Source organism: Leptodactylus fuscus, chromosome 10 (assembly GCF_031893055.1).
Source record: "Leptodactylus fuscus isolate aLepFus1 chromosome 10, aLepFus1.hap2, whole genome shotgun sequence".
NCBI lineage: Eukaryota > Metazoa > Chordata > Amphibia > Anura > Leptodactylidae > Leptodactylus > Leptodactylus fuscus.
In genome coordinates this window covers 51,944,308-52,088,486 of record NC_134274.1, presented here as the reverse complement: position 1 = coordinate 52,088,486, position 144,179 = coordinate 51,944,308, and the positions used below count along the sequence as shown (strand labels likewise).

The following is a 144,179-nucleotide window of genomic DNA, read 5'->3' as shown; positions in this document are numbered from 1 at the left end:
ACTCCATCTGCCCCCACTGTCATGCCGTCCACTCCTTCATCTGCCCTCTGTTTCACGTTCCACCTCTATGTGCACACACATTAAAGAGGACCTTCTTCACAGCACAGCCAATCGCGCTGTGCTGTGAGAGCCGGGAGGAACGCCCCCTCCCTCTGCTCACAGTACTCGTCCATAGACGAGCATTATCAGGGATGGAGGGGGCGTTCCTCCCGGCTCTCACAGCACAGCGCGATTGGCTGTGCTGTGAAGAAGGATGTCTCTGACTGAGTGTCAGAAACGCCCTTCTGACCATAGAAGAGCTACGGTACCGGACCGTAAACTCTTCACACTGGGCCCACATCGGGAAAGCCTGTCAGCTTTCCGGCAGTATATAGAACTGCCTTACCTTGTCCGACGACTCCGAGTCCTCGCTCCCCCGCCGCACTCTCTCTCTCTCTCTCGCGCTAACAGTCGTAGACGCGATGCGACGTCATCACGTCACATCACGTCTACACAGCAGCGTGTAGCCGCGTGAGTATTGCACCTCTGCGGCCTGCACAAAAGTTTCAAACTTTGTCTCTAAACTTTAGAGACAAAGTTTGAGACTTTTGTGCGGGCCGCAGATATGCCTGTAAAGGGCCACATGCGGGCCGCATGTTTGACATGCCTGGTGTACATGCATTTGTATATTATCTGATCTGCTCCAGGCAGTGCTGATACACTGGATACGAAAGAGATGAACAAACACTATTCGGAACAGCCGTTCCGAATAGCACGCTCCCATAGAAATGAATGGAAGTAGCCGGAACGCGGGGGGTTAAGCGACCGGCCGCCGGCAAAGTCTGCGTCCCGGCCGCTTCCACTCATTTCTATGGGAACGTGCTATTCGGAATGGCTGTTCCAAATAGTGTTAGCTTATCCCTAGAAAAAAACATTAATCCAAATTGGCAGTTTGCCCAGAAAAAGATAATCCAATTTGTTGCAAAATTTGAAAACAAAGACAGCTATGAAGGTAGCCAGAAGTCACAGAGTTCTCCTCAAGCAGAGCTGACGGAGATCATCAACGCCAACAACATGCTCATTATATGGCGTCCCAGCCAGCTGAGATGCCGGAACAATCACAGGCACGGTGCGAGGAACAAGTTCAGGATAGCTTGAGAGCTTCCGAAATGCCGGAACAGGCGATCTGTCGCCAGCAGCTATTTGCTGAATATAGGCAGATTATCTACGCCAACAACCCGCAGACAAAGCTGTGGGCAGAGGCTAAAACAGTAATAGAAACTTCATTCAATGAGGTCACACATTACGAAGAGCCGCTCATAGCTGTAGCGAGAAAAAACAAACAAACAGTAAAATCTGCATGAAAAAACTTAGCTTTTACACAATGTGTGGCCTCAGCCTAACTAAAAGCAAAGAGTGAAGCAGAATGTTGGGTGTTGTGACCTACATATGTACAGTATGCAGCTCCACCTCACTCTATGTTAAAAACAAATAAGAGACAGTCAAGGAAGTTACACAATGTGTACAAGTGCATTGCCAATACTCATGTAAAATACTTCCTGCTGATTGATGGGATTCGCAAGGGTTTTTTTTTTTTTTTTTAACAAAAAAAAAAAATTACTCTAAAATTTTACGTGGGTTGGAGGAAAAAAAGAACATGGGACTTTTCTTTCACTTTATATATTGCTAAACCAGTGCACAATATAGTTTGTAGAGTCCCCGGGGTTCTTCAGAGAGAAGTCAAAGTACTTTAGGACATGTTCAGACATAAACTAAAAACTCAGATACTGTTACAAATGGCAATCAGTGTCTGATTCAGGGATATCTGCTGTAGATTAGGCGTGTGTCTAGATTAGGTGTGTGTCTAGATTAGGAGTGCCATGGATTCACACACTGTGTTGCCTGCTTTGAGCAATCCCATTTTGTCATAATAGGCCCACAGAAAGCGGCTGACTACAGTGTGACTTGCTGCTGGGACACAGCAAATTAAGTGTTCAATTATAATACAACACAACCACATGAGAAATATAACATTACATGATACTTATTGAAATTACTGGTTTCTGGTTTCTACATGGTGTGCACAGACTTGTCATGACCTCCACATACACTATGAACTGCATTTTATGCTGCAGATTTTTATTTTTTTATTTATTTTTCAAAACAAAGAATTGGTTCAAAAGGACATGTTAATATAGAGGAAATCCTTAGGGGGCATTCACATGGAGTAACGCGGCGCTGATTCTGGCACAATAACTCGCGTAAAAATCAGCGCTGAAAAAAAGACTCCCATTGACTTCAATGGGTTCCATTTTACGTATGTAAAATGGAACCCATTAAAGTTAATGGGAGTCTTTTTTTCAGCGCTGATTTTTACGCGAGTTATTGTGCCAGAATCAGCGCCGCGTTACTCCATGTGAATGCACCTTTATACTTCTCCCTTCTGCTAAATTCATTCCTGGCTTTGGGTTCAAAAAACCACAACAAAATCTGCCACAAAAGAATATGTATAGCTTCAGTCTAAGGCCAGCGCCGCACCTCCCATGAGGCGACCTGAAGCTACCGCTTCAGACGGCACTATGCCAGGGCCTCATGGAGGGCGGCATTTTTGCTTACCTAAGCCAGTCCAGGACAAGCTGTCCTGGACTGGCTTAGCATCGAGCGGTGGATTGGGGAGGCCACTGGAGCAGCGCTGCTCCAGCTGCCTCCGCTCACGCTCAGGCAGAGAGCAGGTCCTCTCCGTGCCTGCTCTCTGCCTGCGAACGCCCCTAAGCCCCGCCCCCTTAGCTTAGCCCCGCCCCGTCATTCCATCACGCCCCTCCGCCCAGCCCCCTCCTTAGGGGGCATTCACACAGAGTAATGCGGCGATGATTCTGCCACGATAACTCGCGGCAGAATCAGCACCGATAAAAAGACCCCCATTGGCTTCAATGTGTACCGCATGGAAAACGAAACCCATTGAAGTCAAGGGGAGTCATTTTATCAGCGTTGATTCTGCTGTGAGTTATCGTGGCAGAATCAGCGCCACGTTAGTCCGTGTGAATGCCCCCTAAGGTTCTATATACATAGAGTTTTTTGGCAAGGAAAAAATCTGCTTCAGGAATTAGGAAATGTTTTTTTCCTCCAGCACAATGTATGGACCTTGGAAAAAAAAAAAAAAACACTAGCAGTTTCTCCATGTGGTTTTTGCCAATTCCATGTGGATTTTCCACCTCCCATTGACTGCATTGGTTTTTTCAGGTGGAATCCGCCTGAAGGTGCAAAAAAGCTAGTGGAACCCATAGACCTCTATGGGGAGGTGTTGTTTTCCACGTGGATTCTGACACGGATTCAGCACCAAAAAACTCTTTGTGAATGGACCCTAGTGCATTCACACTGAGTAAACGTGCGTGTATTTTTGCAAAATACACGTAAAATACACGTGTAAAAATAAGACTCCCATTGACTTCAATGACATTTTACAGGCGTATTTTTACAAGCGTATTTTTACACTTGTAAATTTTGCTATCCCATTGACTTCAATGATAATTTTTACAAGTGTCATTTTACTCAACAAATTAAGCTAGCGTTTACTCAGTGTGAACTTACTGCAATGGAACATGTTGTGACTTTTTGAGAAAAGACCTGTGTGTCCATCTATTCATTTGAGGAAAAGGGCAGGACAGCGCTCACAGGTCCAATAGATTTTATTAATAAGAAGAATTGCAAGTGCAATTCTTCTTATTAATAAAATCTATTGGACCTGTGAGCGCCATCCTGCCCTTTTCCTCTGCTGTTTCCCCAGTTGACACAACTGGTGCCTTTGAGACGTGCTGCTCCCTGCATACCTGGTATCATATACACCTTAGTACGGAGTTGTGAACGCTGTCACAACCAAACCAGGTGAGAGGCCACCAGGTCTGATACATTCATTACAATTATCCAAAAAGGTGAATCGACTATCTACACTATAAAGTGTGCTCGGTGTTTTTCTATCTTTTGCATCTATTCATTTGGTCATACTTTAATATTTAGGCAGGGGTGTAACTACCGTAGAGGCAGTGGAGGCGGCTGCCACAGGTCCCGGGCCATTAGGAGGCCCAGTGACAGCCGCTACTGCTGCGGTTTTTGGGTTTTTTTTTTTTTAATAGGCCGTTACGGGCCCTATTTACTTGCCGATCCTGGCTGGGCTGGGATCGGCAAGTGACACCGCGGGCCCCACAAATACGATCATTATACTCGGGGTCTTTGCAGACCCCTGAGTACAATGATCGGCGGACTGAGAGAGGTAAGGGAACGTAACAAACACTGTTAATTACCCCTCCACGATCCTGCCAGGCCTCCTTCCTGATGTCTCTGACGTCACATGTCTCTGACGTCACGTGTCCCGGGTCATGTGACATCTGACATCATTGCAGAAGGACGGCAGCAGAGGCCGACAGCGTAGGAGCCAGGGGAAGGTAACAGTCATTTTCTTATGTTTTTATTCCCCCGGGTCTCCGATTATTATACTCTGGGGTGTGAAAAGACCCCAGAGTATAATAATTGGTTATGGGTTATGGGCTAGTAAGGGACATAATACTGTGTGCAGGGGCCACTATGGGACATAATACTGTGTGCAAGGGCCAGTAAGGGACATAATACTGTGTGCTGGGGCCACTATGGGGGATAATACTGTGTGCAGGGGACACTATGGGGGATAATACTGTGTGCAGGGGACACTGTGGGGGATAATACTGTGTGCAGGGGACACTGTGGTGGATAATACTGTTTGCAGGGGACATTAATGGACATAATACTGTGTGCAGGGGCCAGTAAGGGACATAATACTGTGTGCAGGGGCCAGTAAGGGACATAATACTGTGTGCAGGGGCCACTGTGGGGGATAATACTGTGTGCAGGGGACACTGTGGTGGATAATACTGTTTGCAGGGGACATTAATGGACATAATACTGTGTGCAGGGGCCAGTAAGGGACATAATACTGTGTGCAGGGGCCAGTAAGGGACATAATACTGTGTGCAGGGGCCAGTAAGGGACATAATACTGTGTGCAGGGGCCAGTAAGGGACATATTATTGTGTGCAGGGGCCAGTAAGGGACATAATATTGTGTGCAGGGGCCACTATGGGGGATAATACTGTGTGCAGGAGACACTGTGGGGGATAATACTGTGTGCACGGGACACTAATGGACATAATACTGTGTGCAGGGGCCAGTAAGGGACATAATACTGTGTGCAGGGGCCACTATGGGGGATAATACTGTGTGCAGGGGCCACTATTGGGCATAATACTGTGTGCAAGGGCCACTAATGGACATAATACCTTGTGCAGGGCTTACTAAGGAACATAATAGAGTGCGGAGGAGGAGGTCGGTCAAGGTCTTAGACGTTGGTGTCGGTTGGGGGGGGGGGGGGGGGTCATGTCAAAAGTTCGCCACGGGGCCCCGCCATTCCTAGTTACGCCACTGTATTTAGGTATAGAAGTGTGAGCATTGGTTTGATAATTGTCTAAAAGACTATAAAGCACTATGGTACCTGAAGCCCAAATGACTTTCCAGTTGGTCATTATTAGAACACATTAGGGAGAAATGCAAACATTGTGTAAACTTGGACAAAAATGTCTAGAGCTGCACCAATTATTCTGACACTATAAACTTTGATAAACCTTTAGACTGCCATCACTAAGTATTAGACAATATTGGTAAAGCCTTAATATTTTATAGCAGGGTTTTTTCTATGCCCTGCAGACCCATGCACCAAAAAGCCTCTTTGCCTTGACCAGGAAAATTAAATAAAAGGCTTGGGCTGTAAACCAAGCCTTTGCTCTGGGGGAAAGATAACCTAGTTGTGAGTGCAAAAGGAAAAATTGACCTTGTGTTCAGTTGGTTTCCTCCAGTATTTCCCAGAGACTCAAAGCAAGAGAAGAAATTTCTAACACATTTCAAGGAATATAAAATGTTGAGAGAGGTATTTCCATCCCAGTCATTTCTGGAATATCCACAGGATATGACATGTCTGTTAGATATGGGTCCTAAGTCTCAGACTAGGACCTATGTTGAGAGTAGGGTCTCCTGATCCACATCCTGTTTGGTAAGGTTGGTGAGAATTCAGATAATTAAACATAAAGATGGCCATGCATGCATTGGAAGACTTTAAACAAACAAACAAAAAAAAAACCTTTGCATAAGACATAAATACCTGAAATTGCAAGGTAGGTAGGTAGTTGGTGGTGGGGAAGGGGGGGGGGGTGTCAATGGACAGCCTTTTGTTTCCTACCAGAACAAAAGCCACCAGTCAACGTGGGCTCTATTTGACCACCTGGAAGATTTGTGACATGGTACTCAAGTCCTTTAACCTTCAACTGACACTGTTCAGATTAAAGGGGTTGGACCAATTTAGCAATTTATCATCTGTCCAGTACTGCCACTCCATTTATCTCTGTTGGCACTGCAGGAGGTAGCTGCATACTGTACTCAGCAAGTTTCCCTGGATTAGTTGAGTGGCAGACAAGTCCATTGATCTCTGTTGGCACTGCCAGAGATACTATAGTGACGTTTCTCCAACCCCTAACAAACTTTTGAACCACTCAAGGGGACTTGTTCACACGGGGCAAGAGGGGGCAGATTTTGATGCCAAATCCACCTCAGAATGCGCCACTTTACAATAAAGGTCTATGTAGACCGCTAGCTTTCTTTTTCCCGTGAGTGGTATGTTTCCACTCATGGAAAAAAAAGAAGCGAGCTGCCCTTTCTTCAGGCGGATTCCGCAACTGATTAAGCCCCGGGGTCGGCCTCGCGGCAACACCCTCCGGACTAGGCCCATTCATTTAGGTCTACTTCAGAGCGTGAAGCCGCGACTTTCAGAAGCCACAACAGTTGTGGCAGGTGCATTTTGGTCCGATTCCGACGCGGCTTTCCGCGTCAAAATTAGGAACAAAATACGCAGTCCCGTGCCCCATGTGAATGGGGCCTAAGGGCAGGTTCATTTGGCAGAATCTAGCATTGATTCTGGCCCAAAATGAGCAGCAGATTCTACCCTCATTCTGCTTCCTTGTCTTCAACGGGAAGCAGAGAATCCTAATAAGCAAGGAAAAGTTGTGTTGGAAAGCCAAATCTCTTCTTTAGCTTTCACAGGGGGCTGAAAAATTAAGAGAAATATGAGGCAGACGTTCAACCCAAATTCTTTCTCATTTTCAGCTGTGTGAATGGCCCCACTAACTGCTGCTGAACCTCTGCTGATTTTTGATTCCTAACTTATCCTAAGGATATGATAACAGTCATAGAAGCCAGGAAAACACCTGTGATACCTGCCAGTGGGTGCGATTATATAGAGGTTAGCTTTATGATCATATAGAGCAGGGATAGGGAACCTTCGGCTCTCCAGCTGCTGTGAAACTACAACTCCCAACATGCTCCATTCACTTCCATGGGAGTTCCAAAGACAATAGAACAAGTATGCATGCTGGGAGTTGTAGTTTTGTAACAGCTGGAGAGCCGTACGTTCCCTACCCCTGATATAGAGGTTAACTTTGTAATTATCTAGAGGTTAGCGTTTCACCATCCCAATAACACTATGTGGTCAGATAAGGGTAAGACCAAAGTAAGTCTCCATTCTCATCACCATTGTTCTATCCTTGAGCAGATGCAAAAAAACAGGAACACAAAAACAAGGGGGAAAAAAAGCATAGTATACATTGATCTCTATGTAAACGGATAGGCATCAGTTTGCATCAGTTTTTTACATCCGTTAAACAGATGTAAATAGACGTGATATGAAAAGACCCTAAAGTTGTCTACACATTATATAGCTCCGCCACAGGGAAGAGGTACCGTGACAAAACCTTCTGTGTACATTCGGATTCAGAAAAACAAGTACTAAGGAAAAGCGGAGCAGCTGCTCTTACTGAACAATTCTCTGCTTTCACTTTCTAAAGGGCCTTTAAAATCTTACTTGTTGCTGGAGGCAGCTCTTCCCATGTTACCTAGCTGTAATTTATACCAATTCTTGCATCGCATACAATGTCCTAGCAGCACCTCCTGCTGACAACTCTTATATAGCAGCATTACAGAACTTTCTTCAGCGCACACAAAATTACAGAATTATGTGAAATTAAAGTATTTGTGTAGATTAAAGAAAATCTATAGTCAAGATTGGATTAAGGTTAGTGGAGCTGCATGGGCAAAATATTAAAGGGGTTGTCCCATAACAAGGATCCTATCTATACTGCTTGTTAATGTGGATTTAAGACTTTTCCTAAATACACTGCTTCAGCAAAACTGCTTTGTTTGTCCACTATCTTAAATTATTCACTTCATTGTTGACACTGCGTTTCTATGGCCCTTGGGGTTATCTGCTCAAATGGCAAGTGAGGTACTGCCTGCTCTCAGGGGGAAAAGAAGGGCGGCTAAGTGCATGGGAGCAAACCTGTGTCTGTAGCTGTTCCTGTGTCTGCACCACACATGTGACCTAGCTTCCTGCTCTCAGATAAAGGAGGGGGGAAATGAGTGCTGATTTCTTATATAAAACAGTCTAGTGGGCTAAAGGACCTGGTCCCTCTGCTCACTAGGATTTAGCTTTCTTATATAGAGCAGGCTAAAAGCTAGTGGATAGAAGGACCTGGTCCCTTAGCCCACTAGGATTTAGCCGACTCTATATAGAACAAGCTAAATCCAAGTGTTATAGGACCTTTGATGACATCACAGGCCCCTCAGTCGTCCCATAGGAACGTGCTAGATGGTGGGCGGAGCTACATGCTAATTTGGGGGTGGAGCTAAACTGGAGGTAGTCGGACAGTATGAATTTGCATATGAAACCCCGCCCACCAATTAACGTCGAAAATCAGGAAGTAACAAGTCTTTGCAGCAGCGAAGACTGGTGAGCAAGGGACATGGGAATACCCATTTAAGCAGATGTGCTCAGATCTCATTTACCTTCAATGTCAACAAGATATAAGAGAGCTGAAAGTCTGCATACACACAGTCCAGTCATATTAATGTGACCACCGCCTACTTTTGACGTCAATGTTAAATAAATTGTAGAAGGCACGTTTCATCAGCCATCTGGGTGCACTCATTATTGTGGAAGGCATGATGGATCACCACAAGTATGCATCTACCCTTGCCGACCATGTTCCCCCCTACATGCTAATTGTTTTTCCTCAGGATGATGACCTCTACCAGCAGGACAATGCAACGTGTCATAAAGCTTGCAGTGTACGTGCGTGGTTCGAGGAGCACCAGGATGAGTTTACCGTACTCCGTTGACCAGGAAATTCTAGAGAATTGAAGCCAATTGAGAATCTGTGGGACCACCTTGATCGGGTTGTTCACGCCATGGATGCTCAACTGTGTAACCTAGCGCAGCTGGCCACGGCACTGGAGTCGGCATGGCTCAACATCTCAGTGAACATCATCACAACATCCCCTCCCTTCCTGCACGTCTCACAGCGGTCCACTCTGCGAAAGGTGGTTATTCGGGATTTGGACAGGTGGTCACATTAATGTGACTGGACTGTGTATATATGTCCCTCAATGCTGAGATCTATAAGAGTTACAGCGGGGCAAAAAAGTATTTAGTCAGTCACCAATAGTGCAAGTTCCACCACTTAAAAAGATGAGAGGCGTCTGTAATTTACATCATAGGTAGACCTCAACTATGAGAGACAAAATGAGAAAACAAATCCAGAAAATCACATTGTCTGATTTTGTAAGAATTTATTTGCAAATTATGGTGGAAAATAAGTATTTGGTCAGTAACAAAATTTCAACTCAATACTTTGTTCTATATCCTTTGTTGGCAATGACAGAGGTCAAACGTTTTCTGTAAGTCTTCACAAGGTTGGCACACACTGTTGTTGGTATGTTGGCCCATTCCTCCATGTAGATCTCCTCTAGAGCAGTGATGTTTTGGGGCTGTCGCTTGGCAACACGGACTTTCAACTCCCTCCAAAGAGATCTGGAGACTGGCTAGGCCACTCCAGGACCTTGAAATGCTTCTTACAAAGCCACTCCTTCGTTGCCCTGGCGGTGTGCTTTGGATCATTGTCATGTTGAAAGACCCAGCCACGTTTCATCTTCAATGCCCTTGCTGATGGAAGGAGGTTTGCACTCAAAATCTCACGATCCATGGCCCCATTCATTCTTTCATGTACCCGGATCAGTCGTCCTGGCCCCTTTGCAGAGAAATAGCTCCAAAGCATGATGTTTCCACCCCCATGCTTTACAGTAGGTATGGTGTTTGATGGATGCAACTCAGTATTCTTTTTCCTCTTTACACGAAAAGTTGTGTTTCTACTAAACAGTTCCAGTTTGGTTTCATCAGACCATAGGACATTCTCCCAATACTCTTCTGGATCATCCAAATGCTCTCTAGCAAACTTCAGACGGGCCCGGACATGTACTGGCTTAAGCAGTGGGACACGTCTGGCACTGCAGGATCTGAGTCCCTGGCGGCGTAGTGTGTTACTGATGGTAGGCTTTGTTACATTGGTCCCAGCTCTCTGCAGTTCATTCACTAGGTCCCCCGTGTGGTTCTGGGATTTTTGCTCACCGTTCTTGTGATCATTTTGAGCCCACGGGGTGAGATTTTGCGTGGAGCCCCAGAGCGAGGGAGATTATCAGTGGTCTTGTATGTCTTCCATTTTCTAATTATTGCTCCCACAGTTGATTTCTTCAATCCAAGCTGGTTGCCTATTGCAGATTCAGTCTTCCCAGCCTGGTGCAGGGCTACAATTTTGTTTCTGGTGTCCTTTGACAGCTCTTTGGTCTTCACCATAGTGGAGTTTGGAGTCTGACTGTTTGAGGGTGTGCACAGGTGTCTTTTTATACTGATAAGTTTAAACAGGTGCCATTACTACAGGTAATGAGTGAAGGAAAGAGGAGACTCTTAAAGAAGAAGTTACAGGTCTGTGAGAGCCAGAAATCTTGATTGTTTGTAGGTGACCAAATACTTATTTTCCACCATAATTTGCAAATAAATTCTTACAAAATCAGACAATGTGATTTTCTGGATTTGTTTTCTCATTTTGTCTCTTATAGTTGAGGTCTACCTATGATGTAAATTACAGATGCCTCATCTTTTTAAGTGGTGGAACTTGCACTATTGGTGACTGACTAAATACTTTTTTGCCCCACTGTATTAGAGCAGATTAGTCAGTGACTCCCTTAAACATACAAAGATAGCCAAATACATACAAAACCATCCCTCCACCTACTCTAAATGGCCATACATCAGGGTGGGTGTTGTGGCTCACTGGGAGCTAAGGTGGCGTTCGTGTCCAGTGTACTCTTTCTATAGGTATATGTCATGTCAGGGTCTGGGGTTGCTAGGTGGGGTGACAGACACACAAGTCCAGTTTCTTTTAGTCCAAAACAAAGGTAGAGTTTATTTTCACTCAAAAAGGTAGTGCAGCAACAAAAGGAAAACAATACAAAAATAAATCCCTGCCTGTTTAGGCTCTAACTAAACATAGAATAGGTTACCTCACCTAGAATAACAGAAATCCAAAAAGCCAGTAGAATCATTCAGGACACAGCTCCTAAAAATATGACCTGTCAGCTCTCCAGCCAAGCTCTGCCAAAGTGTTGCTGCTGGAGCTGGCTTCTTAAGCCTCCTTGACGAGGAGACTCTCAGCAGCTGAATCGCTGCCGGAACATCCCCAAAGTGTGGACTGGAGGGGGGTGGAATGACAGGTCCCACTACCAACCTACCTGTCATTCCAAAAAATCCAGCCCAGTACTGAGCATTTATCAAAATGCTCAGCAGACGAAAGTTGTCTGCTGAGAACAAACATTCCTGGAGTTTTCTCATCTCACCCACCTTAGTAGTCTGGGTGAGATGTATACCCCTCCATTACCTGACCAGCCATCAGCTTACAGTTAATACAGCATGGCTTAAATAAAGTGTTTGGAAACTCTACTTTGCTAATATAACTTGCCAAGTAACACTGTGGTCTGCATTTACTATTGAGCCGCATCTGAATTCTGGCAAATGAAATGCATCAAAGACAACAATGTTTCCAATCCACTTTTCAAATATGTTTAGACCTGTTGCTGTGGCTTAGCTGGAAAAGAGGACGTGGTTTATCATACAACAAATTTGTCACATTTTGCTGAAATTTCTGGTGGAAAATTGAGTGCATACTTAGCTGATGTAAAGGTGGTATAAAGTTAAACAACATTGATGGGCCAGAGACTACATGAGCTCCAGCAAGAAAACATCTGGTAAAAACCCAGTGCATATACGGGAATTGAAAAAGCTTTATAGCTATAGGATAGGAGAAAGCTGTCAATTAAGTGTATGGGACTGCCTGGTGTCTGAGCCCCGGAGGCTCTGAAATGTCCCTATTGTAGTTGAGCCTAGTTTGCATATTTCTAAAAACAGCTTTTTCAAGGAAACATTGCAGCTACAATTCACTGAAAAAGTACATAATTATAAATGATATAATTGAAAAGAGGCCTCATTTACTTGATTTTAGGTGAGGCATCTATTGGCATCTATAAGGTATAATGATGCTCAGTATAATGTCCCCTACAACCCACTGTGGCTAGTGAGATAGCTAGGTGACAGACAAGCCTATGGTAAGCTTTAACTAGCATTGTCTCTATTGTTTGGGTCCGTTGGGGGACCCAAACAATGGAGAGGCAAACCTCTAAATCAGTGGTAACATACAGAGCCCAGGGGACCCCATTAACTATAATAGGGTCCATCAATTTTAAGTTGAAACCAGAGGAGGAAAAATACTTCTGTGCAGTTCTTTTCCTCCACCGATTTTCAGCAAGCACTGTAACGGAGTCTGCAACAGAGGCTCCAGCGCAGATGTGAATGTAGCCTTACTGGCCTCTGGTTTCGGAGTTCACTTTTTGACCCCTTTTTGAAAATTAAGACCATGTTTGCTCTGGGCCGGTCCTGTGAGACAGAAAGAAACCTTGAATTTTAGAAGTAAGGATCTGTCTATTACATTTTAGGAGTGTATACCTTCTGGAATCGTTGATTTGTCAATTTTTAATCTTTAAGGTGGCTTCACCTGAATAACCAAGCAACAAGTATAGTAGAATATACTTGTCCCTCTGCATTTTGCCTGACCTTTCCTTTTCCTCTGTGAATACATACAAGAAAAGATTTAGTGAATTTGCCTTCTCATCACACTCTGTGATTTCTTCCTCTATCATTTTAAAGAGCTGACACTTTCAGTTTTTACTTTTTAACCATTTATAACATTGGAGAATATTTTGGGGTTTGTTATACTCTCCTTAGCACTGATCCTCTCCGTCTCCAGCTTTGCTGCTTTTACATAATTATTATCCTTCCAGCTTTTTATTATTGCATCTTCAATAACTGCCTTCCTGCTTTCCTTTATATACTTTTTTTTGTTGGAATTTTCTACCCTTATATTTTGATTTTATCCACAAGGGTTTTCTTTTCTCCTGTTACTAACACTTTTATTACCATAAAGGAAATTGAAAATGAAGATGTATATAAAAAGTATCCCATGTACAGCCTGTATGTATATTTTGAGAATATTGTCACAGTTATTGACATTAAGGACATGTCTAACCTTGAAAAACCTCACCTTCCTGAGGTCTAGATTTTTTTTGTGGTCCTCCAAGGAAGCACTCTAGTGAAAGACAAAATAGAAATTTACTATATTATGGTCACCATTCCCCCAACCAGGACTGCTTTAATCAAAGGGCCAAAAATGTACTTTCACTGGGACCTATGGTTGCAGGGCCCCCTTAGGAAAGCAAGACAACCCGGCATTTGCTGTCTTGGGCAGTGGGTCTGATGCTTACAAAAGGTGGTTATCCTCCCATCTCTCGTCCAACATACACTTTGAAAGATTACAGTCAGACCCCATCACTCTACAGAAACTGCACTAACCAAACTCACGAATGACCTACTTACTGCCAAATCCAAGCTTCACTACTCTGTCCTCCTCCTCCTTGTCCTTTCCTCCGCTTTTGACACAGTCTATCATTCCCTCTTATTACAAACTCCCTCATCCCTTGGGATCACAGACTTGGCACTATCCTGGATCTCCTCATACCTCACCAACTAAACATTCAGCGTCTGCAACTTGCACACCACCTTCTTGCCGCATCCTCTTTATGTAGGTGTGCCCCAAGACTCTGCCCTAGGACCCCTCCTGTTCTCCATCTACACCTTAGCCAACTCATAGGAGTTCATCATCCTTTCCCTACCTCGCACATCCTCCCTATCTGACCCATCTATCAAAGTTAACGAGACTACACTTACCCCAGTCCCTTAGTTCCACTGCTTTGGGATAATATTTGCCACTGACCTATCCTTCAAGTCACACATCCAAACCCTCAACACCTCCTATTGCCTCCAACTCAAGAACATCCATTGAATCTGCTCCTTCCTCACCCCTGAAACTACAAAAATGCTTGTCATAATCTGCTTAGACTGCTGTAACACCCTTCTCCATGGTCTCCAGGCAAATACTCTCGCCCCCCTCCAGTCCACCTTAAACGGTGCCGCTCACTTAATCCACCTCTCTCCCTTTCTTCATCAGCAGCTCACCTCTGCCAATGTCTTCACTGGCTACCCAAATGTACAGCTCCATGGAATTACTGGTACTCTACAAATAAATAATAATAAAGGTGGTGCTAGAGCAAGTAGGATCAAGGAGAAATTTATTACATAGATCTAAATCCCTGAAAAGGACTTTCCATCTATCTTTAACTTTGTCAAAGTGTGCCATGACTGCTGAGTCTTTACCAGCCTCAGCCATCAACCTGATCCACAATTTTGTTGACCTGGAGTGCCATGAAGACAGGAGGAGGAGGAGGATCACCCAATGCCGCATTTTTTTTTAGCCACTGACCAAAAGATCCTTGCTACCTACCTATCCAAATGTAGGAATCTGTATAGTTATATGTTTGGGAAAGTGCCAATACTATAGTAAAAATAGTATAGTAATAAGAATAAATGTTAGAAATACGGAAAATAATGTACACCAAATAACGCTAAGTAGTTGAAGTGTGCCACAGCCATCCATAGGTGGCAGCATTGTCAAGTGTAAATTCAACAATATGTAAGAAACTAGTCAGATTTTAAAATTATGAGCATAAGCAAGTGGGAGTTGTTTCACACAAAACACCTACTCTAAATTCCAAAATTACGCTGGGTTCACACCTGCGTTCAATGTGTCCGTACTATGGTTTCCGTCTTCTGCATGGCAGAAGACGGAAACCATAGATCGGGTCCGGCCGTGCGCGGCGGTGAGCATTTTAGGCTCTCCGCCGCGAAACCGGATTTTTTTATCCGGACACAGAGTAGTGCATGTCCGACTCTGTGTCCGGATTATAAAACCCGGTTTCGCGGCGGAGAGCGCAAAACGCTCACTGCCACGCACGGCCGGACAGCTTTCTCACCCATTCAAATGAATGGGTGAGAAAGTCTCCTGCAGGCTTCCGTCTCCTGCATCTGTTTTATGCAGGAAACGGAAACCTGCAATAAGGAAAGAAGAACGCAGATGTGAACGAGCCCTTACATAAAATAATGAAATATCTTTATACTTACTATGTAATGGCGATGATGATTTGCTTAGAAAGGTCAAATACCTATAAAGACAGCACTCCATATTTACACAAATGTAACTGTTTGTCAGGTGTAGCAATGGGCCTTTCATCACATTTCTGCCACTCAGTATTCCCGGTTACAGGTGTTTATTGCTTATTACTCAACATTGCTTCAAAACAGGAATGTACAGGTTAATCCCAATAATTTGCAGTAAACATGAGCTTAGCTGCACCATGTTGCAGAACCCTTTATATAAAAATCCAAAACATTAAAACCACATGTAAGCTGAACTTTGACTATGGCACCTGTCAAGGGTTGTGATATATTAGGCATTAACTTTGACAGCGGCCATAATGTACACAACTGCATAATATACAGTGGCTAGAGTCAACCAAGAAAAGACAAATAGAGAACCAGCAATGGGGTCATGAGTACTCAAGCATCATTGGTGGCCATTGTTGCACAAACTGCTAGAAAAAAAAAATATTGCTGGCTTAGGGGTATCCAGATGCAGAGCATCCCAGCTTGCTGTATATGGGGCTATTTCTCCTGCATTGGGAGACGTTAATGGATTAGAAACGATTATTTATTCATGGCAGGGTTCTTAGGCAAAATTGTGAGTGAGCCTATGCCCTTGGATGAAAGCAACCCCACACATGGATCTTGTCATGGCACAGGACTCACGGTATTTATAGGCAAACAAAAACAAAGAAACAAGAGTCCCTGTGTGGAACCTAGTAGCAATTCTCAGAGGGTGTAAGGCAAACCAAACAAAAGCCCTTATATTAGGGGCTCACCTTAGGTGGATATGTACTGAGACAACCACTATGAAGGCATCAATATGAGTGTACAGTGTTCACTGGGAGACCGCTCTTGGGATATCCAAGGCTGTATGGCAACCACTTCTGGTTAGAGCTCTGTAGCTCAGAAAAAAAAACAAAAAAAACACAAACACCCAAGGCTCCGTGCTCCGTCATAGTATAGGAAAGGATTTCCAGGTGATGTATCGTGAATCAATTTATTATGTCAAACAATAACACCTTTCAGGGTATCAGAGAAAGCACCCCTTCATCAGATCAAATAGCCATACCGGTCTCATTGTAGCGCTCTCCTTCTCGGCCACACGGACAATAATTCTTCCAGAGGCCACCTCTCCAAAATAACCTGGAGAACAGACTGATATTCTGCAGGAAGAACAGAGATTGGACTGGTGCAAGAGCTCAGGTTGGGTCCCCTGCAAAATTTCTCATGCTCCAACCAGTACATTTTAGTAGCATTTCCATCTTAATTCTGGCCCAGATCTTGACCTGTTTTTAACCATGTCTGTGAACACATACAGTAACCTCACTGCCGTTCTGTGCCTTCTTCATAGAATCCCTCCTTGACTATAGTCCGACAAATTACTCCATTTAGCATGATAATGCTATTTTTCTATGTATCATAAGGCTTCTTCACTTGCATACTCCAGTGCACCAGAGGGTGTGGGTTATAAATTTACAATGCACAGACTGCCAGCCATCAAAGTTAGTCAGAGAGGAGGAGATCAAAGAAGTTTAAATTAGCTGCAGTGTAGGGAGAGAACCCTATGAGTCCCCCCGGCTGCGACCCCTGCAATCCCTATAGTTACTGCTATGGGCCCCTAAGTCTCTTGGGCCTTGGTCGGACTGCACCCCCTCAAGTTATGCTCCGGTATATGGAAAGCTGTATTGAGGCACATTCACATTACATCTACAGGACCTTTTACTACATCATATTCTAAATCCATACTAAACAGTACAGTTACCCCGAGCGGACCAGACTCATAATCCAAGTTCTAGTTCACCCCAAAGATAATTGATGGGGTTCAGATCATGGTTCACTGCAGGCCAGTTACGCTCTTCCACCCCGAACATTCCAAAAGTAAGTTACATAACAGCTTATTGTCATTTATCAATCCAAGACTGGTTCATCAGACTGCAAGTTAGAGAAGGGCGCTTCATCACTCCACTCCTACAATGTGCTTTACTCCACTGACGCATGGGAGTATGCTGGGTGACCTAAGGCGGCATGCCGCTGCTCGGCCATGGAAACTAATGCCAGGAAGCTTCCAGCACAGTTTTTGTGCTGATGTTTATGCCAGAGAATGTTTGGAACTCTGCAGTTATTGAGCCAGCATACTTTTATGCACTATGTGCTTCAGCACTTGGAGACACTGCTCTGATGCTTTTTGTGGTCTGGCACTTTGTGGATGACTTGTTTTGGTTCCTAAATTCTTCCACTAGAATATCTAGGAGGGAAAAATTTCACAAACGGACTTGTAGCTGTGACATCCTATTACAGTAGCAGTCACTCAAATTCATTGAGCTATTTAGAATGAGCTATTCTTTCACAAATGTTTTATAGGCAGACTGCACGACTAAGTGCTGGATTGTATACACCAATGTCAATGGGACTGAATGAGGCACCTGGAATCAATGATTAAGAGTTGTGTCCCAAAACATGTGACCATATAGTGTATTGATATAACTCCCACTGATGTCAACATGAGCAATATAAATACATATACAACCCCAATGATAATAAAGTATACTAAAATGCTCCGTTCACACTATTCTTCTCAAACAGGTTTCTGTTGCTTTTAGACTAGCCCTGCATATTAGATAACTGTTGGCTGAACAATTGCTCAGCTGACAGCCATCTGTCCAGAACCTCCCGTCACGTATATGCATGCTTAACAGGTTCAATGATACTTCTCTAATGTGTATGATAACTAACAGACTCATTGTAAGTGCATAACCATTAGGAATGACAGAAGCTATGACCCTACTGTGTGTACAGAACCTGAAAATCAAAAACATTCAATTAGTTAATTATAACATAAGACACAATAAAATGGACCAGTTCTTTCTTGCCCAATATCGCCACTTCTTACCATATTAGTGATAAGATTGTTGTTTTAAGGATTGGTCTCACATTGGTATACCTATCCTACTTCCTATCCCATCTACTAATATTATAAATCCTACTATCCTACTAAGATGTTTGTTCCTCAATCACGCAAAAACAGCTTAACAGATTTGAATGAAATTTGGCACACATATAGTTTGTAACCTCGATTAACACATAGGCTACCCAGTAAATGATTCACGACTGTTATGAATTTATGTTCACATAGTATATTCAACTGCTCTTGCTGCAGCTTATCTCAAGTTCTTATAAAGCCAGGACTGTTATTTCTCTATGTAAACACTTAGCTAACCCTCAGTGGAATGTGTACATGCATTTGCATATTATCTGATCTGCTCCAGGTAGTGCTGACACACTGGATGGGAAAACACCTTTAATCCAAACTGGCAGTTTGTTACTTTTAAACATGCCTGGAAAGAAAAAAAACAAAAACAAAACAAAGAAAACCCCCAAAGCACAACACCAACACATTTGCACCAATTCCATATGGGTTTAATTTTTACAGCATTCACTGTGTGGTAAAAACAACAACATTACCTGTATTCTGTGGCACAATATGATCATGGTGATACCAAATGTATATAGTATTTGAAATGTTTAGATAACTTTTAAAAAATGAAACAGTTTGCAAAAAAATGTTCTGACAGTTGTAACTCTTTCATATTTACAAGTATGTAGCTGGTTATGGTGTCTTATTATGTGGGACAAGATGACGTTTTAGTTGATACCCTTTGGGGGAAGGTCTGATCGCTTTTAAGAAAAAAAAAAAAAAAAAAGCGTGTAATAGAACTGTTTTAATAACAACCCTGGGATCCTTCAAGAGGTTCCCAGCTGTCAAGGCAATCGATTGCCACCCTCTGATGATGTTCCGGTCAAAGATTGTGGTGCCTGCAGTCGCATTTAACTGCTGCATCTAAAGTGTTAACAGCTGCAATCAGTGTTGGCACTGATCACAGCTTTTAGCGGCGCGTCCTGGCTGTATTATATAGCCGGCATCCATGGTGTATGGAGAGAGTTCAGCTCCTGAGCCCTCTCTCTACATCCCCATGCAACCATGGACGTACTATCATGCCCTTGGTTGTTAACGGGTTAAACTTTTCATGAACACTCAGTTATCCTTTATTGAAATGATTTATCACCCAATGTGTGCTACCAAGATGAAAGTGTCTGCTTCCTAAAATTGTGTCCACAATAATTACAGCTGCCATAGGTAAAATGATCATAGTATCATGGTGTAAGACATTCGCTCTTTAAGAAGCAAACCTACTTCTCACTAACATCTCTATTCGTACCACTTCTCGTGAACACAATCATAGGATAGTTCCCAGATAGTTATTCAACTAAAAGTCCTTTTGAAAGAGTTGTAATCAGTGCAGAAACACCAGTTAAGGAAGATAAACCAGGGAAAAGCCAAGCGCCAACTCTAGTGGAGGCCAAAGAGGTGGCCCAGACAGAAGTGGTATATGACAGCCCCTGACAGGAGATTGATTGTTTACTGGGAAACCAACACATGAAGACAGTTTGTGTAAGACCATAATGTATTCCATACAGGGCTGATGTTAGCTTTACTGCTGCCTGAGGCAAAAATCGAAATGGTGCCCTTCTTCCTTCATTAGCTTGGATTCATGACAGCATTTACCATGAAGAAAGTTGAGCATTTTGGCTCAATTGGTAGATTGCAGAGTCCCTGAAGGGGGAGACGCTGACACTTCCACTTTGTCTACTATTAGCAGAAGTAGTAGGAGCAGCTGCATCCACTTGCTCTCCTGTACCACTTCTTCAGTCATTTGGTTCAGTGATGGGCTCACTCAAACTCACTGTCTGTAAAGCAAGACTCCTCCATCTCTCCCTCAGAAGCAACCACTTCTGTGTCCTGCTTTTTGGACAGTGTCACAGTGAGTGTTAGTGACCTGCCACAGCCAGCCTCTCCCTCTCTCCCTTCTATATCATGGCAGCCTCTACAGCTCTGTGCCATATCAAAATTAATGCATACCTCCCAACAGTCCCGCATCACACAGTCACGTGACTAGGTGGCGCGTCATTGTCCCGTGCAGTGAAGAGATGCGTGCAAGGTACTGAGAGCGGAGGGGGGGGGGGGGGGTTGTGAGATGCAGGATGGAGAGAGAAAGAGAGAGTGTGAGTGTGTGTTTGTCATTATACTGGGGGCAGAGATCAGGGTTGGACTGGCCCACCGGGGAATCCCCCAATGGGCCCTGAGCCCTGCCTGATCGGCACCTGACCAATGCATTTGCCTCAACACACAGGGTCCCCGATTAGCTGATGCTGAAGCTGTACATATCGGAGGACAGCATGTGCATCTTCAGCATCAGCTAATGGCTGCTTCCTTCACTTACCTGCAGCTGCTATGCTGATTTCCTATGAAGTCTTGTCCCTGCTGACCGGACTTCCTCCCTCCCCCTCCCTCTCCTCCTCACAGTGAGTCGTCTCTCACGTTGTAGCGTGTGGGGAAGACAGGAGCCGTCTGCTGTAATGCTTTTACTGCTGGAATATGTTTGTAAATTCTTTTGGTATAATATGCATGTTTAATATGTATAGATGTGTACATTTGTGTAAAGGATGTGTCTTGTTTACTGTGAGTACTGTATGTTTGTATACAGGTATGTGTGATTATATACAGTATGCTATAATAATGTTTATGTATATATAGTATTCATACATTCATATAAGTATTGTAAGGATTGGAGTCAGGGTCAGGCGGTGCGAGATGACACAGCTGGGTTGCAACACTGTGCAACTAATGACAAAAGGGGTCGTAGACCCTGCGGCTATAACTATGCTGTAATATCTGAGATGAGGCAGACCAATGCACTTCCTAACTGAAGTGCGCCTGCCACGACTCCTACACTTCTGTCCAGGCGGCTAGGGTGAAGGAAGAGGAAGCCCTGAAAGTGCTAGGGGCTGGAGTACGGGGGTCACACCTAAGCAGAAAGCACAGTGTAAAATGCAATGCAAAACAAAAGACTAAATCAGGGGTCCTCAAACTTTTTAAACAGTGGGCCGGAGGCAGAGCAAGTCGCACAGACATCAGGAGCGGTGCCCCCCAATAGGTAAAGTGAAGTGCACTCCATGGCCTGGCCCGAGCTCCCCAGGAGCTTCATTATAAATGCACGCCTGCAGGCGTTGTCGGCGGGGCAAGACAGAAGTGCTTGGCGGGCCGCATGTGGCCCGCGGGCCGCAGTTTGAGGGCCCCTGGACTAAATAGCATGGAACCAGGGAGGACAACAAGTCCCAGCAAAAACACAATAGAGGAGGCGACGTCGGACAAGCAATGGGTGAAACCAGGATATCAGAATAAAGTACAAACTCAGGAGACAAAGGAAAGTCAATTACAAGCCGGGTATACTAGAACTAAGGCACCAGCGCCGCATCTCCCATGAGGCGACCTGAAGAGACTGCTTCAGGCGGCGCTATGCCAGGGCCTCGGGAGGGCGGCATTTTTGCTGACCTAAGCCAGTCAGGACAAGCTGTCCTGGACTGGCTTAGCGTCACCGTGTCTGCAGCCCGACACGGGAAGCGAGTGGTGTATTGGGGCAGCCCTGCTGGACGCAGCGCTGCTCCAGCAGCCGCCCCTCACACTCAGGCAGAGAGCAGGTCCTCTCCCTGTCTGCTCTCTGCCTGCGAATGCCACTCGCTCTGCCCGGCCCCTTTCTGCTTGACCACACCCCTTCTGCTCGGCACCGCCCCTTTCTTGCGACCCCGCCCGCAACTGCGCTTCAGGCGGCAGAAAGCCCAGGTTCACCCCTGTAAGGCACAGAACAGACAGGATATCTGACAGAGCAGAAGACCAGGAAACACAAAGTGAATGGCTGGCAAGGATACATGCCTGGGTGGGGTTTAAATAGCAGCAGAGAAAAACACACCCAAAACACCTGTGATGGCTAAAGGCATAGGGCTCTGAGAGTAAGGAAAGATTTAACCCTTAATTACCTAAGCACAACCAAAAGAACTCTTAACACGTCTCCAGGGGAGGCGCCGCACAGCAAGGAGACCGCGGCGACTCTGTGTCCTGACAAGTATATATATGATTTATATATGGCATATGAATGTATATAAATGTATATGTGTGAGTATATATGGTATATGTATAAGGCCTGGTTCACATCTATGTTCAGTAATCCGTTCGGGGAGTCCTCATGGGAACCCTGCCATCCCCCCGAATGGACTACTGATCGCATTACCAAGAGTTGTGCGGTGAAAGCACGCGGACCCCATAGACTATAATGGGGTCTGTGTGGTGTCTGCATGAGTCATGCGGACAGGAAAGTAGATCATGAAGTACTTTTCTGTCCACATGCTCCCTGTGGACACCACACAAAAAGCACATGGACCCCATTATAGCTTATGGGGTGCGTGTGCTTTCACTGCACACCGCTTGCTAATACGTTCGGTAGTCTGTTTTTTTTTGGGGGGGGGGTTCCATGCGGACTGATTGGATTACTAAACACAGATGTGAACCAGTGAGTCTGTAGGTATATAGTGAGGCAATCCCATCCACACATTGCAGAAACACACACGGCAGACACACTGCAATTTCCAAAACAGTTTTTTTTTTTTTTTTTTTTTAGAAATCGCAGCATGTCACTTATACCTACAGAGACACCTGCAGTTTCCCTATAGGTTTAATGCTAAGTTCATCTGGGGTAGCTGCGACTGAATGTCGGTGCAGTGCACCAGCATCCAGTCGCGCACTCCGCTCCAGATTAGGCCCAGTCGGGAGTGTATTCAGGCCAAATCGTGAGGCAAAATGAGCTGAAGAATGAGTATCTCGCTTCTTTTTCCGGGAGTCGGAAGAGCTGACCGACTCCCATTGATTTCAATGGGAGCCGTCTTTTTGGTCAGGATTTTGAGGCGGATATGGCCTCAAAATCCTGACCAAAAAACCCCGTGTGAACTTCCCCTAGAGGAAAAAGTCCTCAGAGGAAATCTCTGTGGAGATTCTGCAATAAGCGCTGCAGGAAAAACTTATGTGTTGCCGTAGGGGTTTTTCCTGCAGCGCTTTTTGCTACTGCTTGCTACATGGGGCTTTAGCCTAAGGCTGAGTTCACATGGAGTTATTTGGTCAGGAATCCGCCTCAAAATCAGCCTCCAAAAAATGCCTCCCTATAGAACCAGGTCATGTTTTTAAAAGCGCTTGCATTTTAGAGTTTGCTGCTGTTCCACATCTTTTTTTCCTGCAATGTGCGGATGAGGTAAAATTGACTCAATTTCATTCACTTTGCTGATTCTGTAAAACACAATTTTTTTTTTTGCGTATCTGCAATGTGAGGTTTCAGATATTTATGGCCTATCCTGAGCTTAGGCCATAAAAAAGATTAACCCTGGACAACATCTTTAATATACCCCACACAGTTTAACGTCCCCCTTCTGCACAGGATGTTAGCCCCATCACTGCTCCCACACAATATAATATAATAATACATTGTGGGGACCAGTGAAGAGGCCACTGTATGGGGGGGGGGGGGGGGGGGGCAGTGAAGTGGCCATAAAAAATTTAGCCCAGACAACCCCTTAAAACAGGTTGTCCACAAACTGGAGTAGTCACTGTGGTGGCCGCCAGGGAGGTGTAAAAAAAATAAAAAAGTATACTCCTCTGTCCCCAGCACCCCGTTGTCCCCTGCCTATGTCTGTTCAGTCTCATGGCCTCATTTCTGGAAATCCTGTACCTAATTGGTCTCAGTGGTCACGAAGTGCAGGACTCCCAGCAAGAAGGTGCCAGCACGAAACCGAATGCACACTGGCGGGGCACAGTGGAGCGCTGGGGACAGATGAGTATTCTTATTTATTTGGTTTTTTATTTTACACCTCCCGCCCAGAACGAGTTGCTCCAATTCCTGGACAACCACTTTAAAGGATTTATCCATGTTTCTAATATTGATGGTCTGTCCTTAGGATAGGCTTTCAATATTACATCTGCGATGATACAACAGCCAGGACCTCTGTAGATCAGCTTTTCCAGGACAGAGCAGCTACAGGTAATGGTAACATTTCTAGGAGCCATGCTGTTCCCTTGCCATACAAGGTGTAGCAGTAGGTTTAGGTAGTGCACATGCAGGGTCGCACCTCTAATGAGGAGACGTGAGGCGGCCACTTCAGGGCGGCAGTTTTTTTTTACCTAAACAGTATTGAAATTAAAGGACCTTTGATGATGTCAGTGATGATGTTATCAAAGGTCCTGTTGCAATTCGGCATCTATCCAGGGTCCGAGTTAGGAGGAAAGGCGGGGCAAACATCCTCAGGGGCCCCATACTTTCTCCTCTATCAGGATTACATCGGCAGCAGATATATCACTGCCATTTGCAGGAGCTGCCCATCGCTATTTGAAAAACTTTCCCTGCACACATCAGCTTGCTGTGTAGCCCCTCCCCCTCAGCATCTGAGTGTGAGGGGAGAAGTCTATTGCGATGTCACAGCCAGGCAGAGCTGCACAGGAGTTTCCTCCATGTCCTGTGCACCCAGGTAAGTATATATGTTCTTGGGTAAAATATGTGTATATGTGTTTACATTATGTGTCTTATATACAGTGTGAGTCCTGTATGTGTGTAGATAGGTGTGTGTGTACGTTGTATATGACTGTATGTGTGTGAGTAGATGGGTATATGTGTAAGTCTATATCTATCTCATATCTATCTATCTCTCTATCTGTATTTGCTTCTATACATGTCTACCATTATAAATACTAAAATTGTATTTTATAATGTGATGCTTAGGCCCAGTTCACATCTGCGTTCAGGTTTCTGCTTGGGGAGTCTGCTTGGAAACTCCCCAAACAGAAACCTATACGCACCCCGTTGCATCTCACCTTCAAACTGTCCTGTCTTGCTTGTGCTCCGAAAATTCCTCTCTCTCCCTGTAACCGCCTCCAGCGTCTCTCATCACTATTTCTTGCGTGCTTTCTTCGCCTGTCCACAAGAAAATGGTGCTCGGGCATGTGCAGTAGCGCTCAGAAGGGAGTGTTACTGCGCATGCCCGGGATTTCAATGTACAGAAGTGAGATGAGAGATGCTGGAGGCGGTTACAGGGGGAGAGGAGGAAGAATTTTCGGCCACAAGCTAAAGAGGGGCCGGTTTCAAGGTATGACGCAGGGGGTGCATGGTGGCTTGGAGGAACGCCCACAGACAGGCTCATTTACATATCAGTTTTACTGGTATGTTATAAAGGGGGGGGGGGGGCCTTTAAAAAAAGAGTAGCAGCATCCCTCTGCAACCACTATTATGCCCGGAGGGGGGGGGGGGGGGCGTCTTTTGATCGACCGCCTCAGGCAGCAGAGGGGCTAGGTTCACCACTGTGCACATGGTATAGTGGGTGAGCAGAATGGCTCACGACATGTTATTACCTTTAGCTGGATTGAGCGTATGTAGCCTGACTGAATTGCTGCATATCCCACTTAGCTTTTGTGGGGTACAGCATTAAAAACTGGTTTGAGCATAAGCATACATGGACTGACTGAATTGCTGTGTATCCAACTTAGCTTTGGGGGGGGGGGGGGGGGGACAGCATTAAAAAACTGGATTGAGCTTATGTAGCCTGACTAAATTGCTGTGTATCCCACTTAGCTTTGGGGGGTAGACCCTTAAAGATTGGATTGATCTTATATAGCCTGACTGACTTGCTGTGTATCCAACTTAGCTTTGGGGGGGGAGGGGATGAATAATAAAATGTAACTTAATGAAATTCATAAAAACGACCAAAACATGAAAAATACAAATGAAAAAAACAAAGAAAAAAAAAAAACAACCTATTTTTCGATTTTTGTCTATACATGGACTGACTGAATTGCTGTGTATCCCACTTAGCTTTGGGGGGTACAGAATTAAAAACTGGATTGAGCATATATAGCCGGACTGAATTGCTTTGTATCCCTGTTAGGTGTTTGGAGGGACTCCCCGTGGAAAGCTAGGTTGAGTGTATATAGCCGGACCTAATTGCTCTGTATCCCTGTTAGTTTTCGGGGGGACACCCCATTGAAAGCTCGACTCCTCTTCCTGCAGTATAGCTCTGAAAAGAGCTGTTTTTCTTCAGTTTTTCCCTGCCTACTAGAAGCTAATCCTCTCTAGCCCTCAGCAGCACATCTGTCCCTATGTCTACAAGCCGCAAAATGACACGAAGATGGCGACCGCTATTCTTATAAATCGGAGGGCACATGTTTTCGGCAGCCAATGGGTTTTTTCAATGCCTCTGTTGTCTTAGTTCCACCTCCCACCTCCAAATTTTTACTGCGTTTGCCACGTGGTATTTGATTGTAATCGAATATCTCAAATGGCCTGATATTCGATCGAATACCTATTTGGTCGAACGGCGTTCGCTCATCTCTAATCAACATGTATGTCTGTGCCAAACCAGACACGATAGAGAAGCAGAGCAGTGGTAATGACAAAGGGGTTTTCCCATCACAAGGATCCTATCTATACTGCTTATTAATGTGAATGTAAGACTTTTCCTAATTACATTGCTTCAGAAAAACTGCTTTGTTTGTCCACTATCTTACTTTATTCATTTTTTTTTTGGACACATCCCTTGACTTATCTGGTCATAAGTCAAGTGATGTATCTGCTGCTCTGAGGGGGAAGGGAGGAGGGGCTAAGTGCACGGGAGAGCCTGGTAGTTTACCCTTTGGGGGGAAGGGGCCGCCAATACAGACCCGGCATCCGCTGTAATAGAGAGGCGGATGCTGGGGACGGTTAGACGCCAGCACAGATGCCTGCAACATCGCTATGCTCCTGCCCTGCATGAAGCCAGCAGCGGCAGGAGCGATGCTGCTATTCCGGGGGGGGCGAGGAGCAGAATAACAGCATCGCTTCTGCCGCTGCTGGCTTCATGCAGGGCAGGAGCATAGCGATGTTGCAGGCATCTGTGCCGGCGTCTACACTCCCCGGCATCCGCCTCTCTATTACAGCGGATGCCGGGTCTGTATTCACATATGCAAAGCCAAGTGGCGAGATGCCGCTGGCCCTGCGTGCACGATCATAGACCAGTCTAGTCTTCACAATGCGAATACAGACTTGGCATCCGCTGTAATAGAGAGAGGCGGATGCCGAGTCTGTATTCGCATTGTGAAGGCTAGACTGGTCTATGAGCGTGCACACAGGGCCAGTAGCATCTCCCCGCTGGCTTTGCATATGTAATCCCGCCCACCAATGACGTAGCAAAGCAGGAAGAAAGAAGAATTTACAGCAATGAAGACTGGCGAGTATGCGACGTGGGAATACCCCTTTAACAATGACTGTCCACCTGTCTGTCTGCATGCATGTGGAAAATCATTCAAGACTATTGCTCTGCTTCTCTGTCATGTCTGATCTAATGCAGACATGATCATGACCAAGCACTGAGGAAACTGCAAGAGCCTCACAGATGCTGAAAGGGAAAGGCAGGCTGTGCCAGGTCACTCATACAAGAGCAGCTGTGAGAGGCAGGCTGCATTGGGTCACTGATACTATATGAAAAGCAGGACACTGTAATGGCTACTTAAGATCACCACCCTACCCACCTTCTCCTCTGCTAACAAAGTTGTAAGAAGCTGGTGGTCTTCAAAAGCTGCCTTCCCTTTGTTCTGTTTTATATATAGCTTGTAGAACGCGGATGCGGGTGGTGATCTTAAAGGGGTATTCCCACGTCGCATACTCACCAGTCTTCACTGCTGTAAAATCTTCTTTCTTCCTGGTTTCTTGCATCATTTGGTGGACGGGGTTTCACATGCAACCTGCCGTTTAGCTCCGCCCCCAAATTAGCGTGTAGCTATGCCCACCGCATAGCGTGATCCTATGGGGCAGCTGAAGGGCCTGTGATGTCATCAAAGGTCCTTAAACACTATAAGCACAATATTGGACTATGAAGTACAGGCAGAAACAACTCCATTCTGTGTTACATACAGAGACTGCCTGTCTCTGCCATAATGAACACAATTGAATTAGCTAGCCTGATAACTGGGAGAACAGAAGACGTTCAGAAATGAAAGAAGCTCCTCTCCCCTATCTGAGTGCAGGGAGCTAGGTCACGTGGTGTAGACACAGGAATAGCTAGATACACAGGCTCGCTCCCGTGCACTTAGCCCTTCCTCCCTCCCCCCTGAGAGCAGGCAGATACATCACTTGAGTCATGAGCAGCTAAGTCAGGGCTGTGGCCACAAAGAATTGAATAAAGTAAGATAGTGGAGAAACAGAGCAGTTTTGCTGAAGCAATGTATTTAGGAAAAGTCTTACATCCACATTAACAAGCAGTATAGATAGGATCCTTGTGATGGGACAACCCCTTTAAGTGCCATGACTTGGTGCAGCCCACCCCTCCATTTCTACTCTCCCAAGTGTTGTAGGCTCCAGGATCAGAAGCCTCCCCTCTGCCCTACACAAAGTTATAATTTATGGTCTGAGGGGCAGGCAGGTATCTGATGTAGGATGGAAAGCTTTAAAGTAGCCACTCAGTGCTTTTTTTAAAAAAAAAAAAAAATTATATTTGTATATAAATAATTATATTATTTATATATATAATCTTTTATTAAAGGTTTCTCTGTGAGCCAGATGGAGCCATCAAAACAGCCAGATCTGGCTCGTGAGCCATAGGTTGCCGACCCCTGGCCTACACTATCAGATAACAAACTAGGTAGAATATTTAACAAGCTACCCAGTATATTACGTATTGATGCATTGGTGGACTGAGATGAGATCTAGGCACAGAGACGGGTCAACCACTATCCTCCCTCCTGGGCTCTGTCCCCTTGATGTCAGTGTGGGGTCCCTAACAATCATCAAGTGTGTCTTTGCAGCTTGAGGAATTTGAGGTTGGTAATCTTTGCAATTCACTATATAGTAGGCCGCCAGAATGAATGCAATTGGTGGATGTTATATCCATATGGAATGGTATACTTCATTTTCTCATGACTATATTGCATATGTAAAGCTACAACATTATTTTTTCTATAAATTGCCAGTTAAACCGTCTTCCTATTCTTGATACATATGCTGCAAACACTAGAGTAAACTAAAAGTTGCAATGTATACAAAAAAGTAGACTTTGTAACTTCTAATGAAAATTACAAAAGCTGCAATACTAAAAGAAACTAGAAGTGCTTCAGATGATGAAAACAGAGTTACCATGGGAAGAACAAACAAACACATTACAGAAACAGGGAACAATGACTTGTGATTTTACTAAGCAACATCAAGTCACTAAAATGTTAACTGGAACAACTCATGCTGTCCAGATGTTAACTCAAGTGTTAAACTGGCTAGAAATCAAAAGGATTTATCTAAATCACATGCACAGGCATTACAGTGGATTGTAACAGAAATTTGGGGACTTAATATCAGTGGAATGTTATTAAACCAATCCGGCTGCTATAATAGGTTTAAACAGTTTAATACCATGGTAACTTTTATAACCAAAAACGCTGCACCTGCCTGCAGACTGAAGCTTTAGTTGAAGTAGCACCATGTCATTCAATAAATCTGGCACCTGAGTGAGACATTTACATGTTAAAAACTGAGAGGCCCTTAGGAATGTGCAGGATTGCTTAGGAGTCTGCATGTGGAACAAAAGAATGCAGCATCACTTAACCCATGAGGTGCAGGGAAGACTAGCGGTTTCCAATATAGTTTACCACAAGAACAAATTGGTATTTAGGACCTTGGGGCAACTCAGATGTTTAAGAGGACCTTTCATCAGATTGGGCACAGGCAGTTCCATATACTGCTTGAAAGCCGACAGTGCGCTGAATTCAGCTTTCCCGATCTGTGCTTTCCCGATCTGTGCTCCGGGTAAAGCACTAACGGTCCCGGTACCGTAGCGCTATACAGTCAGAAGGGCGTAACTGACAGTCAGTCAGGTATGTCCTTCTCCACAGCAGCACCTATCACGCTGTACAGTGTGAGCAGGGAGGAACGCACCCTCCCTCTGCTCACAGTGCTCGTCCATAGACGAGTATTATCAGGAGGGGAGGGGGCGTTCCTCCTCGCTCACACTGTACAGCGCTATAGGCGCTGCTGTGGAGAAGGACATACCTGACTGACTGTCAGAACGCCCTTCTGACTGTAAAGAGCTACAGTACCGGGACCGATAGCGCTTTACCCGGGGCACAGATCGGGAAAGCCGATGGTGCGCTGAATTCGGCTTTCCAGCAGTATATGGAACTGCCTGTGCCCAATCTGATGAAAGGTCCTCTTTAAAGAGAACCTGTCACCAGTAAAATGCAGCCAGTATACCACAGAGCAGCAGAAGCTGGGCAGATTGTTATATTCAGAACCAAAGAAAAAATTATCCAGCAACCAAGGGACTGACAACAACATAGTCCCGAAACGCGTCGGCTAAAAATCTGCAATGCTCCTTTCGACTGTATGGTTATGTAATCCGATGTTTTATTTGTAAACAGTAAAAGTTATGTTTTATTAATTTTGGTTGCTGGATAATTTTTTTCTTTGGTTCTGAATTTTGGCAACTCCATAGCAGTGGTTTTTTTTCCGTGCAACCACATCTTGTCTCTAGAAGTTCCCTTCAGGTTGAGCGTTTCTTTATTGTCTTTTAGATTGTTATATAGTTTTGTTAGTTTGACTACAGGTATGTTCACATGGCGGAATTTGCATTCCGTGAGTGAACACTTCCAACTGGCATCCAGTCGCGGCATTCTGCTCTGGATTACGCCTGAAGAATGGGCCTAATTGGGAGGAAGCCTCATACCTCGCGCCCTCATCCTAACCTTCAGAAACATCGCTGGAAATCTTAAGCGATCCAATGATGAAGCAAAGCAATAGTGCCCACCTTGCCCCCACTTAGGTTATAGTCTCTAATAGTGCCCACAACAGGCAGTGTGATTTTTTTTTTTCTTACCATGTCTGAGTTATAGTTGCTGTACTCCTGTGAGGTTTTCTGTGCACCCCATTGTCTGTTCCAAATATTGGACTACGGGAGCTGGACACTGGATACACAGTGAGCTGGAATAGGACTTCGATTTTATAACAAAATCAGAACAAAATTCAAAGTCAAACTTGGTTTGGGACGACCGCACCTATCAGCAAACTGGGAACTTGCACATCTACCACCTCAGTCTGTGGAAAATGCAACCTTTCTGAACTCAGGCCTTGTAAGCAATCTGTGTGTAGTTCTCTCAGATACAAGATAGCTCCAATTATTATATCTTGATATGTCTACCTATAGAATATTCAGCAAAATTATGCACCTCATTTTACAGAAGATCTATGCACACTGGTGCACACTTGTATAACGTCATCACTGGATCACTATAATGTTCTGTATTTAGGCTTCCCAGACAAAGCTTCCATTTGTCAAAAATTCTATAGCCATGTTAATAAACAACTCAGACATGCTCCCATAATACCAATATTTTGGATACTTCATTGAGTGCAGGTAACATGGAGAAGAACTTCTAAAGTTTGCTTAAAAACCTTAAACATTTCAGCCTGAAATGCACCCTGACGAATCAGAAATATTGTCATCGGACATCAAGGCTCAAAATGTATCCGTTCATCTTGGCACTTGAGGGAAAATACAACACTTGTTACAGGATTAACATACCAGATTAAAGAGTTTACTCATTGAATGTGCTTTGAATCCATTGTGAGAAGAGAGTATTACAAAAATGTGTAGTTGTCTAGTACCAAGATGGCAGTCATACAGGCAAGTATTGTATTTCTTGTTGTCAAGTCTTTTAGTGTAAATACAGTGAGTTATTCCTGAACTTAACTGATCCTGTGGTTGGGCCAAAAAAACTAGCTAAACAAAACATACTGGGTTCTTTACGGAAATCTTCATTTCTGGCATCACGGGATGTTCATCTTTTGCGGCACTTGATGAATACACAAAGGTATTTTATGCACATTGTACCTGTACAAAGCAGCGAGGATTAAAAGTACACATTTTGTCTAGATCGGATGCCAATGTACCGTATATACTTGAGTATAAGACGACCCGAATATAAGCAGAGACCACAAATTTTACCACAAAAAACTGGGAAAACTTATTTACTCGAGTATAAGCCGAGGGGGAAAGGGGGAAGGCGGGATTCAGCAGCTACTGGAAAATTTAAAAATTTTAAATGGCCGGAGTTTTTGGGTGCTGGGGAAGCCGAGGGGGTGTTTTGGTTGTCTGTCTGCCCCTTCCCTGAGCTCGAGGACTGGGTTTTTTCCCCCCACTTGGAATTCAGCCTGGCTGAATATAGAGTATCTGCAGTGCTCCTATTAACCCCTTCCCGACAGAACAGGAGCACTGCAGATACCCTATATTCAGCCTGGCTGTAGTCAGATCGAATTCCAAGTGGGGGGAAAAAACCCAGTCTCAGGGAAGGGGCAGTTAGACAACTTTTTTTCCTGGTACGTGGACCTGAAGGCAGGGTCGGACTGGGGTGCCTAGGGCCCACCAGTGGGATTATTTCCAGGGGCCCACCCTACTGCCATATGTAATATCGCCTGTCCAGTTTTTGCCATTATACACGTTTAAAGTGCATTTTCACGCACAATACAGTGTGCAAAACAGCTATGGCTACACTACTACTTCCTTCATGCAACCAAAGATCGCAGTGTCCCTTTGGGACTCTTTCACATTAGTGAATGGAGCCGCATTGGGTCCCTCAGGTTGCAATGTGACTCCATTCACTAACATGAGTGAAAGAATCACAGGGCGACACATCTTTGGTTGTATGACAGAAGTTATAGTGTAGCCATAGCCTTATGCTAGGTTCACAACAGCGGCAAGCTCTCAGTCATACAGGTCCACAATGGGACCAGAATGACGGAGATGTGGACTATCAAAATGGCGGTTACACACAGACAGTGGCAGACCTCATTAACATAATGAAGTCCGCCAGGTGTCAGCCATTTTCAGGCATTGTCAGGCAGATAAGGGTATGTTCACACATCAGTATGCCATCCGTCCGTTTGAATTCAGTTTGACACTTCAAAACGGACTGATGCACATACTGATTGTATACTAACACCTTTTTATGCTGATAGCAAACGCTCTCCGTCCCCTAGAGGACAGATAAGGGGATTAAAAGTAGCAATTGTAACCAGAGTAGAGATCAGTATGTGTATCAGTCCGTTCTGAAGTGTCAAACTGAAATCAAACGGACGGATGGCATACTGATGTGTGAACATATCCTAAGTCATTTCTGAAACTTGAATATTGTTAGGCTGGAGCTCTAGAAAAGGGCACCAGCATAACAATAGAGTGGGACATCATCTATGGGGTGGGTGGACTACAACTCTCAACAGTTCCAGGGCATCTGGAGCTGCTGGGAGTTGTAGTAATTGAAAGATTTGGGGGCATCTTTCGATTGTCCACCTCAGACAGCGGGGGGATTGGGGGTGCTAGCAGTACCATTACAATAAATCACAACATTACAATAAATACAATGCAGTAATATTTTGTGCAGTAATACTCACAGGAGACGTCTTCCCACATTTCCCGTCTCTTCCCTTTGGACTGCCATGACCACTTCTTCCAGCTGTGACTTGACTCTGTAAAGTTTGAAACACAGACATCTTTGACTCCTCACTTCTCCACACATCCAACCCCTATAGATATAGATATATATATATATATATAGATATATATATATATATATATATAGATATATATATATATATATATATAGATATATATATATATATAGATATATATATATATATATATATATATATATCACAGCAGCCCCTGCAGCCTATATGTGGCTGTTTATGTGAAAAGGGCCCACACTGTCGATATGGAGTTCTTGGTATCATTGTAACGGTTATGGTGTAACATTGTCTAGTCTCAACAAATTTGTAAACTTGACATATTTTTAAATAAAATTTTTGCATAAAACAAAATTGTGATTTTTTTTACCCAAATATGTTTTGGACTATTTTCTCTATAATTAGTATCGACGATCTGGGCCCTTTTCACGTAAACAGCCACATATTATGCCCCACAGTGGCACAATAGACTGTGGGGCATAATAGAGGTTGCAGGGGGGCCACTGTAGGGCATAATAGAGGTTACAGGGGCCACAGTGGACCTTTCAAGCTCTACTATGCCCCACAGTTGCACACCCATGAGCTATTATTATACTCGGGGGTCTTTTCAGACCCTGAGTATAATAATCAGAGCCCCAGGGGAGGTGAGGGAACATAAACACTGTTACTCACCTCGCCGGGATCCGATTTTACTCCTAGCAGGCTTTGGGCCTATATGGTAATGTGTCAGACGTCACGTGGTCTGGGATATTACCATATAGGCCCAAAGCCTGTGCTCGCAGTAACAGGTTATTACTACTACCACAGGCTTCGGGCCTATATGTTACTGCTAGAACAGGCTTCGGGCCTATATGGTAATATTCCAGACCACGTGACGTCTGGGCATTACCATATAGCCCCGAAGCCAGCTAGGAGTAACACCGGATCCCGGAGAGGTGAGTAACAGTGTTTATTATGTTCTCTCACCTCCCCTGGGGACCCGATTATTATACTCGGGGGTCTGAAAAGACCCCTGAGTATAATATTAGCGGCAGTGGGATCGCGGCCTGGCCCGGGCCTATTCACTACCGCCCACCGCGGCCTAAAGTACAAGGGGAAGCGGGGGCGGCAGTGAGCAGGTCCGGGTTGGTAAATAGGCCGCTGCCTGCTGGTAGATACTCCAGCAGGCAGCGGCCTATTATAAAACAAAAAAAAGTTATTATACTTACCGACCGACTGCGCGCTGCTGCTGCCGCATGATCTTCTCTCAGACGTCTGTGTATCAGCGTAGGCGGTGTGATGACGCCGCCTACGCTAATACGTAGATGGCTGAACAAGCGCAAGGAGATCGGTAGCTCTCCTTGCGCTGGTTCTTAGGATTAGGGGAGGCGCCTAAGAACCTTCCCCTTCAGGTCCCGCGGCCGAGGTCTTCCTTCAGGTCCGCCCTCAGCGCTCCTGCCGGTGGCAGGGGATCTCGAGTCATTAAGGTAACTCAACAATATTATAGCTACAGACCCGGCATCCGGCCCCGGCATCCAGTCACCAGGGCAGGTGCTGGACCGGAGCATCGCCATGTGCCTGATGCTGTTCATTTCAAACTGCAGAAGTACTTACGGTACTTCTGCTAGCAGGGCCGGAATGCAGACACACGCCAGGTGCGGGCCTGAGGTTACGTGGCCACGTCACCCTGTGTGTGATAGAGGGCGGGTCGCGGGGTCTGTGTTCCGGCCCTGCTAGCAGAAGTACCGTAAGTACTTATACAGTTTAAAATGAACAGCATCGCCACACTCCTGCCAGGAGCGTGGCAATGCTGCGGTCCAGCACCGCCCCGGTGTCTGTATGCTGGGTCCGGATGCCGGGTCTGTAGCTATAATATTGAATTATCTTAACGACTCGTGTATAAGCTGAGGCGGACTTCTTCAGCACAAAAACTCGAGTATATACGGTATATGACCACAAATGTTGTAACTCTCTATGGTCTGGTATTTGTCAGAAACCCAGCCATTATTTCATTATTGTGTACAGGTTATCAGGCAGGGACACTACATGCATGAGAAAATACCCCCAACCACAATAATGAACTCATGGAAAGGAAATTTAACTTTTAGGCTAAGGCTCCATGGGACGTCCCGCAGCAACAAAGTGCTGCGGAAAAAACATGCTGGTTTTGCAAATTGCGGGGTGTCCACATGGTATTGTTTACTGCAAAGTGGGTATGGGATTCACTAGAATCACATCCATTTTGCCTGTACTGTAAAACGCTGCAATTTTTCCCCAGCGTTTCCATCCTGTGGGGCCCCGACCTTAAATGGTCTCCAAATCTAAATAAGGTTATCATGGGAAAACTCCTTTAATGCTGCGGTTTCCCTCAGTGAAGTCGAACCCAAACTAATCTGTCAAAAACACAATAAATATGGGAATCGTAAGAACACAAAACACTAGACAAATGAGCAGTTGGATACAAATATTTCTTTGGTCATTCTTTAAAAGATAATACATTTGGTTGATTCACAAAGATAAAAGATGACTTTTCAAGTGTAACCAGAATTACAGAGCCAAGTTGGTCCTAGGACATTAGCAGATTTCATGTACACTTTATCATATACTTTTTACCAATCAAGCCTTTATGGATAAGCTACACAGTAATTTGAGGACTGTTTTAGATGAAAAAGACAACAAATTAAATATTTCAGGGACACACAAGATATTTCCAATATAGATCATCTCATATTAAAGCTGCAGTGCTGGTATACTTCACCCACACACTACAGGATTTCATACATGGTGAACACAGATCGGCAAAAATAAAAATGTAAATAATTCCCAAAGTGGACATGCTTTCTGCACATTGTTATGCTTTTACATATGCTTGTTAAACCCACACTAGGACAGCACCCATTGCATGTTTACCAATCCTGCAAAATAAAGTTGCATATTAACATGATAGAGATATAACCATCACCTTTTAAAGCAGAACTCTAAGCAAAACCTGAAAACAGACTTCTTTGCTAACCCTAGTATTCCATAGCTCCCTGTGCACCACTCATGCTGTTCAGAACCCCATCCTGTCTGTCCTGGAGTAGCTATGACATGATCCATCCAACGCTGTGAAACACTGAGCAGCTCTGCTACATGTATGCAAGATTTTGCAGTGTTGGATGGATCATGTCGTAGCAGTGGGTGGAGGGTGATGGGTTGAGCTAATTCACACTACACTGGGCAGTACAGACAGGAGTGGAGAGGGATTCCCAACAGCTAACACATAAGCTGTGTACGGGGAGCTGAAGATCCGCCCCCAGTGCACCAACTCCTGCATTTGCATATTGATTCAAAGTGCATTTCTCCAAATCTATAAAGTGTGAATGACATTACAAAAGGTATGTGGTTTATAAGTTTACTGTGCTGCCTAACACAGTGGAGACAGTCCATTACATTTGGAGGAGGTGGTAGACTCCCATGAATAGCTACAAGATGACTTGTATACAACAAATCTCTGTAACTTGTTTTTTTTGGACCCCAGTATGATATAAAAGAACAAGATATTGTAGTTAAAACAGTTTCCTGACCACAATTTTCAATAACAGAATGAATATGGGTTAGAGATATCAACTCCCCTCCCCTTCAGAGCCACCCCTCTTCCAAATGCTGATGGGTCCCCGGTTGTGATCTTTCCAGTTACACTGATCACAGCAGCAATAGCAATGCAATGGCATGTCATTGCTGCAACATAATATGCAAAGCCAAGAATGGGCAGTGTCAGCGAAGAGTAGTGCAACATTTTTTGATATCTTAGAGACAAAAACCCCAATTTTAAACTGAGGCCTCATATTGCAGAAATGCAGCTTTTTTATTGCAGATTTTGCTGCAGTTTTTTTGAACCAAAGCAAGGAGTGGATTAAGCAGAAGGTAGAAGTATAAGAACTTTCTAGCTTTTTCCCATTTCATTTGTTGCCAAAAAAACTCAGCAAAATCTGCAACAAAATAAGCTGCGTTTCCGCAACGTGGGGCCTCAGCCTCAAAATGAGTGAAATCTATATTTTCAGGTATTGAATGAAAGTCATCTTTAAAGAAGGTATACAGAGTATACAGAGAGCGACACATCAACAATTATTTTCTTTATGCATAAATCTTCACAAAACGAATGCAGTATTGCATAGTAATGAAATATACTAAGGAACCTCTTGTGAAGAAAGCTTGCTTTGCTACATAGTATAACTTCTGAATTTTGTATCTTAACCTGAAATGTTCTGGATTCTTTTTTTGTCCTTGCCATTTTCTTTTAAAGAAATGCAACTGGCAGAATCCTGCAAATATTAAGGCAGCAGCAGCAGCAGCACTGGGTCTTGTAAACCTGTAATGACCATTTATAAAATAGTATTTCATGTATACTGTATCAAAGGTCACAATACTGTTTAAGCTGTCATATTGACCAATTCTGGCAACTAATATACTGGACTAAATTGAGAGCATTTGGGTGGTTTTTATGAACCATTCTGTTAAAACGCACCTAGTTTGATTTTCTGGCAGTATTTGTTTCATTAATAAAAGTTATATACTGTAATCATCAGATTTTGGCTACTTGCCATTAAATTCTGCAATGAAATCCACTTTCTGTTCTGTATTCTCACACTTGTTTCTTTGCTTTTCACTGTAATGCAGGGAAGCCGAGGCTGGAAAGTTCACTTCAAACAGTTATATGTTAGGTATTATAAAACTTAGAACAACGCTTCTGGAGTCATAGGAAAGATGGCAATCCCTTATTTCATATGACACCCGCACACAATACCGTTCTATGTTTTATAGTTCCCACAATAGAACTGTTTGAAGTGACTTTCTCAGCCTCCGCTTCCCTTCATAAGTAGAGCTATATACCTGTAGCACAGTGAAAATCAGGGTGAGAAACAAGTGAACAAATACAGAAGAAAGTGGATTTCAGTGCAGGATTCCACAGAAAGGAACCAAAATCCATTAATAAACGTATATTACAACCTTTATTAATGTCATAAATTCTGCCAGAAAATAAAAAAAAAAAGATTGGAAAAGTTTAGGCTCGTTCTTCTATCTTGCAGGTTTAATTTGCTTCAGCTTATGAGAAACTGCGACATATACTCTCTGTAGCAATAAAGGAAGGAAAATAGACAGGTAGAAGTAACATCCTTCATATCTAATGCACCCATTTTAGATATTTGCAGTTTACGGTGCTAAAGTCTATAAGGAGGTTTGTATATCAGTATCTGGTGTCTGACAGTCTACTCAGTAGTAGTAGTAGTAGTAGTAGTAGTAGTAGTAGTAGTAGTAGTAGACTCTACTGACTGAATTCCCATCATTGTGTATTTGTGTATTTGTATTTCCATTTGGGTAAAGGAAATCATGGCCTACCAAGTGATACGGTATTCCAATACAAGGACATAATTATAGTAATACAAACAGTGTCATAAATGAGGTGACCAGGGAAGATTAAGAAGTTTAGACAGGTTCACATTGACCCGCTTCATTTGAAAAGTACATTCACATAGTGATGGAAAAATTTGCCAAGCTAAAAAACGTGAGATTTTAAAATTGCAAAAAAAACAAACAAAAAACTGTATTGAATGGGTCTAAGAAGAGTCACCAAATGTACCAAACAGCATGAACCCTTGTGATAAATTTGACATCGCTTCTGTCTGCCTTTAGTTCTAAGCTGTATACATTTATGCAGTAAACACAGATCTGTCTTAAAGGGATCCCATCACTCACACAAAATTTTTGTAGGTACCACATCGGAATAGCCGTAAGAAATGCTATTTGTCTCCTACCTTTCGTCGTCTTCTCCGCGCCACTGTTCGCTTACAATCCCAATTTCTCTTGGTATGTAAACTAGCTCTCTCGCAGCACTGGGGGCGGGCCCCAGCACTCAGACAGCACTGGGGGCGTCCCCAATGCTGCGAGAGAACTCTCTTCAGCGCCGCCTCTTCTTCAGCAGGGTCATCTTCAGCTTCTTATTCCGGCGGTGGCTTGTAACGTCTAAGGCCTTGGGGAGAGGAGACTGCGCATGTCCACAGGCCAGGAGAAATGGCCGCTTGCACAGTATTGTAAGCGGCCATTTTCTCGTGGCCTGTGGACATGTGCAGTCACCTCTGCCCAAGGCCTTAGACGTTACAAGCCACCGCCGGAATAAGAAGCTGAAGATGATGCTGCTGAAGAAGAGGCGGCGCTGAAGAGAGTTCTCTCGCAGCATTGGGGACGCCCCCAGTGCTGCCTTAGCACTGGGCCCCGCCCCCAGTGCTGTGAGAGAGCTAATTTACATACCAAGAAAAACCAGGATTGTAAGCGAACGGCGACGTGGAGAAGACGGCAAAAGGTAGGAGAAGAATAGCCTTTCTTAAGCCTATTCCGACGTGGTACCTACAAAAAATTGTGTCTGACTGATAGGATCCCTTTAATAAGTCTCAGTCTTCTGTGAAAAAAAGCAGTCTTGATGCCTTGGTTTCCTTCACCTATTGATACCTTATCAGAGAGTTCAGAGGTCAATTTTTTTCAGCGACAAGGCTGTGTTCTGTTTTCAGAGGTTTTGTACTCCCTATGACGAAGCAAATTATCCCTATTCTTACCCCCTAGCGAACTCTGTTAATACATTCCAGTAGTCTTATAGGGATATAACTGTGTAATGACTCTAGGAAGGATGGATTAGTTTTATTAAGGCAAACTGGTTTTGTTGGTCCTACAATTCTTGTTCAGATTTATAAGGCCCCTAGATAGCATAAATCCTATAACCCTGCATTACACCTGAAATGCTAGCATGTACCTTTTTTTTTTTGTAATTTTTTTTTTTAAAGCAAAACTATTTTTTTTTAATGCATCTTCATATAACATAACAGCTCCTCTACATCTGACAATATAATTTTGGCCTTGGTCTTTTGTTGTGGAGTCTCTTGATTATAGAAATAAACTATATAAAAATATACAAATGATTTTTTTTTTTTTTATGGCCGATTCCTTAATGCCCTGTACATATAATATAGACTTCATATGCTAGCCCACCAACTTCAGAATTGTCCATGAGAAAAAAAATAATCAGCTTTTACATTGTTTCATCTTGTTTTTGTAATGCAATGAGCCCCCAGTGCAGAGGACAATGCTCTTGTGTGTACAAGGGTCATTAGGCGGCTCAGGGGTGCATATGATGTCCATAGAAACACTGTGATGCGGTCATATCATAGCCATGTTCTCAGATGTGCTGTGAGCATGAGGTGTTGCTGGAGTGCTGGTTCCAGCCTTATAGCTCTTTGGAGCTCTGCTTGCTTTAAGGAGGACCAAGAAGGTATCAGTAGATATTGCCCCAAATTCAAAGGCAAAAGTCCCATAGTAAATTAGAACATTTATTATGAAGGTCCACTCACACAGAGCAGCCATATGTTGAAGCACAAAGCCATCCTGTATGAATAAGACACCACCTGTAAAGTTAGAGTTAAGGAAATGTACACAAAAATATTTTTTTTTACAATGCAATTGTTATATGTGCATGAAAATCTATCAAACAAAGCAACTAATAATTATCTGATACTTCTGGAAAATAGTGAACTTGAGACATTGCTTTGCTCTAATCTATTTTGTGGTGTATTAAAAAGAATTCAGATTATAATACACAAAAAAAGAACTGTGGCAAGAACCCAGACTAAGACTTACACTGTCTATTCCTTAGGACAACCAGAAAATACAAGAGAAATGATTGTAGTCAGAAATCTGATTAGCCTGTTCCTAGCTCAGTAATCCTTCTGTTATTATCAAGGTTTCCGCTGTGGAGAGAAGAAACACAGAAATCACTTTGCACGGTAGAAACTAAACAGCACAATAAAGTTTCTTTTTGGTCAAAATGGAAACAAAATGTGGATGTTCCACACACAATGGCCTAGAAAATGATCCTGCCAAAGTTTTGGGTTTCAGTGTATTTTCAATCCAGACAAAAATGAGATCTGATCCCCATAGAGCAGGGGTGCCCAATATGCCGATCGCGATCTACTGGTCGATCGCAATGGACGTATGGGTCAATCGCGGGATGCAGCCAGGGATCCCCGCTGTCTGCTTGTTCACAGTGCAGGCTGAGAGTCATCTACGGACACTGGCAGGCGGGGCTGCTGCAGCCCCAGCCTGCCAGTGTCCAGCTATAACTCTCAGACTGCGCTGTGAACAAGCAGACAGCGGGGATCCCTGGGCGGCCACAGAACGCCGCTGTCTCCTGCTCTCACGCTTCGAGACGGTCCCGCCCACATGCCCTGCCCATATACATGCCCCACCCCGCCCACAAGAAGTGGGTAGTAGATCTTTGGACTTGGTCATGTTACAAAGTAGCTCACATGCTGAAAAAGTGTGAGCACCCCTGTCATAGAGGAATAGGGTATAAGTTTGATATTTTATTCCCCTACGGACTGGTTCATGGTTTTGCTAGAGGAGAAAAACAAAACAAAAACACGAAAGCTCTCCACAGGTATTAAAGGGGTTTTCAGACCACAAATCAAATTTTCATAATGATGACGACACAATAGGCCAATGATCGGTTGGGGATTCGACAACCAGACTCCACACAAATCTCCTCTTCTACTAGCCTGCACTATAACAATATATCCACGCTATATCCTGCAAAAATTTGATTTGGGGCTAAAAAACATTTTCAGGCTAAGGCCCCATATAGTGTCCCGCAGCAAAAAAAGCACTGCAGGAAAAACCGTGGTGGCAACGCATCGCAGTTCTTTATACAAAGTCCAGTCAAAGAATTTCTGTTTCAGTTATACCTACAGGGAAACCACTAGTCTTTCTGTAGGTATAATTGACATGCTGCAATTTCCAAACCCACACCAGTTTTGGAAATTGTGGCGTGTCCACAGTGCAGTTTGTACCACAAAATGGGTATGGAACACTAGAATCCCAACCATTTTGCCATTGCAGCGTTTAGGTCATGTGGGGCTACAGACTTAGACTGGGCCGTACGTGGTGTAAATGCAAAACCGCAGCAAAGAGAATGTCATCCCCTCATTGCAATAAATATGTGCAGCGGAATCGCAGCATGTCAATTATACCTACGGAAACGCCAATTGTTTCCCTACAGATATAATTGAAGCAACAAGACTTCCTCTGCAAACTTTCTGTGGGAAATGCCATGACGAGTTTCCATCATGGTTTTTTTCACTGCAGCCCACTATATGGGGTCTTAGGCTGGTCTTACACGACCGTAGTTTAAGTCCGCAAATGGTCCGCAATTGAGGGTTTTCAATTGCGGACCATTTGCGGACACATTATAGTCAATGCGGCCTTGTACACCACCGGATATTTTATCCGTGGTGTGCCAGGCCGCAACCGAGGTCGGCACTTTTTGGAACATGTAAGGCTGGTCTTACACGACCGTAGTGGTATTTGCGGATACGCAACACAAATTTCACTTTAAAAATTAATTCCGCAGACATCCACAAAGTGCATCCGCAACGTTCCGTGTCTATCAGTATTATGCGGATCCGCAAAAAACACACCACAAAACACACATGTTGATATCCGCAATTGCGGATATACACTGATGTATGTTCAGCGTATATCCGCAAAAATGCACGCGCCCATAGACTTCTATTGGACCTACCATGCCGTGCAAGTACGGCCATTACGGACATGCGGTATACTGTCCGGACCACGGCTGCGGCACGCCACACCACTGAAAAAAATCTACGATCGTGTAAGAGGCCTCATAGAAGATTATGGGACTGTAAATGGTCCGCAATTTTGAACCCGCAATTGCGGACCATTTGCGGTGCAAAACTACGGTCGTGTAAGACCAGCCGTAGTCTTATAATCACAGTTGCGAGATAATCTAATGTGTATGGACTGTCTAATGGGAGAGGTCAGAGGTAGGAAGGATCAGCCATGTTGACTTTAAACACATCCAACTATTTTTTTCCACTAGTAGGTGTCAGCAAGTGGTAAAATCTGCTCCACAAAATGAAATAAAGCTGCACGAGGTAGACATGGGCTCTCATTCTGTGATTTTGGCCTAGATACAACATCCTGTTACAGAACAGCTTTTATGACTTGCTTCAGTTTATTGCTTTATCCTATGCTGTGGTATCCAGCTTATCCCCTCTCTGTATGCCAGTAAATATACATGCTCAGCAAATCTGAATAAGCAAATTTGTGACGCAGGCGGGAAACAGCAGGATGTCCAATGTTACTGAATGAATCAAGTAAAGAAGCAATAAATAGCACCGATTGTTGAATAAACAAACAAACAAACAATACACAAAACTGATCTATACCATAATGAGAAATGGCAAAACAGGTCTTAGAACTGAAAGATCATTATGGAGAGATCCGGATTCATTGACTCATTGCTGGAAAACAGACTTTCCATACCTCAGTCACAAGCCAAAGTACATGGCAGAAAAAAAAAAAAAAAATAAATTCTATTGGAATATTTACTAGCCTGTGTTATTCATTTTAAGAGAATGAAAGACTAGACAATAAAGAGCAGCTCTAAATCATTTAGGATTGTGCCTCGGCTTTGTAAAGTCAGCTTTATAATATTAAAATGTCCATCTACCAGGTAGCAATAACTATTTCTTAGGAAACCGATTGGCAACTATTAAACTGTCATGAGTACGCAATGACTGAACACAGTACGGGTAACAGTTTCTACAATGAAACAATATCATCTTACTGCTATACCTTCTAACTCAAACCGATCATTTCTGAATAAGATGTCCTACTTTTTAATTATAGACTTAACAAAAGTAAAGCAAAATTCCTTTTGCGGCCTTGAAAAAAAAAAAAAAAGGTCACAACCCAATGTGGTGGTTTCCTGCTTCCTACTGGTTCTATTACGCCACATCTACTGTATGGTAATGTGACTGCGGCCTGGTTGCATAGTAGGCTCTAGTACACCTCTCACCTCACTGTTGCTACAAGCTTGTGCTCGGTCTCTCCCTCCTGAGGCCTTACACAGTAGCACTACACTTAAAATTGGCTTTTCTTGTATAAAAGAAGCACATACATTAGCTATTCCTTTTGACTCTCCTCACACATGCATGCTTGGTTTGGCTGAAAGTGAACATATTCTCAATATAGAGAGGGGCAAGCAATCTGCTGTCAGGCATCTATGTCACGGCTTACCTCCCCTGAGTATGGATTAAAAGCCAAGAGGCCTCTAAATACCTAAGCAAGCCATAAGTGAGAAAACAAAAGTCACTTTACACATATATGGAGTACGTCAGTAAGGGACTGCCAAGGTTACATGTTATGGATGGAGCAGGAACTTAAAAGATAAATACCACCCGTTTTACTCTACTTTACCCTCATGATTCCCATTTAACAATTCAGAGATATACAATGCCACCATACCCAAATGTTTCAAGTATTATCTCTACCTAAATGTCATATACATTGAAACAAAATAGTAATACCGATGAATAATTGGGAAGTGCTTGGGCGTCTCTGTAACTTTCATGGCATTGGATAGATTAATTAATTGTATAACTAATCCGGCAGTTTACAGAAAATGTGCATTGGCCAGGTTCCCTGATCTATTATCAGACGTGCTCCATCTTGTAAAGAAAGGAGCTTTAATAGTAAGAACATATTAGACAGTGGTAGTTTATGCAATCTTATATTACTGCATATTCATCAAGGGGAAACCTGACTTGCTGATAACGTATAACACAACTGTGCATATACATTCAAGTAGAAAAAAAACAAACCCAAAACGCTTACTAATGTTTTCTGTGCACTGAAAAAGCTTAATTACTAATGTGTGTGCATTCTTAGGGACCATTTACATGGAGTATACGCACGCTCATTTTGGCAAAATACACGTGTAAAGAATATACGTGTAAAAATAAGACTCCGATTGACTTCAATGACATTTTACACGTGTATTTTGACATGTGTAAAAAAATGTCATTGAAGTCAATGGGAAACTTAAATTTACACGTGTATTTTGCCAAAATGAGCATGTTTACTCCATGTGAATGGACCCTTAGTGTGCAGATTGTTATTGGTGCCTGAAGTCCCTATGTTCGGCCTCCCTTGCTGCCGTTTTAGCTCTCTGAGGTCACCAACTCTACGAAAATGCATCAGGAGCAGATAGAGTCTGAGCATCAGCAGATGGAGCAGAGGAACAGGACTCCTGGACTTCCCTGCTGTGCTCACATGTAACTATTGAGGCTGCTGGGGCCTGTGTGTATATAAGCAAGAAAGATTATCCAGTACAGGCAATGCACCAATAAGCTTCTCCCCTGCCATAACCCACTTCAATACATTTTTGCAAGATGCTAGCAAAAACCCCTGACAGGCTGTAAAATACATAAAAATCAATGGGTTTGGAATTTTTGTGCACCTTAGGCATCGGCCCTTTTTTGTGCCATATAGGAAATCAGCGTCAGGTCTTGCTTGGCATTGATTTCTGTTCCATGCGACTGGCTGAAGCCTCTTCTTTTTATGTAGATTGTGAGTCACCTATATAGGGCTCACAATGTACTTTTTTTCCTATCAGTATGTCTTTGTAGTATGGGAGGAAATCCACGCAAACACGGAGAGAACATACAAACTCCTTGCAGATGTTGTTCCTGGCAGGAGTCGAACCCAGGACTCCAGCGCTGCAAGGCTGCAGTGCTAACCACTGAGCCACCATGTTGCCCCCAGCTGAAGCCTCTTACTGACTCAGGTGCAGTTAGTCCCAGTGGGAGAATTAAGTAAGACTGGTACCCAGAATGCCAGGAGTGAATAACTCCAGACAGAATATCACGCCATTATTCATTTCATATAGTCATTAATACAACTGGGTTTAATTTGTATTGTATTGTCATAGGAATTTCTACTGGTCTTCTGCTCCCCCTCCTCAGTATGCTTCGAACATAACACAGACATTTAATAGTATAATTACATTTTGATAAAATCTATTTAGTCTAATGTCGGCTTATTATTGCTTTTAGAAATACATGTACACTATAAATAGAGGAGAACATTCAGGATGGAGGACAACAAAAATGATTCGAACATGATGCCAATGAATCTTATGGACCTGTAAGGTAACTCTTATATTAAACAAAGAAGAAAAGATAGTTAAGGTGACTATTCTCGTATTAACCCTTTCAGGAACAAGGGTCATTTATATCCCAATGCTCAGGTCAAAATGTAGTTAGTACTTTTGGTACGAATTGCTTTACACATTTCATGGCTTTGCAGATCTCAACTATTTTTAGCATTTTTTTTTTTCAGTACACATAAGGTTTGAAATAAGTAGCCTTATCTGTTAAATAATTTAGCATTTTTTTATATACTAGAAGAAGTAGAAAAATGGCATAAAATGTGAAAAAAAAAAATCTGTTTTGCTTTTATCTACAACAGAAATGTTTCTATATATACTTAGGCACATAAACATATTAAAATATGCTTTTCTATTGCTTCGGATTACAGAGGCTACATATCTATATAGTGTTAACAAAAATTAGACATTGTTTTATATTCAGCCGGGCTTATTTTATTTATGGCTTGATAGTGGCTTTGTAAATTGACCAGTAGTTTAGTATAGGACAGGACTGTGAACTGCTTCTGTTATCACTGTGGAGTCTCTCTGCTGGCAGAGCACAGTGAGATTCAGAAATTACTTTAACTTCACTGTGATCACCATAAATAGTTAAAGTGTGCTGATCAAAGTGATGATTAAAATAAATAAAATAAAAGCTTCCCTTATCAAAAGAGGAACTCCCTGACTATGAGGGTAAGTTCACAGAGTTTTTTGGTCAGGATTTTGAGGCCATATCCGCCTCAAAATCCCGACCAAAAAGACAGCTCCCATTGAAATCAATGGGAGCCGCTCAGGTGTTTTTTCCGGGATGAGTTTCTTATGGCTCCCGGAAAAAAAAGAAGTGAGATGCTCATTCTTCAGGCCGTTTCGACTCACGATTCAGCCTGAAGACACTCCCTCCTCCAGACTAGGGCCATTCATTGGGACTAATCCGGAGCAGAGTGCGCGGCTGGATGCCGATGCAGTGTACTGGCTTTCAGTCACGGCTACCCCGCTTTTGGTCCAAACCTGAGGTGGCCCCCGCCTCAGGTTCTGGACCAAAAAACTCTGTCTGAACTTACCCTAAGGCAGGATTCACACTACCAATGAATTTCATTATGAAGGTGTTCGTTAAAAAAAAGAAAAAAAAAGAAAAAGAAAAACGGACGCCTATCATAACAAACATTAATGGACACTAATTGATGTTGATGTGTCCGTTTTTAACGGATCCATTTAATGAACGGACACACTAGCATCAGCTAGTGTCAGTGTCTGTTTTTTCATACTATCCGTTTTGTTGTTGTTTTGTTTCTGCTTTCTGAGCATGTGCAGAAAAGATGGACACAAAATAACAGTTATGGTCCGTTATAAGTCCTGTGCCCATAGACTTCAATATTAAAAGAAAAATAACGGACACTTGCCGTCTGTTTTTCCTAACGGGCAGAAAATGTAGGATTTTTTGTCTGCTGGAAAAAAAATGGACTTCTGACGGTTTGGGTGTAAAAGGACACAAACGGACACAAGATAAAATCGCATTGAAATGAATGGAAGTTTTAATGGATTTCTGACCGTTCAGCTAGTGTCCGTTGCTAAAATCTTGTAACAGACAATAGCTACGGACAATGCTGACGTCACCAACGGTAGCGTGAACGCCCCCATAACTCTTGCAGAAGAGAAGCCTTGGAGAAGAAGCTCTTATCTCTCCTAAATAGAGGAGTTATCACAGTTGTTTTGACTAGAACATCCTTGCAGCATGAGCTATCAGCTTTAAATAGCCAGATTGGTCATATGGGGTTAAAGGAGATTCCATAGGGCTTGGTGCGGATACACTGTTTACCCTACAGTTATAGTTGTCCAGACTCTAGGGAGCAGTATAATATCTTGTCATAAGTGTTGGCTTTTGCACTCTTAATAGCAATGGACAAGATCTTTCAAGTTTTACCTCTCAGTATTGTATGAGATTTTCAAGTACAAACCACTATCTCCACACCTCTACATAACTATCTGCCACTGTGTAAACAAGGCCTTATATAGGTTTTTACAAGTCGAAAGAAAGACTATGAGACACGCTGCACCAAGTCTTCCAAAAATGCTGTAAACCTAAACACATTCAAAAGTCTGTTTATTGTCAGGTTTCTTGGAGAAAAGTAGTTAAGTCCTCTGATAAACTCCAGATAAATACTCTAATAAGATTCTTTGAGCTACTAAATCCAGAAGAGATTAGTACAGGCTGGTACTCTTCATGCTGTGTCTCCAGTATGAAACCACGTGCTGACCACCTGGCTACAAACCGTGCTGGGCACACTGGGCACTAAGCAGTGTGAAGAAGAAAATACTTGAATCCTGTACTGAATTGCCACCATCCCAGTACATAACACAGCACAGCTAGCAGACACTTTGCTAAAGATTTCCGTTGCCATCTAAGAGCAAAGTAACTTTCAGCAGATGGAAAACATATATTTTATGCTTTTCTGACTTAGCAGAGATTAATGTGCTACCAACAGTATGAAAGAGCAAGAAGAACTTATGTTATGAACAGTCTGCTTAACCAGAAATGGTACGAACACTTACAAGGCTACTATGAATATCATAAGATACAAATGTTAGGTAGTCAATATTTTGCTGCTTTCACCTCCCCCCCCCCCCCCAAAAAAAAAAGGGGGGTTACTATAGTAGCAAATACATAGCTTTCACACTGATAATGCTCACACTCATGTGCATGGAGCCTTAGGCATAGTTCACATTTGCGTTCGGTATTCCATTTGGAGAGTCTGCTTGGGGACCCCCCCGAACAGAATACTAAACGCATTGACAAGCGTGAGTTTATGAAAGCATATGGACCCCATAGACTATAATGGAGTCTGCGTGTTTTCTGTGGTGAGGTGTTCACATGAGTCATGCGGAGAGGAAAGTAGTTCATGAAGTACTTTTCTCTCCGCATGTTCTGTGCAGAAATCACATGGACCCCATTATAGTCTGAGGTCTGTGTGCTTTCATAAGCTCACCGCTTGTCAATGTGTTTGGTATTCTGTTTGGGTGGTCCCCAATCGGACTCTCCAAACGGAATACCGAATGCAAATGTTAACCAGGCCTTAACCTGAGCATCCTAGTCCTCAAATTAGAGTTTGGGATCAGAAATCTTAATATTTAGATCTTGAATGGAGCATAAGAAACTTAATGAAACCCTAACAAAGGCTAGGTTCAAACCTATCCTGACGCTCAGGTCTAATGGGGACTCCAGCGATGGAGAACTGAACCACTAAAGCTGCAGTTATTCGCGTACCCCATAGACTATACTGAATCCGGCGGAGAGAAAATTCTGCTGTGCAGGCTTCCATTTCTGCATCAGAGTCTCAGCACAGATGTGAACCTAGCCTTAAAGGGTTATCCCATAATGAACATTTACAACCTATAAATAGGAACTGTGATGATAAGATCGCTGTGGTCCCAGCAATCAGATATATAAGTACGGGGGGTCCCACGCGCGGCCACTGTTCCTACTCAGTCGATGGGGCCGATGTAAACAGCTATGATAAATTTGGCACAACTACTGCCTGTGTTGTCCAGTTTATGCTATCTAAATTTAGAGAAGCAATACATCATCCTCCCTGTATACTAGAAACGTCAAGTGTGTACAACAATAATAAATATTCATCTACATCAATATGCATTTCCTTTAGTCAGACCCAAAAACCTTTAGAAATAGTAAAAAGAATCTAGTGAAAAATAGATAAAAGATACCATATGTCAAAGACCAGATAGAAAAAGTAATGTAGTTTATGGCATTTGGTAGGTAACATCTCAAGTCAGAATTTTCCATGAATTTTAATGTATTCCTACAGCTGAAGTCAAGCTGTAACTGCAGTTAAACCAACATAGACTTTGCTCACTTGATGTCCGACCAAAGGCTAACCCCTTTACTAGTCATGAGACGTTTTGATTTACCCAATTGCCTGTTGAAATATAACAATAGTAAAATTGTTAATTCAGTAACTAATTTCCAGGTGAATATAAACCATTCTATATGCAGCGTGTTCTGTAATATATGAGAGGTTTAATCATTGCCTAAGCGAGTCCTGAGAGGAGCTGTATATATGTGACTGATATCTCTGATAGAGGATAGTAAGGTTTGGTCTGTTTCCAAAACATAGCCAATGGGCAGAAGTGACAAAATTCTTAAGTCTAAGGCTCTGAAAATTTACTGGCGTGAGCTTCTTATATTTCTCATTCTAATTTGCATCCATGGTTCACAGGTTTACAGACCTACTGGTACATACAAAAGCAATAACCAAATATAGTGTAGAAAATACATTTCCTGTACATAGTGTAAACAGGCAGATGGTAAAGTCGTAGAGGGCAGGTACATTCCACTAAGATGGTTAGTATCTACAAGGTGACTGGCTGGAGTATGGGACCAGGAGTTAGGTGTTGTTGTAAACTCAGGCCGATACTCCAGTCCTGGGTTTTGCTGGCTGACTCAAGTGGTCAGCTATAAAAGCACTGAGGTTGCCCATGGGAAGGGGGTGTGGTCGTCTCTTGGAGGAGAAACCTGTTGTACACACTGCCCTGTGTGTGTCTGGAGGATAAAACCTTAACCCCTTAAGGACCAGGCCATTTTTTGGTTTCGCATTTTCGTTTTTCCCTCCTCACATTTCAAGAGCCATAACTTTTTCATTTTTCAGTTCACAGAGTCACATGATGGCTTATTGTTTGCGGGACAAATTGTACTTTGTAATGGCATCATTCAATATGCTGTGCAATGTACTGGGAAGCTGGAAAAAAATTCAGAATGAGGTGCAATTGGAGAAAAAATGCATTTGCGCCATTTTCTTATGGGTTTAATTTTTACAGCGTTCACTGTTTGGTACAAATGACATGTTACCTGTGTTCTACGTGTCAGTACAAACGCGGTGATACCAAATTTATATAGTATTTGAAATGTTTTGATACTTTTAAAAAAATGATAAACTTTGCAAAATAGAAAAAAAAATTTGTGTCATCATGTTCTAACACCTGTAACTTTCATATTTCCATGTATGGAGCTGGTTGTGGTGTCTTTTTATGCGGGACAAGATGACGTTTCTATTGATACCATTTGGGGAAAGATCTGATGGTTTGATCACTTTTTATTCAATTTTTTATAGGAGGCAAAGTGTTGAAAAAAACGCTTTTTGGCTGTTTTTATTTTTTTTGCCGCTACGCCGTTCGCAGTACGGGATAAATGTTTTAATATTCTAATAGTTCGGGCATTTTGGAGCGCGGGGATACCTAATATGTTTATGTTTAATGTTCTTTAATTACTTTTATAGCTGATCTAGGGAAAGGGGGGTGATTTGAACTTTTATATTTTTTTTATTTTTTTAATACTTTTAAAAACTTTTTTTTTTCTTCTGTTACATTTATGATCAGACCCCTTAGGTACCTTGAAACCTAGGGGGTCTGATCGCTCATACTATTCACTGCAATACTACAGTACTGCAGTGAATAGCAGAATCCCAGCACTTCTATTAGACGATGCCTCTGGCATCGTCTAATAGATCTAGTGCAGAGACAAGCCTGGAAGCCTTCAATAGGCTTCCGGCTGTCATAGCAACCGATCACCGCCCTCATGTGACGTTCAGGAGGGCGGCGATCGGGGAAACATGGTGGCGCCCATGCCGCCTGCGCTGTTTACACGCTGCGGTCGCGTTTGACCGCAGTGTGTAAAGGGTTAACAGCAGCGATCGGCTCGGGCACCGACCGCTGCTGTTAGTGGCAGGTCCTGGCTGTATGATACAGCCGGCATCTGCCGTGTATGGAGCGAGCTCAGCGTGTGAGCTCGCTCTATACATCCCCATGCGACCCATGACGTACAGTTACGTCAAGGGTCGCTAAGGGGTTAAAACTCACCTTGTGTGTGGGTGAGGAAAGCCTGAGGACTTACCTTCTTTACATCCTGAAGTAAGGACTGTTTTGTTGTTTCATTTTTGTACCCTGCTGAAGAAAGCTCCTTTATGTTATCCTTATGCTGAAGAAAGCTGTTTTTGATTTACATTCTGTGGACTGTGTGAACTGCCTCCAATAAACTGACTACAACTGAGAGCTAATCTCCTTGCCTCCGTCTGCTTGACCTAGCAACTTACCTTCTCTGAGGGTCCCGTATTTACAATAGTTTATAATGAAAAGGATACTGAGCACTAATATAATCAAACCGAATAGTGTAAGAATGCAGCGGAGGTGACCAGCCCAGCAGTACCAATTGGCGTGTGCCATACGGTATGTCAGTATAGACTGGAAGAAGATAAACATCATACTGGTTGGAAAGGCAACACCGGCTCCAATGTAGTGCAGAACCTTGGCATGATCCACCTAAAAAAAAAAAAACAAAAAAAAAAACAGAGCATAAGAAGATTAAAACTGATAATTCAAGTCTACTAAAAATGCCATACTGAATTCTGTGAATTAGCTAACCAACAAAAGAAAAAGGATTTTTGCCATATTGATAGTCACTGGAATGGGACAGGAGTAATGTCATTCATTGCATCGTGTAAAAAGGCAGGAAACAAGGATGTTGAATTCAAGAATATTGTTTTTTTCCCCTATATGACCCTTGTAACATATGCATGTACTGCACATCACCAGTTAAGGTTACAACATCTTTTCGTTCGGCAGTTTGATGGATCTGTGCTGGGATTTCTGAAAGTAGACTCTGATGCAGATGTGAACCTAGCCCAATACTGGCATTCTGATAGAACCAAACAAGTGTAGTTGTCCAACTTTGCACATCTGGATTCAGTTTTCATGGGTATACCTATGCATAAATATTGATTATGAAGAAGAAAAAAAAAAACAAACACACACACACACACACACCCATGCACATGGCTGTAATACGGCAATCATCTAGGTGCATAGGGCCTTATTGCCCTATCTATATGCCTTAAAGGGGTTCTCCAGGAATAAGTAAAATAAAAACTACTACAGGGTTCCTTGTCTGCTGCCTATCTGCATCCTTTAAGTAACATACACAGGGTTGTTTTGCCACTAGGGGTATGATGGTGTGCAAAAAAACAACACCCCCCCCCCCCATCCCCAAAACAGCTGCACTGCTATTTATGTAAAACAGTCCTGGTTCACTATTTCTGGAAGGGAGGGGGCACTGTTGGGGGCAAGGCTTAACCTTGTGGTTTTCTGTTCAAGCTGTGTATGAGTCTGACAGGATTTCTGAGGCTTGTGATCATGGCTGAGCTAATATCAGAAGATGGAGGAGCAGCGAGAACTACAGCCATGATCAGTGCCACAAATGCTGTCAGGCCAATACAGAGCCTGAAAAGGAACCATGAAACTCAACCCCAGCCAGTCTCCCACCCCTCCCACATCTGGGAACCCACCCATGACAGGTTTTACATAGAGAACGTCTATTCACTCAGATCCCCATTACATTTCTTAGTGACGCATTCAAAAAGGTAGTCTCTGCAATAGGGTCATTCCGTGTCAAGTGAACCAATGATTTTTCCCTCTATATTTTTAATTCTTTTGAGATTTTGTTATTTGGTAATAGTGTGTCAGAGAATGCAAAATGTGAAGAAAAAAAAAATTCTAAATTTTTTTGGATTTTTAATTAATTTTCAAAGTTCAGAAAAAGTGCGAATTTCTGTGTTGCCTGCCTTTACATTTCTCCTCATAACTTAGGCTAGAAAAAAGATAGAGAAACAAAATAAACGCCATTCTACTCAGAACTATACAGGCTTTCACCAAATATGTCACAAGAGTATCTTTGTTAATATTTTACCCATGTGAACGCAAACGCAAAATTTTAAAACGCATTTCCGAAAAAAACGTTTTATTTACAAATTTCAAAAAAATGCACATGGGCCTGCTATGCCCTTAGCCACATCTGTACCAAAATTCAAGTTGGGATCGCGATGGGATAATATTTTAAAATATAACTATTAGTGTCATTCCGAAAATCTTGAATTCAGATCTGTCCTTCTGATCTGAAGGAGAGTTTGTTAAAACATCGGTTACAGGAAACAGAACCCATCCAAGGGACTCAGCAATACCACACTTTCATTCCATATAGTGAAACAGAAATAAAAACATGGATTTTTTCATTCAGCAATGACAGTGAAGTCCATGAAGTGGTAGAAGGCGGCACAAGATTGGCAATGGATGACATAACTGGTTATGTGACCTGTGAATATGATCGGCGCTGGTGGCCGGCTACTGTACTCTTCAAAGATTGTGAAAAGGAAGACATAAAATTGACTTTTATGCATCCTTCTGGTCCAGCACCATCATTTGTGTATGCAAGAAAACCAGACATTTTACAAGTCAACGAAAATCAGATATTAACTCAGGTGGAGCCGAACACCATGACAGGCCGTACATACTCTGACACAAAAGGAAATGGCCATTGTTATTAAGCGCTTATGGACAAGATTACATTTCACTCACTAGAAAGGACAAATTGATGATAAAAGGCCAGTAGTTTAAAAATGTCCTATTAATTGTTTGATTAGTTCATATTTTATAGAATGAGGATTTATCTACTGGACTATTTTTCTTAATAAATTACATGTTTAGTGATATAATAAAAACAATTGATACATGTAGAAATAGGTGTTATAAATATTGGTTCTTGGACTCTTGTTAACATATAATTAGGATGAGACTATTTAGAAAATCGCACTTGAGGATATGAGCAGCTTTTTTCTTTCGGTTTGTTCAATGCATTCAGGTTGAAAATGCTGAACAAGTCGTGTTCTGATGATGACGCTAGGTTCACACCTGCGTTCAGGGTCTCCGTTCTGTGCTTTCTGTCTTCTGCATGCCAGAAGACGCAAAGCACAGACCGGGTCCAGCCGTGAGCGGCGGTGAGAGTTTTATGCTCTCCGCTGCGAAACCGGATTTTTTAATCCGGACACAGAGTACTGCATGTCCGACTCTGTGTCCGGATTATAAAACCCGGTTTCGCGGCGGAGAGCGCAAAACGCTCACTGCCGCTCACGGCCGGACAGCTTTCTCACCCATTCAAATGAATGGGTGAGAGAGACTCCTGCAGGTTTCCGTATCCTGCTCTGTTTTATGCAGGAAACGGAAACCTGCACAACGGAGAGGGCAACGCAGATGTGAACGAGCCCTAAGATGTATTTGTTCTGGCACTTACAGTATTTGTTTTTTATGTTTTTTTATTGTTGCATATAAATGTTGAATTCAGCAAGTTGTAATTTGAAAAGAAAAAAGGAAGAAGCTCACACAAACATAAAATCAGATGATTCAAGGCTTAAAAAAAAATTGATCCCAATTTGGTCCCAAGTTGAAAACCTGTACAAATATAACCAAGAACACAAGTAACACACATGCATTTTTTCACAATTTTAAAACATATTTTTTTTTCACAATTGCGCCTCAAAATTTTGAATTTGATTTCTCCAAAACAAAATATAAAGAAACATCGTCTTGTGACATATCAAATGAAAGCCGGTACCGCTCTGAGAAAAATGATGCCTCTCCCACCTATTTATCTTAATTCTAACCCAAGATATGTTAAAAAATGTAAAGCCATACGAGGCCAAAATTCACACTTTTTCAAAACTTTAGAAGTCTATAAAAAATTAACTGATGAAGAAAAACATTCAAAACTTTTTATTTGTAATTAACTTAAGTTGTACTTCATAAAAAATAAAAATAAAAAAAATCTAAAGACGTCCGGTAAAAAAAATATTCCTATTTGGATCACTTGATATGGAATGACCCACTATCTACCTGGGATGGCACATGGAGAGGCATGCTACAGCGGCACAGAATCCCTGGAGCTCTTTAGCACAGGAAAGCCTGGGAATGCTGCTGTACATCAAACAAATTTTTCTTTTGATAAGTCATCAAAATTTGATCATGAGGTCTAAGCCTCCGGGACAACACAATGTAGAGGCTATAACAAACTACATCCATATGAGCTGCTCTGCCTTGTAATACACACGTCAGTCATCTTTAAAGAGGACTTTTACCACTTCCAACAAGTCCAGCTCTTTACATTATTTAATAACATTAATAACTGCTACTCTACTAATTCTAGGTAGAATTTTTTTTTTCCTCTAGCCCAGTGGTTCTTAACCAGGGTTAGATCGAACCCTAGGCCCTATGCACGGTTCATTTTGTGTACCAGTAAAAAAACATATAACTAGGTCTTGAATTTGGAAAAAAATCATATTTGATTTATAACTAAAGAAGGGTTCGGTGAATGTGCATATGAAACTGGTGGGTTCGGTACCTCAAACAAGGTCAAGAACCACTGCTCTAGCCCAAACTGAGCTATCAATGGTGTTAGTTTTTGTGCCTGATATGCTATTTTGGCACTGTACTATCAGGGGGTGGTGTCAGGCAGGAGTAGACAAGGGGTGTGATTCTGAGCTCTGACACTGGCTGCTTCTGATTGGAGCTCTGAATCACGCCCCCTGCCAGGCACCGCCCTTCTGACATTACAGAGTTGCACATCAGGCATCAAAACCATCTGCGCTGTTGCTCGGGAATGGTGAGGAGTAGAAAGAAAATTTCAATTGCACCGGAATGAGTGGAGGAGCAACTATTAACACATGGTAACAACTTAAATTGGTGATGGTAAAACATACTCTAAGTGTATCTGGTACGAAATAAACTAATATATCAATATAAAAGAAAAAAAAAGCAAACATCAAGAAAACAAATGTGTTATCATTGCAAAGAATTTCTGGCAGACTTCCTAGGAAGTTACGAAAAAGTGAACCTAACTTCCTCTAAGGGAAAGTTACAGGAAAAATAAAATAAATAGCAAAATACTTGGAACAAAACATATTGCAATCTTATTAGAAATTGCAATAAAAGGTTTCAAGTAAACATAAAAAATTTGAATTCTTGAAATTGAAAAGCTAAAGCAAGACCAATAATTTTTTTTTTAACCTGTTTAGGCTAAGGTGTAGAAACAGTACCAACAAAGTAGGGGGGGGGGGGAGGAGTGGAAACGCCACGGTTTAAAAATAAATAAATGTATTTTTGAAAAAAATGTAGCATGATAATTTCAGTTGCACAATTACAAGTGATCTCAGTAATAGGGGAAGAAAAACGCAGGAGAAAAATTCTATGTAAACTTAAAGGGGTTGGCCACTTTCAGACCAATATTGACAAACAAATGTACAATAAAAAGATATACAATTTTCCAATATATTTTCTGTATCAATTCCTCACGGTTTTCTAGATTTCAGCTCGCTGTCATTCATTCTGTTACTTCTAGAGGATAAAACTCTGACCATGGTCATGTGATTTACGATCGAGTGTCATGTGATGAGCACAGGTGCTGCTCATTACAGTCACAGCACAATAATCAGACATCTGCCTGGTAATCAGCTGTGCACCTGTGTGCTCATCACATGACCATGGACCGTGAATCACATGACCATAGTCAGACTTTTATCCACTAGAAGTAACAGAATGAGTAGAGATGAGCGAACACTGTTCGGATCAGCCATTCCGAACAGCACGCTCCCATAGAAATGAATGGAAGCAGCTGGCACGTACACCTTGCTGGCGGCCGGTCGCAAAACCACCCGCGTGCTGGCTACGTCCATTCATTTCTATGGGAGCGTGCTGTTCAGAACAGCTGTTCTGAACAGTGTTCGCTCATCTCTAATAATGAGTTATAGCAAGCAGAGATCTAGAAAACTGTGAGGAACTGTTACAGAAAGTATATTGGAAAATTGTATATCTTTTTATTGTACATTTGTTTGTCAATATTGGTCTGAAAGTGGCCAAACCCTTTAATGGTTAATGCATTTTGCTGTGTGAGGCCTTTAGTTTTTATGAGAAACAGTTACAAATTTTGGAAGGGTTTATATTTAAAACTTCTATGTCACTATCTATAGATAAAAAACAAAACAAAACAAAAACACAAACACAATATCCTGAAATTTTCACTCTATCGACTAAAGCCTAGCAGCAGCCTTTTCTTTGTCAATTCTGTAGTGGTTTTCATTAATATTAGAAACAAGACAGACTGTATTACAATAGAAGTTCACACCTCCATAGAGAATACTCACAGGGGCCCATCACTGCATACACTACTGACAATAGATGAAGCCAAAGCTTATCTGCTTTTCAGATATAGGCGATACGCTCCCTCTTAGACAGACCTGGGCAAAGCCCGGCCTGTCAGCATGCGCAGTAGCATGCGGCTTCTACTACGGCTACTGCGCATGCGCCCATGCGCCATATTTTTTTTATTTATCAATGTCAGTTCGCGAGCGCCGGAAGAGGACGGGACCCGAGGACATCGGAGGAAGAGGAGGCGTGGATGAAGGAGACGGCGCACCCTGAATGCCCACCCATCATGCACAATGTGTAAGTAGATCACATTCTTTTTTAGGGTATTATTTTAAAACTGGGGAGTAGTTTAAAATAACTTTAGCGGTGCCTGAATAGCCATTTTAAAGGCTATTCACGCATATGTGGGGCTCTATCAGCATGATTTTACTGATAGAGCCCCTTTAAACTGGGGGGACATTAAACTGGGGACAATTGGAGGGGGCATTAAACCGTGGAAGGAGCTGTAGGGGGACCTGCCTGCCTCTAGTTGTCCCCAGTTTAATGTCACCCTCCAGCTACCCCTACGGTTTATTGTCTGCTTCCAGTTTCACGATTTTAATGCCCCCCTCTAGTTGCCCCCAGTTTCATGTACCGCTCCAGCTGTCAATTTATTGCCCCCTCCAACTACCCCCACTGTTTAATGTCCCCCTCCAGCTGCTCCAGTTTCATGTTTCCTCTAGTTTCCACCAGTTTATACTGGGGCACCAGGAGAGGGACTTAATACTGTGGGGCATTCGGAAGGGAACATTATAATGTGGGGGCATATAATGTACAGGTGACTGTAGGAGGATTATACTTTGTGGGGGCACATGGAAAGACGATTGGGAATGGGCGGAGTCAACATGGAAGTGGGTGGAGCTAAATTTGCAGTGGCGCGGCACTCTAGCATAGCCCCATGAGAAAATTAATTGCCCACCCCTGCTCTTAGACATGCTTTTACAAACACAGAGGACTTCACTTAATGAAACAAGTAAGATTCCAGTACAGCAATGTATGCACGGTCTACCCAAAACCCTGCACGAGGATTAGCCTCATTGTCATTCATTGGGACTGACTTGGCTGTTCAGTGTAAAAGTATCCACAGTATCATTTTCAACAGCGGTGACAAAAATCCAACAGATCCACTGAACGGAAACTCTCCAAGCATAGTCACGAATAGTACAACTGGATATAACATTATTGTAGATCTTACTTTTTTGCATGCATCAAGCTGGATTCATTTTAACATAAAAGTCTATGGGAGGAGGGAGGAGCTGCCTATATATTCTGCCATTTCTAAGCTCTGCTATACTTAGCAGCATCTTCGACACTTCTACATCTATCAGATTACTTCTGTACCACAATGAGTCAATAAATCAATTACTAGCTAGAAATTCCACTAATAATCTCCATAAGGATGACATGGATTACCTCTATAGCAAGTACACGGAAAGGTCATCAAGGAATAAAATCATCAGGTTACATCATAGCATGCAAGGAACGTTATCTGCATCAAGTTACATTGGAAACCATTATCAAGCAGTTTACAATGAATAGCAACATCCTCATGTTCTCCATCACTGTACACTAAATAAGGAGAATCCTAACCAAGTAACTGACTGCGTAGTCGGCATCCAAGGACCAGATCAATCTAACTAATAGTGTCAAATGAGAAAAAAAAGCAACAGATCTCTTTCCAGTTTGTTAAAAGGCTGTGACTTTCCACGTCTTAATTTTCCATCAGAAACTGTGAAGTCAGCAGTACCCGGCGCACCACTGAAATTGGAGACAGCTGGTTCTCTCCGTTCCTTTGTTTACTTGGCTAGGCCCATTTGACAAATTCACATTTATTAGCATAGGCAAGTACAGATCTATTTGGATAAACTGTTTCTGCTGACAGTCCTTCCACATCAGGAACATTTTATTTCTTCAGTCAAATACATTCTCCTGAAGTCAATGGGTCAGCGTTCCTGTATGAATCATTGTACAGAACTACACTGACTATAGATTTACATTTATGGCCTCCTTTGTATATTAGTCAGCAAATAAGATTGGAAATTTGGGGAAAAACACTTACAAGCCTTACATTATGACAAAGTTCCTTCTATCAAGCACCTCCTTGTTTTATCAGCTCATTTATTTGGAAAGAAATCCATAATTGCTCACACAGGAACCTTTTATTAATATGACCCGCTGTAAAGAATATTCTGTTTAGTAAAGACAATGTCGGGCCATTCACATTGTACTATCAGCCTGCGTTAGCCCTGGATGAGGCTGAAAGCAGCAGAGACTTGGAGACTTAAATAAATACACTTGAAGGAGCTTCCATTTTTGGATCAGCAAAAGTAAAAAGTAGAAAGAAAAAACAAAAACAGGCTGAGATCTAGAGAGCCGTGGAGAATTGATACAGAAAGTATATTGGAATATGGCATAACTTATTATACACACAATAATATTGGTCTGAGAGTGGCCGACCCCTTTAAGTGATAACCCTTTCTATGGTGCCCCTCTGGAAGTTTTCGGTTGCTGAGCAGTTATAAGCTTTACACCAACAAAAATCACACCCTGTACAGCTTAACTGACATGACGCACATGTCCCTCACATGTGACACATCAGCCTCATATACTGCCTAACTACCAGTCTCACAGGGTGTGATTTATTGCATTGACTGCATGAGTAGTTAAAGGGGTTATGCCACAAAAAGTATTTATCCTCTATCCATAGGACTGTGGAGACCCCCACCGAACCCAAGAACAGGGGTCCTTTACCATCACAGCACATTCAGCCTGACCACAGCCAGACATGACTGGGGTTGGAAGGCGCTACTAGTCACTAAAATGGGAGAGTCTGGGATAGTTGAAGTAAATCATTCAAATATCTCAAGGTCTCCTATTCACTTCTAGCGAATCCCATCCACACACAGTGTAGAAATACGCAATGCGGACATGCTGCAATTTCCAATACAGTTGCAGTTTTGGAACTGGCAGCATGTCAATTATAGCCACCGGCAGTTTCCCTATATGTAGAATTAACACAAAAAGTCCACGTAGAGCATTGCTGCCGTGGTTTTCCCTGCAGGATGCTATGTAGAGACTTAGCTTTAAGCTAAATTTGCACATAGTTCTAAAAGCTTATAACATGACTTCTCAGCAATAGAAAGCTTAGTTAGAAGCACCATAGCAAGGGTCATTACTTCATGCCACAGATAATGGAACTGGTTTAGGGTGTAAAAACAGGTTCCCTTTAAAGATTTTCATAACCTATTATAGCCTGTGGCTTTTGTCTTGATAGATTGCCAGTGGATAGACTCATAAATGCAAGAATTTTCTACGCTCTAGCACTTGTCAGACAGAAACCCAGCCATGTTTTCCTTACTGTGGCCGGGTTATCTGCTCATGCAGAAACACAGAAACAGGAAAGGACAATGCATGCATTAGAAGATAACCTGGCCACAATAAGGAAGTTCCTGAATTCATGTCGTATCTGTTGGCAACCTATCAAGACATGGTTAGAGAAAATCTTTAGTGGGTTACAAAATTTATTTCTTAATTATTTTTAAAAATGTTTAACTTTTATCTCTGCTAGCACACAGACTGTGCACACGGTCATGTGCATGAGGCCTCAGGGACACAAAAAAATAACAGATGTCAAATGGATGCAGACCATGTAAAATCTATTTGCGGAACAGTTACCTAGCTATCCTCAGAGGTTTTTATTGTTTGTTTTTTGATACATTGATCAGATCACTGACCATTTTTGCGGATATATGGCACGGATGCCAAAGACGCACTGATGACATGCGGCCCACAAAAACTGAACACTGCTGTATTTTGCAGGCCGCAAACTAAACATGGTCGTGTGCATGATGTCTCCTCCCCTGGTCAAGGCTCAAAATCATTTATGCAAATAACCAACTAAAACGATGTATGATTAAGGCCATACACTTAAAAAGTATGACATAGGACTGCTATCCTTGGTAGTGACGATAAATAAGAGTATGGTACATGATAGATGTGGTGTGACCCTAGCCTTACATGGAATAAATGTGGTTTCCTAAGCAGAAGTGCGGTTCAGTATGCCAGTAATATTGGTAACGGCTTTGAATTATCATGTGTAAAGCCAAGAACATCTAATACTAGTGAAAGAAAAAGCAGACCTGCTAAATGAGGAAAGGTTTAAAATCAATATACATATTACAACATGTTCATGCAAAAAAGAAGAAACAGGAAAATACATCCATAAACCAGAAGAAAGCAAAAGTGCAAGTTAAAAATTCATGCTTAGGGTTTCTGGGAAATCTTGTTGCTGTAGTTATTAGCATGTGTATAACATAATCCCAAAGAGAGAGAGACAGATGCTCAGTACCACTGATACAATATACAATACACTGCAAGATTTCTCCAATATATTTTAATTGTTCCGCACTAAACATGGCATTTATGTAGTTTGGAGGGAGAAATCATTCACTTTTACCCCCCACAAAATTTATTTGCTGCTCCCCGATGTCAGGCATTGCCCAGGGTGGGAATGTCCCTATTTAAAGGCCTATTCCCAGTCTCTAGGTTAAGTAGGCTGGCTCGGAAGGAGGATCACTGGCTGGCGAGGAGGATGGTTTGGTGTGTAATTCAGAGGCTTCTCTTCTAACGTTTGAGAGTCCCCTGTGCCATTTGTTGCAGGGCCTGTATCTTGCACACTAGGCCTAACTACAACGTCAACCCTTCTTGCCGCTAAAGGACTTTGTGTAACCATTATGCTCACAGAGGAGAACGGTGTTGACTACGATATTGCCACTAGCTAGCATTTAGTCACCATTGCCTTATCACAGTTTAAAAATATTTACAAAAAAAAACCCAAAACAAAAACATCCTTTCCCATAGAAATAAAAAAAAACACAAAAAGCCTAAAACAAATTGGTATTGGAGTTTGTAAAAGTCCGACACAGCACCATGACACTTTTCTCTCTTTAAAGAGAGTCAATTTCATCTGAGCCATGCCAACTCCCCTGTACTTTACATATAAGGGTGTGTGTTCCTGGCTTATTCTTTTACAAGCATTCTCAGCACGAAGCCTGACAGACATCCGTCCTGTTCCCTCCTGTGGTTAAATCTCCACATGGCTCTGCTGCTAGCTCACGCTGTGTATAATGAGGACCAAACACACAACACGTGCACAGATCATAGGCTTTGATGTCTGACAGTAACAACTCCTTCTGCAGTATCCAAGGCACCCAGTTCGTGCAGCGATATGATATGGATATTGGCAGTAAAGCACTTTCTACTCAGTGGGTTCCTAGTAGCTTTGCTATAACATTATAACCATTTCCACAGCTGTACTGAATCCCCATAATCACTTGTTAAGTAAAGGTGGAAAGTGCTTGTATTAAAAGAAGGTTTTGTAATCACAAAATGCACAAATTTCACTTTCTAGTTTTAGGAGCATATTAAAAAGGACTTCTCGCTGCCTTTGTCTACTGTTCACTAGCAATGTCTATTTTTACAGTGTTGACTCAACTTGAGCAAAGTCAAGAATTGAATTCACTTAAAGGGGTTATCCATGAATTTCATATGTTCACGAAGTATAAAAAATTGAGTCTTCAGTAGCTGATACCTTTTTTAATGGCTAACTAAAAATGATGACAGATTGCAAGCTTTCGAGGTTCTAGGTCTCTTCCTCAGGCATGCTTACTACGCTTGAGGAAGAGGCCTAGAGCCTCGAAAGCTTGCAATCTGTCATCATTTTTAGTTAGCCAATAAAAAAGGTATCAACTACTGAAGACTCAATTTTTTATATTTCGCGAACATATGAAATATGTTAGCGAAGTTAGGGAAAGTGAATGAATAAATGATGATATATTAAACATTATTAATTATCATCATCTCCTCATACTCCCATCATCACCAGCACTGTCCAGTCCGTGCCTTTGCCAGTGGAAGTCATCGCACAGAGAAACCGTCTGTGCTGCCCTCTTGGAGGACTAGAGCTAATTTACACATAACTTTATCTTTTGAACAGGTGAAAGGATTATTAACATAAAAAGCCAAATTATTCAGAAGCAAACGCCAACCACAGATTTAGCAATTTGGTGACAGATCCTCTTTAAAACAAAATATTCCCCATTGGATAGAAGCTTATTGTTTGACTTCAGTTGCCCAGTTTTCTCTGAATATAAGGTAGCCAGTCATGGCCACTTGGTTTATTTTTAGTTTGTGACTTCTTATCTTAAATTAATCTGAATAATGATGGACAGCCAAATTCTTCCACCCAAATATTGAATCCTCATTAAAAGGCAGATGTATGCTTTACAACAACTTTTATGCAAGTGTTGTACGCACAAATTAAATTTAGTGTTGTTCCTCTTACCTGAAAACTACCAACCATGATGAGTCCAGCAGCACAAATCCATCCCAATATAAATGCTACGGTATTGAGCAAGGAAGGACCATAACGTTCAATGACGTGGGCGTATCTTAATAGACCAATGAGCATCACTGTAAAGCAAGAATACAAAAGGTTAGCCAAACACTGAAATATTATTTTTTTATATGGAAAGATTATTTCTTAATCAGAACTAATTGTTCTCCTCTTCAAGCAATAATAATAAGCTCTGAAAACAAGGTTTCTTTTCTTCTATTTATGTTCACCACAAGTTTCAGCAAGCGCAAAAATGTTTGAACATCTAGTGAAATCAGCAGACTTGGAAAATGACCAGAAATCGGTGTTTACTATGAAAGCACAAAGACATGAATAATAATTCTACATGCAAAAAGACTCAAACAATAAGTCCTTATGTCCCAGGCTAGATCACAGCACAAGCCCTCCTTTGTTTGTATGCAGAATCTACAGAACATTTACAGTAAACATCACACATTGTAACATTTGCTCTATGTGTCTCATATTTAAGGGCATCTCTAGAGGCTAGGACTGAAACAATTCAGATTAGTTTGGTTGGTTAAAAATGCAATTTGCTCATGAGTTTCCTACATTTCCCACATTACTATTGGAATCAAAATTCTTATTTCACAATCCAACTACGTGTATAAACTACACAACAAGTAAAAAAACAAAACAAAAAAACCCCACCACATTCTCTATCTCTAATAGGTTATGAATGAGCTAAAGGCTGTGGTCTGACATCTGACACATCCCTGCAAAGTGAGAGGAATGGGAGGAGGATTGTTCCATCACAGACTGCTAGCAAAAACATTTTATAAATGTTGACTTGTGCAGCTTACTCCTATAACCATCTGTGCTCATCCTTTATATCATATTACATTCTGATATATTCTCACTTTTACTTCTGGTTTCACTGAATTCACTAAAGAAACCATAGAGCACCTCTCCTCTCAGACTTAAAAATAGCTCAGGAAAACTACTTACGGATATGGAAATGAATGTACTTTTACTATGGTATTCCTATTGTCTTGAATGTTACTTAATATTTACATTATACTCTTTACTACAAAACAATAAAACCATTGCAACAAAAAATCATGGCTGAAAATTTTTGCCAGTTTTTTTTCTTCAAGCATTTGCCCTGATCAATTGCCGTTCCCATTAGATCAGGACAATAATTGGGCAGTAGATTAGACTTTAACGGATTGTCAGAATTTTTTATTTTTATTTATTCATTTTAAACCATTTAATTATAAAGGACAGTAAGAACAAGAAGAAAAAAACAAACAAAAAAAACACAGACACTACTCGCTTCATCCTCCACTTCCCGCACCTTGGCTCTTCGGGTCACAGGTCTCAGCAGTGACATGTCATTCATGAAGAGGACACTGCTGCGGCCTGTCACAGCACACACTCAAAAGCTGCATCAATGTTGTTGTGTTTGTTTGGTTGTTTTTATTTTTTGTTTTCAAGATACATGAAATTTGAAATTGTTAAATCGTTATATATTGAAGTATAAATCTACACAAGCTCAAAGGCAGATCAAAATATAGTCCAATATTTCAGTCCAATCATGACCGTCTTCCGGTTCCATCTGAACATGAAGACGGTGAAAAAAATAAATAAAAAGAATAAAATAAAATAAAGCATACCATTTGATGCAGGATTGGAGTGTGTGCTGTGATATTCATCCAATGCATAGTGGGTTGGAGAACCCTTTCCCAAGCACCGCCACCATTGTCAAGCATGCAGGACCATCGCTGTGCGACTAGCTGTAAGGGTCACCTGACACAAACAGACATTACTGCTGACAATAGCGGAGTGAAGAAAAATAACCCCAAAAAACAAAACAAAAGTCTGGAGCTGCTGTTGGTAGAAATAAAGGACCAGGAAGAGATTAGCAATGTTTTTTTTCCCCGTCATCCCCTTTAAGGGGTGGTCTCAGATTGAGACTAAAGTGTATTGTTCCATTAAGGACACTTCTCCCCTATCCACAGGCAAAAGAATAAGTGTCAGATCGATGGGGGTCCCACTGCCATGTCCCCCAGCGATCAAAAAACGGGGGGGTCTGGGGGGGACCAAAAATCTCTCTAAAGCCTACTTGGTCACACAAGTGTAATGGTGTTCACATCGCTCTATTCACTGCTATGGGGCTGCAATCTTCCGATGGATAAGCGAATAGCGCCCTTAACAGCACAACCCCATTGACATCTATCCACAGGAAAGGTGTTGAGTGATTAGTGGGGGTCCCAGTGAACAGATCTCAACTAATCAATCACAAAAGCGGGGTCCCAAATTTGTCTATGTGAATGGACATCTGTAGGAGATAGACAAGCATTGTAATTCCCTTCAGCACTTCCATTGAAATGAATGGAACAACAGCATGGATATTTGACTTCAGCTCCTTTCACAGAGGAAACTTTTGGACATGTTCTTGTGATCAGTGGGGGTTACCAGCAAGGAAAATACTCCATTTTTAAGGCTTAAAGGGATCCTATTATTCACACACTATTTTTTCTAGGTACCACGTCGGAATAGCCTTAAGAAAGGCTATTAGTCTCCTACCTTTCGTTATCTTCTCTGCGCCGCTGTTCGCCTACAATCCTAGTTCTTTTCAGTATGCAAATTAGCTCTCTCACAGCACTGGGGGCCCCAGCGCTCAAACAGCACTTGGGGCATCCCCAATGCTGCGAGAGAACTCTCTCTAGCACTGCCTCCATCTTCGTCAGGAGCGTCCTCTTCAGCCTCTTCTTCTGGCGGAGGCTTGCAACTTTTAGGCCTCAGGCCTTGGGCAGAGCAGACCATGCATGCTCACGAGAAAATGGCCGTTTGCACAGTATTGTAAGCGGTCATTTTCTCATGGCCTGTGGGCTGCTCTGCCCAAGGCCTGAGGCCTAAAAGTTGCAAGCCACCGCCCGAAGAAGAGGCTGAAGAGGACGCTCCTGACGAAAATGGAGGCAGCGCTAGAGAGAGTTCTCTCGCAGCATTGGGGATGCCCCCAGTGCTGTCTGAGCGCTGGGGCCCGCCCCCAGTGCTGCGAGAGAGCTAATTTGCATATCAACAAGAACCGGGATTGTAGGCTAACGGCGGCGCGGAGAAGACAACGAAAGGTAGGAGACTAATAGCCTTTCTTAAGGCTATTCCGACGTGGTACCTAGAAAAAAAATAGTGTGTGAATGATCAGATCCCTTTAAAGGGATTGGCCCAAAATAGGTCATAAGTCTCAATACACCTTCACAACCCACCCAATAATGACACAGAGTACTTGGGAACCTCCATTCTTATTATATGTGGGGATCCCAGCAGTCAGGCCATACTGATCAGACAAGACTCAATTTTGGGAAAACCCCTTAAAGTCTTGAAATCGAGTAGGTTCTTAGCATCAAATATCCTACGTTTACATAGAACTTGTGTGTGTCTGTCTTCCATTTCATGGAAACAGGATGTGGGTCATGTTTGTGCCAAACAGTAGTTTTACAAGTTATAGAATCTTCAATTAAAAAAAAAAAAAAAAACAAACCACCAAATTATCTCACAATGTTTAGACAATCTTCCACAAAAAGGCTTTGGTATTTTTGGCACAATGTAGTATATAAGGATTGTTATTTCTGTATTCCACAACTCTTCATTGTCTATTCATACATGAATTCATAGCAGATTAATACATATTTTACATGGCTCTTGCAGTACAGAGGAAGTAAATGGATAGATAAGACACATACTTTATTTCCTGTAACGTAAACCATAAAGGTCTTGTCTCTCTCTTACCCAATAAGGCAGCGGTTCTCAACCTGTGGGTCGCGACCCCGGCGGGGGTCGAACGACCAAAAGACAGGGGTCGCCTAAAGCATACCTCCCAACCGTCCCGGTCGGTGGGAGGTATGTCCCGGTTTCAAATTATCGGCGCCCGGAGGACGCCAATGAGTTGAACACACAGGCGATTAAAGCAGGAGCTGTCACAGCCAGCTCCTCCTTTAACGCTGTGCTGCGGCTTCTGTATGTGTAGCCGCAATGTGATGACGTCACATCATGCTTACAACTATATGAGTGAGCGAGACTACGGAGAGAGCGGCGGGGGAGCGTTGGAAGGTGAATAAGTGTTTTTTTTTTTTTTTTTGTTTTAAACATTAAGGTGGAACATAATGATGGGGGGGACGGCATGACACTGGGGGAAGAGATGGTGGGACATGAAACTGTGGACAGATGAAGGGGGGGGGGGGAGACGGCATGACACTAGGGGCAGAGATGGAAGGACATGAAACTGGGCAAGAGATGGGGGACATGAAACTGGGGAACAGATGGGGACAGGAAACTGGGGAACAGATGGGGACAGGAAACTGGGGAACAGATGGGGACATGAAACTGGGGGAACAGATGGGCAGACATGAAACTGTGGGCAAATGAAGGGGGGCTACGGCATGACACTGGAGGCAGAGATGGGGGGACATGATACTGGGTAAGAGATGGACATGAAACTGGGGGCAGAGATGGGGGGACATGAAATTAGGGGCAGATGAAGGGGTTATATGAAACTGGCGGAGAGATGGCGAGGGGATATATAATGTACGGGTGACTGTAGGAGGATTATACTGTGTGGGAGCACATGAAAAATTAATGAGAATGGGCGGAGTCAACATAAAAGTGGACAGAGCTAAATTCGCTGCGCGTGCCGCATATTTTGTCCCTCTTTCTAATCTTGAAAAGTTGGGAGGTATGCCTAAAGCCATCAGAAAATGCATATTTCCGATGGCTTTAGCTACTCAGAAGCCACGCTACTGTCTGCAGCAGCGCTATTCAGCTGGAACGCACGCCGTTATGGACACGTGTTCCAACCTGGGGTCATCGCATCATGAGGAACTGTATTGCGGGGTCACGGCATTAGAAAGGTTGAGAACCACTGCAATAAGGTTACTATAACTGCCTATTTCCTTCCTCAGGTTTTTATGTATTCTGTGCAACACCATAGTCCTAAAAGTGGATTATATTTAATTACACTGAAGTGATTTATACTAATATAGTATAGTATAATACAATATAACATAATATGGTAATGTTGTCAGACTGGCCTAATAGAATAGGAGATGCTCTTTTGATCCCAGATTCTGACAGCATTTAGGCACAAATACCGCCCCTGCTACCTCTTGTGTCACCCCCTCTACCTCATAGATTGTAAGCTCTTGCGAGCTTCACACCCATTGTGTGAAATGACTTTCTTTGTAATGTGATTTATCTGTCTGTATTTGAACCCTACAAATTGTACAGCGCTGTGGAATATGTTGGCGCTATAGAAATAAAATGTATTATTATTTATTATATTATTAAATGACAGCCCTATTTACAGTAACTTGCCATTATTGTATTTCATTATAGACTGATATACAAATAACCTATTAGGCATTACCGAGAAGTTCTGCATGTACAATGATAACAACAAATACCACAATTAATAGTCGATGAGCTCAGATTGTATATAGATGACAGGTGGGCCCTCCATTTTAGCAGGTAGGCACCAAGAACCCCAACATGACATTACTCTATACAGGCAGTGGTAAATATTTTGTGAAACAGTAACAAGGAATTAATCATTTTACTGATTTATTAATATTCGGTAGTGAAATATGTACTTTTTGTAATTGTGTATTTTTGGATTATAGATGTTTTAACTTCTATTTTCTGTACAGGATTATGTGGGCTGTCTTCTCTCATGGCCATATACAGCAATAGATCGGAGCTAACTCATTGAAGTCTACGGGAGCGTTTTCTAGACCTGTTCTGGGGAGGGAGGTGAAGTAGATAAGCTGCGACATTACCTATTGTCAATAGTGGTTGCTCAGTGGTGTTTTCCACTATTTTATTCAGACTTGTCTTTGATGTAAATGACAAATCTTGCAATCCTATCAGACCTTTAGCACATATGGTTTTCGAAAAAATTGGCCAAATCTCAGATATTGTCTTATCTAGTTGACTATTGAATGGTTGACATCTCTTCCCCAACAGTTGATGGCATGGATAGGAATGACTAGGCATGTTAAATGTTATCACGCTCCATTTTTGTTCCTCATGCATGGTATAGCAATATATATATATATATATATATATATATATATATATATATATATATATGTGTGTGTGTGTGTGTGTGTGTGTGTGTGTGTGTGTGTGTGTGTGTGTGTGTGTGTATATCTGTGTCTGTGTGTGTCTGTGTGTGTATCATACATAGTGCTATGTGAGAGCTCATTGTTTTTGTAATAAAAACTCACCTATATTTAATAAATATAAAAAGGGATAGTAATACAATAGGGAAGATTAAAACTGTCTAAGGCCCAGTTCACATCTGCGTTCAGGTTTCCATTGGGGAGTCTGCTTGGGAACCTCCCAGAACGGAAACCTATACACATTAAAAAGCTGTTACCCATTTGTTTCCTGTTTTGTTTTCCTTTTAATTTTGATGTGTTTACTTTTTGGCCTGTCAGTCATTTCACGGGCATAAAGCGCTTCTTCTTGTACTGTATTTTTGTTATTGAAAAAGTTTAATAAAAATGGATTATACCTAAAAAGCTGTTAACTAAGGAAACCCACGGACCCCATAGACTGTAATGGGGTCTGTATGGTTTCCGCACGAAACATGTGGAGATGAAAGTGCTGCTTGCACAACTTTTCGCTCCTCATTTTTGGTGCAGAAACAACTACTTTTCCAGGTAACTGCTTTTTAACGCATATAGGTTTCTGTCTGGAAGGAGGTTCCCCAAGCGGACTCCCCAAATGGAAACCTGAACACAGATGTGAAACAGCCTAAAAGAGAAGCTGTATATGTTACTCATCATACCTAGTCACAGCAGAGTACTATAAGACATATAAACTATTCTGTGATTGGTTGCTATTGTCTGTTTCATAAATGTCCCTCACTGTTTCAAACAGTAAAAGTCAGTAAATTTTACTAACTTAAACGTACAAAGATGAAAAGTCAACCTGTTGGGAGCATTAGGGGGTCCCTATAAATAGACAGTTGGAGAGTTTAGCTGTCTTTGCTATTATATATATGGAGTTTTCTTCAAATGACATGTAATGGAAGAAAGGATTGTTTAAACGTTCCTGGAAAGAATGGAGACACTAATGATCTTCAGATGTTTTTCTTAAAGACCAAATGCCAAGGACAAAATGTTTTCTACCCAAAAAAAAAAATGACACCATTTAAAATATTTGAGATTACACAGGTCATTATCTGTACGAGGATTCAGAAGTTGTTACCAAGTGTCATAGGTTATGGAATAATGTGAAGTCAGGGTACCTGCACCTATACCGAGATTTACACCATGGCATAGCTGGTTTTGGTCTCAGGCATCATTTATGCCAAAACAATGGCAACAATGACAGTACAGCTCGCCCTCAGGAACACCACATGTGTAAAAATGTATTGAAGGTCAAGTTTTTTTTAAAAAAAAAAAACCCACATACTTTACAGACATAACTATTAGCAGGTGTTCAAAACATATGATTTGGTGCACGCAACTGAAAGCACCTTCTATGTACAGTATATTGAGCAATAAGGACCATAACCTTAACAAAAAAAACCCCTATCTATTGGTATAGCATGGTATGTTCACAATTAACCTAGTACAACGAAAATGCGTGAACTGTTAAAATATAATATTTTATTCAGGGTACATGGCTCTTAAACACCCTCTCACCCAGTCATATCCCTTGTAGAAATAGCGCTGCCTGTTACATACCGGCGGAACTTAAAATGCCGAGAGTCAACACCAGGGACAGCTTATGTCCAAATCCAATATACTGGTGGACTGAGCATACTACTAGTGAGATAACATCTGGTATTGTTTGACCTATGTTGAAGAGGATACATTAGAATACTAAACTAATTCTACTCTGAAGCAATCTACACTAGCTCAGTTCCACTCTAAATCTCTATCTGGATAGCGTTGATTGGACTATCACTCAAGTGCTCCTCCGGTATTAATATTCATTTGCCTACTGTTCGTTCATTTACCCTTCCCTACACGTTTCATCGGCTAGCACGCCAACTCATCAGGGGCATATCGGGGTATGGTTCTAATACATAGGCTCTGTAATGCTACCTAACTGCAGGCATCGAGCAGCCACCGGCTAGTGCCACGGCTCTGATGCGCTGCTCGGTGCTGTGGTCATTTCAGCACTGAGTGGTGGCACTAGCCTTCTACAAGGGATATGACTAGGTGAGAGGGTGTTTAAAGGCTGGTTTTATCTCCGAGCTTTACCTCACTTACCAGTACATACTTACCTTTTATCTGTCTGGATATAGACAGGTTATGTTTGGGGAAAAAGTGATGTCAGTACCACAACACTGACATTAACCATACTTACTGTTACCCTGCATAATGAACAAAAACTACACATTGAGCGTTTTAAATTTCTTTTTGAAGAGGGCCATGTACCCTGAATAAAACATTGTATTTTAACAGTTCATGCATTTTAGTTGCAATAAGGACCATAAGGTTCAATTAAAAGAGAAAAGGGGGAATTTTCCTGGGAAAATATAGGCACTTTTTTGACATCGACAGAGGTTAGCGTGAGTTATCTTTGGTGCACAGTCAATTTTCCTGTGCCAAAGATGTGCCAGACTCCTCAGTCTCCACCTCACTTGTCACTTTTGTAATAGTGGGCAGAGTGGGACGGGCCTCGGCTTGACAGAGGTATAACAAATCACAGCAGAAAACTGGCAGGAGTTCCTGACTGGCATAGATTTCTATACTTGTGCACGAAGGCAAAGCTTAGGAAGTTTAATAAATTATCCCAAAAGAGTTTGACTTTAACCCATAGACCAGGATGTTGAGTTGCTCTTAGTATGTGTTTGGTACCAGCGGACATTTTACTTAGGATATCTGCCAGATTCTCTTAGTTAAATGGTCTAGCCAGGTGCCATACTCACTTCGGCAGTCATCCATGTATAAAGACACAGAACACAGCATCTTAGCAAAGCTGTATAAGGGTCCCTTGCTTTCTAATAGTTAATGCTAAAACGTTCTTGTGTGCAACTCCATTATACGATATCTATGGCAGGGTTCACACTACCATTGAATTCTGTTATGAAGGTGACAGTTTAAAAAAACAAAAACAAAAACCTTTCAAAACAGACACTAACTGACGTTAATGTGTCCATTTTTTTTACATATGCAAAAAGAGAAAACATGGCCCGTACATCCCAGTCTTATACATTGATCTAGTGCTTCTCAGCAAATTCTATAATACTGATCATGAGGTTCTTAGGATACATATTGATCAAGGTGTATAAGCCCACTAGCCACTTCACAGCCTCTTTACAGTGGGTCCCTACTCTACTGAATGCGGCGCCACACAGCAACCACCACAACAACCGCAACACAGCGCCCACAGGGGGAGCCACTCAGTGGCTGGCAACACCCCTGCCACCAGACCAAGCCCCCAAGCTCTGGGCCGTGCAGCCCCATGGGCACAGCACCACAGAAGCAGCAGACACCACACCATGTGAACAGATCTAAAAAATTCACCTTACCATATTGCCCCAGTGAGAGGACAGAGCTATAAAGAGGTTGCAATGAAGTGGCTAGTGGGCTTATACACCTTGATCAATATGTATACTAAGAACCTCATGTTCAGTATTGTAGAATTTGCTGAGAAACACTAGATCAATGTATAAGACTGGGATGTAAGGGCCATGTCTTTCTCTTTTTGCATATGTTCGTTTTTTAACTGATCCATTTAATGGATCAATTTAAAAAAAAAAAAAAAAAAAAAAACGTATACACTGGCGTTTTTTTTGGTTTGTTTCCACATTCTGAGCATGCGCAGAAAAAAAATGGACACAAGATAACGGACAGTAACTGATGTCTATCAGTTACCGTCCAGTATAAGTCCGTTGCCCATAGACTTCAATGTTAAAAAAATAAATAAATTAAATTAACGGACACTTGCTGTCAATTTTTCTTTTAACGGACAGAAAAGTCCTGCATGTAGGATTTTTTGTCCACTTGCAAAAAAAAAAAAAAAAAATCCCCCCCAAAAAAACAGACTTCTGACGGATCGGGTGTAAACTGACACAAACAGACACGAGAAAATCCCATTGAAAGGAATGGAAACAATAACTACGGACACTGCTGAAGGTCTCCAACAGTAGTGTGAACACGCCCTAAAAGATAATGAATAGAGATGAGCGAGTATATTCAATCGAATACATCGGCCGCATAGCTCCCAGCGCCAGGGAAGGTGGGAGGGGCAATAAAAATTCGATGCCCCCGGAAGTGTTTTTGCACTGGGAGCTATTCGATCGAATATACTCGCTCATCTCTAATAATAAACATTAGCTGCTTTTGGGGTGGTAGAGACCCCACCAGCCTGTAGGTCCTCTGAACATCTGCACAGGTTGCAGGCGTTATCTTTAAAGGGCTTGTCCAATTAAAGCAAATTATATATTTTTTTTTATATACGGTGTGTATATATATATATATATATATATATATATATATATATATATTTATTTATTTTTTTTATGGTAAAGTTTCCCAATGTAGTTCCTATCTCAATCCCTCACGGTTTTCTAGATCTCGGCTTGCTGACGACCATTGTTCAATTCTATGGATAAAAACCAGTCCATGGTCATGTTATGGACACATAGGTGCACGTATCAACAGAGCCAAAGCTCTAATTATTGTGACAACCCCTTTAAGAAGCCATGTACAGTAGTATTTAATATTCTCAATTTCTCATTCCCTTTTAGCCTTTCAATTACTATGGTACCTTATGCATTACAATGATGTCATACAGAATATACATTAACGCACTGCACATTACTACATTTTTTGGAACATATCCACTTACCCATGAATGCACCTAAACTGCATATAAGGCTGAAGAAACAGCTCTCTGGAGGAAGGTTTCCACATTTGCTGGAAGAAAAGAAGAAACAGCAGTTTAATGAACGTAAATAGGTTTCTGACAGCGGTGCCATGGAATTTTCTCTTACAATAAACTCAGTCTCTGGTTTCATGCTGTTAAAGAAGACTACCATTAGTAAATGTTCCCATATATTACATGGGTTGCTTTTAATTGGTTGGTTGAATAACCCTTGAAATACATTGTAAATTGGTTCTTTTGGAAGGAAATTGAGTGTCATAAAATTCTAAGACTATAATCTTATTTTAAAGAAATGCCAAAGATGTAAATTAATTAAAAATTTACCTACAGCTTTTGGCCACGTTCATATGAGAGTCTGCCTAAAATCAGCAGACTAAAAAGTCCTGAAAGAAATGCTTTTTCGTCCACCACTTTCAGGTTAAAGGGGTTGTCCCATAACAAGCATCCTATTTATACTGCTAGTTTATGTGGATATAAGACTTTTCCTAAATACATTGCTTTATCAAAACTGCTTTGTTTGGCCACCATCTTAATTTATTCACTTCATTGATGACACTGAGTTTCTATGGCCACTGGGCTTATCTGCTCATTTCCCAAGTGACATAGCTGCCTGCTCTCAGGGGGGGAGGGAGGGGTTGACAAGCAACTGAGCTCCTCATATAGGGGAGGGGGAGGGGACAGCTCCAGGATTACCGTGCTGTCTATCTCCAGCTTTTCCACTTATCAGCCGATTTAGGTTTAAAGAGGACCTTTCACCATATCTGGGCACAGGCAGTGTTATATACTGCCAGAAAGCTGACAGTGCGCTGAATTCAGCGCACTGTCGGCTTTCCCGATCCGTGCCCGGTGTAAAGCGCTATCGGTCCCGGTACCGTAGCGCTTTACAGTCAGAAGGGCGTTTCTGACCATTAGCCAGAGACGTCCTTCTGCCTCGCGGCACCAATCGCACTGTGCTGTGGAGCGGGGAGGAACGCCCCCTCCCTCTCCTGATAATGCTCGTCTACGGACAAGCTGTGTGAGCAGAGGGAGGGGGCGTTCCTCCCCGCTCCACAGTACAGCGCGATTGGTGCCGCGAGGCAGAAGGACGTCTCTGGCTAATGGTCAGAAACGCCCTTCTGACCATAGAAGAGCTACGGTACCGGGCCGTAAGCTCTTCACACCGGGCACAGATCGGGAAAGCCGACAGTGCGCTGAATTCAGCGCACTGTCAGCTTTCTGGCAGTATATAGAACTGCCTGTGCCCGGATATGGTGAAAGGTCCTCTTTAATTGAATTTGGCTGATGAGGGCTGAGATAAGGAGTCTGTTACCTCTGTATGTAATACAAGCTGACTCAAATCCAGCTCTGCTACATCAGTTTCCACATCAGCATCGTACTGTGGATCATAGCAGATAGCAGAGCAAGTGAAACCCCGCCCACCAATGTGCAAGAAATCCAGGAAGTGAAGAGAGTACAGAGCCTTCAAGCTGCAGAACAAGAGTTATGGGAATACCCCTTTAAGGCCAGGGCCCCATGGGCCAAAACCGCAGTGGGAAAAATGTATGCGTTTTACAGTAAGGGCAAAGTGGATGGGATTCTAGCAAATTCCTTGCCCACTTTGCCGTGCGGATACGCCACGATTTCCAAAACCATCACGGTTTTGGAAATCACAACATGTCAATTATACCTATGAAAACGCCAGCAGTTTCCCCATAGGTACAATTGTAACAAAGTCCGCGGAGGGGAAATCTCTGCAAACTTTCTATTTAAAGTGTTGCCCCTGCAGTTTTTCCCACAGCACTTTATTGCTACGGGACATCCCATGGGGCCTTAGTCTAAAAACCATGGGCACCACAGGGACCCCATAACAGTCAGTGAAATCAGAAATCAGTTGGGCTCTGTATATAACTGCTTTAGTGGTCCATTTGTTCATAGTTCTGGTCCTCGGAACAAGTGATGTATGTGCTTGGGTGTATTTCTTGTTTACGCACGCTGGTTGTGTTTAATGCTAGTATTCGGTAGATGCTAGCTGCAATATTTATTTGCAATTGGGCTAGTTCAGACGTGGTCAAAACCCGCTTGCCACGACCATCGCGGTCGCGGCTCTCCCCGCCTACGTCGGCTCAAATGAATAAGCCGACATAGGAGGGTGCTGCCGCTAGGCGGAAGCCACGGTCCAGCGCGCCGCAGCTTCCGCCTGAAGAAAGGACATGTCGCTTCTTTTCTCCGCTAGCAGCAGCCTGCCGCTAGTGGAAAAAATAAGCTCGGCGGTCTGCATAGACCACCATTGTAAAGGGGTGGATTTTGAAGCGAAATCCGCTCTCAAAATCCGCCCCTTTGTTCACGTGTGAACGAGCCCTTTTTATGAAATTGGAACTAATGGTGCATATTTATGAAGATTGGTGTATTGAACGCATAAAAGTCACCTGATTTATGAAGTGCCACATGCCTCTTAATAAACACTATGGCTCTTCTGCTGTGCCGTGTAGCTGTACGCTGGCTTAAATTTCAGTATCATTTGTGCTGGTCAACTGGCATAAGTAACCAGTCACTGCAGAACCCCACAGTCAGTAATGATATACAGCCAAAATTAATTGGCATTTCACTAAAAAGCGAAAGCACCAGCAGTCCAGGAACTACATCCTAATCCTGCGTGCGACAGTAATAACATGATCTCTGACAGGAAGACAGGAAGCGTCAGCCTATTTTGAGGCTTAGTAGACACAGTGAAAATTAAGATTTCAGGATTTTTTTTTCCTAAAGATATACAGTGACATGGACGACATATTCTGGAAAGCAAGTTATTGACCTATAAAAGCAGTACTTCTCTTTAAGATAATGAAAAGGTAAGTAAATGCAGAATAAAAAAAAAGCAGGAATACCATTTAATTTGCCTATAATATAAGTGAATTATGACACAATAGGCAATGTATAATAGATTCAAATGATCAAGCATTGACTGGCTTAAATAAACTGGTAATATGGTGTAGCTAGAAACGGCTGATAAAACTCTAAACTTTATGTGGTTATGTACAGCTGCTTTTACCTATGCTAAAATGTAGAAGAACTAGTGTTGAGTGAGTAGTATTCGATCGAATACCTCGCCGGCATAGGAATGGGTGTAATCGGCTGAACACCAAGGGGTTAATCGCTTCGCTTGATGGTGTTCGGCCACTTATCCGCATTCCTATGCCGGCGAGGTATTCGATCGAATACTACTCGCTCAACACTAATAAGAACCATGAGAAATCTGAATAGTAACTTCTTGTTACAATTTTACAACTAAATGTTTCACAAGGATGTTTTCCCCCCAAGCCTGCTGTAAATCCTTTACTCCTCCAAAATCTGTGAGCGGCCAGCCTAAGCAGGTTAGATATTTCATGGCACCAGGCCGCACCACTATCGCCATCAGTACTAAAATAAAATATTTATCTACTTCAAAGCTTTTAGCAAGGAGGATTTTTATTGCACAAGATTAACCTTTCACCTAGTTTCCAAGCAGCGGAGACAGGAAGCCGAGGACCCTCCGTTAAAAATTTGATGTTAACACTTTCATAGTCCAATCACAAAGCTTAAAATATGTATTTTTAAAAACTTACACAAATATAAAAATGTATACCAAGTTGCACAAATTCTGAATTATTTATCCAGGTATAAAATAAAAATGTGATCAGTCTTTCAGTGGTACTACATACAGGAAGCCTTGAAAGAGCAATGGAAGAATTGTTCTCATCCAAGAGAGGTTCTTCACTAATCTGGAGGGCAAACTGGCCCCAATTCGAGAGCTGTAACAGGCCTCCCCCTGCCATGTGTCATTTATAATCAGTGCTCCAACTCAAGTCTTGTGGGCCCCGATGCAATCTTTTGTCCAGGGCCCCCCTACTTCATCCCTACGGCGAATTCTTGACAGTGATGGTTACGGGAGCTAAGGAGTGTAATCCACCTTAGTGTGGTTAGGGTAATCTGTCTATCTCCCTGGTTTATATGCCAAATGGAAACTGCAATTGCAATGCTGATGCCAGTGATTATGGGCCCCCTAAGGCTACTGGGCCATAATGAGGGGTGCAGTCGCAAGTTAAACCCCTGGTCATGTTTGGCCTTCCACCATGACTCTGCTCCCTGTGGCTTATGGACCTTCTTCAGTGAATATTTACAAGCATTGGCTGTACCTCTGATATTTGTGACTTTTGGATCTGCTGTGAATGTTTGGCTTCTGTTTCACCTCTGGTATCCATGACACTCAGGCTTCTACCATATCTGTACCTCTGCTAGCTTAAGGCTTCTGCTACCTGTGACCTATACAGGTCTTCTGTTAGAAATGTTTAGCCGTCAAGGTTCAGTTATGTATCGGTTATCTGAAGTTGTGTCCAGTATCAGATTCCGTACCGGTTACCAGTCCTGAGCGCTTGTTTGTTCTTGTAACAATATGTATTCTGTCTGCTCTGACTTTCGTCTGCATTTACACACTGGGGCAGATTTATTATGCCCTATAATGCATAGAGAGTGGAAATTGTTTGCGAAAATTGTTTTTCCCCAAAAAACTGCAACTTTTCTACTTTTGTAACACATTCACCACTTCCACCGAGAAGGAGGAGTGGTGAGGATGTATGGGGCCATCATTTATGGCAGAAATCTGGCTCAGAATATGTGGGAAATCTTCTATGAGCGGGTGTACATTACCCCTCGTGGCAGAGGCATCATTTAGGAGTCAATGCACGCCTCATCATAAATAAGTCATATGGTCCACCGACTCCAGTTATGAAGACTGGCGTTAATAAGGTCAGTCTTTATAAACATACCCCAATATGTTCTGCATGATTTTCTGGTGCACTGTACCATAGTCCCTGACCTGTCCAGCCAGCTGCTACCAACACTAGGACCAGCAGATAGCAACCTCGGCATGAGCCTTTAAGTGAATAGCAGGGAGTCTTCTTAGACAATGCCCTTGGAGGTGGTCCAAAGTCAAACCAGTTTGGTAGTAAGACGGATACACAATCCGTTACCGATTACATGAACTGAACATTTTAACTATCAGAACTGCCCTGTCACCTTTGGGAGACCATAAAGGTGGACAAATAAATCAGAAGGCAGCACCGCTAATGTACTGGTACCTATTAGATATCATTAACACTACAGTAGAGAGAACAGACGGATGACATTGTATGATTTCACTGCACCTATACACAAAATGGCGCAGTCACTTATGCGCAAGGTCTTTAAAAAAACTGATGTGTTTCAGAAAGAAGCAATGTCATACCCTCCTGCCTCTGGACCTGCCCTGGGTTCTAACTATCCAACCAGGAACGGAGATAACTACAATCAATGTCATCGTGAACAGCAAGTACTCTTGCTTAAAGGGCTGTCAGGCTGCCACTAGATAAATGACTGCGGTGCTTAATGGGAATCAGGCATTTGCAGCACAGAAGACAAAGTTACTAAATATAGATAAGAAACCATTAATATGTCTACGCTTATGCTAGGCTTGCACAATATCGAACACATAGCAATAAGCAACAGGCCATGAGTAATACTCCCCGATTGTATGTATTCAATCATGAAATGCTGATTGTCAACTTTAAGACGACCTTTCACTATCTCCAACAAGTCCAGCTCTAACTCATTGAATAGCTGCTGCTCTACTGATTCTGGCACAGTTGGAATATTTTCTCTAGCCCCCATCGTTCCTGAAGCAATCAATACTGTTAGTCAACAGGCCAATGCTGTAGGACCACAGTCTAATTTCAAATGGAACAAACTGTAGTAAAAAAAAAAAAAGGCACAGAAAAGTCTAGCCAGGCCCTCTGAACCACAAGAGGACAGCGTAAAACTTTGCTCTACCATTCATTGGTTTCTGATTGGTACATAGGCAAACAAAAATATGGATGAAATAATACCCTTCTATCTCAAACAAAAACTCAAAATCTTTATTAAATATTCATTTAAAAAGATACAGTGTCAAAAACTGGTGGCAATGCCATTCATAAAAATGGCGCCGGAGTGTGCGCAGAAGCTCCGGAGGGAGCACTACTGCGCACGCGCCGAATTTCAACCAATCAGATTTGAACCGCCGGAAAAGGATGAAGATGAAGCCGGGGAAGAGCCAGGACTAGAGGGCATCGCCAAAAGAAGAGGAAAGAAGAGGTAGGCGTGCCAGAAGATGACGTCGGACCGTGGATCACCGCCCAGCGTGCATGATAGGTATGATTTACATATGTTTTTATAGTTTTATTTTAAAACAGTGGGGGGTTCTAAAATAAGATTAGCGGTGCCTGAATAGCCTTTTTAAAGGCTATTCACACATATGTGGGGCTTCTACAGTAAAATTTTGCCAATAGAGCCCCTTTAAGGTCCCTTTCATAATGAATTCATCTGCAGTATTGTAAGGCTGGTTTCAGAGTTTCCTACAGCCAGTACCTGGAAACATTTCCTCTAAGAGACCGTAGAAAGACAAGTCTAAACGAGAGCACAAATCTGAACATTTGTACCTTACCAACTGAATACACACGTCTCTGGAAACAAGTATATAAACAAGTCTATGCTGGCCTGGATTAGGTACAAGATGCACTCATGGAATTTTGGCTGAACTACTCCAAAACCAGCTCACCACTTTCCAGAAATTTCCTCCCACACATCCCTATCCTGTGTTTGCATTTCTCACAAAAACTCAAAAAAGGTTAACAGTTTAAATGCACAGCTTGTTCTGAAAACGATAGGCTTTACTTCCCGTACGCAACCCCTCATAATGTCTTCCAAGAGTGGGAATATCAGTGGTAAACAAGGAATTCTTACTGGGCTACTGCTTTTAGAATACAGACTATCGTTTGCTCTAAACGTTGATTTATTCTCCAGCTACATATTAAATGTGTTGTGTCACCAAAGACATCTATCCCATATTCATATGATAGGCAAAATATTTCAGATCACTGGAGGTTTGGATACCGGGACCCCAAAAGATCAGGAAAACAGGGGACAAAGTCTGAAAGTTCCGTCTGTTTCGTGAAAGCGAAACGCTGGTGAACTTCTCTCTTTCTTCTGATTGCTGGGGCTCCCAGAGGCCAGATACTCATAGCATGGAGGATAAAAGTTGTTAGGCTGGCAAAAACCTGTTAAAATAGCACCCCACACACACACACACCAAAAAAAAAACCCAAAAAAACTCCTACAACCAATCCTTATATATCTGAATGAAAAGAAATTAATAATTGGTGGCTGCAACTCATCTTTCACCAAAATCTAGTGGCGTAACTACCACGGTAGCAGTGGTAGCGGCTGCCACAAGGCCCGACACCTTAGGGGGGCCCCCTCACTAGTTAATATACCAAAAAAAGAAATAAAGAAATTTTACGGGTCCCGCCATTCCTAGTTACGCCACTGCCTAAATCTTAAGTCTATTAATATATTGTCCTTCGGACATGTTATCAAAATGACATTAATAGTAATTAGACACCCCCGTGACAATTTTTCTCCCACACACTGATAGTCTGCGGCCACTGGGTGTGCAGCATGTAGGGAGCCTGAAAGCAATCCATTCTACAAGGTTTAGTGCCTGTGCTAGGGGTACTGCCGCTCAGCCCCCAGTCAAGTGAACACAGTGTACAGAGCTATCTGCTTACAGTTTCATACACTGATCGATAAGGATGCGGGGTGGTAAACCCTCACTGATCTGATATTGATGACAATCAATATCAAGGTTTGGACAACCTCATTAATGTGTATAAAATGGACACCTTCAAGATAGAGAGTATGGATGAATACAGGAGTCCTCTGTTATGGGTAACTTTCCTGACATCACAACCATGCTGGAGTCAGATAAACTGCTGCACAATCCCATTGATCACAACTGGGTTTAAGTCAGGAGTGACATAACTGTTTCAGTCAAGAAAGCTATTGTGACATTACAAGTGCTTTGTAACGTGCTCAGATAAGCAGATGTGATATCCCAACAATCCACAGTCAGGAAATCTCTGGCATGGATATATGTACCACCAAAGTAGCAGCTAGAAATCCATGAGCCCATGCTTTTCCCTTGCACATGGCTTCTCTTGTTCTTGCTGTCCTCCTTAGTAGAAGTTATACTGTACAATGGAGGCCTACACTACATTTCGTTTTCTCTGCCAGCTTTTTTGCCATAAATCCCAACTAGTCTAAAGTTTTCCAAAGCAGGAAAATTAATCGTCCTACTGATGAGCCAACCTCTCCTTTCATCACTATTGATTCAGAATGTGGAATTTCAGTGGGTATTCCCATAAAAAGGGTCCTTTGCTTGAACAGTAGCTAAAAAAAGACTGTACAATCCGGACTGTGGTGGGAACAGCAAACATAGCTCACTACGAAAATCTAAAAGGATATAACAGATATATTCAGCTGAGAGCTCAATGGGAAACACAAATGTATATTTATAAAGCAAGAGCCACAGGGACTACTAGTATTAGTGAAGATATAATCTGCACAAGGAGCAGAAAGCAGAACTTTAATAGGGCTAAATCAACTGACATAATCCTACTGCTTAGGGCACTTAGCAACTTGTATACTTTTTTTTCTACTGTCCTTAATATCTTCATTACTAAATATAACATTTTTATCCATTATGCAAATTAGGTTTAAGTGTCACAAGGGCGGTCCCATTACTAGCAAGTGCTGTATTTGCTAGAGAGGTGTAATTTGGCTTCTCTGTTCCCTGTAAGGACAGCAGCGCCCACAATGTAGAAATGTTCCCTGCAACAACTCAGTGACCCCCTGTCCAAGGGAGATGGAGACTGTCATTACAGCGGCCAGGTGGCTTAAAGGGATCCTATCATTAAAACTCAATTTTTTTGTCCCTAACACGTAGGAATAGCCTTAAGGGCCAGTTCACCCATAGTTAACGCGCGCATTGTGGCACGTATACACGTCAGAATGTGAGCTCTCAAAACAGATCACATTCATTTCAATGGGTCGTTACGGGCGTATAACCCGTGCAATTTTGCGCGCGCAAATTTGCGGCCTCAAAATTATGCATGTTATGTGCCCGTAACGACCCATTGAAATGAATGTGATCTGTTTTGAGTGCTCACATTCTGACACGTGTATATGTACCAGAATGCGCGCGCGTTAACTACATGTAAACTGGCCCTTAGAAAGGCTATTCTTCTCCTTCCTTTAAAAGTCTTCTCCGCACCGCCGTTCCGTAGAAATCCCAGTTTTTGTCAGTATGCAAATCAGTTCTCTTGCAGCACTGGGGATGAAAACTGGGATTTCTACGGAACGGCAGCGCAGACAAGACATCTAAAGGTAGGAGAAGAATAGCCTTTTTTAAGGCTATTCCTACATGTTAGGGACATAAAAATTGAGTTTTAATGATAGGATCCCGGTATTACTGGTAAAAGGCAACTTTGCTACAACTTACTCTGTTTCATGTTGCTCTTTTTCAGCAATTTTCAGTATGAGAATCCAAATGTCTATCCAGTCATAGTATCTGGGGAAAATTTGCTATTCTTTCAAGTTACTTTAGCAGTTACCCTAAGGGTAACATGCAACATCCTCATTCAATGGCAAATCTAAATATTGGAAAATCAGATGACAAGCTAAATGGATGCTGTAATAGCAGCCATACTGGCTATCATTCAAGTAAACATCTTGACAAGGGCAGAACATTCGTAATGCGCTCTACTAGCAAATGCTGGCAACAAAGAGCGAGATAATTACAGTAATACAAGGTAATTAGCAAGACAGACATCTACGCCCTTATGTTCTAAGAATGGCTAAACCCCCCAGTGAATAGAATGCAGATACCCTGCTTTAAGATCATACAGATATACAACAGACTATACAGGAGTTGTGAACTGTAGACTAAAATTGAAGTATTTCACCTCTACTGTGTATTCACCCATCACTGAATTCTGTGGCCATTTACAAAGGACCTTATGTGACCTACAGTAATTCACTAGCGTGGCACATTGCTATCAGCAAAGGAGGTTATGATAACACATTAAAGTGTGAATGTGGGCAATAAGTATTTCCTGATGTTCACTTTTCCAGGTTTTACTGCAGAGATATAAAGGTTACAGCCACATTGTAGCAAGTCGTGAAAGCACCTGTGGAGTAAATGGAGACAACACAGAATATCCATGGAAGTTTATAATAATGCCCAAGTATCTCAGAAGAATCTCTTGGTATTTTGCGCACCTTAGGTAGGGAAGAGCAAAAACCACTGATACCTATGAATGGCTAAGTCCAAGCTTCACAATATTTCAGGCTGTGCAACGTTCATGTTACTACGTTGTGACCCTACTGTTTGTACTTTGTTGCACAGAACATGCAATACAAAGTTACTGTGACATATTGTTAAATAAATAAAACAAACGAAAAAAAAAATTGTACCATGAACTCGGTCTGGTTTAGTTCCAGTACCAGCAGGAGATTCAGTGAACATCTATGTAAGCGGGGAACTATGCTTAACTTGTTCCATCTACATTTTTCTGCTTTGGTTTTGATTGAGAGACATGGATTGAAAAGCCTAACACCATACAGTCACTTTAGAGGAGTCTGCATAAATAAAACAAAAGCTTTATACGAAGCTGCATATTCAGCAAGTTTTCTTGTACCATACTGTATATACCAACCTGTACATCTGGTTGGTTGGGTTTTTCAAAGCCAGCACAGCTTATACTACCCTATGCCGGTCTACACGTAAAAATTTCTTTTGACCCTTTACAAACACAGGTAACTGGTTAAATGGAGGTCATATCCACATATGTGGTTATGTTGTGTATCTGAATTACTCCTGTCTACAATGGGAATCTTCATAAAATACATATTTTATAGATTTATTTTAGGAGAGGGGCTCAAGCTATATACGTTAACTTTTTTCTCTCATGACATACTTCAGCTCCTGATCCCACTTTTCAGCCAGTCCCTTTTATAATACACTGAAGCTTTATAAATAGAACATTCAATATTTTGGCATCTACATCATTAAATATTAATCTTCCGCCAAGATTCTTACCTTACAAGAGGGATATGATCTAACGTGCAGCAAGTTCCATCATTCAGAGGTTCACAGGTGTGATTATATACCCTGCCAAAGAAACAGACATTGATTATATAATGATCCTACAAAGCAGGTTCATCTATTTCTTAAAACAAAGTAGGTAGAATTGCATTACAGAAGAAAAACACAAAACCATTCAATGTGTGCTGATATAATACAGTGTACAGAAGGTTTATTGATTTGTTGCATTCAATTTTTAATCCCATTTATATTTAATAACATTCTCTGTTGTGACTATTTCCCACAATCCCTCCTGGCAGAGCACGCTGTGTACAGACAATAAGCCAGTAGGAGCCTGAGAGCTGGGAGGTTTGTGAAGCTTCACACAATTGGTTTCAGGACACACAGAAAAATTAAAGGGATCCTATCATTAAAACTCATGTTTTTTCTGCCTAACATGTAGGAATAGCCTTAAGAAAGGCTATTCTTCTTCCTTTAGATGTCTTCACCGCCGCGCCGTTCGGTATATAATCCGATTTTTGTCGATATGCAAATGAGTTCCCTCAAACAGCACTAGGGGCTTCTCCAATGCTGCGAGGGAACTCTCCAGCGCCACCTCCATCTTCTTCAGGAACATGAATGTTAGTCTAGCAGCCATCGTGTGTATGGTCGGCTTTAGTGTTCCTCTAAGGCAGGTTTCACACTAAAAGTTTCAGACTTGAGACTAGGTCCACGTTTGTACCAAGTTTACAGCTTGTACACTATATAGTAATTGTGGTTGTGTGTCCATGGGCAAACTAACAATGCTCTGAAAAAATCTCTGCTCACACAAGACAGTAAATTTAGTCCGCAAATGCTCCACAATTGTGGGTTCTCAATTGCGGACACATTCAGTGCAGCTTCTTACACACCGGATATTTTATCCATGGTGTGTCGCGACGTGACTGGGGTCCGCACTGAATACTGCAGGTCTGCAAAGTCACGGACATCACGGCACTGAGTGTCCCATAGAATTCTATGGGCGCGTGCCGATGGACACGGACGTCTGCGGAACGACTATTTGAAATAAAATTTAGTGTTGCTGATCAGCAAATTGCGGACCGCAAAAACCACTACAGTCGTGTAAGACCAGTCGTAGGCTGGTTTCACACTAATAGAACTTCAAACTGTGTCCATGTATGTATCATATTCACCAGCCTAAACACTCAGCCGGGAGACATACTCCTAGCAATATAGCCATCTAATATGCCGAGTATCTGCCTATCTACTACATACTGTCCTTTAAAGGAGAGGAAGGGACATCAGTCAGGCAATTTGTATACGGACCAATGGAGCAGCCGCTGTTGGAAACAGAGGCCCGGAGAGAGGCGAGTAATGGTTTGTTATATTCATATTCCCAGTAGCAGCTCTAGTAAATCTCAAAAATGTGTACTGGGAACCCCTGAAAGGACTTACAAGGTGACACAGCATGTACAATGAATTGCAAATAATTGGTGACATCCATTTAAATTAAGAAATTTTAACAAAGGTTCAGCACCGGTACTAGGTCATTAGAAAGCTGGAGCCAGAGATATCTTCTTTATTGTAATAGTTGCTGAAGGGTCCCCAAACCGATCTTTCATACTGATGACCTATTACTTGAATAGAAATGACCCCACAAAGCAAAATGCAGAAAAACTGAGAAAAAAAAAAAAAGTGGAAAGGCATTACTTTTTTTTTCTGCAGAGTTTTTGATTGCACTTATTATACCTATTAGGAAAATGTCAGCATTTCTGCAGGTGTAATTGACATGATTCATCTGCCTGCTGTCACTCTGATTTCATGGCACTGGAGAAGGGAGAAATACACAAATAATATGTATTATTCCCACAATTGAGGTCACATGATGTTGTGAGGTTTTATTTGAAAACTCACTCCCCCTCCATCCATGTGAGCAGCAAACATAGTGAGAGAAGGCAGATGAATCATGGTAAATGTAGTTTGCTTGCAAATTCACTGCATGTAAATAGTGATACAAGGAGTCTAATGTAAAATAAAGCCAAGAAAAAGGATGCATAAGGAACGGTGAGTATTTAGCACTGCTATGGATGCGTTTGCAAATAATGTTTTGAAGGTAGATAAGTCATGGGGCTTATAGGGATTATCTGCTAACCACTGAGGCACCATGATACCCGATTAAGAAGTCACCAGTTCAACGAGCCTCACCAACTCAGTCACTTGATATTATTCAGGGTTATCTTAAACTTACATGCCACTGCTCTGCTATGGAAACCCAATCTATTAAGCAAGCTACTCCAGTAATATAGTATAGAATATATAGTTGGAATTCCCTACTGACTTACGACTGCTAATATCCCGTTAATTTCAACAGATTCCACAGCAAAACACTTATGCCAGTGGATAACTTGTCCTACTGTAAAAACATAAAATGAAACATTTAATTGCGGGCACATGCGGTTTTATATAACACTAGAAAGTCGACAGTGTGCTGAATTCAGCACACTGTTGGATTTCCCGTTATGTGCCCCAGGACTGGTTTTATCGGTGCCATTACCAATACCTCTTCACTGTCAGAAGGGAGTTCCTGACAGTCTAGCTGGTTGGTGAGGAACCCCCCTCCAGACAGTATTCGTCCATAGCCCTGTACTGTCAGAGAGGGGCATTCCTTACCGCCCAGTGATGATATTTGCTACTATTAAACATGCCGGGAAAAAGAAAAATTTAATTTGTTGCAAAATTCCAAAACAAGAGCTATGAAGGTAGCCAGACGTCTCAAAGTTCTCCTCAAGTGGAGCTAAGGGGGATCATCGGCGCCAACAACCCACTCATTATATAGCGTCCCAGCGAGTTGCTGAGATGCCGAAACAACCACGGGCACAGCACGAGAAACGAGTTCAACAGAAGTCCAGCTTGACAGCTGCCGAAACGCTGGAGCAGGCAGATCATTGATGCCAACAACACGCTCATTATATGGTGTCCCAGCCAGCTGCTGAGATTCCGTAAAAATCACAGGCACAGCACGAGGACCGTATTTAGTGGCAGGCCAGTTTAACACGCCGGAGCAGGCAAACCATCGATGCTAGCAATTTGCTGAATATCGGCGGATCATCGACGCCAACAACACGCAGACGAAGTCGCGGGCAGAGGCTAGTAAATAAATAAAAAGTGGCAAATGTCCTTTTCAGGGACTATGTAACCTCAAGGAACCTTAACCACTTCAGTACCAGGCCAATTTGTGGTCCAGGACCAGACACATTTTCGTTTTTTTTTTTTTTTGTATGTGTGGTTTTGAGGGCTGTAACATTTTTCTCGTATGTTTCATTCAACTAATTTGTGTGTCTTTTTTTTCCGGGACACATAGGGCTTTATTTTTATGTTGTATTTATTTTCAAATGTGTTTACATTTTATACAGCCTACAGAATACAGCCTCCTGCTCACTGTTCTTTACACTTACAGAGCTGATCTGGTTCCTGTAGGACCCAGCAGCTCTTGTAAGACACTGACACCGGCGGATTACGTGACCGCCGGGTCAGAGGGCGGCCGCATCAAAGCGGCGCCCATAGCCGTGTATACAGGGCTCATTGAGCGCTGTATACACAGCGATCGAGAAGGCAGGGAAGGGAATAAACCTTCCCTGCCTTCTCTCTGGGAGCTCCGGCTGAAGTTACAGCCGGCTGCCAGCTTCAGCAGCTGCACAATCTCCGTGCATATGCTGTGTTCGGATTGGACGTACCGGTACATCCTGTCAGAACTAGGCAACCACTTCCTGGACGTTTATAGTCTATGGGTGGTCCAGAAAAGGTTAAAGATATAGAATGGTTCTACAGCACTTTAATGGTTCACCATTCAGAAGCTGAAAATAAATAAGTAACAGAGACATTAAGATTAACGCTACAGGATTTTTGACAGGCAAATATTTAACAAATACTGAGAACTAAACAAATAGCAAATAAAAAGCAAAATGTAAATTTTTAATCTAGAGGCAAATTTCTCTTAACACATTTTCGGCTTAATTATTTCCAGCAATTAACACTGATCTATGTCTACAAGGTCTTTCCTAACAGTTTAAAAAAAGCTTTACAGAAATAACATTCACTCGTCAGTTTCCTTAAACCATTCTCAGTACAGAAAACTGAAACGCAGAGGCGTAGCTAGGGGTGCAGCACAGCTCAGGACTAAATCACATTCCCCATTTCTTTCACCTGGGCGGCCATGGCCACTTCTTCCAGTCTCTGTAAAGTTTGCAGCACAGACATCTTCAGCTCCTCACTTTTCCAGTCACCTCTCCCACATTGTCTCACCTACACAAAGCCCCCATCCTGCTGTTACCCCCCCATTATATAATATACAATATAACCCCCATAATGAATAATACCCCCAAGTGCAAGTAAATTAATAACTTCCCTGTGCACCCCTGTAAATAGTGCCCCTTATTAATAATGTCCCAGGTGTTTCCTAATTAAAAGGTTAAAGGTAAAAAAAAAAAAAAAAAAAAAAAAAAAAAAAAAAAAATTATTGAGGTTCCAAATACCCGGAACCCCCCAGGATCAGCTGTTTGAATGGCCTGTGGTACCACTCTAAGCACCGTGACCACTGCTCTATTTACATAGTGTCATTCATCTCACAGCGGCCATGTAATGTAACTACAGCCTAGTCTTATACACGTCTATGTGACAAGACTGGAATTACATCACACGTCACTATAAACAGACAGCGTGTGATATACACAGGCGCAACAACCCCTTCATACAGCTGCTCAGTGGGGAATTACTGGCTAGCTACGCCTCTGCTGATACGGTGTTATTCCAGGTTCTCTATGGCTGGAAATATTGATCAGTAGACCAGTATCAGTACATCAGTAGACAGTCAATATTGGATTGGGATGGTCTTGATCAGCTCAGTGAAGGGATTGTGAATCTTTCACTGTCTCAACAGTGACTGGGTAAGAATTAAAATATGGCCCCTACGTACTGAACACTAGGTGTGCCAAATAAAAGGCAAATATAATTCAATGTGTTCTCAAAATGGTTGTGTGATGAAAAGGTGAATAAGGCCTTAGTCTAGCAGCTAAATAAGTATGAAACAATTTCCAAAACCTCCATAATCATCACAACTTTATTTTTCTTGTAGAGCCACACTTTAGGCACTGTTGGGAAGGGAACTATAATAAAGCCTCACTTACTTACATAGAGAGGTGCTACAGTCTACTGAATGAGGCCATGACTGCTCATGGTCCTTGGCAAACTGTTAGAGGAGCACTGGGCACATTGGATTCCATCGAAGAGAGGTTATTATATTACTAGAAGACTATCGGAGACACTGTGTAGAAGGACAGCATGTCCTTAGCACCCAAAATCTGTGTAGTGGTCAAGTGCTGCCGATACATCAAGAACCTCTATTGTCAAGTCCTTGTTGTGACAGAAATACTTGCTGTCAAATGCTGATTTATTCAGGCTGTAAGTCAACAGAGGCCGTTTAGTCAAGCTATAGGTAGACAAGCCCGGCTATACCTGAAACTTAAGGTTTGACTTGTGATTTTTTTTTTTTATATAGCAAATCTTGGAAGAGAGCCAAATAAGATACTCAGCTACTGAGTGAACAGGTTCTTTGCAATCCTGATAAAAGCTGGTAAGAGCAGTGAGATGCAGGGCCTGGAATACAAGCACACACACTTTATAAAAATGATCTCACCGCTGTAAGTCCATTATACAAGAAGCAATATTTTCAAGGTGTGCGAGACTAATATATATATATATATATATATATATATATATATATATATATATATTTTTTTTAAATGCAAACAATCTGAACCAGCATAATATTTTAGTTCATACACTGTGAACCTTTTATTAAAAATGTGCTCAAGAAAGCATCAAAACTGGTAAACATATATAGTGCCAGGCCTGCGGAGTTGGTAGTTATTCACATGTAGTTAACCTGATGTCACAGCAGTCAGATAAGCAAAGTCCAACCAGCAGAAGAGAAGCAATGGCATATGAATGGGTTGGCAATTTTTTCTTGCAACGCATTGGGCACTTAAAAAATAAAATAAAAACTTGAACCCAGGCAACCCCTTTAAACTTCCAAAGTCTCACTATGTCTCCATCTTTTACAAGGAACCTAAAAGTAACATTTGTGTTGAAATGAGTCTTTAGAAAGCGGTTACACATTCATGGCGATGGCATTGGTAGGTCAAATCACAAACTCTCAGACTCCTATTTTATTACAGCCCAACTCAGACTCTTGCTCTGACTCCTTCATAAAATGGCAGAAAGAAGCAGAAAACCTTAAAGGGATCCTATCATTAAAACACAATTTTTTGTGATTAACACGTAGGAATAGCCTTAAGAAAGGCTATTCTTCTACTACCTTTAGATGTCTTCTCCGCGCCGCTGTTCAGTAGAAATCCTTTTTCGGTATGCAAATGAGTTCTCTTGCAGCACTGGGGGCGGGCCCAATGCTGCAAGAGAACTCTCCAGCACAGCCTTCATCTTCTTCAGGAACGGACTCTTCACACATCTTCTTACAGCACTGGGGGGTCAAACTTCTGGGCCTCAGGCCGAGCAAGCCCACAGGCTACAAGAAAATGGCTGCTTACTTACTGAGCAAGCGGCCATTTTTCTTGTGGCCGCAAGCATACACACTCGGCTCTGCCTGAGGCCTAGACGTTTAAGCCCCAGGGCTGGAAGATGACACGTGAAGAAGCTGTTCCTAAAGAAGATAAAGGCGGCGCTGGAAAGTTCTCTCAGTGCTGTTTGAGCGCTGGGGCCCGCCCCCAGTGCTGCGAGAGAACTCATTTGCATACTAACGAAAACCAGGATTTCTATGGAACGGTGGCGCGGAGAAGACATCTAAAGGTAGGAGAAGAATAGCCTTTCTTAAATTTAAATATGCATTTTGAAAATAGACTGTCACTTTTTTTGGACTCTGACAAAAACTACGTATAGACAGCCCTGTATAATGCTGACATCCATGTATAGTGAATAGGCCCCACATATGGCAATAGCGTGTACTTTATCTTATTACTATATTTCTCAAGACAGAAAGGGGAACAAAAAAAAAAAAAAACCTGGATATTTAGAACCCAGATTCCCTTAGTTATTTATATACATTTTTTACTTTTCTCCCATAGTTTGTACGGCAGTGTGAACAATACACAATGTTTTCTGTATACATTCATGTTTTGGTGTACTGTACACTCTTGGCCAGTTCCAAGGCAGTCCTGTCTCCTCCAAACTAATATTGTTCTGTCCTAATGAGTAATCTTTAGGGCTCCTCCACCCAGTCCTCATGTGTCATCTCTCAGATCTCACAACACAATTACTGACAAGACGTAAGCCTAATGTGATTATCAAGCAGTTCTATAACTACATGCAGCCTTCATATTATACAGCTGCATTTTTAGCATTTGTAATTTACGCAAGCAAAGACAATAGAAAATTATTCAAGCAAGCAAGCAAAAAAAAAAAAAAAAAGGCCTATTGTTTGGTTTCCACAGCTCCTAGGTAGACTTGTGTCTGTGGTAACAGGCTATAAACTCTGTAGTGTGATCTTGTAGCCATACAGAAAATCTGTCCCTTATTTTTTTATTAACACATATTTGGCGCGTTAGCAAGTAGGCGACATATGTAATACAGGCCTGAACGCGGGGTTATTCTACAATGTGTGTGTCTGTTTGGTCTATATGGGATATTTTTAATGGATTCTTTCTTTCTTATTTAAGATGCATTGACCCAATAAAAGTAAACAGATTACAAGAGGTGGACATGGCCTTGAAACATAAAAGGCTAGCAAGTTGGGTTGAGCCGATCTTGAGATTTCAGGATCGTTTTTAAAATACGGTTTCCGATCATTTTCCATTCGAACCCGATCGCGATCCCAATGTAAGTCAATGGAATTTTTTTAAATAAGTGAAGATCGGATTTTAAAAATGATCCTATTCACTACACAGCATGGAGTCTAAAAATCGAATGCTTTCATTGTTAGACTCCACGCTGTGTAGTGATTAAAAAAATTACTCTGGCTACTTAGTCCCCCCTGGTGTCCACTTACCTGCACAGAAGCGCTGCCGCTGGTCCGGTCCCCATCACTCACATCTCCCCTCCCAGTACCCGCCCATACTCTCCTAAGCCACAAGCCCCACCTTCTTCCTAGGTCTGTAAGACTAACCTGGGAGGCGGGGGCAGCGAGGCGAGAAGAGGAGCGAGAACAGCGGGGACCGGACCAGCGATCTGTGCAGGTAAGTGTTATTAGCTACTAGAGATGTTAGCTAGTCTCCCATTAGAATGAATGGACGCTGCCGACACGCAGGGGATTAAGCGGCCGGACGCTGGCACAGGCTGTGTGTCGGCTGCATCCATTCATTCCTGTGGGAACTAGCTAACATTGTTAGCTTTTCCTACAATGCTTGGCCAGTAGCAAAGCATTGTGGGAAATAACCTCCGACCTCAATCCCAACTAAAAAGATCGGAATCGGAATTCCGATCGCAATCGTGAAATTTATTCCATCACCGATCGGAATCCAATCTTTTCTGATCCCAATCGCTCAACCCTACTAACAGGTCCACAATGTCAAACTTCCTCACTTGGTGGAAGCACATAACTTTACTCTTTATTTTCAGGTTGGAGCTAGGTACCCATTAACAGTCACACCTTTAACATTACATGCATGTAGAAACTTTACTTAGCCAAGACTAATATTCAGTGTTTCCAGAACAGAGAGTGTTTGTGCCTCCAGGGAAAAGAAAGCAAAAAAAAAAAAAAAAAAAAGCTGTATGCTACATTAATGTTTTATAAGTTCTTGGAAAGATTAAACAATAAGCAGAGCTCGGGCTATTACATCAGTCAAGGTGGCCATTTAAAAGAACATAATTTCCAAGTGAATTCTCATGAATTATATTATTGCGACTTACACCTCAGAAATGTAATGCAGAGCCCTTAAACTTCGATTTGTCTTTACCGCTATAAGCCTCTGAGTTTGCAGGGTTGTTTTCCAGTAAGAGGCCATATGAATGGAACAGAAAATACATTTAGCATGTTCTGCTGGATTATGTACTACGTCAGTATTCTTCCCTTAACCCATTGTTATCTTGGTGATTTGCCACAATGCAATGGACTATCATAGCTCTGTAGTTCAGAGCCCTAGGGAGTATGTGTATACCAGGCCTTCTCTTATTCTGAATCTATTCCAGTTCTGATGTCAGGTGTACATTAGGGAATAAGCTAAAACTATGCTATGTCAAGATACAAAATAAAGGTGAGATTTAGTGGATAACCAGTTTCCCCATGCTAAATAAGTCTGTGCAGCTTAACCACAGGAGAGCATCATAACTATAGATGGTGGCAGATAAACAGAGTCAGGGGTGAAACTTAACATATGCAGAGAATCCTATCCTAATAATATTATAAATGTGAAAGTTTGTGTGTTTGGATGAATGGATTTGTATCAAATTTGGCACATAGATAACCTGGATTAACACATAGGCTACTTTTTATCTTGGTAAATGAGATGGCTTCACGACTGTTATCAATTTATATTAATATACAATACAATATTATATTACTGATATTAAACTGGTCTTGCCGACAGGACAATCGTTCAGCTAATTGCATTTTGCTGATAAAGCTTGGTCTGTTATCTCTCTAGGTAAACACACAGATAACACTGAGTCCATTCTGTACAAGCATCTGCATATTATCTGATCTGCAGAAATTTCTGTGTCCTGTTCTGCTAGAGGGAGGAGGAGGGAGAGAAATACAGGAAGTGAGAAGCAGACACTGCAGGCAGGGTCGGACTGGCCCACCGGAGAACCAGTAAATCCCCCGATGGACCCCGAGCCTCGACGGTCAGTCCTCATTTTCCCAAAGCAGGAGCATTGTTAAGGGGCCCGATCGTGATTTTCAGGGCTGGGTCGGGCCCCTGAGCAATCCATTTGCATTGACAAAATGAACACTGATAGTGGTCGGGGGCCCCAGGCTGCCGGCAGCAATGTAATGACTAAAGATGGCCGGCTGCCAGCAGTTTCCCAGGGCCCTGACACTTAGAGGCTTCCTGCCAGAGGTACTTTCCCTATTAATATAGGGAAAGTATACATCGGGAGGACTGAGGACACCGGGGCAGCAGCAGCAGTAGCTATCACTACCATCCTATGAAGAACTCTCTGCCCGGACCCCCCCCCTCCCAGCAGTGAGTCATCGCTAACATCGTACTGTGTGGGGAAAGAGAAAAATCTGCTGCTGCGATGATCCACTTTCTGCTTCATGAATGTAATGTAATGTAATGTAATGTAATGTAATGTTTAATATGTATATGTGTACATTTGTTTAACCCTTAAGTACTATCATGGTGTCTATCATACACCACTACCATACACATATCATTATGATAGACACCATGATAATACTTAAGGGTTAAAGTATGTGTGTTGTATACTGTCTGAGGACTGTATGTTTGTATACAGGTATGTGTGTGTATATACAGTATGCTATAATAATGTGTGAGTGTATATGTGAGTATCTATAGTATTTATACAAGTATATATATGGATTATATATGGTATATGAATGTATGTTAATGTATATGTGCTATAACAATGTATATGTGTAAGTGTATGGCTATATATTAGTACTAGCTTCTGCCCGCGTCTTCGTCCGTGAGTTGTTGTCGGAGCTCTGCTCCATCTGTATATATGGGCAGTATACCTAGGTGTACCCCGGCCCCCCCTGGAACCCCCCACGTGCCCACTGATTCCCCCTCCAGCAGAGGTGGCCTTGCACATTTCCCCGCTGCGCACACCGAACTTGGAGACCCGCTAGTGTAGGGAATGCGACACAGAGGCTGCACATGTTGGCCGCCAACATTCCCCCCCCTTACACTCCGAAATCCCCCATCGTACTGACCGAGGTGGCACACCCGATACTGTTCACGTGCCCCAGGTGCGTGGCTGCTTGTTCGCTCTGCCGACGACCGTCCATGTGACGCCATTTTCTTCAGCGCACACTGTGCCCGGTTTCAGCCGATATAGATCCACACAACACAATAGCGCCGTCCAATCTGGGAATGGCTGAATGTCCTGTGATGATGTCATCTCAGGTCCCCAGGCCTAGCTGGAGCATACGTTAGCAGTAGCGGTCGGGAATTGCCTGCACTTAGCGGCATATGAAGTAGCCTGTTTTTCAGGTGACCAGCAAGGCATTTGTGAATTGTCAGCCAAATCCGTGCAGTCGTTTTGCCGTGATTGACGACCAAACATCCAAACTTACAAACTTTCACATTTATAATATTAGTAGGATATATAGTATTCATACATTCATATAAGTATATATTTGACTTATATATGGTATATGAATATATATATATATATATATATATATATATATATATATATACACATACATACACACACACACACACACACACACACGTGAGTATATATGAATGTATATGTATGATTGTGTAGGTAACTGTTGCAGTTTTTGGAAATCACAGCACTTAAACCTACGGAAACACCTACAGTGTCCCTATAGATAAAATGGAAGCTGATAGTCCTCAGAGGAAACCTCTGTGGAGTTTCTGCAAAAAGCGCTGCAGGAAAAACTGATGTGTTGCCGCCGGGGGTTTTCCCGCAGCCCTTTTTTGCTGTGGGACGCTGTGTTAGGCCTTATCCTTATAGTGTGATGTACAGTATATTGAGATGTTAAAGAGGAGCTTTCACCATCTGGGGCACATGCGGTTTTATACACCGCTAGAAATCACAGTTTTATACACTGCTGAATTCAGCGCACTATTGGCATTACCGATCTGTGCCCCCGGTAAAGAGCTATCAGTGCCGGTACCGTAGCTCTTCACTGTCAGAAGGGTGTTTCTGGCAGCCAGTCAAGAACGCCCTTCCTCACAGCAGCGTCTATTGCGCTGTACTGTGAGTGCGGTGAGGAACACTTCCCTCATGATAGGGCTTGTCCATAGAGGAGTACTGGGGAACGTTCCTCCCAGCTCAGAAAGGCCCTTCTGACAATGAAGAGCTACGGTATTGGCACCAATAGCTCTTCACTGTGGGCACAAAACGGGAAATCCGAATTCAGCGCACTGTTGGCTTTCTAGCAGTATATTACACCGCATGTGCCCCAAGAGGATAAAGGTCCTCTTTAAGGATTAGGCGCAACAGTGAGACACAGCTTAAAAAAAACACTGGAAAAAAATAGCAGTGAATCTCAAAGTATTTTTTCCAGTGTTTTTCATTGAGCTTTTGTTCCCAGTCTGTATGGCGGGAGTGCAGCATGGCTCCCAACATGTTATTACCTTTAGCTGCCCTGTCTTCGTATCGCTGGTCTGCAGGGTCCTGATGGTGGGCCCCTAGAAACAATTCCACTGGCGGGCCCTAGACACCCCAGTCCGACACTGACTGCAGGCAGAGTGCTGAGATACACTTCCAAATCGGCAGTTTCCCAATTTTAAACATGCAGGAAAAATGAAAATCTAATTTGTTCCAAAATTCTCAAAAATGAGAGCTATGAAGGTAGCCAGAAGTCAAAAGACTTCTCATCAAATGGAGCTGAGGAGGATTGAGCAAACTAGGCATAAAGCGGCTCTTAGAGCAGCTGAAAAGCTGGAGAAGGCGGATCATCGCAGCCAACAACACTCTCATTATATGGTATCCCGCCTGAGATGCCGGAACAATCACAGTCACGGTGTGAGGAACAAGTTCTGCAGCAGGGCAGCTTGAGAGCTGCCAAAACGCTGAAGCAGGCGGATCATCGACATCAACGATACACAGACGATGTCGCGGGCAGAAGACAGTCTCACATAAGTGAGTACACCCCTCACATTTATGTATTTATTTCATGATATATTTCCATATGACAACACTGAAGACATGACACTTTGATACAGTGTAAAGTAGTCAGTATACAGCTTGTATAACTGTAAATTTGGTGTTCGAGTCACATGACACTGGGGAGGGAAAATGGCTAATTACAATTTGGGGTGTACTCACTGTTGTTGCCAGGCTTTTAGACTGTAATGACTTGTATTGAGTGATGTTTAGGGCATAACATATTTACACTGTTATACAAGCTGTACACTGAATCAAAGTGATCTTTCTTTAGTGTTGTCCCATGAAAATATATAATGAAATTACAAAAATGTGAGGTGTACTTATTTTGTGAGATACTATGTGTGATATATTTTGTGATATATATATATTTTTTAGTTATATGAGAAAGCAGCCTGTACATGTTTTCATATACATTCAGTCATAGTTACAGTCTTTAAATGGATCAGAGGATGGAATACTAAAGCTGCGAAAATCAAGTCAGAGCACAAGTGAAGAACTTCATGGAAGTGAAGCTTGCAAGAAAATGAATGACTGTGGTTGGAAATTTTGTGGCTAACTGTGTAAACTACTCATGTCTGAAGCCTTGCAGAGCAAACGGAATACTTCACAGAGGGGGCAATGTATAATTCTACACATGCTCTCACAGTAAAGTATTGTAACCATATTCTGTTCTTAAATTTGCTTCTCAGAAAGCCCAAGTTTAGGATTATATAAGAACTTAAAGTGTTCTTCCAGTTATAAACCAACTATTCATAAATGAATAGTACAGGTAAACATTAAATAACTAGAGATGAGCGAGTACTGTTCGGATCAGCCCATCCGAACAGCACGCTCGCATAGAAATGAATGGACGTAGTCGGCACGCGGGGGGTTAAGCGCGCCGGCTACGTCCAAGCGGAAGTACCAGGTGCATCCATTCATTTCTATGAAGCGTGCTGTTCGGATCGGCTGATCCGAACAGTACTCACTCATCTCTATAAATAACCTATGCAATGTATTGTATTGTATTAAATAAATCTGTTTCCTTCTCCTCTTCTCTCATCATCCTTATTTTTAACACATGGTTTGCATAGAGGTCCATGTCTGTATATACAGGTTTCTATATAGAGAGGATGTGTCTGCTGCTGGATAGTCAATTGATTTATTGCCTCATTCTGCAGTATTGAAGTCTTATCTAGAAGATTCAGCAGAGTCAGACCCCAACTCACAATACAGAGGAAAAGTAGCAGCTGCAGTCAGGGGTGTAACTAGGACTAACACGGTATAATACCCCTTTTACTGTTTATCACACGGTATAACATCCCCTTTAATGATCCTTTCACATCGTATATTGTCTCTTTATTGAACTGATGAAGTAAAAGCCCTTACTGTATGGGAGCCTTTACCAGGAGCCCTTACTGTATGAGGGCCTGTAACATGGGCCTTTATTCTAAGGGTCCATGTTTCAGGCCCCCACACCATATAGTGTCCCCCATAGATTATTCTAGCCAGTAATAGCCGATTGTTGACTGCCTCTAGGAGAAAGCAATGGGACCGCAAATGAAAGGATCCTTTCACCTCTGAGTACAGCTGCCAATCCATTTCTGGCATCTGAGGAAGGCCCATCATTAGCTGAAACGTCAACTTCCTTGCCTAACCTTTGGCACATATCAATAAATGTATACCTAGGAGAACTACTTGGAATGTGTACTTATTTATTATGGATACAAGTACTATACAGACCATAAATCAGACCTTATATTTCACATTGCCATCTAGTTTATTTGATGGACCCAATGTTTATGTTCATCTGAAACACACTTCCAACATTCTGTCATATAAGCTTTCCCTAGAAAAAAAGAGAGGATGACAGCCAACATCAACGAAGCAAAGTTGTGTTATGCTGATGGATTATCGCTTCTTAAAAATAGTACAAGATAACAGTGTTGCTGTGGGTGAGGTCATATAAGGGAAGAGTACTCAGAGAGACACACAGCAGCAAAACACTTTCTTCAGAAGAACAAATATTCTACTAACTACAAAACAATCTTAGCTATCCCCAAAATACCCATGGTGTGAACAGCAGTGATGTGCTTCACAGGGACAATCTTGTCAAGCAAAAGAGCCAGACAGGGATGATATACCGCTGTTCTATAACAAAATGACCATTATTGACCCACCATTAAAAGGAGGTGCCAGGCAAGTTTCTTATCTGTTATCAGGAGACCTTGTCTGTAGGGATGAGCCGATCTTGAGATTTCAAGATCGATTTTAAAATCCGATTTCCGATCTCAATCGTGAAATTTGCTCGATTGCCGATCGGAATCTGATCTTTTCCGATCCCGATCCTCAATCCTAGTCAATGCTTCTCTATGCGAAAAGTCACTTTTAGGGTTGAGCCGATCTTGAGATAATCTCGATCCCGCTGGAAAAAAATCGGGTCGGAATTCTGATCGCGAAATTTACTCAATCGCCAATCGGAATCCGATCTTTTCCGATCCCGATCGCTCAACCCTACTTGTCTGCCCTCACCAAGGAGGGCCAATGAGACAGTCATCAGACTACTACAAGGTTCACACTTGCCTTTAGATTGCAGTAAGCTAGTAAAATGTACGGCACACTTATTCAGTTTAGCAATAAGAATATGTAGCAATTTGTATGTCCGACATTAATAGGGGGGGGGGGGGGTGTACAAGTAGCTTTTTTTTCAAAACCCATAACAGGTCAGTGAAAGATCATTATATTGATGGCCTACTTTTAGGATAACCCTTCAATATCACTTCTGTAGGGTTGTGACAAATGGCACTTATACAACAGCTTGGTTTGTCTACCTGCATGCCACAGATTTAGTATTGGTAGCCTGCAATGGCGACGTGCAGATAGATGGAGCAAGGTAAACAATGAAGAGTGTCACATGTGCCCTTATAAACAGCTGAACGGTAGGTGTTCCATTATTGATGGCCTATCCAAATCCATCAATATGCTGATTCCAGAAGAAAAAAATCCTTTTAGGAGAGAAAATAACTTTCAAAATGTATCACGGAGGCATCAACTAAGGTTATAAGGAACAAAGAAGTAAATTGAAACGAGAGCTATTATTACCAGTTTGACACCGGGCAAATGTGGTTGTTCGACAATGCCATGGCATACCTGTAAAATAAGATTTGTAGATATTAGCATATTTATCTATATATGCAGATGATTAACAACCATGCACATATATAACACTTACACAATTTCTCCAAATAAATAATCCTTTATATATATTTAGGACGTTACAATGTTGCTCATTCAACAGACCAGGACAACATATGTAGCAAGCTTAAACCTTCTCATTGTGGTTCTGTGGGTTACCAGAAGGAACACTGACTTCACTCAACACTCAGACATGCTTCAGTTAATCAATTCCATATGAAACACAGTGTGGGGGATTAGGATCTGAAAAATCAGATTGCAAACATCATGGGATCAAGGACGGATGCAAACTCTACATGGCAAATATAGGTAAAATGAAACAGTAGTAATCCTACATAATGCAAGCAGGCCAGTGATATATCTTTTTAGTTCCATTAACCCATTCACTAAAATATTTTTTTTCTCCCAGTCTTCCAAAAGTCTAAACTTTTATATTTTGCCAGTCACATTAGAGCTTGATTTCTGCCAGATACATTTCACAAGTTAAAGGGCTTTTCCTTCACCATCTCTGATTCTCAACAGTTTGCCCGCTGTCTGCTTTTTTCACTTCTTGTATTCTTTAAGAAGCTGGTAGGAGGGCTTTAACTGATGGACCAGACACTATGAAGAACATATCTAGACATAGACCTTGCCTTTATCATTACTAGATATCTAATGTAAATGCACATAAAATAATATACACAGTAACTGTATACATTACACAGGGATGGAGAGAATTACAAACATAAGCAGCAGAGGAGAGAACAGACTTGCAGTAAACAATGTTATCTTTGTGTTTACATAGAGAGACAAAGGCACTGTCCAAGCCTATATCAGCAAACTGATTGTCCTGACCACAGAGCTGTACACAACAGCAAGAGCAGTAATCTCACATCAGGCAAAGGAATCAGCATTTCTAAAGCAATGTATTTGAGTCTTGAATTTGCACAAGCCCGCATTATAGATGAATGGGAGTACGCCTTTAATATCCTCTTTATTATACTAGATTGAGAGCTCTATATGGGACAATAACTGGCAATACCTGTAGGGTGCTGCAGATTATGTTGGCACTAAAGAGACATAATATTAATTATTATTATTATTATTATTAATAATAATAAAAAACAACGTAACAACGAGGGTGCAATAAGGCACATGGTGTGGGTGGGACCCAGGGGCGTAACTACCATAGAGGCAGCGGAGGCGGCTGCCACAGGGCCCAGGCCATTAGGGGGCCCGGTGACACCCGCTACCGCTGCAGTTTTTTTTTTTGTTTTGTTTTAATAGGCTGTAACGGGCCCTATTCAATTGCCGATCCTGGGTGGGCCGGGATCGGTAAATGACACCGCAGGCCCCACAAATGCTATCATTATACTCGGGGGTCTTTGCAGACCCCCCCCCCCCCCCCCAGAGACCAAAAGACCCCAGAGTATAATAATTGTTTATGGGTGTCCACTATGCGGTATAATACTGTGTGCAGGGGCCACTATGGGGTATAATACTGTGTGCAGAGACCACTATGGGGTATAATACTGTGTGCAGGGGCCACTAAGGGACAAAATACTGTGTGCAGGGGCCACTATGGGACAAAATACTGTGTGCAGGGGCCACTAAGGGACAAAATACTGTGTGCAGGGGCCACTAAGGGACATAATACTGTGTGCAGGGGCCACTAAGGGACATAATAGAGTGCGGAGGAGGGGGCCGGTCGAGGTCGTCGACGTCGGTTGGGGGGGCCCATGTCAAAAGTTCGCCACGGGGCCCCGCCATTCCTAGTTACGCCACTGGTGGGACCATAGGACTTGGCAGATTCACTGTCATTAAATGTTATACATTATGTCTAGAAAGCACGTCAGCTATAAGTGTTTGGTGTAGACACAAAGCCCTGGAGAGGTTATACCTGATTTATGACAAGGTGCACCCTACCCTGTATAAAGCACCAGCCTTAATAAACCTCCCCTCTAGTTCTCAGAAATAAAAAACAGGAATGTGAATGGAAGAATTAAATACAAGGTATACATTTGCTATCCGGACAAAATATGAACAGAACAGGTTTGTGAATCACTCATGTATAGATAAGCTCACACAGTTTTTTGGGAAAGTATTTCTCTGTAACTATATTGGTAATACTGATCACTCTGCCAAATGTCCTTGTGAGACCAGCAGGATAGCAGCAGCAGAGTACTCTCACCTCAGTAAGTAGCTTATTTGCCTTTAGCCTACATGAGGAATACTAGGCTTTTTCTTTACATAACCCATCACATCTCTGGCATTTCTATGGGGGAGGAGAAGGATCACAGCTCAAGTTTCCCAAAACATTTGGTAGCTTTGGCCATAGGCATATTCCTGGCTTGCTGTCACAGTCTTGAAAAAAACAACCAAATTACATCCAATATGATTCTGGCACTACAAGGTCCATCAGACAAGCCAACAAACAGCACAAAACTAGCAAACACTGGAAACACAATAATCGAGGTCAGACAGTTATTCTACACTACAGGAATAACAGGAAAGCTGCGCTGCTTTAGGATGGGAAGGGAAGAGGCCAAAAGGAAAAACCCATATACATACTGTAAATAGTATCTACATATAGAAAATGGCCTAGGAACCAAAATAGTATTGTAAAAAGGGCATGGTCATTTTTAAGGGGTTCTCCAGGAATTACAGTTATAAGCCAGGAGGCGAAAGAGAAAAAAAACAACAAAAAAAAAACCACACACACTAACCTGACCAGTCCAGCAGCTCCTGCGGGCTTTGGGCTTGTTCCAGCAAAAGTCCTCGTCATACTTGTCGGCGGAGGTCAGTGGCCTCAGCTGTGACAGAAAAGGACCCAGGACATCACCAGTGACTTATGTAAGTGTCATCCGGGGTCCTTTCCTGTGATTACTGAGGCCTCAGTAGTCATGTGCTGCCGATCACTTCCACTGGAACAGGCCCCAACGGCCTGCAACGGCTTCACTCTAGATATACAACCCAAACTGAAGACAAAGTGTGATAAAATTAATCCCCCTGTATTAGGGGTGTCAGCAGTTAGGGGTGTTTATCTGGAGCAGAGAATTCATCTAAAAGTGACCCAGTGGTGGTCCAGTATATATGAGCTAACAAATGTGAATATATTGGTTGCTCTAACTTCGATCATTAATAGTCCACTATTTACATTGATGCTGAATTGGAAAATTTAAAGAGGCATGGTGTGTGTGTGTGTATATATATATATATATATATATATATATATATATATATATATATAGGTTTTAGAAATACACTTTGCTATGGCTTTCCCATGGGTGGTACTCCTAAGGGCAGGACTTGAAGACTGGGGCCACATATCCCACAAGACATGGAATACTGTTATCAGAGGTCACCAAAGGAGCAAGAAACTGTATTTAGAAGACAGGAATAGGCTGCTCATACGATGCTTCCGGTCAGCAGAAGGTGCACACGGTAGAATAGAAAACAAGTCTGAAGGTGAAGGGTTTGACGCATCCAAAGCGGAATGGAATGAAGCTCCACCATTACAAAGGGCCACAAGGGGAAAAGATCAATTGTGGCCTTAGGAGAAGTAAACACAAAAAACCCCAAAACACAATTTGCCTCAAATTAAAATCTCTTTGCTCCACTTGCTTGCAATATATAGCTAGAACACAATGGGAAGACTGAGTATAAAGCAATTCCCAGCCTGCACACCAGAGGAAACCGTAAAGGTTTTCTACCTTTCAGTATTTCATTTTATATTTCACAGAAAGACCCTAAACATAAACCTGCCAGTCATATAAAGAGGAATTACATGCTGGCAGCCATGCTCAGGCAGAAGCAGTAAGTTTGGGTTAATATGGAATAACTGCATGCATTTATAAATTACTAGCTTTTACCTGTGACTTAGTCTTTAAAAAGTTTGGTGGGCTAGCAAATGTGATGTGATGTGTTATATTGTGTATCTCGTGGTACAGACAATGTGATGTGTTGTATTGTGTATGTCGTGATACAGACAATGTGATGTGTTATATAGTGGAAAGCTATATGTAAATGTGAGTGAGTAGAGTGAGGGCTACTCCTGAGGTGAAAGTAAGGAGTGTGCAGGCAGGTTGAGGCAGGAAATGCCAGGCAGTGTGTGTGAGTCTATAGCTGGGGCTAGGAGTCCTGCTTTTGTGAGTCTCCTGCTAGGAAGCCATGTTGTTTAGTGGCACCAAAAGTAGCCTGTGACTCAATCCTAAGGGAAAACTATGTTTGTGGAAAATTGCACGCAAATCCGTCCAGGCGTTTTAGCGTGATTGAGGAACAAACATCCAAACTCACAAACATCCAAACACACAAACTTTCACACTTATAATATTAGTAGGATATGAATACCTAGCACAATGATACCATGTTCAGGGATGTGCAAAAGTTTTAGGCAGGGGTGGGGGGGGGAGAATGCTGCAAAATAAAAAGGCTTCTAAAACTAGAAGCTTTAGTGGTTTAATTTTATCAATGAATGAAATGAAGGGAATGAACAAAAGAGAAATCTAAATCAAATCAATATTTGGTGTGATTGCCCTAGGGAAGAGGAGTGCTGGAAGTGATAATATGGCCCCCACAGAGCCTTGATCTAAGGCTACATGCACAGGACGGTAGTGATTTGTGCCGTCTGCTAAAACTGGTCCGCAACCCATGAAAACATATCTGCATTGCATCAGTAGTAGGTCAACTGCAATCTCTGATCCACAAAAAAGAATTATATGGTCCCCTACATTTCTATCTGAGTCTATGCTGCAAATATGGACAGGAATAGGACCTGCTCCATATTTTGTTGCGGATAGTCTCTAAGGACCTTATCAGCAAAAACTACTTGTGTATACAATCTGTAAATGCAGACAATATACTGAAAACGAAAGTGGTCATGTGCATAGAACATAAGTGCCATATACACAAACCCACACAGTACACACACTACCACCACCAATTCACAAATAAATAAAATGCATCTAATTATACAATATTGATGATTGTTTAATAAAGGGGCAACATGGTGGCTCAGTGTTAAATATTATATATTTACAATATTCTCTAGCAGACATGGGGTTAACACTCTACTGACATCATAGTCTTATATTCTTGGAACATGGGTGCGGTTAGAGTACACTATTTTAGAAATCTCCTTACATAGCTACAAGATGGAAGGTAACACCCACTCTCATGAATATAAATGAGTAAGAAATACACATGTCTGGGTCTGTCTTTGGGAAGACCAGGGGAAGACCAGGAGGTCTGTCTTTGGGAACACCAGGGTGGGTGGTCCAGGCAGATGGACATCCATGGACGTCGTAACCAGCCCAAGTCCACCAACCAGATGACAAGCATGAACCAAGCTGTAACTACAAGATATCCAGATGATTTAACTTCTCTGAAGATGTAAGCTATTGACAATTGACTGATATTTGTGTTATTTGGACATTTTCCCTGTTCCTGTGTTTTCCTTCAAGATATTAATAAACCTCTACACTGATTTATAACAAGCTGACTTCTTCCTATCGTGGACAAGGCCAGGTCCGGATATTTAACAGTGGACACAAGTCTCACCGGCAAATACAAGATATTTAACAGTGGCGAGCCAAGCACGGTCGTTTTTTTCCTATTTTTCTCATTCCGTTCACTTGCAATTAAGGGGGAAGAGAGGTGTATTTTGCAAGTTGTATGAATTGCAAGATTCAGGAAGACTTCGAAAAGAAACCTATATTGGTGAGATACAGATGACTGTTGTACGTGTTATATGATACGGAAGCCTGTGTGAGGAAAGCCTGTGAGGAAATACAGAAGGACCACAAGTGCCAGACGTACTGAGACGTTCTGATGACAGGGACCAACTGTTCCAAGGACAAGCTAAAAGTGAAGCTTTCTACAGTGGTGAGTAAAGATTTTACTTTTAAAGTATGGAAAAATTAGAGTCATTGTCTAAAAAGTGTAACGTTGATTTTAAAATTGTGCCTAGTGACAGTATAGAGAGTATATGGCAAGATTTGTATACACAATGTGAACAGGCAAATTCTAAGATTGAAAATAGAATTTGTTCTACAAAAGAGAAGCAGGTATTTAGGAATATAGCTTCTTTGGTAAAGATTTTTAATAACGTGGTAACAGAGAAGAAATTAAGTAATAGTATGCATAAATCTGTTCAGACAGATAATGAGAAATCTCAATATGTTGACAAAGAGCACCATGTGGCAGTAATGGCCATAGATGGTGAAGAACAAATGATACAAGAAACTAAATTGAAATTAAAATCTCAGGAATTTTTGATCAATCTGAGTAAAGCCATTCCCACATATGATGTAAAGATCCATGTGTGTAGAAACTCAGAAATTTTTGAAAGCCATGCAGAGAAATTTGATCTAAATATTGAACAGAGAAATAAACTGTTTAAATTATGGCTTCCTATTGATTTTACAGAACGTTTGTCTGCAAAAATGTCTTATGATAATGAGTCAAATGAATGGTTAAAAGACAGTGATGTGGAGAGATTAAGGAAACTAATCTGGTGCACTAGAGGTGACAGCGTGCCAACATCTGACATACTGAGTGAGATAAAGATTGGCAGAAAAGAATGTACATATGCATTCATGTCTAAATTTGAAAGGACATACAAAACTGTCATTCAAAAGGTGAACTCTTCATCTATGGTGAAAAGTTTTGTTAAAAAGTTCAAATTCTTGGATGCAGTCACCCTTGCCAGTGCGTCAGATAAGAAGACTTTATTTGAAGCTGCTAGTTTATTGGACGTGGCCAGAACACATGAGAGACAAATGGCAAATGCAAACCGAGTATGTCCAAAGCAAAAAGCAAAGCCTATTAAAAGGCATCTGTTAAATCCGGTTATAGTGTCCCCTATTTGTAGGAGGAAAGGTATTGGCCAAAGTGACAAAATCTATGAGAAATGTAGGAAATTACATGTTGCATATAAACCATATGCCATGCAAGAAAATCCACAAATTGAAATTCCATTATTAACTGAAATTAAAGAATTGCAGCCAGCCAAATCTATTGAGTATCTGCAAAAGAATGTATCTGGGAATGTACCAGTTGTCTCCAAAATGTCAGATCTTCCCAGTAACCAAGAGGAATTTGAGCTACCTAATATTTTTAGGAAAAGGGCAAGCTTGGCATTCTCTAATGACCTGGTGGAGTTATTGTGGGATGTGATTGACAGGAAGGTCAGGGGTCGAGTTTAAAAGTATCTCTGATGTAATGACTGTCTATTGAGATTTACTTACGTACTATTTGGCTATGTAAAGAGAAATCCCTTTTATATGAGGAGAAGTCCAATGATCAGGTATAATCCACATTATTATGTGATGATGTTCATAAATAATCCTAATTATGCTATTGTGAATAATACTATGGATCATATCATTATATATATATTTACACACAGGAGGAGAGCCTGATGTGTGGTGAAGACTTTTTGTCATAGCCCACTCTCTGGAAGCAGGGAGAGGAGGAACATGTTATGTACAATATATGAATATATGACATGTATATGAATATATGTACAATATATGAATATGATCAAATAGTATTAGGAATCCATAAAGTTATTAAACTGTCCATTGGTTAAAATCATTATTGTATTAATTAGTTTTTTTGCTAACGTTTATCTATTTTTTTCTCATCAGATATAGATATATGGAAAAATGGATCAGTTCAATCAGTGATGTCCATTCATTCATCATTCTTTCCTTATAGCCAAAAGAATACATGGAGTGTCTAACTATTAATGAGTAAACTAATTTCACATGGTGTGACTAATAACAATGCATGATAAAGTGATAGAAGTTCTAACTTACCTCAAGCATGTTTTTCAATAGTTTCATGTAAAGTCCATGTTTTTAGGATTTTCAAGTTATAATCCATTATGTATGAAGGCATGCAACTAGGCATGGAGCTCTTACTTACTGTGAGAATAAGTGTTCGTTCATGTGGTCAGTTGATTGACAGCAACACATTGTGACCTGTGACCCTGATGGGCTGGTCAGTATAAGTGTTATGTGTGTTATGTGTCCACTGGTGTATACAACAGATCTGTGACATCACAAATAGGCCTAAGAAAATCAGGATGCATCCAACAAGGAAAAAAGGAAAATATATCCAACAAAGAGACGTCTATTTTCTTTCTATTTTCTATTTCTTTCTATTTTCTATTTCTTTCTATTTTCTATTTCTATTTTCTTTTTCTATTTCTTTCTATTTTTTATCTTATATGATCCTCTATATTAAATTGGGAAATTAGCAAATATATGTGAAATCCATTGAAAGGAACCTCATATGTTTATACCTACAGGAAAACCAAGTGTTTAAGTCACATGAGCTGAGAGAAAAGGTGACAGCTGCACTACAAAGCAAGGTTATTTTAGGTGAACATTCTGTAGGAAAAAGTAGCTTTTGAGAAGATACAGATAATCTTCAATATATTTGTTCAAACCTGACAAATAATAAAGGTTTATTGTGGTAATTGGATCATGGGATAATAAATATATTAGTTATGGTGGGAAAATCTAGTTAGCTATAGCCAGTATTGCAGTATTGATTTATTGTATTATTATTCATTATGTATTCTTACATGTACACACACACTTGCATACACTTACACACATCAACATCTACAAACATTGGGAAAACAAACATTGGGAAAACAAACATTGGGAAAAATATGTCTTATATGCAAATGAGATAAGCTAATCATCTTCATGAAAGGAGAAGCATAATATCATCAAAGGATATGGGATATCAAGAGAGATAGTCTCTGGTTTATTCTTCAAACTTCTGATTATAGGATGTGACATATTTTGAAAAGTTTATGTTTATATACTTATTTCATATATATGGTATTCATATACAGCCAGTACACAAGAATATATACAGTTAAGTTTAAGACAGAGACAAGAGTGTGTTGGCACAAGTGTTGTCTCTATTCTTGGTATTGGAGGTATCTGAAAGGTTAAGAAGGTCACAGGAATCTGTGAAGAGACGAGGTGTTAAGAGGAAACTTTAGGCACATACGTTTTTATGAATAAAGGTTAATATTGTGTCTCAGATAAAGAACACAATGATATTTAATAAATGAATGTTTAAAATAAAATAATATCTTATTAAAAAGGAAATAAAGTGATTAAACTTTAGAAAATGTATGATTAAGTATAATATAACACATTCATATAGGAACATATGTTTAGTATAATTGGTGAAAAGTTCTAACTAAAGAATAAATATTGTGATTGTCTATAGAATGGTAATTAATAATCACATTATATTTCAGAGTTATGTTGCAATTTGTCATCACAAGTAAATTACACATATATATTCATACATATAGATATAAAGATATATATGTTGATATATGATGTTTATATAGATTATTGTATCCAAAGTACTATTATCTGATAGTTTGATAAATGTATTGAATATCAATATTTTAATAAGTCAAATATAAATATTGATACAATGTAAAGAGAAGTATGATATATAAATGAGTGGTATGGTACACTGTGATATTATAGTTTAGTAAATTGCCTAATTTGGCTTGGTTATTAGGGAAGGAAAACTTATCTTCAATCAAGTCCAAGATTATGATAAAGTTTGATATCAAATGTTAATAAAAAGACTTTAACAGTTACAAGAAGAAGATGTGCGGGAAAAGACAAAATCTGAAGGTATGATGCTATATGCTTAAGCTTATGCCAAGGACTGTGTTTGAAAATTATTACTGGAGTTTGGAACCTTTGATCAGCTGATGATTGGACAGATATAAAGACGTCCTCATCAATGTTTGGTGGAATCCTTTCTATTTCAAGACTTCAAGTTGTTTGGTGAGCAAAAGGGTTGTGAATGATAAAACCCGAACACAGATATTGTGTATCCATGAGACTGAGATTCCAGGACTGAACCTTACTGACAAGCAGCAGGGATGATGTCAGAATTCACACTTGCCTTGCTTTTGCAGTATTGCTCCAGAAGTGTCACATTGTTGTTCTACAGTGACAGGTGGTCAAGGGAATTACAGAAGGAAAAACTCCACTACAGTCTATGTTTTGGTAAAGTGAAACATAACATATGGACTTTGTTGATAATATGAACTTTAATGGACAATGTTATAATATCTGCACAACACGGAGGAAATCTAAAGGACTTTAAGTCAAGAACTACATTTGTGGTAATAAGCCTTCTATTATGATGGAAGAAGAGATGACCAGAAGACCAGACGATGAAAGAAGAGCCTTCATCAGGTGTAGGTTAGATAGTGGATCAAATTGTTTTCATCTTTGATCACAGTTTACCATAACATACCATAATATTTATTAATGACAAAATTTATTGCAAATTGATGAAATTATTGTTATATGGACAATTAATGAAAATTAAGTTCCAGTATTCAGCAAAGAAGAAAGAAGATATAATCTAATTGTATGAATATTGTTGTATGGTATATCTTGAGAGTTCAAACAGATATTTCACTCTCAAAAGGGGGAAATGTTAAATATTATATATTTACAATATTCTCTAGCAGACATGGGGTTAACACTCTACTGACATCATAGTCTTATATTCTTGGAACATGGGTGCGGTTAGAGTACACTATTTTAGAAATCTCCTTACATAGCTACAAGATGGAAGGTAACACCCACTCTCATGAATATAAATGAGTAAGAAATACACAGGTCTGGGTCTGTCTTTGGGAAGACCAGGGGAAGACCAGGAGGTCTGTCTTTGGGAACACCAGGGTGGGTGGTCCAGGCAGATGGACATCCATGGACGTCGTAACCAGCCCAAGTCCACCAACCAGATGACAAGCATGAACCAAGCTGTAACTACAAGATATCCAGATGATTTAACTTCTCTGAAGATGTAAGCTATTGACAATTGACTGATATTTGTGTTATTTGGACATTTTCCCTGTTCCTGTGTTTTCCTTCAAGATATTAATAAACCTCTACACTGATTTATAACAAGCTGACTTCTTCCTATCGTGGACAAGGCCAGGTCCGGATATTTAACAGTGGACACAAGTCTCACCGGCAAATACAAGATATTTAACACTCAGTGGTTAGCACTGCAGCCTTGCAGTGCTGGTGTCCTGGGTTCGAATCCTGCCGAGAACATCATTTGCAAGGAGTTTGTATGTTCTCCCCGTGTTTGTGTGGATTTCCTCCCATTCAACAAAGACATACTGAAAGGACAACAACAAAAAAAAAGTACATTGTGATCCCTAAATGGGGCTCACAATCCACATAAAAAATAAAATAAAAATAAATGAATAAATATATATATTTAAAACATCAGATCAGCCCAATGTCCTGCAATGCTAATCCAGTGGAATGCCAAGCCAGTTTCCTAATAGTAGGGAGAAATTCCTAATAATAATAACAACAACAATGTTAAACAAAAATTAAAAAAAGAGAACTGAGACTTTGTCAGGTGTCAGGAAATCTGAGGGTGGTTTTGTCAGAGAGGTGGTCCCTTGGAGAAATCTCCCTATAACCATAACTTAAGACATTTATAAACTATCAGAACCTCTAGCAGAGTCTATGAGGGACACAGGCTATCTGAGCAACTCATTTATGAAGGACTCTCTAAGGACAACAATATGCCTGCACAAATAGTGGATTCTGTAGTCTATCCCTTTCACCTGTCTTTCCTACATGTTCTCTTTGTTGTCATGCCATTTGGCAACAAACATAGCATTTGTGTTCTGTGTCATTTTAACAACAGCATGGCGCGTAAGATTAGACAGAAATGACACATACCCCACAACAGTGTTAAGACATAATATACAGTATAAGTGTATATATATATATATATATATATATATATATATATATATATATATATATAGATAGATAGATATATATAATTTGAAAACAATTTTTTCTTTTCTTAATATTTTAACACAGTTGTGGGGTATGTGTCATTTCTGTCTAATCTGATACGCCATGCTGTATTTTGTTAGAAATAAAATTTTCATCTGGATTTGCAGGCAGTAAATCTGCAGCATATTACTTCTTCAACAGAGTGGACGAAGTTTTAGCAAATCTCGCTCAAACTGTAGTCACAAAGAAGCTTACAGAGATCACTGCGTCTGTAGTCCCTCATTTCAGTACCTATAGATTTTCAGGATCATCATTAGGCATGGTGGTAATCTTTGAGTGAAACCTTTAGTGCTTCACATTATGTTTAACACCATCAGATCTTTAGCTCGTTTAGATCCTCCAAATAGGAAACACAAGTCTCATGTGCAGGAATTCAGCAACTGAGGCAGTGTACAGGGTCGGAGAGTAACCCCTATGCACTAAGTCTCCGGAAACTTTGGCACGCCCCCACAGTACTTGAGTGCAATTTGCATATTTCTTAAACTGTCCCTTCAAAGAATTGGCGGATGAATTCAATCTAAAGATATGATGGCGCTCAGTATCCTGCCCCCTATATTTGCACTGTGGCTGGTTTGATATATCCTTGAGTCCTGGTGACAAATTCCCGTTACAGAAAAGGTGCTTTTGTAAGTATCTTCTGATGTCTGAAAAGAAGTTATTAGTTGCAGGGGTCTTCACAATCCTTCATCAGAATATCCCATCATCAGTATGGATTCAGGTACCAATGATCCCCTGCTGACCAAGTGCATGAAGGGTCAGTGAAGCCTGGATGAGTGCTGTGACTGAGCTCTATTAATACACAGCCATAAAGTCTAAACTGGCAAAGATTATAGCTGGATATATGGTGGGTGTACTGTGGGAAGGGGTATACAATGAGCATCTTCAATCTGTTCCCGTGATTAGTACAAGAACAGGATGTAATAAGGCCCCATAAACACAAACGTGTGCTTTGTCAGTCTGCTAGCCATGTTTTTCATGGCTAAAACACTGACCCATTATATTGAAATGGTCCCATACAAAAACCTGTGCATTATTACAGGTCCGTGTATGGGGCAAAACTCAGGATAGGTCCTATACCCATCAATTTTTTTCAGCCCTGCCTTACTGCAGTAAATGAATGTGTCCATGGAGGCGAGGACCTGGCACATGTTCATGTGAAATAGACAGACACTGATGTTATTAATGCAGATTGTTCTAGTCAGGTGACCTGTTACAAGACAGCATGCCTGGGACATATTATAGACATATTGACTAGCACATCTTGTAGGGCCACCATAAGTGGTTACTGGCTCCTGTCAGGAGGTAACATGCAGAGAGGCCCAGCAGTGCTAGACACTTCAGACTATTTCAGAATTGGGCAAACTCGCATAAAAAAACAAACAAACCCAAAACACCACAACAGTAAATAAAAGCCATATATGCCTTCCCATTGCCAAGACCATAACATAGGTTATCACTGTAATGTGATCTGTAATGTGGTGGTGTCAGTAGAACATGCTTGGAGGATGTAGCAGATTGTCTTTAATGGGCCAGCAGCACACATGCTCAATGGCAGCCCCATTAAGTGGGCACACAGGACCCCTGTTTATATTATGCTGCTACAAAATAATAAATTATAAAGCTGCATTTTACTTCCTACCCATGACGAGTGAGGGGCCAGACAATATAGATGCTGCTAATAACAGCGCGTCTGGTGACCTGGCGACTACAGCAGTATATATGGAAACTTGCTGTCTCCTGCTGAAGATAGTATCTGTGCGTCTAAGGGTCAGTAATGGTTGCTCCACAATGCCTACTGTCTACTGTACAATAACGGTTTAGAATTGCTTATATAGGAATAGTTCACATTCAGCAATGCCTGAAGGAAAGTGAAAAGTTCAAGCAAATATATTGTCACGTACAGCTGAGGTTCAGACTGGCCTGGTCCAGAGAGAACGGTATAATATTAACCATTACAAGTGACTATGTGAGAGGAATCATAAATAACCATTATTATTCCTAAAAAGCTGTAACTTCTATTTAGAAACTACATAAAAACGGATTGACGGGGGGGGGGGGGGGGGCGGAGGAAGTACACAGTGGGTCAGATTTATTAGGCTTTGCATGCCAGTAAACTGATATACAAGGCATAAAAAGCAGAACCTTGTTGTGCCCAGATCAAGTGTTTTGTGCAACAATCGCTACTTTTTGCTTTTAGTAAGAAAATGCCAAGTAAAACTATTTTCTATGCATGTGTGCTGATATATACAATTTTAATATAAAACATTGGAGAATAGATAAGAATGAAAGTCAACAATAGAGAAAGTGTAACAACTATAGAGAATCCCAGTCTCTTAAGGGAGAAGAACAAGTACGACGAAAGCCTGGGAGTGATCCAGCCCTCCGCCAGCACATTACCAGTTTTCCCCATTTAGATGTACAAGATGCTTTCTTGTAGAGTTCAAGATGAGGCTAAATAGCAATCAGGGAATCCTGAGACTGTAATGGATGCGGAAGACACTTTTTCCAACAACCAAATCCAGTCGATAGTGGCTGAAATTACAGAGCATCTATTAGGTAATCTATATACTAGAGAAGAAGAGTACACAACAGGATCCACATTACAGCAGACATTGTATGGCAGCATAACTGAATTAAAAGATAGGTCTTCATTAGAATTAATAATAATAAAAAAAAAAAGATAAACACTAATTTTACTTGTGCATTTTTGATATTGAACATTGCACCTGTCAAAACCCCCTCCACTATGGATATAGCAGGCGTATGCGGCCTGACAACTAAGGGGCTGATTCCACAGAGACCTAGGGTACAATAAGTGAGAAGTATGGATGATGAGAGGAAATGTAGAAAAATAAACATGTCTATATTACTTTACTGGGACATGCTCATGCCTGCGTGTGATATTATACGCTGTGAAGTCTCAGTATACAGCGATTGTTTTGTGTGTGCATCACTGTATGTGCAGGAGAGAGCAAAATAATCTCCACATTAAAGTAGTTGCTGCTTATGGTGATGAAGCCCCATGGTCACTTGTTACACCTCTGTACTACACTCTTGTGTAATGTCTTTAATTGCAGTTTGGTTCCATTTACTTGAGTGATCTTCAATATCTGATACATCCGACAGACATTTTGTTGTCCCATAATCTAAAACATCATTTTAGGGTGCCGAGGCCAATTACATGTACTGGGTCTAAGTACATTTACAAGATATATATTTTTGGGGCATAAGTAAGAGCCCTGTATAAGCATAGAGAGCCTAGTGAATGGTGAAAAACAGACAAAACCAGTCATATTTACAAATAGGCCAATAAAAAGCCATTATACAGGGACACGTCTGACCTCAAGTACCGATTTTCCAGCCTGTGCCTCATGTATGAACACTAGATATAAAGTTGAGAGAACAGTCAAACCAGTCTTTGATAGATGCTATTAAACAGAAGAGCAAAAAACTCATGTTGTATGTGCTTTACTAGCAAGTCCTTAGAACATGTGACTGTCAAAGACTTCTCTTCATTCGGCATTCAAGAAATTCCAGAGACAGATACATGAACATTTCTAGCCTTTTATATAGTGCCAAAGTTTGATGTGGAGGAAGCCGCAGGCCTCTCTTATAGAGCAGAGACTGTCAGATATTGTATTAGAGGACTATTAACTTGTGTTACTATCTGGAATATTCAGCCAGTCACTAGCACGAGTTGTTAGAGGTGAAAGTCACCAGGGGTTCAGCTGCCTGCAGCTTCTAAGGAGTGGATTGCACATCAAGACTTTCTTCCCTATTCGGGCCTCTTCCTATAAACCAGTCCAATAAAAGCAAGAGATGAAGAAAGTAAAGAAAATAGACAATCCATCTTCTGTAGCAAAACAATCCCGTGACAGATTTCCTCGAAACAGGAATCGGAGTTAAACCTACCATTACAGCAAGTTTACACCTGATGTTAAAATAAAAGTCAAGACTCACCCTGGTCATGTTACGCAAAGGAACCAGACCAAAAAGGGGAAAAAAAAAAAGTTGCAGAACATCCAAACTTAAAAGGTGTTCTCAAAGATCAACAAAAGCAATCCAAGATAGCAGAATATTACACAAGAAGAGTTATTCACCAGATGTATCCCCTTACACAACCACAATGATACACTGTAGCAATGATGTACCGACGTACCAGTCTACTCACAGCTATTGCAGCTAGCCACCTTAGCAGTATACAGCAGGAAACTATATAAAGCTATATACACATTCCTGCACGCTATTCTTCTTCTTCATCCACCGCTTTCAGTTTCAAAACAATGGACACCATTATAGTAAAATGGGTCTGCCTGGCCCCATATGTAACCACTATTTTACCAGTCCATTGTTCTAGTCCTCTGACAGACCAGAACAACACAGAGACAATGATAGAGGTAGCCTAGTACAAGTCAGCCATTTGCTACAATGGTTACATTTATAAGTTAGACCTCCATGTGGCGGTGCTGCAGCCAGGAGGGGAAAATGAGTAAAGAGTTATTTATACACCCCTCAGAGCAGCTCTTGCCGACTCCACACTAGGGCTGGACAATGACCCAAGATCAAAAATCACAATCAGGCATTTTACCGCGATTACGATTAAATGGCGATTATTTAGGGTGTGATCATTTTAAAGTTTGAGTATGTTTTGGGTGAACCTCATGAGATTTCTCTTCAGACTCTACAGTATAATAACCGGAGGCCCAGTGTTATTTGTCTCTTCTGGGCTCCAGCGTAAGCGTTCTCATCGGGCGTTCAGATTGAGGTTGCATCAAGCCAAATGCAAGCATTGCGATGTCACACGACTCAACCTGATGTCAGAAGTCCTGAAGAGAACAGGGAGTTGGTTACCCGGGTTGACAATCTGTTATTTTTCAATTATTTGTCCAACCCTGTCCAACACCCACTAATAGAATGTGCAAACCTATTTTTCTTACCCTGGATATCTACTTTAAAGGGATCCTATCATTAAAACTATTTTCTCTGCCTACCACATCGGAATAGCCTTAAGGGCTCGTTCACACGGAGTTACGTCCCGCGAGATTTGGCACGTGTATGCCGCGTGACCCTTTGCGTGCCGTACACACTCCCATTGAGCTCAATGGGAGCGGGGATCGTATGCGCGGCGCATACGATCCCCACTCCCATTGAACTCAATGGGAGCGTGTACGGCACGCAAAGGGTCACGCAGCGTACACGTGCCAAATCTCGCGGGACGTAACTCTGTGTGAACGAGCCTTAAGAAAGCCTATTCTGCTCCTACCTTTAGATATCTTCTCCGGGCCACCGTTCAGTATGAATCCGGGTTTTTGTCGGTATGCAAATGAGCTCTCGCAGCACTGGGGGCGTCCCCAATGCTGCGAGAGAACTCTCCAGCGCCGCCTCCATCTTAGTCTGGAACGGCCTCGCTTCGCGTCTTCTTCCGATACTGGGTTTAAACTGTGCATGCCCACTGGCCACAAGAAAATGGCTGCTAACTAGAGATGAGCAAACACTAAAATGTCCGGGGGTTCGAAATCCGATTCGAACAGCCGCACACTGTTCGACTGTTCGAACGGATTTCGAACCCCATTATAGTCTGTGGGGGGGAAATGCTCATTTCAGGGGCACGCAAAATTCGATAAAATTATATTTACCAAGTCCATGAGTGACGGTCAGGCAGATTCTTCTCCTTGCGCAGCATCCCCGCGTCTTCTTCCGGCTGGAATTCACTCTGCCTAGGCATCGGGACCTAGGCAGAGCCGACTGTGCATGCGCGGTCGGCTCTGCCCTACGCCTGAGCAGAGCCGACTGCGCATGCGAGGGCATGCCCGCACATGTGCAGTCGGCTCTGCCTAGGCAGAGTGAATTCCACCCGGAAGACGACGTGGGGACGCAGCGCGGAGAAGACTTCGGAAAGGTAAGACAAGAACCACCATTGATTGGCAGAATGTATAGCATTCTGCCAATCAACGCTGGTTCTGCATCGAACCTTAAACTTCGAACAGCTAGTAGTGTTCGATAGATTACAAGTATTTCGAATACCGCAGTATTCGATCAAACACCTACTCGATCGAACACTACTCGCTCATCTCTACTGCTTACACTAAGGGCCTCTTCACACGGAGTTTACGCTCCGTGTATTCTGTATACACTCCGCTCATATTGTTCATTTTACACGTGTAAAATGTAGTTAGCCATTGAGGTCAATGGTTTTTCCGTATAACGCGCATCTTTTTGCGCGCGCGCAGAAAGACGCGCGTTATATGTACATGCCATTGAACTCAATGGCTAACTACATTTGGGGGGGACGGGACACTTTGATGCCTGCGATCAGAGATCGCAGGCATTCATTCCAGACCCGGCATCTGCTATAATAGAACGGCGGATGCCGGGGAGTGTGTTAGCCGCCGGCGCAGGGCCTGCAGTATTGCCATGCTCCTGCCGCTGCAGAAAAAACAGCGGTGGCAGGAGAGCGGCGACACATTTGGACTATAAGTCGCACCCTCATTTTCCTCCAAAATTGTTGGGGAAAAAAGTGCGTCTTATAGTCCGAAAAATACGGTATTTGATCTGAGGTCTATGAGAAGGAAAAGGACAACATAGATGCCTCTTAGATGGCTCCATTGTCATAGAATATGGAAGTAGTATCAGGACACCAGATGAACTCATGAAAAGTTTTCATTTTTAATTAATAACTTCTAAGCTTTGTACACAGGGGCAAGGTTACGTCATTGAGTAATCTAAGTGATAGTGGAGAGATTGGTAAAGAACGTAGATACAATTTTACCTGCTGCTAAAATTCTAAATGCAAGTTGAGATAAGTAGGTCAAAAAACAAAAGGAGTGTAAAGCCCAAGGACAAAAATCTGAAGTCAGATTTTGAATCAAAGTGAAGAATCATGAAGGCTAGTTCCACACCATACCTGGGAGGGGTAAACAGAGTGTATGAGCCCTAAAAGCAAAAACACTATATAATCTGCAGTGACGCAACATTAACATGCTGCCTGGTAATGCATGTGAACAAGTTATTTCTTCCAACTATCGGCATTTAGCTCCTCATTCCTGTAGAAATCGGATCCCGACAATTACAGAGCAATCAGCTGGAAACTGGTAAAACTTGAGCTTTTCTTCTCAGACAGCAGACGGCAAAGCCTGTAGGCAATTCCTCTGACAAGGACTGGCTTTCAAGTTTCTAATTAAACAGCTGCATGTAGACATCAATGCACCTAGAAGTATGTTCATGGATGGTCAAATTACACAGGACACAGCTAAAAAGATCCTCATTTTCAGACCTTGAATCTAGGATCATGTCCAGACAAGATAGCAGACACCACAAAAAGACAAGTTTCCGTTGTCCCAGCATTTACCAACAGACTGCTTAGTTAATGAACATGATGTGCACAGGGTTTTTTTTATGCAATTAACAAATGACACAATGAAGCCATACACATAGGATAGAGGTAGGTAGAGAGCTGAACAACCGCTGAATGAACATTCACACAATTAATCATTCCACCAACACATCCAAACATATTGTAGGCCTTATTCACACATCCAGATGTTGCAGACGTGAGATCTTTGTGATATTCATGGGCAGCACTCCGCCATCATTTTTGAGTTGTGTGCCGGCTGTGGTTGAACCCCACGTGAATAACATCAACATTTTTTTCAGTTTCCTATACCTTACAATGTCCGTGGGTCAGTGAAAAATAGACAGCACATTCGTGAACCAAAATAGAGTATGTCTAATTCATACATAATATTGGCCACTACCAGAGGTGTAGCTATTGGAGTCACAGTGGTCCTAGTTGCCACTCTGTAAGGAGGTGAAGGGTTAACCTCCTTATAAGCAACCCTAGGTGGGGGTTCAGTAAATGGCTGTACACAGAGTTCTTGCCCAAGGCAGGTTACCCTTTGGTCACAGTAGTTTATCAATGTTATGTTTGTTTGGTGACGGTTTTCTGTTTGTGTTGTGTAACTGGCTGCAATGCAAAGTGATGGGAACTGAGTATATTTACAACAGGCAGAATGTTGGTTGAGAAATTGTACCACGGAGGAAGTTCTTCAAGCCGTCCTATGGTACAACCTAGTGCAGACATCGGTGTGATGCTTGAGTTATGCTGGGGCTGAAGAGCAGCCTTTAAATACAAAAAAAATAAAAAATAAAAAAAAAAGGTAAAAAAATTGCTTATACCCCAAAATGCACCATTGACAACTACAAATCATCCTGCAAAGAACAAGTCTTGACACTGCTCTAGGACCACCAAGTCTAACTACACCCCTTGCGGCCATCAGGGGTCTAGCTACTCAACATGTAGAACAAGCAGATGCTACTGGGTCCTGGACCCAAAAAGTCCCCCTGCTACATAAAACAGCATTATTCTAAATGCAACAAGAAGCTCTGAGTTATACCTCTATGCACTACAGTCTATCAAACTGCCCACACAAGTTCAATGAGAGTGGGTAAAGGATAGATTATTTCTAGGAATGTTATTTTATGGATGTGGCAATCACAGACTAGTGACTAGGAAAGTGGATGTAACAGCAGCCCTTTATTCAAGCGACTTTTTCTGTTTGTATTGTATTAAGAGTTACGGAATTAACTTTATATGTTTGATATATTTAGATATTCATTCTGAATATAGATTCCTGTACAATTTTGCATAACTGTGCACACGCATTGATACAAGACATATAGAATGTATACAAACGTTGGACAGCAGACATCTCCTGACGTATGGTTGTAACACGGGATGTGAAGCAATAAGCTGCTGTGATAACAAAACACTGGCTGGATTAAAAACTAAACCATTGGCCCCTTGCTTCCCCTAATACATGTTCGGAAATTAGGTTCACATTCAAATTCACATACAGTAGATTGTGGCTGGAAAATCAGTTTTCTAAATGAAGAGTTGAGGAGTCAGGACGCACATCTAAAAATATTATAACAAAGCAACCAACGCAATGGGGGGCTCAGGCCTCGCCACTTTTTTGACACAAAGAATATGATGAGTGAATAGCAAAGCACCTGGCATGTAAACAATACTGGGAGCTACAAGCTCAGTAAAACAGCTGATCTGTGGGGGTCCTAGCAGTCAGACCCCCGCTGATCTAAAATGGATAGCTTATATTAAAGATAACCCATCAATTTCAAAAAGGGGAATAACCCTTTTGGTATTTCAGTTACTTTGTATTGATGACCCATCATCAGAATAGGTTATTAATAAGATCAAGGTGACCCCTTCGCTATTTACATTGCACAGTATCTGTGTTATAACGATCATGCGTTGTAATTACAGACTGTATTAACATTGCACGGCTGTTATATAATAGATAGTGTCTGATGTAAATAGTGAAGGGGTCATGTTACTCAAGCGCCATCATTTGTACAAATAGCTGATCAGCAGAGGTCCCAGTTGCTGGACCCGCACTGATCTGTTATTGATGACCTATTCTGAGGAGAGGTCATCAGTAGCAGGTAACAAGATTAACCCTCTAAGAGAGGGGAGGGAAGGAATTATTAAGCTTCACAACAACAGTCAGGGAAAGCCTGACTCTTTGACTGCTGTAAAGCTAACACCTCAGTACAGCAGGCAGCAGAGAAGAGAGCTGATCTCTACTGCCAGAGGTATATAGCAGTCTAGAGATCACTCTTTCCCCAGCTGCTATCATGGTGCTGCAGGGCCCCCCTATTACTCTGGGCCTGGTCAAACTTCCTGTGACCGCAATTGTTACGCCACAGGAATTACCTCTACAAAAGGTAAAGACTGTTGACAGTCTCCCTTTAAAAAATTGATTATTAAATATGGCAACACAGTGTGAACACACTGCAGAATTTTCACTGGGAAATTCTAGATCGTGTTCTTTTGCAGACTTTCACAGCTAAAAACGCCCTGAAGTCAGGTAGTTTTTGCTGCAGGTAGCCCCCCTCTGGATTTCAACATCTGTATTGCAAAGGGTGAAATCTGTGGGTAAAACTCACAGCAATAATTGACATTCAGTACAAGTACTGTAGGCTTTAGTCTATACATGAGGATACATTTTTTTAAAGCTCATGCACAGCGTTTTTACTGTAGATGACAGCAGGTTAGCAGTCACTAGCCCTCTACGCTGTATGGCCCTGGCTTTTTAGCTAGAGAGATTTCTGCAGCAAAGTGTGTCTGTGAACATACCCTTTGGGAGCCTTTAAGCGTAGTTTACGCTCCGCTCATTCAGACGCATAAACACGTGTCAAAGTGACAATCCCATAGACTTCAATGTGTGCCGGTTTTACGCGTGCTACACATCAATGGTTTAAAAGCCTCCCATTGATTTCAATGTGTAGCGCACGTAAGACCGGCACACGTTGAAGTCTATAGGATTGTGTTTTACAGCGCTCACTTTGACAGGTGTTTACGCGTCTGAATGAGCGGAGCGTAAACTCCGTGTGAAGGCTTCCTTAGGCAGAATTCACACTGAGTAACGCTGGCGTTTTTTGTGCTTATTTTGGCGTAAACACGGCGCTACGTGCCAAAATAAGCACAAAAAACGCCAGCGTTACTCAGTGTGAATGCTGCCTTAGACTGTAGCTAAACAGATTCATTTGTTGGCAGGATCTACCAACAAGCACCTACAGTGTATGGCCAACTTAAACAAATTGTAGGGGTTAAAATTAAAAGGGCCTTTTTTTTTTTGTCCAGAAATTGCACAACTCTTGACTAATGGCTCTACCCAGTATTTCAATTTCAAGTAAATTAGCTATAATACTAGATCGTAGCACAGCCTTGGAAAAAAAAAAATATATATATATATATATATATATATATATATATATATATATATATATATATATATATATATATATACAGTCCTATGAAAAAGTTTGGGCACCCCTATTAATCTTAATCATTTTTAGTTCTAAATATTTTGGTGTTTAGAACAGCCATTTCAGTTTGATATATCTAATAACTGATGGACACAGTAATATTTCAGGATTGAAATGAGGTTTATTGTACTAACAGAAAATGTGCAATATGCATTAAACCAAAATTTGACCGGTGCAAAAGTATGGGCACCTCAACAGAAAAGTGACATTAATATTTAGTAGATCCTCCTTTTGCAAAGATAACAGCCTCTAGTCGCTTCCTGTAGCTTTTAATCAGTTCCTGGATAAAGGTATTTTGGACAAACAATTCAAGTTCAGTTAAGTTTGATGGTGGCCGAGCATGGACAGCCCGCTTCAAATCATCCCACAGATGTTCAATGATATTCAGGTCTGGGGACTGGGATGGCCATTCCAGAACATTGTAATTGTTCCTCTGCATGAATGCCTGAGGATTTGGAGCGGTGTTTTGGATCATTGTCTTGCTGAAATATCCATCCCCGGCGTAACTTCAACTTCGTCACTGATTCTTGAACATTATTCTCAAGAATCTGCTGATACTGAGTGGAATCCATGCGACCCTCAACTTTAACAAGATTCCCGATGCCGGCATTGGCCACACAGCCCCAAAGCATGATGGAACCTCCACCAAATTTTACAGTGGGTAGCATGTGTTTTTCTTGGAATGCTGTTTCTTTTTGGACGCCATGCATAACGCCTTTTTTTTTTTTTTTTTTTTTTTTTTTTTTTTTTTTTTTTATAACCAATCAACTCAATTTTTGTTTCCAAAATGAAGCTGCCTTGTCCAAATGTGCTTTTTCATACCTCAGGCAACTCTATTTGTGGCGTACATGCAGAAACGGCTTCTTTCTCATCACTCTCCCATACAGCTTCTATTTGTGCAAAGTGCGCTGTATAGTTGACCGATGCACAGTGACACCATCTGCAGCAAGATGATGCTGCAGCTCTTTGGAGGTGGTCTGTGGATTGTCCTTGACTGTTCTCACCATTCTTCTTCTCTGCCTTTCTGATATTTTTCTTGGCCTGCCACTTCTGGGCTTAACAAGAACTGTCCCTGTGGTCTTCCATTTCCTTACTATGTTCCTCACAGTGGAAACTGACAGGTTAAATCTCTGAGACAACTTTTTGTATCCTTCCCCTGAACAACTATGTTGAACAATCTTTGTTTTCAGATCATTTGAGAGTTGTTTTGAGTAGCCCATGATGCCACTCTTCAGAAGAGATTCAAATAGGAGATCAACTTGCAATTGGCCACCTTAAATACCTTTTCTTATGATTGGATACATCTGGTTATGAAGTTCAAAGCTCACTGAGGTTACAAAACCAATTTTGTGCTTCAGTAAGTCAGTAAAAAGTAGTTAGGGGAATTCAAATCAATAAAATGATAAGGGTGTCCATACTTTTGCACCGGTTAAATTTTGGTTTAATGCATATTGCACATTTTCTGTTAGTACAATAAACCTCATTTCAATACTGAAATATTACTGTGTCCATCAGTTACTAGATATATCAAACTGAAATGGCTGTTGCAAACACCAAAATATTTAGAACAAAAAATGATTAAGATTAATAGGGGTGCCCAAACTTTTTCATAGCACTGTATATATATATATTTTTTTTATTATTTTTTTTTTGCAACACCCCTTTAATGTTTTCTGAATTTGACATACCAATACTACTACCAAGAGACCCTGAAATTTATCACAAGGCTATTAGTGCCCAGCTTTCCAATGTTTTCCTTAGGATCTATTAATAATGAAAAAAGTATACATTCCTTCAGTAACTAAAAGAGATCAGACAGATACTGACAGTGTTAAGCTGTTGGAAAATCTCACACGGTCATCTGTTTATCCAATACAAATAAGACAAAACGCCAAAAAATCATAACAGGCAAATGGGGAAAAAAACAGAAAAGACAAAATACCCAACCCAATTCTTGGAAATATGTGGATGAGTCAATCTTTAGCCATGCACATGAAACGTGTGCAGAGAATAACAGTTGGATTAACACAAAATGGATACAGTTACTTCTACATCTAACTTTTAGTTAAAAAGTGCTGACACTTAGGACAACTAACTTACTTTAACAGGGTGTCATAAAGGACTAATCGTAAACTTGAACACCCTTAGAATATGACTTCAGGTCAATGAACAGCTGAAATAAGGCATCATGTACCCAAATAGGACACTTTAGAGTTTAAGGATGGGTTAGCAAAAAAAAAAAATAACAACCCATCCCCACACACACACTATCCCTAACCACAAAAACAGGGAAGAACATGCTGATCTGAGGGGGTCCAAACACTGCACTGCATATCCATTCATTCCCTATGGCCTTACCAGAGATAGCCAAGCATTGTACTCTCCCATCCTATCCTACTAATATTATAAATCCTACTAATTTTATAGATGTGAAACTTTGGAAGTTTGTTACTCGATCACGCAAAATCGGCTGAACAGATTTGGATGAAATTTGGCATATACCATATTTTTCGGACTACAAGACGCACTTTTTTTCCCCCCCAAATTTCGGAGGAAAATGAGGGTGCAACTTATAGTCCGAATGTGGGGAGCCGCGCTCCTGCCACCGCTGGTTTTCTGCAGCGGCAGGAGCGTGGCAATACTGCAGGCCCTGTGCCGGCGGCTAACACACTCCCCGGCATCCGCCGTTCTATTATAGCGGATGCCGGGTCCAGGCATCAAAGTCCCCCCTTCCCCCATCAAATACCGAAGCTCATGCCTGCAATCAGAGATCACAGGCACAAGCTCTGACAACTCCGCTGTAAAAATTACAGCGGAGATGCCCACCGGAGATGTCCTCTCCCCCCCCCCCCCCCCCTCAGGAGATGTCGCCCCCCTCCAAAAAAAAAGTTTAAAGTTAGCCCCGGGGCCGGTCCCCACCAGTCCCATACCTTTAAAGTTGCAGGCCAGCTCCTACGCGGTGAGCTTGCAGGAGCCGACCTGTCATCGCTATATTACTATTGCGGCTGGTCTATGACCCTTGCAATAGTAATGTATAGAATCTCCCATAGATGGCAATACACTTGTATTACCGTCTATGGGACTTGCAATCAAATGATTGCAGGTTCAAGCCCCCAGGGGGTGCTAATAAAATAGTTAAAAAAATAAAAAAAAAACCACCTTAAAAAAATGTAATAAAAAATAAAATAGAAGTTCACCTCCTTTACCTATAATACATATAAAAGTATAATATTACTGTGAAACATATATACATTAAGTATCCCTGTGTCCGAAAATGCCTGGTCTACTAATATTTTTCCTGTACAGTGAATGTCAAAATCAAAAGTGCTAAACCGCCGGGTTTTTTTTTTCACTGTTTTGCCTCCGATTTAAATAAAAAGGTGATCTAAGCAATAGACATTTCCCAAAATGGTATATCTAAAGAGTACATCTGGCCCCACAAAAAACACGCCCTATACATCCCCATACAGCTGCAGGGTCACCTGTCAATGTGTCCTTGCAAAACTACAACCCCCATACATTAAATATTTTCCCATTTTTTGCTTGAAATTTTTTTCCCCTATTTTCCTTCTGTAAAACCTAGGTGCATCTTATAGTCCAGTCCAAAAAATACGGTAGATAGTTTGTAACCTGGATTAACACATAGGATACTTTTTATTCCGGGAAATGACATGGCATTTCGACTTATGAATTTATGTTAATATACTGTATTAAACTCCTCTTGCCAGCAGGACAATCTCAGCTAATTGCAGTTTGCTGATAAAGCCTGGTCTGTTATCTCTCTATGTAAACACACAGATAATACTGAGTCCATTGTGTACAAGCATCTGCACCTTATCTGATCTGCATAAGTGTTCTGTGTCCCATTCAGCCAAAGAGAAGGGGAAAGGGGGGGGGGGGGGAAGAGACAAATACACGAAGTCAGAAGCAGATGAGATGGGAAAACCCCTTTAATCCAAATTGGCAGTTTGCTCATTTTAAACATGCCTGAGCTGCTGAAATGCCGGAACAATCACAGGCACGGCGCGAGGAACAAGTTCAGTGGCAGGCCAGCTTGAGAGCTACCGAAATGCCATAACAGGCAATTTTTTTTTTTTAATTTATTTATTTTTTATTACTCAGACATTTTTCATGTCTCTCTGGACCCAATTCTGAAGTCCACACAGACCAAGTCACGGGCAGAAGCTAGTAGACAGTAAATTGAGTAATAGTGCACATGCTCAGCCTAATGCTCCTTTTGTAACTAGATAACCTTAAAATTCAGACCAAACTCCTTTTGTGCTGTAGCTATTACCTATATTCAGTTTCACATCTACGTTGAAAATGCGCATGAAAATGCGAAGAGAAAAGCGTTGCAAGCAGCACCTTTCTCTCCGCATTTTTCGTGCAGAATTCGAGCTGAAACCACACGGACCCCATTATAGTCTATGTGGTCTGTGGGTTTTTTACAATAACTGCTTATTTATATGGCTTAGGTTTCCGTTCGTGCGGTCCCCAAGCAGACCTCCGAGCGGAAACCTGAACGCTGATATGAATCTCGCCTTAGGTTTCCACTTATGAAGCCATGTATTTATCTTTGTTTGTGGGGCAAGACATTTTTATTGATACCATTTTGGGGAATATCTGATGTCTTTGGTAAAATTTAATTCTGATTTTTCTGAGGTGAAAAGGCTAAAAATCCAGGGATTCGGGCATTTTGATTTTTTTCACTGCTACTGCATTCACCGCATGAGACAAATAGTTTTATATTTTTATAGTTCAGGCATTTCCCTTTGTATATTGTTTTAAACTGAAGATAAAGTTTTGTTCGCAGGACTTTATCTTCCATTTAAAAAAGACAAAAAAGATTGAGGAAAGGTCCATTTTGTTTTTAACAGAGAGAAAGGTAATGAATGCAAAAAGAAGGTGCTCTATCTGCATACATAATTCAATCTGGGTTTCAGGTCGTTGTTCTGATCCCACAACAGATCAGAACAATCGACAAAAAGCAGGCTAATACAATTTTTTTTTTTTTTTACTCAGTGGCAGGAATGTATTAATCAAAAGCTGTTTTGTGGCATAAAGGGATGATATTGAAGTGCATGTATGGCACAAGGCCCTTTTCTTGTGGCAAACAAGCGCCAAAAGCCCCAGTCCGAGTTAGAATGGAAACCTACACCAGTTCCTACCTGGCGCAGATTTCCATTATGGTTCCAGGACCTGATTTATGCAGCCATTTCATAAATCTCTCGGTTTCTCCACCAGTCAGGCTGTTTACTAATATTGGCTTAAGATATGCCGGTCTTTATAAATGTGTTCCTATGTTTTTTAAACTTTCAAGCCCCAGGGGAGCTTGAACCAACAAACAATTGCATATACTATAGACTGCAATATTATTGCAATGTCTGACCCCAGCCCAATAGTAACTCATCATTGGAGTGGAAGCACCAAAAAACCCCAGAAAGCAGATCCTGACCAAAACACGTAGCACTGGAGAAAAAAAAAAAAAAAAAAGCTCATACACCTCTACAACTATAACCTGTAACATCTAGTTATAGCAAAAAAAAAACAAAAAAAAACAGAAGACTCCTAAGCGAGCACCCAGCCTTATGTTGTCGGTGTAGTGCACCTACTATCAAATGCTGCGCCCATGAGTTAAGAGTCTCCAGATTTAGCTACAGTCAAAAGTGCATTCAGTGCCCCACGTTGCAGAAATGCAGCTTTTTTTGTTGCAGATTTTATTGCATTTTTTTTTTTTTTGAGCCAAAGCCAGGAGTGGACTGAGCAGAAGGCAGAAGTATAAAAAAAAAAACTTCCTAAATATTTTCCATTCCTTTTGTAGCCATTCTTGGGTTTGGCTCAAAAAACTGCAGCAAAATCTGCAACAAAAGAAGCTGTGTTCCCGCAATGTGGGGCTTCAGCCTAAAAGTGGTTACCTGCAGAAACCCACAAACCCCATAATGGGTTTCTACTGTACCTGTTAAATGCAGAGAGAAAAGTCCTGATGGCAAATGAAATGGGGATTGGAATCCCCCGAACAGCGAGCAAACATAGACGTGAACCCAACCTTTATAGTATTGTTGTTACACTCTGAAATAGCAGAAAGTTTGAGCAGCGTATCCACAGCACAGTCTGCATGTATTACATGTGTACTTTCTAGAGAACTTACTCACTTATTCTAATGATGAAATCAGAAGCATACAGGACATCAACTTTTCCCACCACTTGTGATTTACTTTCATTGTACACTTGTGAAATTTGCACTAAAAATGCAACAAATCAACAGTGTGTGAACACAGCCTTGCCTTTCATTGCCATCATGCCCACTGAGGGCTAAGAGTTGGGGCATCTTTACATGGCAAGTTGACAAGTGGCAGGAAGTCCTAGCCTATTGAAAACTCCGCAAAATACATTAGAGACAGTCATGTGTAAAAGTTTACAGTTCTATAAAAGACAACAATATAACGGTCTAATGTTTATGGGACTGAAAGCCCAATTCACATGACTAGACTGCATTTCTGCATTTCTTTTGTCTGCTCTGTTGCAATAAACTTAAAGTAAAAAAAAAAATGAAATAAGAAAAAGAGGATGTTCATAATTACCTGGTTAACCTCCCCTATAACTATGTGGCAGAGTAGGACTGTATACTGACTTATACTAAGATATGACAAGGCTTCTGATACAGTTAGGGCCAGAAATATTTGGACAGTGACACAATTTTCGCGAGTTGGGCTCTGCATGCCACCACATTGGTTTTGAAATGAAACCTCTACAACAGAATTCAAGTGCAGATTGTAACGTTTAATTTGAAGGGTTGAACAAAAATATCTGATAGAAAATGTAGGAATTGTACACATTTCTTTACAAACACTCCACATTTTAGGAGCTCAAAAGTAATTGGACAAATAAACATAACCCAAACAAAATATTTTTATTTTCAATATTTTGTTGCGAATCCTTTGGAGGCAATCACTGCCTTAAGTCTGGAACCCATGGACATCACCAAACGCTGGGTTTCCTCCTTCTTAATGCTTTGCCAGGCCTTTACAGCCGCAGCCTTCAGGTCTTGCTTGTTTGTGGGTCTTTCTGCCTTAAGTCTGGATTTGAGCAAGTGAAATGCATGCTCAATTGGGTTAAGATCTGGTGATTGACTTGGCTTTGCAGAATGTTCCACTTTTTTGCACTCATGAACTCCTGGGTAGCTTTGGCTGTATGCTTGGGGTCATTGTCCATCTGTACTATGAAGCGCCGTCCCATCAACTTGGCAGCATTTGGCTGAATCTGGGCTGAAAGTATATCCCGGTACACTTCAGAATTCATCCGGCTACTCTTGTCTGCTGTTATGTCATCAATAAACACAAGTGACCCAGTGCCATTGAAAGCCATGCATGCCCATGCTATCACGTTGCCTCCACCATGTTTTACAGAGGATGTGGTGTGCCTTGGATCATGTGCCGTTCCCTTTCTTCTCCAAACTTTTTTCTTCCCATCATTCTGGTACAGGTTGATCTTTGTCTCATCTGTCCATAGAATACTTTTCCAGAACTGAGCTGGCTTCTTGAGGTGTTTTTCAGCAAATTTAACTCTGGCCTGTCTATTTTTGGAATTGATGAATGGTTTGCATCTAGATGTGAACCCTTTGTATTTACTTTCATGGAGTCTTCTCTTTACTGTTGACTTAGAGACAGATACACCTACTTCACTGAGAGTGTTCTGGACTTCAGTTGATGTTGTGAACGGGTTCTTCTTGACCAAAGAAAGTATGCGGCGATCATCCACCACTGTTGTCATCCGTGGACGCCCAGGCCTTTTTGAGCTCCTAAGCTCACCAGTCAATTCCTTTTTTCTTAGAATGTACCCGACTGTTGATTTTGCTACTCCAAGCATGTCTGCTATCTCTCTGATGGATTTTTTCTTTTTTTTTCAGCCTCAGGATGTTCTGCTTCACCTCAATTGAGAGTTCCTTTGACCGCATGTTGTCTGGTCACAGCAACAGCTTCCAAATGCAAAACCACACACCTGGAATCAACCCCAGACCTTTTAACTACTTCATTGATTACAGGTTTACGAGGGAGACGCCTTCAGAGTTAATTGCAGCCCTTAGAGTCCATTGTCCAATTACTTTTGGTCCCTTGAAAAAGAGGAGGCTATGCATTACAGAGCTATGATTCCTAAACCCTTTCTCCGATTTGGATGTGGAAACTCTCATATTGCAGCTGGGAGTGTGCACTTTCAACCCATATTATATATATAATTGTATTTCTAAACATGTTTTAGCAAACAGCTAAAATAACAAAACTTGTGTCACTGTCCAAATATTTCTGGCCCTAACTGTATATTCCAATATTGCGATGCTTGTCACTAAAGATATCTACAATTACGATGATGATTTCCAACATGGAAAACATTTTTCATAATAGCAAATTGCATTTGTGCGCTTTGCTGCATGCGCTTTATTTCATCTAAGAAAAACTTTCCATATTGTGATTGTAGTGTTTATCGGGTACAAACTGGAAACGTTTTCAATAATTGTATAGTTATCCTGAAAGAAGAAGAAAAAAAACAAAAAAACAACCCCCCTCCCAAAACACCACAGAAGTCCATTGTTCAAACTGAACATGATAATGCCCCATATAGGCAGACAAGGATGTTAATGATTACAGTCAGATCCATATAATGTCTATACAGCCACAATAAGTGATACGCACAGTACAACTAAACTAATAGATTATGGCACGGTGATCAAAGATCTTCCTGTTCTTTTGGTGGCCATCTGGGCAACCACAATGTGTGTGGCCAGTTAAACAAACTACAGAAATTCCATCTGCAAGCAATGGAAATAACCACATGGACAAATTTGCCCTGGATTTCAGTAATTTCTCATGTTCTACCAAGCAGACAGCTGCACAATGTGAATGATTGTATTTGTTTTTCTACATTCCTTGTACTACACACACTCACTCGAGATCCTATTGTTATCTCATGGGGCTTGTTTACCAACATCCCCATGTGGAAAAGGTTATATATTTGTATACACCATGCACATGCCAACAGCAATTACTGTGCCCAAACTACACTGGCTTTACATGGAGAGATTTGCCAATAGCACAATGTTGTTTCATATTTTAAGGTTTTATCGAGGTGTCCAGAAACAAATAAAGGCAAAACGACAAGTGTCACACATGGATAGTCAAGAGAAAAGTATCACAATTTAGTATGGCAAGATAAATGTCAGAAAACTGATACAACCCACAGTCTAGTAAACTAATATCTAATGCAAACATGCCTCTACAGTATGTGGAAGTATTGTACCCTAGAAGCATGCGTCATATCTAGGACATGACAGGAACTGTATGGCAGCACACTGACACTATAAGTCACGTGTCTAACAAGGTTTTTAGAAGAAAGAAGATTTTTCTACTTTGCTCTAATTCAGTAGTCTCTATCCTGTGGCTATGATGCAGTTTTTATACACTATATAGCAGACTTCTATATGAACAGTATCATTTAACCCCTTCCCGACATCCGCTGTAATAGTACGGCGCTGCCGGGAAGGACTTCCTTCAAACTGCCGTAGTACAACGGTGGCTGCATGGTGCACACACAGAACCTGTGTGCGCAGCATGCCCTGTGAGTGTCAGCCGTATGTTACGGCTGACAATGCCCTGTGACACCCACAGTCGGAACTGGGTCCTATCGCAGGTGTTAACCCCTGAGATGCCGGCGGTCAAACATGACCACCGTCATCTCCGAGGTTTCGGAACATAATGGTGCCGATTGGCACCTCCGCGACGGTTTCGGAGGGTGACAGTGTTGGTAGTGGGCAGCCCGGGGTCTGATCAGTGACCCCGGGTCTGCCTCATCACTTACCCCTCCACGTACCTGGTTGATCCTACCAAAATGGAAGCTGTCAGCTTCCTCTACTCTGCAATACACGTGTAACACATGTACTGCAGCTACATCTGATGAAGCAGAGATCAGCAGATCACTGCTTCAATCCCCCATGGGGACAGAAAAAAAAAAAGTTACAAAAAAGTAAAAATAAAAAAAAGTTTAAATTAAATTATAAATAAAGCCCAAAAATCCCATTTCCCATATAAAAGGTTTTATTATGTAAAATAAAGAAAAAGAGAAAAAAAATTACATATTTAGTATCACCGCGTCCGAAATAACCTGAATAATAAAATAAAACATTATTTAACCCGAACAGCGAACATCATAAAAAAAAAAAAAAAAAAAAAAAAAAGTAGAAAACCACACGAAATAATGATTATTCACCACCTTTCCCTTACAAAATGTTCAATAAAAAGCAATCAAATGGTCAGATGAAAACCAAAATGGTACCAATAAAAAGCAGAGGTCATCCCGCAAAAATGCTAAAAGCAATGCTAGAATTGAGGTTTTCTTTTACATCTCACTCAGAAAGAGTTAAAAAAAATGTAGTCAATAAGTTACAGGCACCCCAAAATGGTGGCATTGAAAAGTACATCTAATACCGCAAACACCAAGCCCTCATATGGCCACACTGCCAGAAAATAAAAATCTAGCTTGTACAATGTGAAGACAAAAACCCCAAAAGTCGCCAAATCATTATGACAGAAGTGGCTGCGACTAGAAGGAAATGTATAAGCTGTGCGAGCGTTTTCAGGGGACACCCCATATTTAGAGCTTATGAGAGATAATACACCAGCGCTGATCCCCCCGAATGCCCCTCTTCCCCGTCCGTGTCATAGGAGCTAGTGGGAAAATAGAATGGGATTTGGTGTACCCAATTTACTCCGCACAGCTTACACATTCACTTCGGGGTTACTAATGCTCACTACACCACTTGATAAATTCTTTGAGGGGTGCGGTTTTCAAAATGGGGTCACTTTCTAGAGGTTTCCACTGTTTTGACACCTGAAGGGCTTTGTAAATGCGACATGGTGCCTGAAACTGATCACAGCCAGATCTGCCCTCTAAAAGCTCTTTGGCGCGCCTTCCCTCCTGCGTCTCGCTGTGCGTCCATATATTAGTTCACACCCACAAGTGGGGTACTATGGTAGTCCAGAGAACTTGCATAACAAATTGTGGGATGCGTTTTTCTCCTTTAACCCCTTGTGAATGTGCAAATTCTAGAACAAATCGAAAATATTAGTAAAATAAAATCAAAATTTGAAAATTTCACCTCCATTTTGTCTTAATTCCTGTTAAGCACTTATAGGTTTAAATTACTAGGTATATGTTGTCTTGGCTTATTTAAGGGGTGCAGTTTTGAAAATGGGGTGATTTATGGGGGTTTTAATACAAGGGTCTTTCAAAACCCCTTCATAACTGGATTAGTCCCTTAAAAAATGGGTTTTAGAAATTTCTTGAAAATTTTTAATATTGTTGTTTCACTTGTAAACCTTATAATGTCCATAAAAAATAAAAGGGGCGACTAAAGTTTGATGCCGACATAAAGCAGAGATCTGGTACATTAGATTTAGGATAAAATTTTGGTTGTCTGACTATCTGTATGTAATGCACATCATTTCAAACTTTATAAAATGCATATTTTTAAAAATTCCCACCAAATTTCCTATTTTTTCATAATTAACCCCTTCCCGACATGCGCCGTAATAGTACGGCGCATGTCGGGTCTGTAACTATGGCAACCGCCCGGGAGCCGGGCGGCCGCCATAGCCACCAGGTGTCTACTGCTTTAAGCAGTAGACAACCGGCTCTAATTCCTCCGATCGGTCCTCGGACCGATCGGAGGCATTAACCCCTCCGCGCGTTGCGGTCTAAGGCGCCGGAGGCGCCATTTTCCCGGCGGCGCATGGGCGCCGCCATTTTGGCCGGGATCGCCGGCTCCTGGAGCATGCTCCAGGGCTGACGTCCCGTTGCCATGACAGCCGGGAGCCTTGTACAGGCTCCCAGGCTTTTCTGCAAAGTGTCTCTTTTGCAGGCTGGTCTATGCAGCCTGCAAAACAAAGGATGCTTTTTTGAAATGCATTGCAATGCATTAGCATTGTAATGCATTGCATTAGTGATCAGACCCCCTGGGGTTCAACACCCCTAGGAGGTCTAATAAATGCAAAAAAATAAATAAAAAAAAAAGTTAAAAAAAATATAAAAAAATATAAAAAGAATTAAAAATTCAAATCACCCCCCTTTCCCTAGAACACATATAAAAGTAGTTAAAAACTGTGAAACATATACATGTTAGGTATCCCCGCGTCCGAAATCGCCCGCTCTACAAGTCTATAAAAATATTTTTCCTGTTCGGTAAACGCCGTAGCGGGAAAAATAGTCGAAAGTGCCAAACCGCCGTTTTGATTCTGATAAAAATTTGAATAAAAAGTGATCAAAGCAATAACATTTCACGAAAATGATAGAACTAAAAAGTACACCCGGCCCCGCAAAAAAAGACGCCCTATGCATGCCCGTACACTTACGTATAAAAAAGTTACGGCCGTCGGAATATGGCAACTTTTAGAAAAAAATTTTTTTAACACAGTTTTGGAATTTTTTTTAGGGGTCAAAATGTAAATAAAACCATAGAAATTTGGTATCCCTGGAACCGTACCGAAACACAGAATATAGGGGACATGTCATTTTGGCTGCACAGTGAACGCCGTAAAACCAAAGCCCGTAAGAAAGTCGCAGAAATGCATTTTTTCTTCAAATCCACCCCATTCTGAATTTTTTTCCTGCTTCCCAGTACATTATATAGAATAATTAATGGTAGCATCATGAAGAAAAATTTGTCCCGCAAAAATTAAGACCTCATATGGCTCTGGGAGCAGAGAAATAAAAAAAAGTTATGGGGTTTAGAAGGAAGGGAGTCAAAAACGAAAATCAAAAAATGCCATCAGCGGGAAGGGGTTAAACACAAAACATATCAACCAAAATTTACTACGACATGAAACACAATGTGTTACGAAAAAACTATTTCAAAATCACCTTGGTAAGTTAAAGAATTCCAAAGGTATTGCCACATAAAGTGACATGTCAGTTAAAAAAAAAAAAAAAAAAAAAAAGAGCTTGGTCAGGAAGTCAAAGTGGGGTTAAAAAAATTATGTGGATGGACACACCATAGTATACCATTCTGAAAACGCAGCGTTTCTGAAACTCTGAATTTCATCCGTGCTTTGTGCGAAAAGAATTTTCTTTCACTTTCCTGTAAAAGGAAAAGTTACCTCCCACCCCAATATATTTCCACACAAGCCAAAAACGCTGTTTTTCTGCGACATGGGGCCTTAGCCTTTAAGAGGACCTTTCATGTCCTCGGACACATGTGGTCTTATTTACCACTAGAAAGCTGACAGTCGCTGAATTCAGCACACTGTCTGCTTTCCCGTTATGTGCCCTGGGGAAGAGAGAGATCGGTGCAATTACCGATAGCTCTTCACTGTCAGAAGGGCCTTCCTGATAGTCTAGCTGGGAACGCCCCTCCCGACAATACTTTGTGTAGCTCTGTACTGTTAGAGGGGGTGTTGCGTACTGCACAGCTATGACGCTGAGTGGAGAGGAACACCCCCCCCCCCCCCCCCAGTGAAGAGCTATCCGTAACGGCACCAATATCTCTTACCTGGGGCACATGACAGGAAAGCAGACAGTGCGCCGAATTCAGCGACTGTCTGCTTTCTAGTGGTATATAAAACCGCATGTACCCGAGGACATGAAAGTTCCTCTGAGACAATTTCCGATACCTGTAATATTAAAGGGGTTGTCCCATGAAAAGCATCCTATCTATACTGCTAGTTTATGTGGATTTAAGACTTTTCCTAAATGCATTGCTTTATCAAAACTGCTTTGTTTGGCATTATCTTAATTTATTCACTTCACTGTTTACACTGCGTTTCCATGACCACGGTCCAGTGCTGAGCTTATCTGCTCAGTCTCAAAGTGACCTAGCTGCCTGATCTCAGGGGTGAGGGAGGGGCTGAGTGCTGGGAGCAGCTCTGAGCTGTGTATGTCTCTGCCACAGACAAGCAATGAGCTCCTCAGATAGGGGAGGGGGGAGGTGACAGCTCCAGGATTTCTGAGCTCTTATCTCCTGCTCTTCCACTTATCAGTCGGTTTAATTGAATATGGCTGATAAGGGCTGAGATAAGGAGATCGGAGAGGTACCTATTACAAACTGACTCAAATCCAGCTCTTCTACATCAGCTTCATACTGTGGTAATTCATTTACAACCTATCCCTCATTACTGACAGCAAACATAGCAGATAGCAGAGCAAGTGAAACCCTGCCCACCAATGTGCCGAGAAAACCAGGAAGTGAAGAGAGCACACAGCTTGCAGGTTGATGAACAAGCGTGATGGGACTACCCCTTTAACTGAGGAATAAAGCCAAATAATCAGATGTGAGTTTTTTGTTTTTTTTTATTTCTTTTTTATAGTCACTGTCACTCAGCTGAATTAAGTTCAATGCACGTGAATGAGGACTACTTATATGATTGATAATGTAATGGACTGCCAAAATATAGGTCATGTTTTACTTTTGTCCCTTTTCACAGTCTGCTCCATACACTCAACTATATGAGGAATCTGTGGAAATGGGTACCCCTTGGATGCAAGATGGCTGTGAAAAATGTCCATTTTTCCCAGCCATTTTGCAAACCAGTCATGTGACTGTAACCCAAAATTACATTCACCCTTGAACCCGGTGTCCATCCAACTACAAACCTGATTTCAAGTAAAAGACAACCACCATTCTGGTCAAAGGGGTCTGTTGTGCTTATGTCCATTATCTTTATGCAGTATACAGAATGGTATTAAAAATCGAGAAAAAAAAAGTACAAAACGAATTTACACCACTGCACATAATGTGTAGCCTGGTTTCTGTCTCCTACACAATGTATAGTGAGTTTATGACATTCAGCAGCAAGACCTTTCTGTAGAATAACATATAGGGCCATATGCATCAGCGCATCGTGGTTTATCCTGCAGTGATTTCGACAAAGTTCACAGAGTTTTCCTCTGCGGACTTTCTGCTTCAATTATACCTTTTAGGAAAATGCTGGTGTTTCTGTAGGTATAATTGACATTCTGTGATTTCCAAAACTGCAACGATTTTGGAAATCGTTGCGTGCCGGCAGCGCATATTTTAATGCAAAGTGAATGGGATTCGCTACAATCCCATCCACTTTGCTGTGACCATAAAATCAACATGCGTTTTATAAAAAGCAGTTTTTCCGTAATGTGTGGATGGGATTAGCCAGGATCTCTAGCGTTTCCGTAACATAGGGCCAAACTCTTCCCTCACCACTGTCTAATACTACTCCCCCCCCCCCCCCCCAAAAAAAAAAAAAAAAAAAAAAGTGCATTTCTGTCAGCTGTTTCCTACCTCCCATGGACACAGATCGCTTCTCTAGCCAACCTTTTACCTGAATGTAGCCAGGTGACAAACTCCGTATATATATATATATATATATATATATATATATATATATATATATTTTTTTTTATTAATTGGAGCCCTTCACATTGCCTCAGTAACATTTTGGCATTACCACAATCCATCTTTTGCATTTTTTTTTTGTATTTATGATTATATAAATTTATTTTTTAATTTTTTTTTAAGTTACATGATTTATTAATAGACACCACAAGCAGAAACAAATGGTATTAACTTACAGTACAACCATCCAGCTTGTCAGAGTCAGATAAAACAAGCCTGAAACAACAGCAGCCACCCTGGACAAGTTTAACAACACTTCAGCGTTCGTAGTATTATCATCCACAGAAGCCCTGACAATGTCATCACCTACTAAAGCCAGCCTTACCTGTAACACTAGTGTATACAATACAACAGAACAGTTAGATATCAGTTAATACAGTAGCTGCACTGCTGCTTTCCAAGATATCCTGATGGCAAGATTCCCATAATGATTTGATTTAAAGGGGCTTAAAAAAATAAAATAAAAAAAATTAGGTACAAAAAAAAAAAAAAAAAAAAAAAATTAGGTACACAAAAACCACAAATAGACACATTGGTATGTAAATTAAGGGCCTAGACAAGGTACATAAAACCCTGGTGCCAAACCAGGTCATGTCACATCTAGTACTGTGTTCTTATACCTTCTGTACAATTGACAATTGTCATTTAGGCCGGTTGCAGATGATCGTGGTATGGGTCAGTGCACTATCCCTGTATTTCACATAGAGCACACTGACCCATACTTTTCTACGGACCTGTACACATGACTGCGATTTTCATGGTCTCATGTGCGGGCCGCCAGTCATTTAATGAAAGGAGCAGTGCAATCCCGTGTCCATGTATGTAGCGTAGCTTATGCTATAAATCACAGCATGCCGGTTGCAGCACGGTCGTCTGCAACCGGCCTTAGACCCAGAATATTTAGACCAGGGTCCCATTTCCGGCTAAGGCTAAGTTTACACAGAGTTTTTTGGTCAGGGTTTTGGCATTGTCGCGAGAGACATTTCCTGAGGCGTTTTTTTGCCATTTAAGGCGTTTTTCGAGGAGTTTCCTGATCCGTTTCCTCTTGGGATGTGGTCATGAATTATATATTTTTTTTTTAAAACGCCTGGCGTTTCCTGATCAGGTTTTTTTCAAAAACGCTTCAGGTTTTTGACCAAAAAACCGTGAGCAGGGAAAACCGGCTCATATTGACTTGCATTGAAGCCATGAGCCGGAAAACGCTCACGGCTTCAAAAAAAATGAACATCTAGACTCAGAAGCATTTTGTATAATTTGAATGGTGAGGCTTTTTTTGGTTCAGGGTTTGGAGGTGGATTTCTGCCAAAACCCTGACCGAAAAACTAAGTGTGAACTTATCCTAATCCCCTACACAAATTGCAGGGGAAAAAATCTGCAGCGGAGAAGCCACGATCCGTTTCTGCCACGGTCTTTTCCGCAGCATTTTTTTTTTTGCTGCGGCTTGCTATGTGGGGTCTTAGCCATAAACAGGAAGACACAGGGTGGAGGGGAGACATAAAGGATATCTTGTAGGTTATAAATAGAAACTGTGAGTAAGGGTCAGACAATAATACACAACTCAGGTCAGCCTGGGCAGGGTATACATTACAAGTGGCTGTATAAAATACATCTCATTCAATAAAAAAATTATAATTATTGAAAAATTATATATACACGTTTTACCATTTCCACAAACTGCATAATAATAATTATTATTATTTGCATGTACACACACGGTCCGCACAGCCATCTCATTCAATGTGTCAAGCCACCGATTATCCATCACAAATGTCACAACTACAATTATTAAACTTTCTGATAAATTCTCTGACAATCACATATGTGTATCCCATGGCTTTGGCACCACAGCTGCCACCACTCTTGTTAGCAGGGCTTATTATTGGTTTGGTTGGACCTGTCCATGTCCATCTTGAGGCCAGATAATATTTATTAGCCTTGCCAGTAGTAAAGCCAATGGCAGGCTCTTGGAGGCAGCTGCAAGGCTCATTATCAGATGACAGGACTGACATGATGAAGGTGCCAGGGACTTTTAGCATTGATGTGGACATGGCATCCCCTAGAGATTTAACGAGCACTACCAGCCCCCATACCTCCCCCAAGATGTTGCACACATGTCATTACCTTTCTCTCCAACACAAAGACCCCTTTGATCGGTCTTCCCCCTGCTACCTCCCCCATCATTCACCAGACCAGATCTCTCAGCCATGCACAACTTACACGATCCACATCCCGGTGATGGTGAAGGCAGGCAGTGTGATGGGCAGGATCACCCAGCCTGGCATCTTGGAAAGAGGCATGATAGGGAAGTGCCTGTGCCCAGAAGACTGCCCGGGCTGTGCTGCCCAGCTGATGGCTCTCCTTAGGCTTCAGCACTTAGTAGCAAGCTCCTGCAGGGAATTGTCCAGGTCCAGGTGGAGGCTTCTCCCAGTAACTCCAGAAAAGTTTCAGCTGCTTTTCTCCCATAGCCCAGGCTAGGCTCAGCACTGCCAGCAGCCCTGGCTACACTCATGCAGGAGGAAACGTCACCCTTCCCCGGGCCAAGGCGCCCTACAGCCCGGCCGGGACTACAGACAAGGTATGTGATCAGAGCTGTGATCTCCCGATCACTCCGTGCAAGCAGGCTCCCTACAGATCACAATGTAACAATCTGTGCGAGTGAGCCCCGCCCCGGGACCGCACAGTCCCCGCCTAGATAATACCCAGCCCCGCCCCGGGACCGCACAGCCCCCGCCCTGAGGTGGAGGAGAGCCTGGACGGAAAAATCTCTGCGTACAGTCTGTCTGCCCTTTCTGATAGACGGAAATACAGCACATT

The 144,179-nt window shown here is 41.7% G+C and overlaps 1 protein-coding gene across 1 annotated transcript; it reads right to left on the bottom strand.

The window, feature by feature from the left end:
* Window positions 1–40,274: 40,274 nt before the first annotated feature.
* On the bottom strand, window positions 40,275–143,970 carry LOC142183237 (transmembrane protein 150A-like). Its single transcript, XM_075258255.1, has 7 exons — window positions 143,583–143,970; window positions 103,143–103,190; window positions 87,240–87,311; window positions 76,241–76,308; window positions 65,360–65,487; window positions 53,094–53,271; window positions 40,275–41,338 (listed from the first exon to the last, which is right to left on the bottom strand). The coding sequence occupies exons 1-7, from the start codon at window positions 143,660–143,662 to the stop codon at window positions 41,094–41,096; spliced, it is 819 nt and encodes a 272-aa protein (XP_075114356.1). The 5' UTR covers window positions 143,663–143,970; the 3' UTR covers window positions 40,275–41,093.
* Between the last annotated feature and the right edge of the window lie 209 nt (window positions 143,971–144,179).

Excerpts from the sequence above, each read along its gene's own strand:
- LOC142183237 (XM_075258255.1), bottom strand. The coding sequence starts at position 143,662 with ATGCCTCTTTCCAAGATGCCAGGCTGGGTGATCCTGCCCATCACACTG. Across the intron at positions 103,191-143,582 it reads ATCACCGGGATGTGGATCGT|GTATGCCATGGCATTGTCGA; the intron begins GTAAGTTGTGCA and ends CTTATTTTACAG. Across the intron at positions 53,272-65,359 it reads TCATGGTTGGTAGTTTTCAG|GTGGATCATGCCAAGGTTCT; the intron begins GTAAGAGGAACA and ends TTTTTTTTTTAG.